We start from the raw sequence: 123,265 nt of genomic DNA on the forward strand, positions 1-123,265 counted from the left end.
TATAATCCTTTTTATATATTGTTGGATTCAGTATCCTAGTATTTCGTTCAGGGTTCTCGTGTCTAAATTCAAGGATAGTACTCTGTAGTTTTCTTTTCTTGTGATGCCCCTGTTTGGTTTTGGTATCTGAGTAATACTGGCCTCATACAATGATTGGGAAGTGTTCCTTCCTCTTCTGTTTCTTGGAAGGGTTTGTGGAAGACTGGTGTATTAGTTTCCTATTGCTACTGTAAAAAATTACCACAAACTCAGTGGCTTAAAATAACACAAATTTATTCTCTTACATTTCTGGAGACTGAAAACCCAAAATGAGTCTAAATAGCTAAAATCAAGGTGCAGCTGGGCTGGCTCCTTCTGGATGTTCCAGGAGAGAATCTATTCCTTTCCTCTTCCAGTTTCTAGAAGCTGCTTATGGTTCTTTCCTCCATCCTCAGTGCCAGCTGAGTAGTAGGTTCTCTTTTGGGCTCTGCTTCCCTCTGCTTCCTTCCTCACATGGTGTTCTAACTCTATTCCATTATCCCTCCTCTAAGGACCTTTGTGATTACACTGGGCACCTCCCAATAATCCAAATTGAATCTCAAGATTCTTAACTTAATCACATCTGCAAAATCCCCTTTGCCATGTAAATTAGCATTCATAGGTTCTTCAAATTAAGACATGAATATCTCTGGAGAGCCATTATTCAACCTACCACAATTGGTATAATTCTCGGAATGTTTGGTACAATTCACCAATGAAGCTATCTGGGACTGGGCTTTTCTTTGTAGGATGTTTTTAATTATTAATTTGATGTCTTTACTGCTTATATTCCTATTTATAGTTTCAGTTTCTTCTTGAGTCAGTTTGAGTATTTGTGCTTTCCTAGAATTTACCCATTTCATTTAAATTATCTAATTTGTTGGAGTAAGGTTGTTCAAATTGCCCTTTTTTTCCCCTTTTTTATTCAGCTTTATTGAGGTATAATTAACAAATAAAATTGTATACATTTAAGTTGTATAGCATGATGATTTGACATATGGATACTTTGTGAAATGTTTACCACAGTCAGGTTAATTAGCACATCCATCACCTTAGAGAGTTGCCCATTTTGCATGTGTGGTGAGGACATTTAAGGTCTACACCGTTAGCAAATGTCAGGTACACAATATGGTATTATTCACTGTAGTCACCATGCTGTACATTAGATCCCCAGAGTTTATTCATCTTGTAACTGAAAGCTTGTGCCCTTTGAGCAGCCTTTCCCTATATACTCTCCTCTTATAATCTTTTTTATTTTTTTAAGTTTTATGGCTATGTCCCTTCATTTATTTCTGATTTTTGTAATTTTAATCTCCTCTCCTTTTTCTGGGTCAGTCTAACTAAAAGTTTATCATTTCTGTTGATCTTTTCAAAGAGCCAACTTTGAGTTTTGTTGATTTTCTCTTTCTTTTTATTTCTGCTCTAGTCTTTATTATTTCCTTCCTGCTTCTTGCTTTGGGTTTGGTGTGCTCTTTTCCCCCCACCCTAGTTTCTTAAGGTGGAAGTTTAGGTTATTGATTGAGATTTCTTTTTTAAAAAATAGGCATTTATAGTTATAAATTTCACTCTGAGCACTGCTTTACCTACATTCTATGTTTTGGTCCTTGACATTTAAGAGGCAATGTAATGTAGGGGTTAAGGTCACAGCCTCTGAACTCACACTCCCTGATAGCTCTGCTGTTTAGTAGCTGCTTGGCCTAGGCAAAGCCTCAAATAGTAATAGTAAATGCCTTGTAGAATTATCATATACATATAAATACACATAAAGGATATAGAACAATGTAAGAAAATAGAAACCTCTCGATGAGTGTAGCTGGTGCTATTTACTCAGTGAATATTTGTAAAATCCCCTCTATGGGGCAGGCTCCGTTTTCATCAGGGGGGACAGAATGATAAACAAGACTAGAGCACTACTGTCCTGGCATTTGTGTTTCACAGACAGAAAATAAATAAGGGACTAAATAAGTAAATGAATTAATTAATTAGGGGAATGCATTATATTGAGATATAAAACAGGGTGATGTGCTAAAGATTGGCTGAGGGTCTCCTTCATGTTGGGAGAGGGGGTGAGGGGAGGCCGTATCTAAATGAAATCTGTCAGAGACAGAGCATGCCAGGCTGAGGGAAGGGCTCATGCCAGGGCCCTACAACAGGAACAAAGAGTGGAATATTGAGACCCCTCGGGAAGGCTGGAGATGGGGACAAGGAGAGAGTGGTATAAGAAGTTAGTCTACGTCTTTTAAATGGCTTCATGAGATTCCAGAATCTGGCTGTTCCTTAATTTTTAAATATTCTCTTATTGATGGTTGTTTTCCAATTTGTTACTATTTCAAACAATGCCCGCACACCAGGTAGGTCTTTGTGTGCTCATGGGAATCTCTGAAATAGATTCCTAGGGGTGAAATTGTTGGGTTGTATTACTTTTTAATTGGAAACAATGTTATTACAAAATAAATAAGGGGGGGCGCCTGGGTGGCTCAGTCGTTAAGCGTCTGCCTTCGGCTCAGGGCGTGACCCCAGAGTTCTGGGATCGAGCCTCACATCGGGCTTCTCCACTAGGAGCCTGCTTCTTCCTCTCCCATTCCCCCTGCTTGTGTTCCGTCTCTCGCTGGCTGTCTCTCTCTGTCAAATAAATAAGTAAAATCTTAAAAATAAATAAATAAGGGACCGTGGGATGGAAAATGGGGCTGACACCACAGACACATTCTAGAAGACTCTCATGTGTGGGGACGTTTAGCCTTGGGGTAGCAAGAAGATACTGAATAATAAACTAGAATTATCATTTATTAAGAGCTAACCATGTGCCTGGCACTCTACTTACTTACATGCAAATTCATATCTTGTCCTCATAAAAACGCTCTGCTATAGAACTATTGGTCTCCACCATTTTACAGCCAAGGAAACAGAGACTGAGTTAAAATAACTTGCCAACAAAAGTCACATGCCTCATAAGAGGTGTAGTCTGGATTTGAACCTGGGAATCTTGATCCCACTTTTAAGTTTAAGCACTATATCTAGTGGTCGAAGAGCTGGGAGTCTGGAGACACTACTGGTGGGAATGGGTCAAAGGCAGACTAAGAGCACAGTGTCTACTTCTTCATAGGTGAGAGTACCTCTGAGAGTTTTGAAAGAAAACGTTGATTAGCACCCAGGATGCCTTGAAATTAATAAATTGTAAAAAAATCTACACATATTCATGCATCTTGTCAGTTGCCTTATAATTAACTTCCTCTTTCATTTTTCCCATTTAATATAACTTTTAGATGGGCACATGTTACCCAGAATAAAAATCACATCTCTCCCCCTCCTTGCCTTAGCTGTGGCCGTGTTTAAGCTCTTGTGGGTGGGATAGAAGTCGAGGTGCTGTCTGGCAGCTTCTAGGAATAGGAAGTAAGAGACTGTGGGTGTCCCTGTGGCCTCCTCCTTCATCTCTCCCCAAACTTCTGCCTGGACTGCAGATGCTGTCTTGGTGCTTGAGGACAGAGACCACCCATTATCAAGGGGGCATGGGCCAGAGATACAGAAGCAGTCTGAGCAGGGAATTTAGTATAGCTGGCTGAGCTTCTATTCCTGCCCCGGGCTGCGTGCATCTAATATTTTCTATTCTGTCCTAGCTCCTTAAAGCAAAAAGTTGGCTGCGACCCACCTGACTTCACAACACACTCATGGGTCACAAGTTCCAGCAGCCCTTGGAGGGCAAGCTCCAAACAAGGCAGGAATACTGGAGAACTAGTTGGGAAAATTCAGTCTTCCTGTGTGTTGGGTGCTGTTTGCTGCTTTTCAGAGTCTTGCTGGAGCAGGGCGCGGGCTGAATGAAGCTCTCCAGTCTTTGGCAGAGGTAGAAAGGAAGATACTCCACTGGTGGTTCACAATCCAAGTTGTCCAAGAGTTCCACAGTGTGGAGACAACTTCCACAGCTGGAAGAAGCCGTCTGTTTTGGTATTTCAAACCTGAGCAACTATACGGTGTGGCGGTGTGGCGTGGGAGCAGTAGCAAGAGATTAGACTAACTTTCCCCCAGAGGCCATGAGCCCAAGGCAAAAACAGGATTAAAGGATGTTGCTCTCCCACCCTATTTCAGAGGGAATGAAGATGGCTGCCATTAGGCTCTACACAGAGGCTCATTTGTAAAAGACCAAAGTACCCAGGCTTAAAAGTTTTATCTAGATGAGATCCTTGGCTGTGGTCATTTGCACTTGAAGCAAATAGTCTGTAAACCATTTAAGTGTTTGAAAGAATTATATCACCGAAGAAACCACTGGCTTGGCCTGCAAACATCTGTGACTGTTCAACCCGTGAAGCCATTCCCAGGCTCCAAAACCTGCACCAGCACAAGGTCAACCCAGGGAACTGTGTAGCCCCACTAGGCCATCTCCCCATTGCCCACCTCTCTAGTGTCCATGGGGAATAATGGAAAAAGAAAACTCTCCCAGAAGAAAGAGCTAGCAGGTGTCAGATAAGTGCACGCAGTACTAATTCTACTGCCCGAGAAGGGAATCTTCCCCGTTCCTACCCAGAAGTGGTTATTGATTGCAGTGGACCATCATCTGCTGTGTGTTTCATAGTGTTTGATTTTCAGAATGGTCATTTTTTGTGTGTGTGATTATCTTGTTCCTACACCACTAGTATATATTTAAAAGAGAGTTCGTCTTTTAGTTTGTAGGTTGCCCCTACATCTGGATCTGATGGATGGTTATAAGCTTCAAGCGGGATGTGGTGAGATTTGGGGGTTCTTTATTGGGTGGCAGGTGAGTGTGCTTCATGTATGGGAAGAAGGATATATATATATATAGGGTGACCATGTGACATACCACCCAAACTAGAACACTTTTTAAAATTTTTCTATTTTTAATATTATCTATTCATATGTTAATGTCAGTATGCACCCGTGTTTATTTTAATAGCATTATTTAGGTATAATTGGCAAACAAAAAATTGCACATATTTAAAGCATACAAATTGAAAACTTTTTTTAAAGATTTTATTTATTTATTTGAGATAAGAGTGAGCAAAAGAGCAGGAGCAGGGGTGCAGAGGGAGAGGGAGAAACAGGCTCTCCGCTGAGCAGGGAGCCTGACATGGGGCTCCATCCCAGGACCCTGGGATCATGACCTGAGCCAAAGGCAGATGCTTAACCAGCTGAGCCACCCAGGTGCCCCACAAACTGAAAAGTTTTGACATATGTCTATATCCATGAAACTGTCACCACAATAAAGATAAGGAACATACCTGTCATGTCTTCCCAAAACTCCTGTGTTCCTTGGTAAACTTTCTCTCCTGTCTCTCCCTATACCCCCCTTGCCTGGCAACCACCAATCTACTTCTGTCACTATATATTAGCCTGCATTTTCTAGAATGTTACATAAATTTTATATAAATCTATGTATAAACACAGTATATACTCTTTTGTCTGTCTTCTTTTGTCCAGCATGTTTTAATTTAAATTCCATTAATGAACATATACTGTATTACTGGTTTCAGAGGTAGAGGACAGTGATTCATCAGTCTTATATAATACCCAGTGCTCATTACATCACGTGCCCTCCTTAATGTCCATCACCTAGCTACACCATCCCCCCGAGCCCCCTCCCCTGCAGCACCTTTAGTTTGTTACTTATGATTAAGAGTCTCTTATAGTTTGTCTCCCTCTCTGGTTTCATCTTGTTTTATTGTTTCCTCTCTTCCCCTATGATCCTCTGTTTTGTTTCTTAAATTCCATATATCAGTGAGATCATATGATAATTGTCTTTCTCTGATTGACTTATTTCATTTAGCATAATACCCTCTAGTTCCATCCATGTCGTTGCAAATGGCGAGAGTAGTTTGATTTTGATGGCTGAGTACTATTCCAGCTGAGTAGTGTTTTATTGTGTGGATATACCACAGTTTGCTTATCCATTGTCCTGCTAGTGTACATTTGGCTTGTTTCCAGTTTCCACAGGGAAAGCTGCTCTGAACAGTCAGTATTTGTATGGACATTTATGCCTCTTTTCTCTTTGTAAATATCTCAAGCTTTTGTTTTTCCCTTTTCTTTTATTATGGTAAAATATGCATATTATAAAATTCACCAATTTAACAATTTTTAACTGTTTAGTAGCATTAAGTACATTCACATTATTGTGCTATTGTAGCCATTTCCAGAATTTTTCATCATCCCAAATAGAAACTCTTTACCCATTAAATAATAGCCCCCCCTTTTCCCCCCTCTCCCCCAGCCCCTCATAACCACTTCCTGTCTCTATGAATCTGCCTATTCCTAGAATATAAGCAGAACCGTACAGTATCTGTCCTTTGTGTTTGGCTTCTTTCCCTGAGCATAATGTTTTCAAGGTTCATTCATGTTGTAACATGAATTAGTGCTTCATTCTTCTTTATGGCTGAATAATATTCCATTGTACATATATTCCACATTTTGTTTATCCATCAATCTGGTAATGGACAGGTGGTCGTTTCCCTCTTTTGGCTATTATGAATAATGCTGCTATGAATATGGGTGTAGAAGTAATTTGTTTGTGTCCCTTCTTTCAGTTCTTCTGGGAATATGCCTAGAAGTAGAACTGCTGGATCATATGTTTCTGTGTTTAACTTTTTGAAGAACCACCAATTTTTCTCCTGTTTTTCACTTTTGAGAGAAAAGGAATGCTGTCAATAATTATGTGGGAAAACAGTGTAAACCATGACTATCCCATGCAAATTGAAATGTACAATCATCTTTCATATGCATAGATATAGGTGTGGGACATGGCAGAGAAAAGTATTGGTTTTCCAATTTATGTTTTCCACTTTCTGTAAAATTTATGTGTGCACATGGCCACTCAGAATGAAGGCCATATTTCCAAGGTTGCCTTGCAGCAAAGTGTAGCCATGTAAACTATATTCTGGCCAAGGGGATATGTGATGGCAGGTGTACCTTCTGGGGAGAGCCCGCACAGGGAGGGACATGCTTCCTTCTCCCATTTCTCCTTTTTCAGGCTGTGGTGGAAATGTGATGGCTGCTAGTTCTTAGAGCAGAGATAACTTGGGAAAGGAAAATGCACAAGGCAGAGCAAGAAGGTGGAAGGAGGCTGGGCCCCTGATACCAGCTGCAGTCCCTAACACCAGTCCTGGGCCACCTACCTCTGGACTTTTACTGGAGAAACAAAGAAATTCTTGTTTTGTTTGTTTTGAGGTTTTCTACTCCTAATTTTTACAAATACTTTTAGTAGCTAGTCCATGATTATTTTAATGCTCTAAATGTTACTGATCTTAGAGTAAGTGTGGAAATCCAACCCAGTCTCTGGCTTTCTTTGCTTTGTTCAACCCTAGACTATTTTGAGTTCCCTCACCTTTTACATCTCCTCCCTGCCTTTTCTCCTTGGCCTTTTGCTCCCACTTTCATGGCAAAAAAAAAAAAAAAAAGCCTCTCAGCATCAACACTCAGAGCCCACTCTCTGCAGCGGCTTGTTTTCACTGGCACCGGGTGAACCTGGCCTTGTCCTTACAGCTGCAGAAGCAGAGGCTCATGGTTCTTCACTTCCTATGCCCCGGGCTCCAGCTCTGCAGCCTCTCCTTGCTAGTTCTTCACCGCAATTCCTCAGTCTCTTCAAACCATCTCCTGGCACTCTGTCACACTCACAGAGAACTGGGCATCTGGGCCCCAGGCAGAGCCAGCTAGGTGAAGGCAACTGGACAGAGAGCTGATGGTGCTAACGATTGCCCTGGGGTCATGAAACTCTCCTCACCATCATGATGGTCTCAGCACCTCCAAAATCTCAGTCCCTGACATCCCCATCTAGTTGACTCCATGCCCCCACCCCTCCCAGACAACTTTTCAGAAGCANACCCCCACCCCCACCCCCGCCACCTTTCAGAAGCATGGAGCCTCCCCATGCCTCTTGTCTCTTCCTCCTTCCTCTCAGGCTTACCTTAATCATGCCACTTTTCCTACAGGTGGTAGGCCCCACTATTTGCTACCTCTCCAGCATCTTAGACTCCCGCATACCCAAGCCTACCTTGTCTACGGCAGGAGTCAGCAAACTTTTCTATAAAGGGCAAGATAGCAAATATTTCAGGCTCTGCCGGCCTGTCTTTCTTTGTGGCTAGAAAGCTACTATAGACAATCAGTAAATGAGTGGGTGGGGCTATGTTCCAATAAATTTTGATTTACGAAAACCAGCAGCTGTCCTCTGTAGTTTCTGCCCCCTGCTCTGGGGCATTGTTCCACCAATTATTCCTGACTCCTCCTGGATTTTTAATTTCTTCCTCTATGCCAGTTTCTTTTTCACATTCTGAAAATATGTTCAAGTCTCTGCGTCTTAAAGGAGAAATAGCTGAAAGGGGAGAGAGGATGAGTCAAGGGCAAGGGAACCCAGAACAGTTTGTGGCTGAATTTAAAGAAGGCAAGAGACTGAAAGTGATTTCAGTGAACATATATCAGGAGCAAGTCCTTGTTTTGTGGAATCTAAAAACAAATGAACTAACACACAAAAAGCACAAATAGACCCATAAGTACAGAGAACGATCTGGTGGTTGGCAGAAGCAAGGTGAAGAGGTAAGCAAAATGGGGGCAGGGGAGTGGGAGGTACAGGCTTCTAGTGATAGAATGAGTAAGCCACGGGGATGAAAGATACAGCATAAGGAATATAGTCAATGGTATTGTAATAGTGTTGCATGGTGACAGATGGTGGTTACATTTGTGGTGAGTATAGTATAACATATAGACTATATTGTACACCTGAAACTAATGTAACATTGTATATCAACTATACTTTTTAAAAAGAGAGGGGGGCGCCTGGGTGGCGCAGTCATTAAGCGTCTGCCTTCGGCTCAGGGCATGATCCCGGCATTGTGGGATCGAGCCCCACATCCGCTATGAGCCTGCTTCATCCTCTCCTACTCCCCCTGCTTGTGTTCCCGCTCTCGCTGGCTGTCTCTATCTCTGTTAAATAAGTAAATAAAATCTTTAAAGGGGGGGGGGTGCGTGGGTGACTCAGTCAATTAAGGGTCTGATTTTGGCTTAGGTCTTGATCTCAGGGTTCTGGGTCGAGCCCCTACACTCAGCAGAGCAGCGAGTCTGCTTCTCCCTCTTTTCTGCCCCTCCCTCTATTTGTGCAAGTGTGCTCTCTCTCTCTCTCTCAAATAAAGAAACTCTTTTAAAAAATAAAAATAGGGGGGCGCCTGGGTGGCACAGCGGTTAAGCGTCTGCCTTCGGCTCAGGGCGTGATCCCAGCGTTATGGGATCGAGCCCCACATCAGGCTCTTCTGCTATGAGCATGCTTCTTCCTCTCCCACTCCCCCTGCTTGTGTTCCCTCTCTCACTGGCTGTCTCTATCTCTGTCGAATAAATTTAAAAAAAAACAACAACAAAAAAAATAAAAATAAAAAATAAAAATAGGGGCGCCTGGGTGGCACAGTGGTTAAGCGTCTGCCTTCGGCTCAGGGCGTGATCCTGGTGTTATGGGATCGAGCCCCACATCAGGCTCCTCCGCTATGAGCCTGCTTCTTCCTCTCCCACTCCCCCTGCTCGTGTTCCCTCTCTCGCTGGCTGTCTCTATCTCTGTCAAATAAATAAATAAAATCTTTAAAAAAAAATAAAAAATAAAAATAAAAAAGAAAGAGAACCAATCCTTGTAATTATCATATCTAAAGCATAAAAATGATAAGAAACCAGCTCTTTTACCAACCAGAGTAGTTTCCAGAGCCACGCTAAAGACCTGGATCACGTAGGATTAGGTTTGGCTGCCAGACATGAAAAGTACAAAATAACAATGGCTTAAACAAGATAAGTAAAAGCCGAGAGACACACAGCCTACAGAGGGAATGACTCTCCACAATGTCAGGGACCCTGGCTCCTTCTATCCTTTTGCTGTGCTATGCACACCCTCCATTCCCAAGATCACTTCATGGTACAACATGGCTGCTTGAATTCCAGCCACTAGTTCTCTTTTTCTAGTCAGCAGGTAGAAGAAAAAGGTAAAGAGGTGAGCGCATTCCCACTGTGTGGGGCAGCCTCTATAATGGTGCCCAGTTATCCCTGCCTCCCAGTATTCACATCTTTGTGTAATCCTCTCTCCCCAAGCATGGGCTGGGCTTATTTATTTGCTTGTAAGGGATAGACTACAGGAGAAGTAGTAGGATGTTACTTCCAAGATTAGTTCATAAAAAGATGATGGTTCTATCTTGGGTGTTTTCTTTCACTTTCTCTTGATGGCCCACTTTGGGGAAATCCAGCTGCTATGTCATGAGGCAGTCCTGCATAGAGCCCCATGTTAGTAAATTTGGAAATGGATCCTTCCTTTGAGGGCTGCTGAAGAGCCATATGAGTGAGCTCAGAAGGAAACCCTCCTCTTGTGGAGCCTTTAGGTGACTGCAGCCCCTGCTGACACCTTGATTACAGCCTCACCAGAAAGAACCACCCAGCCAAGTCACTGCTGGATTCCTAACCTACAGAAACTTCAAGACACTAATGTTTGTTGTTTTCCAGCCACTTAGCTTTGGGGCAATTTTTTATGCAGCAATGGACAATAACAACATCCCTGTTTAAGGATACTTCTCAGAATTTGCCTTCACCCATCATATCTATATCTGATTGGCCAAAACTTATTCTATGACCACACCTAGTTGCAAGCAGTGCTGGAAATATAGTTTTTATGGGGAGGGTGGCCAATGCCTGGCTCAAAATTGAGAGTTCTACAGAAAGAAGGAATATTGGAGGCGACCTACAGTCTCTGCCAACCCCTAGAACATGACAGTGACCAGAGGAATGGTTTGAGATGATTAGCATAAGCCTAAATTCTTAGAACTAATATCACTCACTAGAAAAATGAATTTCCCTTGCTGCCTCGAATGAAACAGGATCAAATGCTGGAGCTGGGAATGGGGTCAAATTCCCAAGCTTCTCTTGGGCTGCCTGGGGAGGTGCAAACACCCGAACAAAACCAAGGTTCTGGTTGGAAGGAGGAAGGGGGACATGAACACTGGGAAGCCAACCAACAGCATCCTCCCAGACTGAAAATAAAAGGTGATGACTTTCTTCTCACTTTCCGTGGTCTCCGTAGGAGACAGACACAACAGACTGATGTCACACTTTGCCCAACAATCTTTTTAACCAGCCCAGACCCCACTCTAAGGTTGAGACCCCACATATCCAACTTGCTTGCTGCCATCAGTTCATGGTCTTTCCACAGGTCCCCCTGTCCCAGAGCTTCCTCATCTGTGTTCATTTGTTAGGCCTACCATAACAAAATATCATAGGCTAAGTGGCTTAAAAAACAGAAATTTATTTTCTCACAGTTCTGGAGGCTAGAAGTCCAAGATCAAGGTGTTGGCAGGTTTGGTGTCTGTTGAGACTGCTCTCCATTTTGCAGGGGGCCACTCTGAACAATTTTCATAATATCACATGTATGTTGTTGTTGTTTTTCTACACCAAAAACCAATTCTCCAACTCTCTGGACATCAACTGGGCATCCAACAATTCCATTTAATTCTGACACTAACTACCCAGAGTTAGCATCGGAGGCCATAGATTAAGGGCTGGGTCCCATGAGAGAGTGCCCCCTACTTCAGAAGCCAATCACGATTCCCAGGCCTCCTCTACTTTTGACAGAGGCTATACATTGGGGGTTCCCACAACCCCCTTCTTAGGTTCAATAAATTGCAAGAATGGCTCACTTAGGAAGGCCACTTCCTGTTATCTGTTTATTATAAAGGATGTGACTTAGGACAGGAAAATGGAAGAGGTACATAGGGCAGGATATGGGAGGATGGACTTGAAGCTTTCATGCCCTCTTTCTGGGTGTACTACCCTCCCAGCACCTTGATGTGTTTGCCAATCCAGAAGCTCTACAAGCCCCATAGCACTTTTATGGAAGTTCCGTTATAGAGGTATGATTGATTAAATTATTGGCCCATTGAGATTGACTCAATCTCCAACCCCCCTCCTCCCCAGGGGTGGGGGTCAGAGTGGACCTGAAAGTTCCAATCACATGGTTGGATCCTTTGTCAGGGGAGGATCCTGAAGCTATCTTCGGGCTAGGGATGCGCCAAGAGTCACCTCATTCGAATAAATTCAGATGTGGTTGAAAGGGGCTAATTATGAATAACAAAATATGGTCCTCTCACCCCTATCACTCAGGAAATTCCAAGGGTTTTAGGAGCTCTGTGCCAGGAACTGGGGACAAAGACCAAATATATATTTCTTACTTCACAGTATCACTTTTGCCTTCTCTGTGTCCTCACAGGGCTTTTTTTCTTGTGTACCCAAATCCGTGGTATCTATTTCTCTTATTAGGACACCAGTCATATTAGATTAGAGCCCCACCCTACAGCCTCATTTTAAACTTAATCACCTCTTCAAAGATCTTGTCTCCAAATATAGCTACATTCTGAGATGCTGGGAGTAAGGGCTTTATGAATTTAGGGAGGGACACCATTGAGCCCCTAATATCATCTTGCTCCAGAAATCTTCACCTGCATTTATTCACAGACTCATCCAACGAACATTTGCTGAACCTATATAGGGATGGCACTTACAGCCTGCCCAAGTATAGAGAATGGTATGAGAGGGCCAGGGACTGAGATTGGGGATCTCAGCATCTTAAACGCAGAGGAAGAAGACCCAGAGAATGAGACAGAAGGAGTAAAGTCCTCCCCTTCCTGGCCTGTGGATCCTCCCTTGTTCCCCTCTCTCACTTCTCTGGTTCTGTGAGCCTCGTCTGTAAGCCCTTTCTCACTTTGAGTCCCCCTCTGCCCCTTGAGACTCCCCATCCCTCCTGGCAGGGGAGCAGTGCCACACCATCTCCTTTCTGGCGCATTCGCACTGGATGTCAGTGGAGCCTTCCTCTGCTTGGGCATCTACTGCTTTCCAAGGTGATTGGGGGCAAGATGGAGCACCAGACTCTTACAGGGGGTAAAGTGTTAGGCATTTCCTCTTCAGTTTGATTGCTCTGTACCGTAGTAGCTGTAGCTGTTTCGCTCCTCAGTTACCAAAGGGCAAACTCACCTTATCACCACAGAATTTCTTTTCTTGCAACTCAATACTGTCTAGTCGTATGAAAAATACAATTTCCTCCTATTGATAGGATTTTGCCCTGTTCCTTGAGAAATGATAAAGATTTCCTGGTCTTTGATCCCAACAGTGCATTTGCTCTCCTCCTGGGGATTTTTTTCATAAAAATGATTGTATGAAAATGCCCCCATCTAAGTTACCAGGGAAGGATGGTCCCATTCTGAACTACATCTCTGATTCTCAAATTTCTCCTCTAATCTCAAGAGGGTTTGTTTCATTCTGCCATACTACTGAAACTGGAAGAAGGGATAGGCACCAGAGGCGTACAGGTATGGGGATTTGGTAGCAGGGATGTGAACCAGTTGTCTTTGGAAGCTTTATCTTTGCTTTATAAGGTAGGAAGTGAGGCCATCTACTGAGAGTGAAAGAGGAAGGCAAGGGGAGTGCACAGTTCAGCAAAAGAAGGTTAGCAATCATCCTGTGCAGAGTGGGCAAGAAAGCTGACCAGAGATGCTCAGTAATGTTCTCAGCATTGTTGAAGGCTCAGGGAGGGGTGACCTTGAATTTTAAGTCATACCAGTTTGTATCCGCCCTGTACAGCTGCCTGTTGCATCACTGCCTCATCTCCCTGCTTCCTTTTAACTGGTTATGGCACTAGTGTCCCCTATCTGGAAACCTCAACCACACATGTAACCAGCCAGTCAACCACCAACCTTATAGATTCAATTGCCTAAATACTCCTCAAACACATCCCCTCTCATATTCTGTCACCGTGCAACAGCTTCCTCACTGCACTGTGCTCCTCTTCTCTCTACCTTCCACCCAGCTATTAGAGTGACTTACCAAAATGCTCCAAATTCTCAAATTTGATTGTGTCACTCCTCTACTTAAAGCCCTCTAGTGGTTCCTTGTCACCTGTGGGCTTCATTCTAAGAGCAGTAGGAGCCCTTCAGAGGGCTTTGAGCTGTAGAATGACATAATTCAAATTAGATTTCTAGAAGTTCACTCTGGCTTTTGTGGGGAGAATGGATTTGAAATGGAGCAAGAGTAGAAGCAGGGAAACCAGTGAAGTCTTGTAATGTAGGAGAAATAGTGGCTTAGATCTCATGCTGGTAATGAGGATGGAGATAAGTGGAGGGATCTGAGACACGTTTTTAAAATAGGATTGATCACCTTTGCCAATGACTTGGATGTACAGTGCATGGGAGAGGGAAGTGTTATGAAAACCCCCTACTGCTGGGGACTCCCTAATTCCTTGGCTTCTGCAGCCCTTCACCCTTCCCTTCTCTATGACCATGCCTCTCCATCTTTTCATCACTCTGCATTCATGGCCTGCTCCTTAAATGGGTGTGCTTCTCCAAGGTCCATGACCCTCTTCCATTCTGTCTTTATCAGCGCTCTCTGGGAGTGCTCCTTTACCCCGTAGCTGCAACTCTTAACTATATGTTGACATTTTCCATGCCTACATCCCCGTTCTCAACCTATTTATCATGCTCCATGTCAGTATTTCTATCTGCAATAGGCACTTCAAGTTTCACATGTCCAAAATGGAAGTTGTTCTTTGACCCTCAAGTATGCCCCCACTTTCTGTACTCTTGACCTTAGTGCTTTCACCATCTTCCCAAATATTCCTCACTATATACTAGCACGTCATCATCTTCACCTTTCTCTCCATTACTCCCCAAATGCTGTGAGCCAGCAAATTCCATGGTCTTCAGATATGCTTCTCATTCAGTGTTTCTACCCATCTCCAAAGCCACTGATTTATTCATTATTTCTTGCTTGGACTATTCTGACCTCCATGAACTACTCTTTCTCTAGCTTTTTCCTCCAGGTCTCTGATGCTTAGAATTAATATTTCCCTGAGGTTGTTGCACATATGGCTTGGTCAAAGTTCAGGTGATATCACCTGAAGCCATTCTTCTATCTCCTCCCTGCTCTGCTTCATCTGCACTGACTCAATTCCTAGATTCCTACATTCCATTCTCTTCCTGCTGGCCTTTCTCATTCAAATCCACAAATTAAAGACGGAAAATTGACCCTCACTGGCTGTGATTGGCCATGTGTGTGTCATGAACCTCCACCCCAACGAATCCGTGTGTTTGAGAGTACAGTATGTTCTCATTGGCTTATGATGAGGTCACACGCACCCTTGGTAAGGGGTAGAAGTTTCACCCAAAGCATAATGGTTGAGAGTGGAGAAAGAATGGTTCCCTAAAAGCAAAACCAGGGTACCGTGATCACAAGAAGGCAGATGTGATGCTGGGCATCGTCTACTACAAGGTTCCTCTTCCTTATCCTTTTTCTTGTTGAGTGGTACTACCTTCAATTTAACCACCTGAGGTGATCCTTGGTGCATCCATCAAATCCCACCGAATTCCAAATCAAATCCATTTTTCCTTTCTGTCCTCAAATACCGGTTGCTAGGAACTATTCCTATATGCTCACAAGCATTCATTTCCTCCGACCCTTAACATGTTTCCCTGGCCTATTGACTTTGGATTTTGCCATATGATATGCTCTGGCCAATGGGAGCATATGGGAACTTTGTTGCACTCAACCAGTTTTAAATGCAATTGTGGGGTTGACTGGGGTACTTTTGCTCTGGTCCTTCACCTAAAAAGTTCCCAGATAATGGCTATTCCTTCAATTTCTTCAATTCCAAAATGAAAAAGTATGGGTAGCTGAGTCTAGCAGAGAGATAGCCAACCTGCAACCTTATTATATGAGCAAAAATTTAAGTATAGATTGCCATATGCCATGAGATTTTAAAGCTGTTGGCTATGCAGCAGAACTTAGAGAGAGCTGAGTGGTAATACCTGAGTTCAGGTCCTTAATATTTCCACCTGGATCACTGCAACCAATCTTTCCTGACTCTCACTGCAACATCCTCCCAGCTATTCTCTTTGCTTGTCTTCTGGCCTCCTCCTGCCCATTCTCCACTTTGTGGTCACAGGGATCTTTCTAAAGGGCAAATCTGATCACACAATTTCCCTGCTTACCCCCAATATCTCACCACTATTTTCAAGATAAAATTCAAACTCCTTGGTTAAGAACCCAGCTTTTCAGGAGCTTATCAGGATCACCAGCCTTATCCAGCCTCCTTTCCCTTGCATCTACCCACTGAACCCCTTTGCAGTTATTGAAGTCGTGATTTTAAGGTAGCAGTACCTTTACCCACCCTGCTGGCTGTGCCTGCAATGCTCTGCCTGTTACTCATCGAGGGGACACTCAGTTGTTCATCAAGGCTTACCTCCAGTCACATCTTCTACTGCAGAACCTCCTGCCCAAAGTGGATTTAAGTCTCCTTTCCCTCCCATGTGTTTCCACAGCGCCCTGTGCCCCTCTACCCTTCTCATAAGGCTCACTAATCTCACTCTTTCCTGGCTCCCGAAGTTCCAAGAGGTCAGGGACAGGGTCTGGTTTGTCTCTGTGTTCCCTGGGCTTGGTGGTACCTCACGCAAAGTGTCTGGCGATGCTTAGAAGATAACTAAAGGAAAGAATGAATGCAAGTGTTGGGTTTTCTGCTGCCTATTTCTCCAAGAGTCTTCTGCTGCTACCAAGATTCCCTACTCAATCTTCTACACAACTGCCAGTCTTATCTTCCTATCAACAAGATTTGATCATGTGACTTCCCTGCTGGAAAAAACCTCTACTGGCTCCTCTTTATTCTTACTTTGTCATGGTCTAGTTTCATCCACTCCTTTGTTCTCTTGTGTACTGATGAGGCCCAAATTCCAGCCCAGAACTTTCTCTACTTTTAGATATAAAATGGCCTATTTTGCTTACCTACTCCGGTGTCTTGCAGGGACCTTAAACTAGAGAAGTCAGATGCCCGTTTTCCTCCTTGAACCTTCTTTCTCTCTTGTGTTTTCTCTCAATAAATAGCATCGTCCACCACTGAGTTGCCCAAACCTGGCAGCTGTGTTGCCCAGACCTTTAAGAGACGGGTGAAGAGGGGCACCTGGGTGCCTCAGTCAGTTCAGCATCCAACTCTTCACCTCAGGATCGTGAGATCAATCCCCGCGTGGGGCTCCGCCCTCAGCCAGGAGTCTGCTTGGGATTCTTTCCCTCTCCCTCAGTCCCTCCTCCCACTTTCTTTCTCATTCTCTCAAAAATAAATAAAATAACACTTAAAAAGAAAGAGAGAGAGATGGTTTAAGAGCATGAATGTGGCAGCCAGATAAATGGCTTCGAATAGTGGCTGTGCCACATAATACCTGTGTCCTCAAGCAAGTTCCTGCACCCTCTCAGACTTTAAATCTCAGACTCTCATCATAGCAGTACCTACCTCCCCAGGTTACTGAACGGTAGAATCACACCAAGTGCTGGGCGGGCGCTACCACATAGTAAATACCTACCAAATATTAGTCTTTACTATGGTAACGATCCTCTCCCTCCTTCACCCATCATCCAACCAGTAAGTCTGTAGATTCTACATTCTCAATGTCTCTTGACTCTGTCCCACCCTTTCTGTCCCCACTGCCACCCTCCTAATCCAGCCTCTAGTCCTCTATCGTCTAATGATGGCCGAAGCTTCCTAACCAGTCTTCTTGACTCCACTCTTGCCCTCTTTCAATCCTTTCTCCATAGTTCTAGTGTGGCTTTTTCTGAAAACCAACTCAGCTCATGTCAACTTCCGGCTGAGCTGAAGTTCTTTCAGTTCCTCAAATGGACAGAACTCTATTCTCCCTCCACAAATGCTGTTTCCCTGCCGGGGCCTCTGCTCTCTGCCAGCCACCTCTACGGGCTGGCTCCCTCTTCTTTCTGCTCCCCACGCTGCCTGCTCTCCTCCAAAACTCTGATGGCTGTCCCTGCTACGTGTCCCTTTCCTCCAAAGTGGCTCAATGTCCCCTTTCTAGCTCTCATCACATGTCACCACAACGATGGCTTCAGTGACTGTCTCCTGTCACTGGACTGGGAGCTCCACCAGGAAAAATCTCTATTTTGTTCACCACCGTATCTCTAGGAATTAGCACAGGTCTGCCCCATAATAGAAACACAATACATTTTTAAATTATTTAATTTACTTTTAATACATAATACATGTGGGGTGTCTGGGTGGCTCAGTTGCTTAAGCGTCTGCTTTTGGCTCAGGTCATGATCCCAGGGTTCTAGAATCGAGCCCCACGTCAGGCTCCCTGCTCAGTGGGGAGCCTACTTCTCCCTCTCCCCACTGCTCATGCTCTCTCTCTCACTATCTCTCTCTCTCTCAAATAAATAATAAAATCTTTTAAAAAAATAGGTAATACATGCAACTAGTAGAAAATCCAAAAGGTGCAAAGGAACGTATGATAAAAAATGTCTCCCTCCATCCTGATTTCCCAAACATCCACTATACCTATTTTCTTGAGGATCCTTCCAAGATATTCTAAGCAAATACAAGTATATTTGCATATTCACTATGAGTGTGGTAGCATATTATACACAGTATGGGACACTTGCCTATTACATCTCTTAACAATATATCTTGGGGGACTCCTGGGTGGCTCAGTCAGTTAAGTGTCTGCCTTTGGCTCAGGTCATGATCCCAGGGTCCTGGGATTGAGTCACACATCGGGCTCCTTGCTTGGCAAGGAGCCTGCTTCTCCCTTTGCCTGCCTCTTCCCCTGCTTGTACTCTCTCTCTCTCTCTGACAAATAAATAAAATATTTAAAAACAAAACAATGTATCTTGGAAGATATTCCTTTTCAGCCTATATAAAACAAAAAAAAAATCTGCATTAGTGTTCCCTTGTAAATTTGTATCATAAATTACTTAAGCAGTCCTCAGCCACTGGGGATTGAAGCTGTTTTCAATCTTTTGCTCTTATAAACAATGTTACCCTGACTACCCTTGAACGTGTCATTTCACACATGAACCCTGATTCCCCCTCTCCCTCTGTCCTTCCCCCCAGCTCTTGCTCTCTCTCTCAAATAAAATCTTAAAAATAAATAAATAAGTAAATAAAATTAAGAAATCTGACAATACCAAATGTTGTCAATGAAGTGGGATGATAGGAACTTTCAGGCACTGCTGGCCGGAGTGTAAAACGGTAAACTGCTCAGAAAAAAACTGAAGCTGTGAAAGCCCTATATCCCAGAAGTTCCAGTCCTAGGACCTATACTCCTTGAGAGAGCCTTGCCCATGTGCACCATTTTGGATCAGAACTGCTCCTGATAGAATAAAAATGAAAAGCCTTAAAATGTCCACCCATAGTAAAATGGAAAAATAAACGGTGATTTATTAAGACAGTGGAAAACCCTACAGCAATAGAATGAACATATCACAACTTCATGCATCAACATGGCTGGGTTGCCTCACAATGTTGAGCTAAACAAATACATCACAAAAGAAGAGTATGATTGCCTTTATATAAAGGTCAAAAATGGGCGAAACTGTTCTACAGCGTCTGATGATGTATACACGGGAGGGAAAACTATATTAAAAAGGCAAGGGATGGTAGTGACTGAAATCAGCGTAATGGTTATGCTTCTGAGAAGTAATGGATATGTGATAGGAGAGGCCACGCAGCCACGGGCGGAGCTGCCGAAGACTGGCTGTGTTTCGTTTCATGGCCCACCCGATGATTATACAAGTGTTGGCTTTGTCTTTAAAATGTGTGTGTGCGTGGGTGTCACACACTCCTCTGTATGAATGAGGTATATCACAGTTTAGAGAATAGTTTCTTTTTTAATTTTTATTTTTTCAGGAGGCTCCATGCCCAGTGTGGAGCTGGGCTTGAACTCACGACCCTGAGATCAAGACCTGAGCTGAGATCAAGAGGCAGATATTTAACTGACTGAGCCATCCAGGTGCCCTTGTCTGTCACAATTTTTAAAAAATAAAAGTTCAGAAGAGCATTTGTATACCATTTAAATGAAAAGAAAAAAGTTAAACATATAAAGAAATATAAATTTCTTTGCTCAAATATGCACTGCTTTGCTCTGGAAGCATATGCAAGAAATCGGTGACAAAGATTGTCACTGGGGTGGGGCACTAAATGACTAGCGGACAAGAGCAGAAGGAGAGGGGCGCCAGGGTGGCACAGCGGTTAAGCGTCTGCCTTCGGCTCAGGGCGTGATCCCGGCGTTCTGGGATCGAGCCCCACATCAGGCTCCTCCGCTGTGAGCCTGCTTCTTCCTCTCCCACTCCCCTGCTTGTGTTCCCTCTCTCCCTGGCTGTCTCTATCTCTGACGAATAAATAAATAAAAATCTTTAAAAAAAAATGAGCAGAAGGAGAAATATACCTTTTCTCTTTTAAACATTTTATTAATTTACTGTAAGTAATCTCTACACCCAACACTGGGCTTAAACTCATGACGCCAAGATCAAGAGTCTCATGCTCCACTGACTGAGCCAGCCAGGTGCCCCCAAATACACCTTTTAACACCTTTAAGGTGTTAAACCATGTTGATATATTACCTACTTAAAAATACATTTGCGTTTTTGAAAAAGTCCCATTTGTATTATTTTTCTGTTGCTACATAACAAGTTACCACAAATGTGGTGGCTTAAACAATACAGACATTTATTATTTCACAGTTGATACAGGTCAGGAGTCCAGGCATTGCTTAGCTGGGTCTCCAGCTCAGGTTCTCCCAGGGCTGCAGTCAAGGTGTTGACTGGGCTGCGTTTCATCTGGAGGCTTGAGTGGGGAAGAATCTGCTTCCAAGCTCATTCAGATGGTTGGCAGAATCCATTTCCTCGTAGCAGTATGACTGGAGGTCCCGCTTTGTTGCTGCTGGCCATTGGCCTGTAGTTCCTAGAGACCATGCACAGTTTCCTGCCAGTTGGCTTCCTCCACATGGCTGCTTAATCCATCAAGCCAGCAAGGAGAATCTCTTGATCTGATTGGGCTAAGTCTTGATACAGCCTTATATCACACAACATGATCTGGGAGTGATATCTTATCACCGTTGCCACTTCTATTGATTAGAAGCAAGTCACAGATTCTGCCCACACATCAGAGAAGGGGATTAACACAGAGGCATGAACATCAGGTAGAATGGGAGGAGGTGGGAATTTGGGGGGTCACCTTAGAGTTTGTCAGCCACTACTGTTTATTGTTTTGTGAGGTTTCTGTTTTGTCCAGTTTCTTTTCTTTTTCTTTTTTCCTATGCAAGAGCTCTGTGGGTTAAATGAATTAACCCTTTGTTTGCCAAAGTGCTGATTTTTTTTACATTTTTATTTATTGATTTAAATAATCTCTACACCCAGTGTGGGGCTCGAACTCACAATCCCGAAATTGTTCTACTCTGACATATGCCAAGATGAGTCAAAGTGCAAAGTGCAAAGAATAAACCTGCAATGAGGCTACAGGTGGGAGGACAAGGCAGATATTCCACCTGTGTCTCAAGGAGATGCACCTGAAGTCCTGTGGAAGGAGATGTTTTTCAGGTTGGCAGTGTGTGGAGCACTGGGTTTGCTTTGTATGCCTGTAATGACCTCAACACCGCAGGACATCTCTTGTCACCAAGTGATGCCACACATTTAGCTTCCCAGTAAGCCACATCACTAGCTCACCAGTGCCACTAGCCCAGCGTCTGGGCTTTATGGTGTTTGCTGTGCCTCCCCTTACCTATGCCTGGACTACAGAGCCAAAGAGTTGTTCAATTATTCCATGTCAGACTTTTTGTTTTTGTTCACTTGTTTGTTTGCTTTGGTTTGGTGTACCAGGATAGGCACTCTGAGTCATTCAAGACTCAGCTCCTAGGCTGTCTCCTAAAGGGACATCAAAACTTCCAGGCCAAGGTAGTTGTACCATCATCTTTGTGTGAATTGTAATTGTGAGTTTTGCAATTGATCTGTGTGTTTACATTTCCGTCTCTTTCACTCAACAGCAAGACCCTCCAGGGCAAGGATTGAGTCTGATTTCCCTATAGACCTGTATGTTCATCTGTCCATGGGAGATGTCCGTATGGGTGTCCCACAAGCACATTACCATGTCCAAAGCTGAACACATCTAAAGCATCCCCTCTGAGTGTTCATATAGCACCCAAGACGCTATCGTTGCACCTTGTATATTAGATTATAGTTTCCTGCTTATGAGACTATCTCTACCACTAGACAGTGAGAAATTGAGGGCAGAAATCATGTGAATTTTGCTTATTTTTGCATTGCTGGAACCCAGCACAGTGCCTCCATATAGGAGCTATTCAATAAATGTTCAATGATCTGAACTGGGTATCTGTATCTTTAGGACCAGGTACCACAGGAATACTTAGGAAATTCTCAGGACACATTTGTTACATTCGATTCTAGGAAAGATGCTTCTCCCAAAGCCCTCTGCCCGCCCTCCTTTCTCTGGCAGGCTTAGATTAACAGTGAGAGCCAATAGTTTGTCACATAGCAACAATAGTAAAGAATGAGCTACTGCCGAATAGAGCAGACGCTTGCCTGCCGCAGAGAGCAGAGCAGAGCTATTTTGAGATCCTTTAGGTAGAGTCACAGTCTGATAGGCCCACACATTGTGGCGATAGTTACCATCAGCTTAGGGGTACAAGGCACTGAAAACATCTGATTTGCATGTCTGTCTTTTTTGCCATCCTTTGAAGAAGCCTTTTAGACTATAAAGGGCGAAATTTTAGGTCATGGTTTTCTTATTTTGAAGTCAATCAGATTTTTATTTATAATACCGCTAACATATTTTACTATTCCACTGAATTGCTACACATTCTAATTTGTAGATCAAATGACCACAGGTTCCAAATAAAAAGCAGGTCTCAGTCCAGACTTCCCAGTATGGCACACATGGTCCTTTGTGGCCTGGCCAGACCTCTCTTTCAGCATCCTCTGGGGCCTGGGCCCTCTCATTAGCATACGCTCCAGCCTTGGTGAGCAGCACCCAGGCACCAATGTGACAAGTGTTTTGCTCAGGAATTATCCATCCTTGTTTGCCTTGAGAGAGGCTCCATCACTCTGTCTGGTAACTATTTATCACTATAGGTTTCTCTCCAACTAGATGGTGTGACCAGAGGATGGAAATAGTGTCTTCTCCATTTTGGAATCCACAGTCCCCAACAAAGTGCTGGGCACAGAGAAGATGCTCAGGAAAGGCTGGTTCAGGGTGTCAAGATTGCAAGTTCTTGCTTGCTAGTAGTTAGGCTCTACTAGTCCACTTCAGTCCTTATGGTGGGGCACCATGTCTATCAACATGGAAAGTTACAAATTCTGTGGCTGCTTTTGTGGCTTTGGCACTCTGTGTTCTAATTTTATAGAAAAGATTTTGTGGTGGGGCAGACATCTGGGTGGCTCAGTTGGTTACGTGTCCAACATCTTGATCTCAGCTCAGGTCCACATCCCAGGGTCAAGAGTTCAAGCCCCACATTGGGCTCCACATTGGGCATGGAGCCTACTTTAAAAAAAAAAAAAAGACTTTGTGAATGTGTGTGTTTGAGTATTTGTTTACATATAGAACTTCCTTCTTCCTTTATTCATTCATTCATTCAACAGACACTCATTGGCTATGAATCCTGCAGCAGATCCTGTACCAATTACCAGAGGCATGAGAAAGCATGAGACCTGCTTCCTGCCCAGGGTTCAGTGGTGAGAGGCCTGTATGTGCTGTTGGAAAACCTGAGTTCAAGCCCTCCCTTTGCCTCAGTTTGGGGTCTCATGAAGGACATTTTATTTGATTTAGAGCCTTGCTTTCCCGAATCATTAATGAATACAAACACTTATTCTCCTTCTGTTATAAAGAATCTGGGTCAAGATATTCATGATTCCAGGAGAGAGGAAGATTGGCTGGTACCCGGTGGACAGGTAATATAGACTGTCCTTTTCAGGGCCAGATAGACTGTGTCCTTGTTGCTGCAGGAGAATAAAGGATGGGCAAGGAGACCCACTCACTCAGACCAGATTGACAAATCAGTGGTATCGATTCGTTTGCTCAAGAAGTTTGAGTTGAGGGGCACCTGGGTGACACAGCGGTTAAGCGTCTGCCTTCGGCTCAGGGCGTGATCCCGGCGTTATGGGATCGAGCCCCACATCAGGCTTTTCCTCTATGAGACTGCTTCTTCCTCTCTCACTCCCCCTGCTTGTGTTCCCTCTCTCGCTGGCTGTCTCTATCTCTGTCGAATAAATAAATAAAAAATCTTTAGGGGCGCCTGGGTGGCACAGCGGTTAAGCGTCTGCCTTTGGCTCAGGGCGTGATCCTGGCGTTATGGGATCGAGCCCCACATCAGGCTCCTCCGCTATGAGCCTGCTTCTTCCTCTCCCACTCCTCCTGCTTGTGTTCCCTCTCTCGCTGGCTGTCTCTATCTCTGTCGAATAAATAAATAAAAAATCTTTAAAAAAAAAAATCTTTAAAAAAAAAAAGAAAGAAAGAAATTTGAGTTGAGTTCCTACCATGCTTCAGGTTCTGAGTTAGGAGCCAGGAGAGAGAGAGAGATGGACAACATGGTCACCCGAAAAGGCCAACAAGGACTGTAACACAGTGCGAAATGCAGGCGATTCAGAAGTATAGGATGCTTGCCATGGGACAGCAGGGGAGAAGTCAGCAACCAGAATTTGGGACGGATCAGGAAGGCTTTTACAGGAAAAGCGATATGTAAGTTGAGACCTGAAAGGTGATTGGGAATTAGGTGGATAAAAGGGGTGGGGGTGGTGAGTGTTTCAGACAAAGGAATACGGGTGAATGTCCCAGGGACAGAGAAAACACATTACAAGCAGCACAGAAATGATTCCACTTCGCTGCAAGGAGGGAATTTGAGAGAAATGAGACAGGTAGACAAGGGCCATTTCTTGCGCATGAAGCTTTATCCTAACAGCAAAGAGGAATCATTTAGGCTTTTTTAAAAAATGCTTTTTAGTTCTGATTTCACACACCACAAACTTTATAATGTAGAATGAAAGCTCCTCCTAACACTTCTCTTACTCCAACGCCATTGACAGTTTGGTACATATTCTCGCAGCTTCTAACCCATTAGTGTTATTAATTACATTTATAAAAATAGAGCCATTCTATACCTGCTGTTCTATAATTTTCTTTTTGTCTTTAGCAATACATGGATATCTTTTTATGGTAATACATATCTACCCACTCCTTTTTAAATGACTGCATTATATCTCACCATGGTAAGGTCGTTTCATTGCTTTTTTTTTTTTTTAACTTGTTTTGGTTTGGTTTGGTTTTTTTGTGGTAAAAAATACGTAACATAAAATTTACCATTTTAACCATTAAAATTTTTTTTATAAATTGTGGTCAAATATACGTAACACAAACTTTACCATCCTAACCTTAAAAAAAAAAAAGGATTTTATTTATTTGAGAGAGAGAGAGTGCATGTGCGCATGGGGGGGGCAGAGCAGAGGGAGAGGGAGAGAGAATCCCAGGCCGACTCCAAGCTGAGCCTGGAGCCTGACTCCAGACTCCATCTCATGATGCCAAGATCATGACCTGAGTCAAAACGAAGAGCAAGATACTTAACCGACTGAGCCACGCAGGTACCCTGCATCTTAACCATTTTTAAGTGCACATTTTAATGGCATTCGGTACATTCACACAGCTATGCAACCATCACCACCACCCAGCTCCAGAATTTTTTAATCTCACCAAACTGAAACTCTGTACCCATTAAACAGTAACTTCCTATTCTTCTCAGAGTACTTTCATAAATTTATATAAGTGGAATCATATCCATAGTTGTTTGTTGTTGTTGTTGTTACTGTTTTTAACATTCACCTAGAGATGGGCTGTTGGTTTGTTTACCTTTGGGAGCGGAGAGGGGAACTATTATAATGCTGCAAGAAACATTCTCATATCCATCTCTGTGCACTTGCAGAACACATCCTAGAGATACTGGGATTTTCAAAATCTATAAGTGTAATAGTATGAACCTAAACATTTGTTCCATGCTCTTTTCCCATTAACATTGTATGTAGATACCAATTCTCCACATCCTTGCCAATATTGGCTACTAAAATTTTTTTCAAGAACAGATTTTATTAAATGTATGATATAAATAAAAATGTGTTCTGGCAAACGCCGACAACATTTTAGAAGAGTATATAAATCAATAATTCCTCGGAATGGATATGCAGCCACCTTCACAGCCCCGTCCCCATTTGTATTTGCGGGAGGAACCCAAGTTCATGAGCCATTCTTCCATTGATGACAAGTGCTTGAGACAAACTTTGTTGGGCCACACCTAGAATAGCCCTTTTTAACTTAATTTTAGAATAAATGACTAGAAACAGCTAAGGTGTATTGAGTGCTTACTATGTGTCAAACACTGTGATAAGCATTATTCATAAATTATCGTGTTTAATCTTTACAGTAAAGTAGGTCTAATCAAGAAATCCATTTTACAGATTAGGAGCCTGCCCAAGTCACACAGCTGGTAAGTGACAGAGCCAGAATTTAAGCCCAGGCCTGGTAGCCTTCAGTGCCCATGTTCTTACTTGCCAGTCTCTGCTCTCTCCTGTGTCTCCCTCTCCTATCCCCCTCCCACCTCCCAGCTAGTGACTGACAGACAATTCTTCATGAACACTCTCAATCTATGCATACCACTGTACAGTTGGTACAAATTTTCATTTGATTAGGCTAGATATAATCCAGGCGGATGATTCCATTCTGCTTTTCTGAAACTGTCTTAAGTCTCACCTTGACTGCATTTGTGTGACCCTTATTTCTCCAGCCATGTTCAACGTGGCTGACTTCAAGGTCCTGGGTAAAGACCCCAAGGCACAAATCCCGGGAAGGAGCAGGAGGCAAGAGAACTCCCAGTTGACTGTGGAGCCTTCCCTTCTGGGCAGGTCCATGGCTCCTGATTCTCCTTTTTGCAGAATTTTCTCATGAGATGGTCCTCAGATCTTCTTGGGCAGGCTTCCTTTACCCAGTCCTAAGGTATTTTTGGCCTGGCAGGCCAGTTATGTTTGAATGGTGCTTAGGCTCAGGTTGGATCCTCTGCAAAAGGAGGCAAATTTTTTCCCAAAGGTCGGAAATTCTTCAAAAAGTTGGGTGAGCAACCTTCCAGAAGGAAACTACCAGTCAGGTTTCCAGGTGTTGTCCACATTTCTTTCCTATGTCCTCTTTACTGCGAAGTGGGTATAAACTATTAGAAACAACTGAATCATTCCTGAAGGCCCATTTTGACCTTAGTCCTACATGCTGAATCCATCCGAAACAACTTTCTTAAAGTACCTTTTCAATTTACCTGCTTTCTACTGTAGTTGGGGTGAATTGGGCCTGAACATCGCAGGACAGAACTCATCCTTGTTGGTAACCTGAGTTGCTCCATTAACATCTTCACAGCTAGCTTCTTATTCTCCTCACCATTCACTTTAAAGAGCAAACCACCACCACCACCAAAGTAAATTCAACAATAAGCAAACACCAACTAAGGAGCATGAGCTCTGAAATACGTGAAAAAGCTTTCAACTATCTCCATAGATACTGGTTTGGGGGTTTCCTCGGGGAACACTAACAACCTTGCCACCTCCTCAAGTACCAATTTACCCAAGGCCAAACACGGCGGAATCCCGTAATGTGTAGGAATGTGAAAGCATGCTGGAGAGGCCCTCCTCTGCAAAACTGTGTTTTGCACACACTTTATTTATATTCAAGAATTTTTCTCCGTAGTTAACATTTTTGCTTTTGTCCATGCTTAGATTATCTTTAGCTTATTACGTTTTTGCCCTTTTCCTATCTACATTATCTTTAAGGCACTACCTAAACGTGATCATTTATTGAGCTAGCCTACTGGGAGTGGGTGAAAAGAAGTACCACAGAATGTCCTCAGGTCTCAGATGTATTCAGAAAATTCAAGTTTCCTTTGGTGAGAGAGGTACCTGGTAGGGGCTAGTGGACACGTGGTAGGCCATAAGCGAATTTAGGTCTGGTCCTACAGCGTCTTCCCAACGCTGTGATTTTTGTTTCCTGATTATCAAAATAATATATGCTTATTGTAAAACAGATGGTAAGATTCAGAGAAAAGGGAAACAACTCATAATCAGTGTGATTTTTGGATGTGAACCGTTCCCTCTGGGAAAGAGATGGAGGGCAGAGGACGCCCTGGGTCTCTGGCCAGAACACTGGCCAACGACGGGGTACCCCCTGTCTCGTTGATTCAACTGGGGTTCGGAAGACTGGCCGCCCAAGGGCCCGGGACGCAGGGTCATTCCCCCGCGCTCCTATTCGGCCACCTGCGCGGTGACCTGGCGCCTTCCCCAGCGCAGCTCCCGGGCTCCTTCAGCCCCGGTTCCCACCGGTCCCCTACGCAGAGACCCAACCCAGGCACCTTCCCCCGCAAGTGTACACCGACTGAAAATAGATCCCGAGTCGGCCCCCGAACCCTCCCCCCGCCGCCAAGTCCTCCCCTTTAAAAGGAGCCACCGGGCGACGCCGGGGGAGTTTGCGGAAGCGCCAACCGCGTTGGGCCCTTGGGCGGATCCCGTGATTGGAACTGGCCCCGCCCCCGGGTCCTCTTCTCCCATTGTGTGAGCTGCTCGGGCCCAGGCCCCGCCCCCTTGCCACCTCCCTCCGGAGGCCCAACCCCTCCCCTTTTTTTCACCCCCCCTTGGCTCATTTCCGGCCGCCGCTGCTACCGCTAGCCTGTAAGGAGGATTCGGCAGAGGGAAGAAACAACAGCCGCCATCTTGTTTGTGTGCTAGGCTTGGGGGGGAGAGAGGGCTAGAGGGAGCGGGCGAGAGTGGGCAAGCGGGACGCCGGGCTGAGTGCGAACTGCGGGAGCCAGAGTGCGGAGGCGAGCCGGGCCGAAGAGAGGCGGCAGGGGCCGAGACAGTGGCAGGGGGCCCGGGGCGCACGGGCTGAGGCGACCCCAGCCCCCTCCCGTCCGCACACACCCCCACCGCGGCCCGGCAGCCGGGCCGGCGTCGACGCCTAGGGGGGACCATTACATAACCCCGCGCCCCGCGGCGCCTTCGCCCGCCGCCGAGGGCGAGCTCCGCGCCCGGCGTCCTCGCCGCGCCTCCGCCGCCCGCCGCGCGATGTGAGGCGGCGGCGCCAGCCTGGCTCTGGGCTCGGGCGAGCTCTCTGCGGCCATTAGGGGCCGGTGCGGCGGCGGCGCGGAGCGCGGCGGCAGGAGGAGGGCTTGGAGGGTGGGGGCGCAGGTCCGGGAGGGGGCACCGGGAGGAGGTGAGTGTCTCTCGTCGCCTCCTCCTCTCCCCCCTTTTCGCCCCCGCCTCCTTGTGGCGATGAGAAGGAGGAGGACAGCGCCGAGGAGGAAGAGGCTGATGGCGGCGGCGGAGCTCCGAGAGACCTCGGCTGGGCAAGGGCCGGCCGTGGCGGGCCGGGGACTGCGCCTCTAGAGCCGCGAGTTCTCGGGAATTCGCCGCAGCGGACGCGCTCGGCGGATTTGTGCTCCTGTGCCCTCCTCCGGGCCTGGGCCCAGGCCCGGCCCCTCGCACTTGCCCCTACCTTTTCTATCGAGTCCGCATCCCTCTTCAGCCACCGCGACCCAGCGAAAAGAAAAAGGAACTTCCCCCACCCCCCTCGGGGGCCGGCGGAGCCCCCCAAGCCCACCCCAGGGAGCGGGGCGGGGAGCCCTGGCCGAAGAAGAGATTTCCCGAGGATTCTCGTTTTCCTCGCCTGTATCTTCGAAAGAATTAAAAATGGCCGAGAATGTGGTGGAACCGGGGCCGCCTTCAGCCAAGCGGCCTAAACTCTCATCTCCGGCCCTCTCGGCTTCGGCCAGCGATGGCACAGGTTAGTCCGGGGAGCCCTGGCCTTCCACATCCCCCTTAATCTTCTCTGCTCGGTGCACCTTTTTTCTTCCATATTTTCTTCCTTTTTCTCTCTTCTTAGTTTTCTGCTTCTTGATTAATTTTAAAGGTATTTGAATGAGCTGGTCGAAGACGTCCAGTAGCCCAACCATTTTCTTTGCTTCCTAATACATTTGTTGCAACACTATGTCATATCGATGTGTGTTCTGGAATTAGAGCTCTTGAGTGGTGCTATGGAAATCGCCTTTATTGTTGCTTCCATGCAGTTTAATTTTTGAAATGCCAGTGCATTTGTGTGTAAGGGCTTTTTATGCAATTTTGCTTTGAATTTTTTGTTGTTGAGAAATGAGGAATTGCGAATCCTTTCTCCTCGATTGCACTTATTCTGTTTTCTCTACTTTCCACTCTTCCTTTTCAAGATTTTCTCTTTTTGCACAGTATTTTCCGTTGAGGATGAGAGTGTAAAAAAATCTTGATTTTGTGTGTGTGTGTGTGTGTGTGTGTGTGTGATCAGGATTTCAGGTTTGACGTTAGGTTTAACGTCAAAGCTGAAATTTTGTTCGAATTATTTTACCTACCATTCCCAGCCACCCCTTTTTTTATTTGCCTTAAGAATCAATATAGAGCGCAGTTCATTTTACATCTCCCATTTCTTTGGTGTGAGACCAAAATGTCTGAAACTCTGGGGTTTTAGGTTTGGAGAGAGCAGAGGCATTTTCTTTGCAGTTTGTAGTCACTTCTCTTGGGGGGGCGGTGGAGATAACCAATTGTGTGGAGTTATGTACTTGTAAATCAAAATTAGGAGTTGTAAGGGTCCCATTCATGAACTGCAAACATAAACTGATCATACAAAAATTTAAAATAGTGTGTTAGGTTCTGTATTTGTGTGTTCTTGCTTTTTTGTGCTTTAAACATACTTGGAGGTCCATATTTCAGTGTAAAAAAGCTCTATCGTTCTTAACTTCACTCAGTTGTGGACCAGCCCTTTTGTTAAAGGAAATTCAGGGAGACTTCCCTCCATCATCCCCTTCTTATAATTAGTTTGGTGCTGTCCTGATGGCCACCGACCTGCTCTTTTGCTGTCGTAGTTGTTTGAGGTGCCAGGATAAAGAAGAGGAAGAATGGCTGGCCATCTGACAGTCCACAAGATGTTCCCCCTTACTACGGAGCATCTCTTTAACTCAACGTCATCCCTCCATCTGCCAGTGAGAGTGCCTAATGAAGTTAAATGTACCCGATGAGTTTGTAGAGAACTTCTAAAGCATGTTTCTAAGTAGGTTTTGTTTCGGAGGGTGAAAATGTAAGGATATGGCAAATGCTTTGAATTCCTCGCTTTTATAGGAAAAATGTGTCATGAGTTTAAGGTAACCTGTAAAGATTGAGGATTTTTGCGGTTTTCTACTTCAGACTTGTAAAATTGGCAATGCAAGAACTTTGATCTATTCTTATTCCTTGAACTTTCTGTCGTCTTCACAGATTTTTTCTTTTGCCTTTTTTTCCTCCGAACTATTACACATGAGTATCATATTCGTTTGCACTTACTAAAACGTTCCGAAGGATTTTCAGATCATCTTTAGACATATTCCTGCCTGTATGTTTCTGTGTTATTTCTTTAATTTTTGTGTAATGTGGTAATGGATTTTACAGTTGAGTTCACTAGAGACTTGGGATGCTGTAGAGAAAACTTCTTTAATGTGTGTCATTTTGATGACTCCTGATTTGAACAGCTTAGTCTTGGAGTAATGCAAGGCCTGAAAGGAAAGCTGTGCTCTGTTGTTCAAACACCTCTGTTCAGGTGCACTACTGCCTTCTCCATATTTGATCTGTGTACTTGGCAACTTTAGCTAACTCATTTTAGTAGTGTCTCACCTGTCTAGTACACAAAAACTATTCTGCTACTTGAAATATCTTTGGATAATTAAAAGAGTCCTAAATGTATCAAGTGGGTTTTTAGAGTAAAAAACCCTCAACATTGAGATGAACTCAGTTTTAGTACTAAGAGTTTATCTTGGTATTAGTTACCTTTCTCTAAATTGTGATGAGAGTTCATCCCCCAGTCCCCTGTTAGGATTGTACTCTAGGAATTCTTTGGTGACAATTTTAATCCTAATCAGTCTGGGTTTTGGGTGGGGAATGGAGAGAAGTAGTTATAAAGAAAATACTGTCCCATTGTGAACTTAATTCAAGTTGGTGATCTTACCCTTTTTTTTTTTTTTCCTCCTCCCCAGCCAGCAGTGTGTAGTGTAAGTTGGCAGGGAACTTTTAACAGAGACACTTCACTTCTTAAAACTTTAAGTTTTCAAACATGTAACTTTATACGTTTTTACTTTTGAGTTATTACCCGAATATTTTATAAATGTGAAAGTAAGTTGTTTTTTTGGTAATTGATTAGGAATTTTATCTAGAACTGGGTCAAAATGATCCCAACATTCTAGACATCAGAAACTTTTTTTTTTTTTTTTTAGTGATTAGGTCTTGTGATTTTAGTAGTGTAAGTGTCCCTTCCAAGAGTGTAGGCATGTGCCAGTTTTATAGGAAAAAAAACTGGAACCCAGGTGGGTTGACATACTAATGTGTTAACAAAACAAATTAGTGTTTAAATTCCAACTTCTGAATTTTTAATTAGCCACTGATGCAGAATAAAGATGACTTCTTAATGAGAAGTCAAAGATTCTTCTAAAACATTCTGGATTGATTCAGATAACTTGAATTAAGTTCAAATTTTATGTGGAATGGGGAGGAAGAGACTTATTTTTCAGCTGTTAAATCTTTATGTTCCTGTTTCAATATTTGTATTTGAGCCATTGAAAATTTTATTTAACTTAGTATGGTTAGGTCAGAACTATTCGATAAATCAAATGACTTTATGTTCTGCACCCAAAAAAAGATTATAAAAGCCATTTGTAAAAATATTTTGGTAAAATTACTGATCAGGAAAGTTAACCGGTAAGTCCTGAAAGTATTTCTTGAACCTGTTTCTAATAATCTGAGCGATGGGCTTGATGAAGTTGCTATAGTTGCCTTCATTGTTCATTGGATGTGTTCTGTCACTGCTTTGTAAACACTTAATGCTATATGCACTGAAAGAACAGACTCTGGAAAGATGGATGACAGCGCTAGGATCTGGCATATTAAGTAGGGATCTTTCTGGTCTTGGTACCAGTTTTGTAGTCCTACTGTGTACTTGGGTCAGAATTGGCTTGGATTTTATGCCTGTTTTTCATTTCAAAGGAGCAGGGCAGATAGTATATTGAATATATCATTTTAGCCACTAGATTGATATACATAACAGAGAAGTGGCAAGGATTTTTTTTTAATGTCAGTTATATTTTCTCAAAACACTGTGGATTAGTGGTTTATTATCTAACCAGAATATTTTTGGTGGGGGCCATTTCTTTTTCGGCTCTTAAACCTATGATACTGTGTTTTAATTTTATTTTTAAGGCATGCATGTTTATATTAGAGTTCGGGAGTTTTTCAGTTATGGCTCCTTGGTCCAATGAGGTATTGCTGACCTCAGTGTTAAGTTGCAGAACATTTTATTAAGTGCCTTGAACTCTGACAATTGCTTATTCTCAAGGCTTTGTAAGTTCATTTATTAGGGGCTTCAAGAAGGCTATATGTGGTTGATAGTGAGATAAAGTGACTTTTGTTAAATTGTAAATCTTGTACATGTTACATACAGTATGGGTACCCTTTTCCAGCAGAAATTTGTGTCTGTCACAGATGTAAGAAATGTATTGGCATGTCCAGTGAATGTATAATGGAGAGAGAGGAAACAGTGTCTGCCTCTGGTTGCCTTTTTGCACTATTTTCTGTTTTACTTTGCTTTTTTTCATCTTCTCCTTAGTCTATTCTATAAAAAGTGAGATAAATTGAAACAAGAAGTTGAAAATAAGTGCCTAGTGGTGTTTGTAGGGACATTAAGTGGTAAATAGGAAAGGGAAAAAAAAAAAGAGTAGGACGAATGTTGCAGATTCAAGTGGGAGTGTAAAATACATCTTCCTGGTATATTTACAAAAACAGTTCAGGAGCTGTTCTGCCAATTCATAACAGCCAACAATTAAAAGAAAAATAAGATATGCTTGTTTTGTGTGTATTTTGTGATTTTAAGGTTTCTTTGAGAATTTCTGAAGTTGAATTTTTCAGTGTGGCAAACACTAAATTAATGGGCTAGTTGAAACTTAAATTACACCAAGTGTAAAAACTTTAAAGCATTGAATTCTGCAGATGGTTTTTTCATGTGATGGGTGTTAGTTTTCTTCTGAAATTTTGGTTAGAAATTTTTTATTGCTCAGTTCTCACAGGTTTAAGAGAATAAATATTAAGGTGTTAAACTTCTTCTGAACAGTTTAGATATCCTTTGTTTTTAGATGTAGATCTTATTTTATAAATGCTTCAAAAGGAGTAATTGAGAGAGAGAAACAAAAACTAAAACTCCTGAAAAAATGTAAGCGGTTAAGAAAAGGGGTTTTTGGAGAGACTGCTTTAGAGTTCTGATCCCTGATGTGCCTTTATTAACTGTGAACCTTGGGCCAATTACTTAACCTCTTTTTCTCAGCTTCCTCGCCTGTAGTACCCACCTTACAGAATTGTGATGAGGACTAAATGAAAATTCTCTTTATCAAATGTTGAGGAGAGTGCTTGCTACAGTGTAGTATGCGCTCATTGTGTTGACGGTTTTTAACCTTACTGGCTAAATACGTACAACAGCAAAGCAGTGGTAGATTTTTTAATGGATTTATAGATTGGATAAAGAGAAACCCAATTTCATGAAGTTCAAAGAGTAGTAGTCTTAGATGTAAAGCTTATGGTGCAGTTAGCCAATAAATTTACTCAAAGATTAAGCTTCTGGAGAGCGTAAGAATATGGTAGCAGAGACTGAAATAAAAGTAGAAGTACTGTATGTACTGTCATATAGGGTGTCTTGTATATGTAAGTAAGTGAAATGGAAATCAATAAGTAAAGCATAATGAGAAATCAGAAAGATTGTTCTTACTGGAAATGCTCAAGTTAGAATGCCTTTTTGCTAAAGAACTGTGTGATTGAGCACTACTTTATTTTCTGTTTGCTTATCTGGGTCTTAAAAGACGGTCTTCAAAAGGAAGAGGGAGAAGAAAAGAAGGAGCAGTGCAGTGCTTTTCAAATTTTTTTGACCACACCCAGTAAGAGTTACATTTACATGGAGAACTAGAGACCCTACCTCAGCAAGTGGACAAACTATTTATCCTTACTACCTGTAATATACTCTGGTGTTTTCTATTATGGTTTTTTTTTTTTCAAGTGCTGGTTGTGACCCACTGTATTGATTTCTTTTTTTTTTTTTTTTAAAGATTTATTTATTTATTTGACAGAGATAGAGACAGCCAGCGAGAGAGGGAACACAAGCAGGGAGAGTGGGAGAGGAAGAAGCAGGCTCACAGCAGAGGAGCCTGACGTGGGGCTCGATCCCATAACGCCGGGATCACGCCCTGAGCCGAAGGCAGACGCTTAACCGCTGTGCCACCCAGGCGCCCCTGATTTCATGATCTACTATTGGCTTGTGACCCACAATTTGAAAAATAGTGGCTTAGAAGAGTTGACAAGCTGGCATTCATCTGTATTGGACCAACATTTTCTGTATACTAGGCGTTTATATCCTCAGTGCAGGGAATACTCTGGTAATCAAGACAGATATGGACCCTGCCTTCCCTTACCTCATAGAAAAGGGGATGAGAGTGGTGTTCAAGACTGATGTGACCAGCATTTTATTTGGGAAGTACTGTGTACAGTGGGAGAAACGGGAGGGCCTGTAACCTGTAACTTCTGTTCCTCTGGTGGCTGTCTTTGAGGAATTGGTGTCCGATCCTGAGATCTGAAGGAAGAGTATAGGGTTAGTAAAAGTGAGCCTGGGCTGGGAACAGCCTGTTCAAGGAACCTGTTAAGTTCCATCTGACGGGGGAATAGCAAGAAATAAAACCAAAGAGGTGAGTATGGAGCCAGTTATGCTTGGCTTATAATACTTACTGGAGTTTAGATTTTCCATTTTAGCTCTTTTTAAAAAGATTTTTATTTATTTATTTGACAGAAGGCACTAGTATGTGCACAGTTGGGGAGCAGCAGGGGGAGGGAGAAGCAGGCTCCTGCTGAGCAAGGAGCCCTATGCAGGGCTCCATCCCAGGACCCTGGGATCATGACCTGAGCTGAAGGCAGATGCTTAACCCACTGAACCACCCTGGGGCCCCCCATTTTAGCTCTTTCAAATGGATGGGGCATAATTGTACCTCTATGATTGACTAAAGTGAGAAATGCTTTGAAATGAAACAAGGAGACCAGAGAAATGGCTGTTTCAGGATTTCAGCTGTCATGAGGGTGGTCTGAGTTAGTAGATAGAAAGCAGTGAAAAGATTTGAGGAAAGTGGGTGACCAGCAGAACTCGGTGATTAATTACATGTTCGGATTTTGTGATAGAGGGATCAAGGGTAATTTCAAAGTTTCAAGTTTGGGCAGCTGGATTGGTGAGGTTGCCATTTTCTAAAGATAGCAAACATAGGAAGTTGAAGTATTTGTGTATGGATGTGGTGGGGAGGGGTTACCATGAGTTAAATTTTGAACATTTTGAAGTTGTGTGATTCTCTTGAGTTGAGTAGTCACTGTTTTCATTTGGTGTGTCCTCCTCTCATTTCAGCCAACAAACATCAATTATTAGACACCTGGAAATGTAAAAATGAATCAAGGTTGCACTTTTTGCTCTCAAAGCATTTAGTGGGGTTGGTGTACATGTCCACACAATTTTCCTGTGAGTTATACTCTGATAAGTGTTTAAAGAAGTTGGGGATAAAGGTAGAGGATAGGGATTGTTTCTGAGTGGGTGGGTTTGGAGATCTGAGGGAAAACTTCAAAGAGAACGTGTATTTGAACAGAGGTAGGAGAACTTGAACATAACTTACTTAGAAGTAGAGAAAGTTGGAAGAGTATTTCTGTTTCAGGTGGAACAAATACAGGTGGTTCTAATGCGACTGGAACGTAGACTATGGTGGTATGTTTTCATGTGAGACAGATGAAAAAGGATTTTGGTGTCCTATTATGAAAAGACAGAAATGTGGTAAGGAGTTTGACATTTTTTACCATCAGCATAAAAATTTTATGAACAAGAGAATGATGTGGTCAGGGAAAGGGGGAGGACTAATTCTGGTGACACGGTACAGGATCAGTAGCAAGAAGAGTACCTAATGGCAGGAAGACTAGGGGTATGTCATTTATCTTTTGAAGTGCACTTGCATTTGCCTTGGAAGTTTTTGGTAGACTGTAATTATTGATGTGAATTGTTTGTTTTTTTAAGGTCCAAGTTTTGTTTACCAGTTGTCCTGAATGTAGAGAATACAGCAGATAACTCAGAAATATTTCACTCTCTCCTTTTTCTTTACAGATATGCAATCTTTAGGAATTTTTTTGGTTTTGTTTTTTTGGAGAGGTGGTATGGTAGCTCTATCACGTGGATCCCCTATAGGCATTTCATTCCCTCAGAACAAACCCTAGTCAAGCAAACGAATCTTACACTCACCGTAAAGCTTCTCCCAAGACGTTACCACTACTCAAAATCAAGAAATGATCAGTGGCAGTTAAATTAACATGCAGTTTAGGTTTAATATGAACATGTCATTGAGTTGATTTTTAAGGTGGGTTTTTGATAAATAATAGTGTCCTCACCTTTTAGTTAACTTCATGTCAAGAAGTGTCACCATATTAAATAAATTGATAAAGAGCAAGGCAGATAGTCAATATAAAACTTCCAAATGTGGGCCCAAGGTCACACATTTGATCAGTTATAGCACTTCATCTCTGTAAATTTTGAGACCTAATTTAAATGTGTTGGGATTAAGAGTCAACTCCAAGTCAGTCACTTGCCAAAGTGTAGGTATGCCTTTTGATGTCATGGTTGCAGAACAATGTTAAGAATGCATATTTTGAAGTTTGCTTGCACTTCTGCCCTTTGACTCCATTGGATTTCCAAATTCACTCGTTAGCATGCACATCTGTGTGATACTGTATAACTTAGTATTGATCATCATCTTCAATCCAAATTTATATATAATTCACAAATTGTTTCCAGTTGTCTTGAAAAATACTAGAAGTCATATCTGTTTTTCTAGCATGGATATTTCATTTAATTTTCTTAGTCTTTCAAAAGTAGTTTTAAATGTTTGTGCATCTTTCTTTCCTTGATAGATGGGTTGTTTGCGGTTAGATTAGTTCTACATCTACAGAATATCAAAATACTGTTTTTAAATAAAGCATGAATGTTAGGGAATGAAAGTTAGGAAAGTTGTTTCAACCTAATTCATGAAGTTCGCAAATTTGCCTCATTTTAAAGACTGTGATGTTTTAAAATGTCATGGTTTTTAAGAACCCCAAACACCTGAGTTAATAATGCAGGAAGTGCCCTAAACCAATAAGAATGAGAGATCTTTGTTATATTGTCAATGTCTAGCCAAACTGTTAGCAGATTTATTGAAGTTATATAGATTTAACTTTCATTTCTATCCTTATTTTTTAAAATCCCAGATCCCTCACTTGGAATAGGGGCTCTGAAGCGTTTTGATCTCTGCCAACCTCATCACTCACTTTGCTCTCCCTACTTTGAATTCTTTCAGTTGCTGAACTGGCTGAGCTTTAGGTTGTCCACATCCCGTTTTCTTTCTCTCCACTCTTCACCTGTCCCGTTCCTGCTCTTCACCTGTCCCGTTCCTACTTATCCTCTGGCCTCACCACTGGATTAGAGGAAAGAAAGGTTTTGAGATCTGGAATCATCTTCCCCTCCCCCGCCTCCCCTCCTCCTCCTCCTTCTTCTCCTTCTTCTTCTCCTTCTCCTCTTTCTCCTCCTTCTCCTCCTCCTTCTCCTCCTCCTCCTCCTCCTGCTTCTTCTTCTTCAGCATTTTAATGCCACAGAGAAAACTAAATGAAAGGAGAATGGGGCACCTGGGTGGCTCAGTCAGTTAACTGTCTGCCTTCGGCTCAGGTCATAATCCCAGAGTCTTTGGATCAAGCCCTGAGCCCTGCATCGCCCTGCATCGGGCTCCTCGCTCAGCAGGGAGCCAGCTTCTCCCTCTCCCTCTGCTGCTCCCCCTGCTTGTGCGCGTGCACGCTCTCTCTCTCTCTCTCTGTCAAATAAATAAAATCTTGAAAAAGAAAAAATCAGTGGGTGAATTCTGTCTTTTAAATGGGTACTTGAGAATTGACTAGTTTTGGAACAGTATGAATATTAGTATGGATATTTTGCTTATGTGCACAGTGTAAGAGCAGAACTGAGTTTTTATTTGACTTTCAGTTTACCTGAAGCACAAAAATAAGCTTGTTACAAACAAATAATGTTTGGGCCTTCTAAATGGGAAAAAAGTGCATAACTGAGAAGAGGTGCTATTCAGTAGAATTAGATTTTCAGCCAAAATTTTTTCAAGTTTCACATCCTAATTAGTAACTTAAAAAAAAAAAGCCCTTTATTCTCACAGCACAGTGCAGTGTGTGGAATTGTTAAGAATTCTAATTTTGAAGGTTATGCTTTCTATATTTCATAGTGAGTAGTATTTATTTAGTTTCTCTTATATTGTGGAATCATCCTGATCTTGATTTTTGGAAAGTCTAAGTGATGTGGGTATTCATTTTACAGGAGATTATATGGCTAAATCCGTATAGCAATATAGAAAGCACCAAGGGTGACCTACAAAATCAGTACGTAATAACGAAAGGATGTTTTGACTCAACACCAGTTTCCCACATATTCAGTCCAAATTTGTTTTTGTTTAGATTGTCACATTTCTAATACCTGGTCCATTGGATACACCTCATGTATTCTAAACTTCGCAAATAACATTTAAATGTGTCTTGTCGGTCACATTTGTATCGCTGTGTTTGGTTTGAATATACACTCAGGTGAAGAAACATTTTATTCAAAGTTACTCTGTACTTGAGCATCATTAAAGGTATTTTGGGAACTGGTCAACGAACTGTTTGGTGGAAATCGTCCACTAATGGTGTTGATTGGTTGATAATTTTTTGATAGTAAGCAGAAATTGTGTTATTGGAGATAGTGTGAGTTCATTCAACAGTTTGTGATATTGCTTTGTGGTATTTGTCATAGGATAGTTTAAAAGGCAATGGAACAAATTTCATGTTTATAAATTTCTAATCGTAGAGAAAGGGGGCAATTAAGCAAATATTTAGGAGCTTACTTTACTATCTAGAAAAGATACTTGTGTTTTCCTTTTTTACCTCCTCCTCGATCCACTGCAGTCTGGCACTTGCTCTTTACAGCTCCACTGAACTACTCTTACTTAGATTAGTAAATATTTCCTAGTATCTACATTTAGTAAATTCTCTCTGGAGCATGGATCACCACTAACATTTTCTTCTTGGAACCTGGTTTCTTTCTTTCTTTTTTTTTTTTTTTAAAGATTTTTTATTTATTTATTTGACAGAGATAGAGACAGCCAGTGAGAGAGGGAACACAAGCAGGGGAAGTGGGAGAGGAAGAAGCAGCCTCATAGCAGAGGAGCCTGATGTGGGGCTCGATCCCATAATGCAGGGATCACGCCCTGAGCCGAAGGCAGACGCTTAACCGCTGTGCCACCCAGGTGCCCCGGAACCTGGTTTCTAGGACAGTATTCCTGGTGGATGGGCTGGGGAATGTTGGGTTTTAACATCCTTTGACGGTTAAGATTATTGTCCCTTAAATGCTTTTGTATATCTGATGGCCCCCCTAATGTCCAACGGTGACTTTCTTACATCACCATGTATTCCTCTGGATTTCCCATCTGGATAACAGAACCCCTATATAGTCTTAGGTCGTCCAACCCAGAAACTTAGGAGTCATCTTTGTCTTTTTTCTTAACCCCCACCTATAGTCAAAAAGAGTTCTTTCAATTGGCATCTTTGATGCCTCTTCCCATTTAGTACTTCCGTTCTAGGATCAACTGCTAGTTTTTGTTACTTCTCCAGCAGCGGCCTCCAGACATGTCGGTCCAATTCATTCTTCATCTTGTTTGCCTGAGTGGGCTTTAAGAAATACAAATTTGTTCATGCCATATTTTTGCTTAAAATTCTTCAGTAGATCAATTTTCTCGTTAGAATAAAAATTCCAAACTCTTAGGTTAAGGGATCTTCTAGGTTTCTTATGTTTGTCGAGCATCTAAATTTTATTCAGCTGATCTGAACTAATCCCTGTGAAGGGCAAGTTGAGATAGGGGCCAGAAAAGATGATTTATTTGAACCTTCATTTTTTCCCTTTCCTTGAAGGGAAAGGAAGAACTTGAAGAGCTCAGTAACAAGCATGGAATTGAGGCTGGTCAGTACTAAAACCCACCATCCTAGGATTTCCTAAATTGTGACATTAAATTTTTAAATTATTTTTTTCCCTTGTATCTTCATACATACTGCTTTTAGTTTGGGACTTGCCTTTCTATTAGTTTTAGACCATGGGTTTCATTTTCTGTTTAGGACAAAGTTGTAGTTAAGGACTCACCCTGGAAGTTATCTGGCCCTTCCCTCTGGACAGAAGGTTCTGAAATTTCTCATCAGGCATTCAGATTCTCTGTCACTCAGCCAGGGACACCAGAATCTTCTGTGTGAGTTTACCTTTCTCAGTAAAAACTCTTCCCCATCCCTAAAAACAGAACAACAATAATAAAACTCCATGAAGGAAGTAGAGCAAGTTTTACTATCTCTTGATGAAAGGGCTGACTTGAGCTCACAGTTGCTAAATGAGGACAGCTTAATAGAATTGGGTTTAGACTCCCTGAGCAGTGCCAAGGTATAGATAACAGTGATAGCTGATGGCATTTAGGAATCATAAATGTCCAGAGCTTTGAGGCACAAAGTAGCTTAGGAGTAATAATGACTGTTAATGATATTAGATGAAATAACAGGGTCTGTTTGATCAAAGTATATATGACTTTTACATAGTCTTCCAAATTTAATCATTATAGCTGTTGAAAATGTTTTAAGTAGAGGAGTGTCCAACTCTTGATTTTGGCTCAGGTCATTATCTTGGGGTTGTGGAGTTGAGCCCCCACATCCTGCTTTCCCGCTCAGGGAGTCTGCTTGAGAATCTTTGCTTGCGCCCCTCCCCGTGCACACACATGAGCTCTCTCTCTCAAATCTATTTAAAAAATAAATGCAACCCTTATCCTTCAGATACTCATCATTTGGTAATGAAGTATATTGCACACAAATATTTAGCCATAACAAAAGATAGAAGGTAGTAAGTGCGTAGTTGAGATTGAGGGGCATCTTGGGAAACAGGAGTATTGGGATCAATCTTTGTGTTGAAACCTGAGTGGATCTCTTGTAGTAGTAGCTACAATTTAGGTCTGTTCAAAGTACAGGATTGGCATTTATAAACAGTCCTAAACTTTTATTTTCAGGGTCTGCCAATGTAAACCCTCCTGTCTGGCTTCACAGTGGAGCTTAACTTTGTAATGTGATGTGGAATGTTTTGCATAAACATGAAACAGCAATCAAATGGAGCAAATTTGGCTGTAGTACAGGTTAAATTAAAATCCTCAAGATTCTAGGACCTCCAGTAAGACTTTCATATTACTGATTGATTTCTCCTCAGTGAATTCTGTGTATGTGGCTTTTACCTACTTCTGATATTGTTGAGAGGATTAGTGGGAATAATAAAATTATTGAAGTGCCAAGGACAATCCCTGACAAGTTGAAAGTGCCTGATAAAAGTTTGTTCTCATTATTAAATTGTTTTGTCTCCTAAAAGGGTAATGATTCCATTGAGTAATAATAGATAAAACATCTTCATGGTGCTTAATATGTGTTAGGCACTATTCTAAATACATATATTAACTCATTTAATACAAATAACTTATGAAGTATGTACTTTCCTGTTATACAGAGGTGGAAACTAGGTTCTTCTGTGTGTACTTCAGAATCCTCTTGTCTGGTTCCCTGAAAAACTTAGGATTTTGATTGGCATTGCACTGAATGTGTAACTTTTCTTGTGTTATTGCTTTGGCTAGATTCTCCAGTACAACATTGAATTAGAAGTGTTTGTCATGTGTATCTTTGTCTTGTTCTGATGCTAAAGAGGCTTTTGACGTTGGTCCACTAATGCATATTTGCTGTCAGTTTTTAGGTTTTGGAAGGAACATTTTTTATCACTTTAAGGAAGTTCCTTCCCATCACTTTCTTGATTGCTGTAGTTTTTTTTGTTGGTTTGGGTTGGGATTTTTTTGTGAGTGATTGGGTATTGAATTTTATACAGTGCTTTTCTTACAGCCATTGAGATGAACCTTGTACTTTCTTTCTCCTTTGTTAATATAATGAATGACATTTGTAGATATTCTAGGCTTCTAATGCAAACCCCTCCCCCCCTGGATTCCTGACATTAACCCAATTTGATCATTACAGTACATTTTAAAGACACTGATGAATTTGATTTGCTGGGGGGTTTGTTTTTGTTTTGGGGGCTTTTTTTGGATTTTTGCTGCTCACGTTCATGATTTTCTTGTACTGGCCGTGTGATTTTTAGAGTATTCTGTTTTCTAGAAGTGTTTGTAGGAGGTAGAAGTTTTTTATTTGAAAGTTCAGTAGGACATGCCCGTAAAAACATTTAGACCTGGTGTTTTCCTTATGGGAAGATTAACCAATGAGTAAGAGACTTTTTTTAAGATTTATTTATTTGAGAGAGAGGGAGTGCCCACGAACCAGAGGAGGGGCACAGGGAGAGGGAGGGAGAATCCCAAGCTGACTCCTCCCTGAGCAGAAGCCTGATGCACAGCTCAATCTCATGACCCTGGGATCATGACCTGAGCTGAAACCAAGACTCAGACACTTAACCTACTGCACCACTGAAGCATCCCCAGACTATTTCTTTAATGGTAAAAGGGTTATTCGGGCTTTCTATGTCTCCTTCTTTTAAACTTATTTAAATGGGAAATTTCAATTTAATAGAAGAGTATAAAGGAACTCCCATGTGCCTGTTACTTCAAGTTATTTTTGCACACACATACATGCTCCCTCCTTTTTTTTTTTTTTGCAGGAGTGTTTTATAGCAAATCCCAGACAAGTCATTTCACCAGAAATACTTCAATATGTATCTCTTAGTTAAAAGGATTTGTTTTAACATAGTAACTGTGGTATTACCACACCTGCCAAAATTGATAATTTAATATTACTCACCACTCAGTCATATTTAATTTTCCTGATTTTCTTTTTAAGATTTTATTTATTTATTTATTTATTTGAGAGATAAGAGTGGCGCCTGGGGAGGGGCAGAAGGAGAGGGAGGAACAGAGAATTTCAAGAAGACTAGAGGCCAACTCAGGGCTCAATCCCGTGACCCTGAGTTCATGACCTGAGCCAAAACCAAGAGTTGGGTGCTCAACTGACTGAGCCAACCAGATACCCCTTTGTGATTCTTGTCTTAAAAATGTGTTTCCTTGGGGCGCCTGGGCGGCTCAGTCCTTAAGCATCTGCCTTCCGCTTAGGGCATGATCCCAGGGTCCTGGGATGGAGCCCCGCATTGGGCTCCCTGCTCCACTGGGAGCCTGCTTCTTCCTTTCCCACTCCCCCGCTTGTGTTCCTCTCTCGCTGGCTCTCTCTCTCTCTCTCTCTGTCAAATAAATAAATAAAATCTTAAAAAAAAAAAAATGTGGTTTGCAGGTTCCAAACAAGGTATATCTAATTGTTGGATCTCTAATAACAATTCCTCCCATTCCCTTATATTTTTCTTTATGTCATTGATTTTTTTTCAGAAACTGGCACGTTTATCCTATAGAGTTTCTTTTTGATTATGGTTTTGTGAATATTTTCTCAGGAACATATCCATTTTTGTCTCTTCAATTTTTTGTGTGAAGTTGATTAGCTGTATTGCTTTCTATTTTTTCTTTTTTCCTTAACCTTCCCAGAAATTTATTTTTTATTTTTCTTCTTCAAAGAACCAATTTCTTGTGGTTTTGTTGGTACCCTCTCAGTCGTATCCCTATTTTTCTCTTCTGTTGATAATTGCTTTTCTCTTTGATTGTCTTGCTACTGTTTTTTTTCTAACATAAGTTGGCTACTTAACTCAATTTTTATCTTTATTTTTTAAGTTTTGAAATGTATTAACTTTTCTTTTGTGATTTCATCTTGTCACTTGTGTATATGTATGCTTTTAAAATTTCTAAATCAGCAGAGGCTTTTTGTGTTTTTTTTTTACTTAAATGTTCAAGACTAAAACTATGCAGATGATAGGATATTTCCTTGTATACTACAGGGGGAGGTAGAATGCAGAATTGTTCATAAAGTATGTATGATTTTAGTTTTGTGAATTATGTAAGTGGAAACAGTGAAGGAAATATATCCACATATTAAGCAGTTGTCTTTCAGTAGTGATATCAGGGAAATTTTTTTAAAGGTTTTATTTATTTATTTGTCAGAGAGCACAAAGCAGCGGGAGTGGCGGGCAGAGGGAGAAGCTGGCTCCCCACTGAGCCGGGAGCCCAATATGGGACTCGATCCCAGGATCCTGGGATCATGACCTGAGCCAAAGGCAGACACCTGACTGACTGAGCCACCTAGGCGTCCCAAGGACATCTGGGAAATTTTATTTGAAACCTTATTTGTATTCCAAAACACCTAAGACACATTTTGTTTTTATAATGGAGGAACACAAAATGATTTGGAAAGGGAAGAATAATACTGTAAAAGTCTGGACTCTGAATCATGTGCTGAGATCCTGGGGTGTAATTCAGAGCAAATATATATATAAGAACTTCCCATTCTTTTTTTTTTTTTTAATAGATTTTATTTATTTATTTGACAGAGAGAGAGAGTGAGAGCACAAGCAGGGGGAGTGGCAGAGGAAGAGGGAGCCTCCTCAGCAGAGAGCCTGATGCAGGGCTCTATTCCAGGATCTTGAGATCATGACCTGAGCTGAAGGTGGACGCTTAACCAACTGAGCCACCGAGGTGTCCTGATACAGAGCAGTTATAATATGACCAGATGCCTACACACGTTGGACCATTAGGCAGGGCGTTGGTGTGTAAGTGGTGAAACTTGTCCTTTCCAAAAAGCTACAGTCTGGATGCAGCGGTGGGGTGAAGGGTGGTGGTAGGAAGAAGAGATAGCAGAGAGGAGGGGTCAGTGAGACAGACACACAGATATTTTCAGTGCCGTGATAGAATGCTCTTAAGAACAGGAAGGGCACAGAGGAAGAGTTGGGCTTCGGAACCAAGATTAATCGGACCACGTAGATCATTACTAAGTGGTATTTTGTCTTCAGGGGATGGACTGTCTTTTACTAGTATAATCAGTTGATTCAAGTGTATCTAATTATTAAATACCCAATTATGCCTTCCTTGTTAATGTGAAAACTACTTGGAGAATTAAAAGGGAAAAAAAAATCAACCCCTCAGTCTATATAATGAGTTAATACTGTTAGTCCACAGATCAATCAGCGATAGTTTTTTCCCTCCAGTGGACATTTGGTAATTTCTGGAGGCATTTTTTATTTTTACAGATGGGGTGGGGGTAGTACTGGCATTGAGAGAGACCAAGGATCTGCTGCTTATCTTACAGTGCACAGGACAATCTCCCCTTCCCCTACAACAAAGACTGTTCAGCCCAAAATATTCAGTAGTGCCAAGATTGAAAAACCCTGAGTTAATCCATAATTTGTATCCTCTTTTTGGTGTGATCGGGGTGATTTGTATGTTGTTGAAGGAACTAGGCATGGTTTTATATCCTATTCCAGCAAGATTTTGGTTAAGAAAAACTAATCTGTAAGCTGAGGTCAGGTGAAAGTGAATTCACTCAGATCAAGGACTTGCTTTGTGGCAGGCACTGTGATAGGCACTTGGTAAAGAATGGCAGATAGTCCCTGTCTTCATCCAGCTCACAATGAATGTTCTGGGAATGGTAGATCTTTTGTATCAATTGTCTTCACTTGATCTTAGCCAAAAGGCTGAGAAACCATCAGTTGTCTTTATTATTATAATATTTTAAATCTTTTATTTCATTCTGAACTTAGTTTGTGTATAGATAAGTTATTTTAACCTCTTCTAAGGAATTCTGGAATTGTATAAACAATTGTATATCTTTTTCATGAACGTCAGTACAAACTGGACAACTCATGTAATGGGTGTTGTGCTAACATTTAATCCTTTTTCCTTTGGTCTGTCTTTAGGTACAGTTCATAAGTGTTTAAACTTGTTGGCATAGGGGCGCCTGGGTGGCACAGCGGTTAAGCATCTGCCTTCGGCTCAGGGCGTGATCCTGGCGTTATGGGATCGAGCCCCACATCAGGCTCTTCTGCTATGAGCCAGCTTCTTCCTCTCCCACTCCCCCTGCTTGTGTTCCCTCTCTCGCTGGCTGTCTCTATCTCTGTCAAATAAATAAATAAATAAAATCTTTAAAAAAATAAATAAACTTGTTGGCATAACCAAATACTCTCTAATTTTTAAATACACATGTAACAAAATTTTTTTTAGCATAATACGAAAGACTGCAATACAAATAGTATCCCATGGAGTTAGGTTTGGAAATATTTAATGCTTATCAAGAACAAAACAGAGACATTTGTAATTTTGATTCTGTCAAAACTCTAACTTTTATCTTTTCTCTTTGCTTTTAGATTTTGGCTCTCTATTTGATTTGGAGCATGACTTACCAGATGAATTAATCAACTCTACAGAATTGGGACTAACCAATGGTGGTGATATTAGTCAGCTTCAGACAAGTCTTGGCATAGTACAAGATGCAGCCTCTAAACATAAACAACTGTCAGAATTGCTACGGTCTGGTAGTTCCCCTAACCTCAATATGGGGGTTGGTGGCCCAGGCCAAGGCATGGCCAGCCAGCCCCAACAGAACAGTCCTGGATTAGGTTTGATAAATAGCATGGTTAAAAGCCCAATGGCACAGGCAGGCTTGACTTCTCCCAACATGGGGATGGGCACCAGTGGACCAAATCAAGGTCCTACGCCATCTGCAGCAGGTATGATGAACAGTCCAGTAAATCAGCCTGCCATGGGAATGAACACAGGGATGAATGCTGGCATGAATCCTGGAATGTTGAATGCAGGCAGTGGACAGGGGATGATGCCTAATCAAGTCATGAACGGTTCAATTGGAGCAGGCCGGGGGCGACCTAATATGCAGTACCCAAACCCAGGCATGGGAAATGCTGGCAACTTAATGACAGAGCCACTGCAGCAAGGCTCTCCTCAGATGGGAGGACAAACGGGATTGAGAGGCCCTCAGCCTCTTAAGGTAAGTGCAGTTTTGGTTTGTATGCACTATCAGTATGTTTTTGATTGGGGCGCCTGGGTGGCACAGCGGTTAAGCTAGTCTGCCTTCGGCTCAGGGCATGGTCCCGGCATTGTGGGATCGAGCCCCACATCAGGCTCCTCTACTATGAGCCTGCTTCTTCCTCTCCCACTCCCCCTGCTTGTGTTCTCTCTCGCTGGCTGTCTCTATCTCTGTCAAATGAATGAAAAAATAAAATCTTTAAAAAAAAAAAAAAAGTATGTTTTTGATTGTTCCAGTGATGGAAGGGGGACTTGAAATCAGTTACTCATTTATTCTTTACTGTTCATGCTTTATCTTCTTACATGCTGTACCATTTCTCACATATATGCCAAGGATCTGTGTTGTCACAGGTTTTATGAAGCTCTTACATTAATTTTAAGGAAAACAATTACTTTACAGTTCAGTGATACTGTATACCTTCAGTTTATTCCAACTGAACAGCTAGCTAATTCCTGTTCTCTCAGTTTGAGAGTGTTAGAGTAAGTATAAGAATATTTTCACAAATGTTAAGAGTATTTTTAACTCCTTTCTAAGCCCACTTTAGCCCTCATAGCCTCCTTGTAAAAACACGGTTTTGAGCTAGCTGGGTTTATACCATCTTCAGAGAGACGTCACTTATTTCCACTACTTGGAATGTCCCTGGTTTTCAAGAGGTATTTATTATAAAAGATATATTAAATGTTATTTTTTCTCATTATTTGTTGGCTATTAAGGTGCATTCACTTACTCTGAAACCTCAACTAACATTCCAAGTGTCCAGTTAACCTAATTTTGGTCATTGTTTGAAAGGCTTTTCTTTTTCAAAAAGCCTACTTTTTTAGCTTTCTTCTGTAAAGCATGCTAAATATATTCTTCAAAACTTTTTAAATGTGCTCTTTATAAAATTAAGATGTTATAAGCATATATTTGATGTTTATCTCTTCATATTTTTCCTACATATGTATTTATTTATTCTTGAAGTGGTATCACACTACAATTGCCAGCACCTGGCATATAGTTAGTAAATATTTGTGGAATGAAAAAGATGACTTTGCTTGGAAGGTGATATTGGAGATGGGAAAGATTTTCACAAGGATTTAAGAGCAAGCTTTCTCTGTAAGAGGAATAACTGAGTAGGTATTGGGAGTTTGTGTTCCTGAGAATCATGATGATGAGAGAGTTCAGGGATGAAATTAAGACATTGGGAGGCACCTGGGTTGCTCGTTCGGTTAAGGAACCGACTCTTCATCTCAGCTCAGGTTTTGATCTCAGGGTCATGAGTTCAAGTGCCTCGTTGGGCTCTACACTAGGCATGGAGCCTACTTAAAAAAAAAAAAGACGGGGCTCCTGGGTGGCACAGCGGTTAAGCATCTGCCTTCGGCTCAGGGCGTGATCCCGGCGTTATGGGATCGAGCCCCACATCAGGCTCTTCCTCTATGAGCCTGCTTCTTCCTCTCCCACTCCCCCTGCTTGTGTTCCCTTTCTCGCTGGCTGTCTCTATCTCTGTCGAATAAAGAAATTAAAAAATCTTTAAAAAAAAAAAAAAAGACATAGGGATGAATTGGGAGTGGGGAGATGGAGGTCATATTCAGATATGAAAGCCCCTTATTTTTATTTTATTTTATTATTTATTTTTGCTACACAGTAAAGAGTATTGACCTCTTAACTTGGGGAAAGATTCTGTCATTCCTACCTTCTCTGTACATTCTCCCTTTTTGGCACTTTCATGTTGCTGTGTTGATATGGTTAAGTTCGAATATTTGGAGTGGAAACCGGAAACAAGAAGGTAAAATATTTATTAGGTACCTCTTCTAGGTTCTAGAACATAACCTGTGAAGAGTCCCTGTCCCCCTGATGTTTATACTCCAGTGGGGAGTGGTGGTGGGGTGACAGACTAAACCTTCACTGATTGAGCAAATATTTATTGAGCCCTAGTTTTGGTGTTGAAGATAGAGCAGCGAATAGACTTACTTCATAGAACTTACTTTCTAGTGTGCACGTAAGTTATAAGTTTATAGTATTCCAGGTACGTGCTATGAAGAAAAATTTAAAAAGGAGAGGCTCAGGAGCATATGGCTGGCTTAGTTAGTTGAGCGTGCAACTCTTGATCTCAGGGGTTGTAAGTTTGAGCCTCACGTTGTGTGTAGAGATTACTTAAAAATAAAATCTTCAAAAAAAAAAAAAAGTCTCCATGGGAGTGGGGCACTGTTCTATTTATGATCTAAATCACAAATTTCTTGTATCAGCATTGTTTGAGGGACTGGATATATAGCAGTGTACAAAACAGACAAAATGTCTTTGTGGAGCTTCTGTTTTCAAGGGATGGAGGAATTCAAATATAAAAATATATTATTACTAAAATATTTTGTGGTTTTTAAATGAGTCCCACCTATATTTTAAAGTTGATACTTGTAAAGTACTTGGAGCTGTGCCTAACACGTAAGAACTCTAAATGCTTACTTAGTAAATGAGTTTTGGGGAATTACGGAAGTTTAGGATGAGATACCCAATAATATACCACTAAGTACTTTTATAAAACAATGAGTTTTCTCTTTATAGCAGGAAGAAAAGCTTTCTATATTTTCCTGTTGAAGATTAAAATAAATTCAGGGTGTTAAAATTGTTGGATAGCAGTTCCCCTTCCATGGGACCAGGTCGTAGAATTACCTCAAAGAGCTGATTATATTCATTACATTTCTCCAGAATTCTTAAGAGTTCTAATGATATTTAAGAATCAGGAATAAGATGGGGCACCTGGGTGGCACAGCGGTTAAGTGTCCGCCTTCGGCTCAGGGCGTGATCCCGGCGTTATGGGATCAAGTCCCACATCAGGCTCCTCCACTATGAACCTGCTTCTTCCTCTCCCACTCCCCCTTGCTTATGTTCCCTCTCTCACTGGCTGTCTCTATCTCTGTCAAATAAATAAATCTTTAAAAAAAAAAAAAAAGAATCAGGAATAAGGAAGTTTTCAGTGAGACTTGAAGATTTGAACCCTCTTGGCAAATGGCAATGGCTTTTGTACACAGTACTTTTTACGGGTGAATCTGTGGTTCAGAGTGTGCATGAAGGTTGTGACATTACTAATAACATTCTTCCAAAGCCTAACAGTGGTTTATGCGGAAAAAGTTGGATCATACCCCCTTTTAATCTAGTCTTGGATTTTAGAGTTAGCATAAGATAATGACAAAATGTTTTATGTCTCAAAGTTATTTCTGACTGGTCAGTTCAGGAGGGTACACTGAAGAGTGGAATAGTGCTGATTTTGAATCATGCTACCTGGGCTAGCATCTGGGCTGTTACCACAGTCATCCTCCTCTTCAGCTGCATATTGCCCAACTTCTTGGTTAAATCATTTCACTCTCCAGTAACGTCACAAAACATATCTGCCTCCTTAAAAATGCTGGTGACAAAAGAAATAAACATTTTTGAAAATCCTATCCCTAATAGCTGCCCTTTATGTATGAAGAAAGAGATGAAGTTAATCATCGTAGTTAATGGCATATACTGTGGAGCTTTACTGACTGGGTTAAAAATGAACTCAGTCGGGGCGCCTGGGTGGCACAGCGGTTAAGCGTCTGCCTTCAGCTCAGGGCGTGATCCCGGCATTGTGGGATCGAGCCCACATCAGGCTCCTCCACTATGAGCCTGCTTCTTCCTTTCCCACTCCCCCTGCTTGTGTTCCCTTTCTCACTGTCTCTGTCTCTGTCTCTGTCAAATAAATAAATAAAAATCTTTAAAAAAAAAAAATGAACTCAGTCACTCACATAGTAGCTATATTACCCTGGGCAGCTTGCTTGCTGTACCTCAGTTTTCCCACCTGTAGAATGGAAATAGTAAAAGTGGGTGTAACCTACCTCATGGGATTATTGGGGAACTAAATGATTAATAGAAGTAAGCTCTTTGTGAGTGGTATATAGTAAGGACTTACTTGTAGAGTAGTAATACTAGTGGTAGCAAGTGCTTAGTATTATTGTAGTTCCTATTTTGTGTGTTCTTAAAACTTTTTTTTTTCTTTTAAAGATTTTATTTATTTGACAGAGACACAGAGAGAGAGGGAACACAAGCAGGGGGAGTGCAAGAAGGAGAAGCAGGCTTCCCACTGCGCAGGGAGCCCGACGTGGGGCTCGATCCCAGGACCCTGGAATCATGACCTGAGCCGAAGGCAGATGCTTAATGACTGAGCCACCCAGGCGCTCCTGTTCTTAAAACATTTTTATGGGGAGGGGGAGAAATCAAATCTAGATCATGTAAGTTAAGGTGTAGTCTTCTAGAGGCGTAGCTCTTGGCTGTACAGGAGATCAAACGGCTTACCACATGAACAGCTGTTGGCTGAAGGATATGGGAATGCCCACTAGTAGAGACTTCAGTGGGTTAATATTCTGTAAATTGGTAGATTAACTTTGTTTGGAACTAAGGGCTTTTTATTCAGGAAGTGTTCATTAATACTCTGAAGGGTTCCCCCCTTAGAAAATTAAAAAAAAAATTCTAGGGGTGCGTAGGTGGCTCAGTGAAAGCATCTGCCTTCAGCTCAGGTCATGATCTCTAGGCTCCCTGCTCCGTGGAGAGTCTGCTTCTCCCTCCCTCTGCCCCTTCCCCCACTCAGTGCACGCTCTCCCTCTCTCTTAAATAAATAAATAAAATCTTTTTTTAAAAAAAGAATAAAATCTGTGAAAGAGCTTGTTATGATTAAAGAGACAAGATCCAGAATATTAATAAATAGCATCAGACAGTATAATTATATCTAAATTAGTGTTAGGCTCCAAAAGCTAAGGAGCTACTAAATGTTAATAGGTATTTAATATGTTAGGGCCATTAATTCTAACATCAACCCTATGGTTTTATTCCCATTTTACAGATGAGGGAACAGAGTCAGGGAATGGGTATTACAGAAAACTCCTGTCTTTCTGACTTAAAAGTACATGTTGTTTATCACTGTCGTATAATTTCTTTCTATTATTATGATCCGTATATTGATAAAACTTAATGCAGCTAAAAACAGATAAAATGCTTTTATGTTTCTTAACAGCAACAGTCACCTCCTCACTTGTAACCTTATATGGGGTGATCATTGCTAGACTGAGACCTGTAAGAGCAGGAATCCTGCCTGTTTTCTATATTTCAGTCTTTTTTTTTTTTTTTTAAAGATTTATTTATTTATTTATTCGATAGAGAGACAGCCAGCGAGAGAGGGAACACAAGCAGGGGGAGTGGGAGAGGAAGAAGCAGGCTCATAGCTGAGGAGCCCGATGTGGGGCTCGATCCCACAACGCCGGGATCATGCCCTGAACCGAAGGCAGACGCTTAACCGCTGTGCCACCCAGGCGCCCCTATATTTCAGTCTTAGTGATCGCTGTCCCTTTCACAGACACAGCCTTGGAGCATCCTTTTGTTTTGTTTTTAAGATTTTATTTATTTATTTGTGTTATTTATTTATTTATTTATTTATTTGTGTTATTTATTTATTTATTTGAGAGAGCGAGAGGAGGGGCCGACAGGGAGGGAGAGAATCCCAAGCAGACTCCACACTGAGCACAGAGCTGGGTGTGGGGCTCGATCCACGAGTTGCAAGATCATGACCTGAGCCAAAACCAAGAGTCAGACACTTAACCAACCGACTGGGCCACCTCAGCACCCCATCTTTTACGATTTTTAAGATTTATTTTAGAGAGCACAAGCCAGGGGAAAGGGCAGAGGAAGAAGGAGAAGTGGACTCCCCACTTAGCAGGGCCCTGGGGATTGTAACCTGAGCGGAAAACAGACACTTGACTGAGCCACCCAGGTGCCACCAGTTGCCCCATCTTGGAACATCTTTATATATTACTTTTTAGCCCGTATTCTATGACAGGTCCTAACCTTCCTTTCCTCTGACTCTGGTTACCTCACATGCTGTGAAGAATTATGTGTTACTTGGCTGGATAGATTGATATCCAAATTTTGTATGAATTGTGACTTATGAAGTTGATATTTAAAAAAAAAAAACCTCTTGAACTTCATTCAAATGAATATTGGCCTTAGGAATAATTCTCTTTTTCCTTCTTTCCTTTTCTCTTTTTAAAATTTTTTTGAGGTAGGAACAGTAATGTCATTTTTGGAGTTCTCAAAATTAACATCAATTAATGATAGTCTTTGGCATATGATGTTAAGGAGTTTTTAACCTAAAATTTTGAAGTACAGGAGCAGTGATTGATCTGTTTTAGGACTTGGATCGGCAAGGAGTGAAACAAGTAGGAAGGACCAGTTGGGGCGGCAGGTATTAAGTGTAATAAGGAAAGGAGGAAGAATCCATGTTGAGAGAAAGACTAATCGTAAATGCTGTAACCTGACAGGTTTGAAAGAGGAGAGTCTTATGCCCAAATTTGCCATCTAGATGGATGTGGTTTTAGGTGTGTAGTAACAGTTTGAGGGATAGTCCCAGTGGGGTGGTGAGGCCTCCTGAACTAAGGCATTGGTATAGGAGTAATGGGAATGAGTCTGAAAAGTAATGCTTAGGATTTGCTGTAGGTTCTAAAGAGATCCCTAGTCCTCCTTGTGTATCATTGTACCCTCAGTTATTAATGTAGTGTCTGGCATCTAACTTGGATACAGATATATAACATGGGCATTTATTAAATCCAGTAGTAGTAGGAAATGTCTGATTGTAGTTTAATTTTGTTTTTGTTATTTGATGAATCTTGGAGTTATATGCATGGTATTGGTTTGAGTTACTGTGGTGCCTGCAAATCTTATTAAGGGTTTTTTTCCCTATGTGTTAAATATTCCCAAACAATTTTTTTCTTTATATTTGAGGTATTACTTTTATTTTTCCTATATATTTGCCAATGATTGCCACTATCGAGTGTTTTTTGAATTCTTGTGCTCCATAAGTTTCTGCTTTTAATATACTGAAAACTTAGAGAAAAACCTATAGAGTCAGTTTTTTTTAAAGGATTTATTTATTTGAGAGAATTGGGGGGGCCGAGGGAGGAGAAGGGACACACCATGCCATCCCCCCACCCCTCCAACGCAGAGCTTGCTCCCAGGACTCTGGGATCATGACCTGGGCCAAAGGCAGATGCTTAACCAACTGAGCCACCCAGGTGCCCCTGTAGAGTCAGATTTTAAAAAGGAAAAAAAAAAAGTACTCCTCTAAGGTACTTTTTGTTTTAGTTGCCTAGAACTGTTGTGGCTTTCTGGTCAGACTCCTGGTCCTCTGCCTTTTCCGTTTAGATGGTTGTCTGTATCCTTGTGATCCAGGTAGGTGGTGGGTAGTTGGACATCAGGATCACTTGAGATATAGAGAAGGGGAACAAGATCAAATAACAAACTACAGTGTAGCCGAAATTAAGTACAGTATATTCCCTTCCTGTTATATTTGGTGGAGGAGTACTGGAGGTACTCCAGGATAGGGATGGAGAGACTGGTTGTAGTCTGTCTAACACTGGCAGCAGAACTCTGAGGAAGACAGAAAAGCCAAAAAAAGCCTGAGAGTCTTTTTTGGTCAGAGTGACCAGAAGTATCAGGAATGAATTACTGCCAGCTGATCAGTGCAGTCTATATTTGAGACCATAGTCCACTTTGGAGTTTCTAGGTAATGCATTGTAATTGAGAAAACAAGCAATGTCAGGAACTGGTTGAAACCCAGTTATTGTAAGCAGGTAATGCAGTGTCTTATGTGAACAAATGTGAAGGACCAGATAATACTGTGATATATTTGAGTAGAGATATTGTGCTTATTAAGAGACATCAAGGCAGCTTACAAATCCCTGTGTTTTATTTTCATAAATAATGGACTCCTAAGAGCCTAATTTATTGTCTGTTGGTCTTTTATGGTCTGTCCTGCAGATTCCGTGTTAGAATGGCTTTCATTTTATGTTTGTCACAAATTTCCATGCTAGTAGAGGAAACACAGTCAAGTGAACTGTAACTCCCTCAGATGTAGGCCTATGTATATGAACTATATTCATATACATATGAATATATGTACTTTCGTACTTTAAAAGCATGTGAAGGAATGGCACTTGTAGCCACACTTGAAACTACCAAAAGAAACTTGAACTTGTGTTTAAGCCTGTTTCTGTATTTGATCGTCCCTACAATCTTATTGGCCAGATCCACTTAGGAAATTCCAGTTATTGGAGACTGAAGCAGTAAGTTTTTTACTGTGGATGCTTCCCATTCAGGCTGCCCCATTCTTGTATGCTTTCCCCTAAACCTTGCCACTTCCCTCGAGCTTATTCCCTGAGTTACTGAACTCCTAGTCTCTGATCTCATCTGAAAACTGTAAGTGTTTTTTAATTTTTCATTACAAGCAAACCTTTAAACTGATAAAGATGTCATATTTCTATAAATTCTCAGAGTATAGATACTGCATATGATTTAAAGAACAGTTTTATTTACAGAGGTTTATGTGTTTATGACTTTCATATTTCTGTTTTCCTGAGTCAGCGGGCTCTTTTGTCTATCAGGATTAGGGCAGTGGGGCTACAAAGACAAATGAACTAAGGTTCTTTCCCTTAATGTGCGTGGTCTAAGGGGATAGAAGAGGCATGCATTTTATTTTATAATCTACATTGTATTATAAATTCACAAACATTTATTAGGGTAGGAAAAGAACTCTTTAGCGGTCTAGAACAATAGATGCTTCACAGAGATGGTCACTTTTGAAATGTATCTTAGAGGATGAGTAGAGACTCTGTAGCTGCTTGTTAATTGTGGTGTACCAACTAAGTAAGCAATAGAAAATGAAAATTGGACTGCCTCTTTGTGAACTTAGTAGTTTATTTCCTTTACAGGTTATCTTTCAGGAATCAAATAGGAAGGGAGGGTATGCCACTGTCTAATTATAGGGAAAAAGAAAATCTTTAAGGCAAATGCTAGAGATTGAAGAAGCAAGTTGCTCCTCAGATTTGCAAGTTAATGGGCACAGGCTGTAGTAGGATACCGTGGATAGTCAGGCCTTATGACCATCATGAAGGCTCTGGGGAGAAAATAGAATAGCAGAAGGCAAGAAAACCTGTTGGACACAGTCTACACAAGCTGTGATGAGGGACTTGAATTAAGACAGTGACAGTGGACTGGGAACAGTTTTAGGGGGTGTATGTGTCTTTAGAGATAGAATTTGAAGGCCCCTCTGATAGAACTGGATCTGGCTAAGAAGAATAGAAATCTAGTATGACTCTTTTTAATTGGGTGGTAGTACTAGTCTTAGTTTCAGTTCTGAGAGATTTGTTGTATGTTTTTAATAGGTGGTGTTTCACTTGTGGTGGGTTCTTCTATGGAAGAATAGGATCGTAAGTTGCATCATTGCTATCAGTAAAACATTGGCTTCTGAATAATTAATTCTTTCTCTAAATTAATATCTATCCAATATGATCGCTCCAGATTGTCATAAATATAGACACAAATCTACTTTTTAAATCTATAGGGGTTACAAAGAAATTCATAACTTTAGGAGCCAAGCAGGTAATTTAATGAATAAAGCAGCTAGGTTTAAGACTGCAAGGAATGAAGTTTGCTTGTTCTATCTAAGGGATTCAGATTTCAAGTTTTAAAATCACTGTGCCACCGTATCCCTAAATGAAAAAGGACATATCCCCTAAATTATCCGTTTTCTACTTTTCATATGAACAAAATGCTGAAATAAGCGTTCAGATGCTCTTGACATATCACACTCTCTGACATATTTAGGGATTAGGTCGTTTATTGAGTTTAATTTATTAAGCCATATTTTGTAAATTAAATAAAAATGCATCTACTTCATTCAAGCAAAGATGAATGGCAAACCTTGATTTGCAGATACAGTTTAATGAAGATGCTTATAAGTTTTTAAAACATATTTATCTCAGATATTTACAGAAAAAAGCTCTGTAGGTTTACCTGAGCTGAAGCCCCTGAATCTTAATCTTTTTTTATAATTTCTTTTTAAAGAATTTATTTATTTGAAAGAGAGAGAGCGCACATGTTGGGGGGGGGCAGAGACAGAGGGAGAAGCAGACTCCCGCTAAGCAGGGATCCCACCTCGGAGCGCTGTCCCAGGACCCCAGGATCATGACCTGAGCTGAAGGCGTTGCTTAACTTGACTGAGCCACCTAGGCACCCCCCCATAAATCTTACTCTTGAAAACATGAGTATTTTCATGAACATACTTCAATAGTCTGTTTATAACAGCAAAGGACTACCTTTAAAATTGTCTTTATAAATTAGGAAGTGGAAAAGGAAAAGGAATGGTAATGTTCTGTTTAATTAAATAAGATTTAATTTCTTGTCTGTTTTTATTCTTAGATGGGAATGATGAACAACCCTAATCCTTACGGTTCACCATACACTCAGAATTCTGGACAGCAGATTGGAGCCGGTGGCCTTGGTCTCCAGATTCAGACAAAGTCTGTACTACCAAATAACTTATCTCCATTTGCAATGGACAAAAAGGCAGTTCCTGGTGGAGGAATGCCCAACATGGTGGGTAGTAATCTATCTACAGATTTGTCTTTAAACTGGCGTTTTGACAAAGGAACTGTTAAACTTTCATGCTGTCTGCTATACACACTAGGAGATAATGGATGGACCCTGTGATTGAGGAGGCTTGTGCCTTCCTTCCATTTCCCATGGGTTTTTGTTTCTTACAGTACTGTTCAGTAAGGGTGCTTGGCCAAATGGGAGCAAGTGGGGCTGCTACAACGAAAATTTTGTGGCCTGCTATATTACATATCTTCTGCTTGTGAGCATTTCTATGGAATAGGAAAGTAGAACATTTCTCATCTTGGGAAGGACTCTCTGGCAAAGGATTCCGACTCTCAGTGACCGTATCTACTGATTTGTATCTGATATTACCATACAAAAATAACCTCCCTCAAAGTTACACATTGTTTTAAACAGTGATTTTTGTTTTGGGAAATCTTTCAAAGCTTCTAACATTGCTATTTTTCTTCCTTTTTTTGGTGCAAAAAGGAATTTTAATAAAGCATGGGGACAGGACCCGTGGGCAGAAGGAGCTGCTGCTTGCTATTTTTCTAAAGTAAAACGATTTCTAGTTGTAAATTTGTTAAGTAGTTTGTGTTCACCTTTGGCAAAAAATGTCCTGTAGAAATGCTACTTCTCTTTCAGATTTTTTTTTCTTTTTTTTTTTTTTTTTTTTGCTGTGTGTCATATATTCACTGAATTGCCTGTATTTCAGGTAGTTTAAGTAGTAGAGATATAAGAATGAATAAAACAAGGCATCTCTGCAATGTTTACTTTTTTCACTAGGGGAAAAAGGGGGCTTTCTTCCATAATTACAAAAACTAATTTTTCACCCACCTAAAAGGCCCCTGCTGGGTCTCCCAAGGAGTTCTTCATTGATAATTGTGTTTCAAAACCTGACTTGGACATTCTCTTCACTACAGACTCCTTGCCTTTTCCTCTCCCACCCCAGCTTATCATGCTCTTTATTTTTGCTTTGTATACTGTATATACTTTGACTATATTGGTAATGTAACTTTTTTTCTTACTGAATTTCTTGGTAGGAACCATTGTTTGTTTACCTTGGAATCCCCTGTGGCACGGTAGACGGTCCTTAAAGGTTTTAATTGAACATGTCTAGGTCTGTATTTATTAAAGAGCACACTGTGACACTTAATGTTAAATGTATCTTTGTTGTTTTATCCTTTAGGGTCAACAGCAGGCCCCACAAGTCCAGCAGCCAGGCCTAGTGACTCCAGTGGCCCAAGGGATGGGTTCTGGAGCACATACAGCTGATCCAGAGAAGCGCAAGCTCATCCAGCAGCAGCTTGTTCTTCTTTTACATGCTCATAAGTGCCAGCGCCGGGAGCAGGCTAACGGGGAAGTGAGGCAGTGCAACCTTCCCCACTGTCGCACAATGAAGAACGTCCTAAACCACATGACACACTGCCAGTCAGGCAAGTCCTGCCAAGGTGAGTGGGCTCAAAGGGTTTCTGTGCTCAGCAATTAACAGAGTCCAAGGGAAGAGAGAAAATGTGATCTGCTCTATTTTGAAACTCCTTTACTGATAATGTCTTACTCCATATTAGGATGTGAATAAAATTCAGTATCATTTTGTCAGTATCTAGGGATGTGGTAGAAATTTTAAAGGATATCCCTTTTGTGGTGATCCTTATCGACTTTGATTTGGTCCAGCATAGCACACTTTAAATATTATTGAGGATTTGTTAGTTGTCAGATAGGCAGATACTAAAAACAGTGTGACCCAACTTAGTACATTTTGTATATTTATGGAGTCATTAGAAATCTGTTTATATAGAGTAAAGCAGATTGCACATCTTAGTGAAAAATATGGGCTTTGGAGCCAGGTTGCTTAAGTTTGAATCCCACTTTGAGTACTCTGACTATGCAAATTGGTTAGCCAGACTTTGCCTGCCTTCTCAACTATAAAATGTGAGTGCTAATAGCTACCCTACAGGGATGTTAGGAAGAAGAAATGAGTTAACATTTGTAGCACTTGTTAAGTGATCAGTAAGTTAGGTGATAGTAATGTAAAAAAGCATAAGCTGCATTTGAAAAAATTATTTTTCTTCTTTTTAGTGGCACACTGTGCATCTTCTCGACAAATCATTTCACACTGGAAGAATTGTACAAGGCATGATTGTCCTGTGTGTCTCCCCCTTAAAAATGCTGGAGATAAGAGAAATCAGCAATGTAAGTGATGAAATCGTTTGAAGCTTTTACACCGAAAATATTCTTAGACTCTTACCAGTGCAGTTTGGTGGAATTTAGAGTACTTCTTGATTATGTGAAGTTCCTGTGAACTGCTTTGTGCTATCCTACTAGGTTGTTTTCACTCCTGTTAACCTCATATTAATGAGATGAGAATTGATCTGCTTAATACCTAAACTAAGTTCCAGAAACTGTTAATAGTCATTCTGTATAAAAACGGTGAATTTATGCTTCATTTTTACATTCATGAAAACTTAAAAGACAATGACATTGGGCAAGTTACTCTTATTCTTGTGGTCTAAATATTTAGATAACTTGAAATTATTTGAAGAGAAAGGAAAAAAGTTTGAGATTACTTTTAGAAACTTGGGATGATGAGGTTTTCTTAGAGAAAGACAAAAGTAAAAGTAGAAAGATTTAAGTGCAGCTACCACACCTCCTCTCTAGAAACAAAACATTAAGCACTTAGGGTTGAAAAGACAAATTTGGAAATATACGTGCAGCATGTGAAGAAGAAATTAAGTACCATAAATTAATGAACAAGTCATAAATAATCCAGGAGAAAATTGGGATAAGGAAATAGTTTAACAGAGGGAGGACATATCAAAAAGTTCACTATTAAGAAACGAAATAAGGTGCTGTTTCTCTCCTATCACGTTGGCAGAAATGATGCTCCCTGGTGTTGGTATTTGTGTGGCTCTGAGTCATTCATACACTGTTGGTGGGAACACTGATATAGCCTGTGGGGAGGCTTTTGGGTATTCTGGATCAAAAGCCTTTCATGCCAGTGACCTTCTTTTGACCATTCAGTTTTGCATCTAGACATTTTTTCAGGGAAATAATGAGAAACAAGATGCATGCACTGAGCTGTTTCATAATCACATAACAATAATTTTGTGTCTTTTAAATTCATGATGGGTTAGTCTGTTTTTCTTACACCTTTAACGTTGTAATCCCCCCCTTTTTTTTGTCTTCTCTAGCAATTCTGACTGGAGCACCAGTTGGACTTGGAAATACTAGCTCCCTAGGTGTGGGTCAACAGTCTACCCCTAGCCTAAGCACTGTTAGTCAGATTGATCCCAGCTCTATAGAAAGGGCCTATGCAGCTCTTGGTCTGCCCTATCAAGTAAATCAGATGCCAACGCAGCCCCAGGTGCAAGCAAAGAACCAGCAGAATCAGCAATCTGGGCAGTCTCCCCAAGGCATGCGGCCCATGAGCAACATGAGTAAGTTTATGTTCTCCCTGGTGACAGATGTGATGTTGGTTATATATGTAAATGCCATGTAATATGCAGAATTACCTCCTTAGTTTATTTTAGTCTATGTGTGTGTGTCTGTCTCTTCCCACTCTTAATTTTTTTTGTTATGTGATTAATTTTTTTAAGGTTTTTTTTTTTTTTTAAGTTTTTATTTATTTATTTGACAGTGCACACAAACCAGGGGGAGCAGCAGGGAGAGGGTGAAGCAGGCTCCCCACTGAGCAGGGAGCATGATGCAGGGCTTGATCCCAGGACCCTGGGATCATGACCTCTGCCGAAGGCAGACACTTAACCGACTGAGCCACCCAGGCATCCCACATGATTAATTCTTGAAATAATTTTTTAAAGATTGTAGTATAAAAGCCTCATCACAATCAGTATACCAGATGCAGCTGCTGGTGATTTATATCCTTCTTAATCCTTTCATGCATTTGTGAATTTGTATTTCTGGAAATGGGATCTTGTGTGTTATTCTATAACAAACTATTTTTTTAACACAATTAGGACATCTTTCACTTGACATACCCATTGTATCCTTTTTAATGGTTGAAGAGTAATACATCATATAGAACAATCTTTTACACATGGACATTTAGGTTTCCTTCTCCACCCCCCCCCCATCTTAAACCACACAAAGAAATTGTTGTGGGGGCACTTGGGTGGCTCAGTTGGTAAAGTGTCTGTCTTTGGCTCAGGTCATGATCCCGGGGTCTGGGATCAAGTCATGTGTCGGTCTCCCTGCTCGGGGGAGCCTGCTTTTCCCTCTCTTCCCTGCTTGTGCTCTCTCTCACAGTCTCTGTCGCTTTCTGTCTGTCTCTCTCAAATAAATCTTAAAAAAGGAAAGGAAATTGTTGTGTTTTGGTTTGAAATGTGTAGAAATGAGTGTGGCTGTTGTTAATACAGATTCCCATATTCTTGCTGAAGTAGTGTGCCTTTTGAAATAGCTTAGTGAATGTATGTGTTTACTTAACTTCTTCCTATGATATGACTGAGGGGAAGAGTGAGCAGTGTTCTAGTATCCTTATTTGGGGCATATTTTTCTTTTCCTCTGTGTAGTGAAGTAAAGGAGATTTGCATTTAGATTGTATCCCTTTGCTCTTAAGCAGTTGAACATCTATGCCATTTTGTTTAAATAGTTAAGTCCACTGGTGAGTCAGTGACTTTTGACACTTTGCCTCTTTATTCTAAAATTGTCTTTGGTGATGAGTTCTTCTGTAACTAAAAAACAGTCTGGGGGCGTCTGGGTGGCACAGTGAGTTAAGCATCCAACACTTGGTTTCTGCTCATGTCATGTTCTCTGGGTCCTGGGATCGAACCCCACAGTCAGTCTCTGCGCTCAGTGCAGAGTTTGCTTGAGATTCTTTCTCCCTTATCCCTCTGCCCCTCTCACTTGTGCTGTTTGTCTGTCTCTTCCCTTAAAATAAATAAATCTTAAAAAAAAAAAACTAGAAGTCTGGTTCTGTATAGTCCACCATGTTTTTTCCCTATGAAGTCCATTGTCATCCTCCGGTTTAATATTTGTAGTAATCTTTAGTTTCTGCCCATTATTGTTCAATGCTAAATGAGGAAAGAAAATTGGGCACGCTACTCTTAAAAAATGTAATCTTGTTGATTTTTGTGCTTTTTAACTTGAAAGTACATCATTCCTTGACAAGCAGTGCTAACTTGTTAAATAATTATTGAGTGAGGAGTTGAAAAAACTAGACCAGAAACTGGGATGAAGAGCTAATCCTGCCTTTTCAGGCTAGTTTTCAAACTGTGTGTATTCAAATACATGGAAAGGGGTCAGAAATAAAAATCTGGGGACCTCATCTCCCCCTCTTCTTTTTTTTTTTTTTTTACTTTAGATTGCTTTTTTCTCCTTTTCCCATGTTATCCAAGTGTTACCCTAACTCTTCCTTGAATTTTAGGATCTCAAGCCAGAGCATTGTCTGCCTGTGCTTGGCCTGGATTTTCATTTTTGTAATTGGTTATTTCCCATTAATTTTTCAAATCTCTGTGTTTAATTCCTAGTTTTGTTGTTTTTGTCTCCTCTTGTATCATGTGTACAGAATCATTTGAAAGTTAGCTTCTTGAGATTTCTTTTTCCCTTTTCTCAGTGTCTTTATTTTAGGATTGAAGATTAATCAAGTTTCCATCTACTTATTGTTAGTTGAGTTAATGGTGCCTTATTAGTAATTATCACCATGAGCCAAAACTTCTGGAATACCTCATTTATTTTTCTTCTGTTGTGTTCAATCCCATCTTAAGAACTAGTGTGAAAACATAAACTCTTCTTTTGGGCATGTTACATCCTCATGGTTTCTGTTCATCAGGCCCAAGCCAGGTGAGCAAGGCTTATATATGAAGTGTTATTTCTTTTACACCAAAGCCCTTTTAAATGTAATTAGTCCATGGGGCGCCTGGGTGGCTCAGTCGTTAAGCATCTGCCTTTGGCTCGGCGTGATCCTGGCGATCTGGGATCGAGCCTCACATCAGGCTCCTAGGCTGGGAGCCTGCTTCTTCCTCTCCCACTCCCCCTGCTTGTGTTCCCTCTCTTGCTGGCTATCTCTGTCAAATAAATAAAAATCTTTAAAAAAAAAAAAAAAGTAATTAGTCCTGTGTGTTTATGTTGAAGGGTGCCCCCTTTGTTTTTATGTGTTCCCTAAAACTTAGATAATAAAAGAAATGCATCTGAAAATGGAATCCCCCTGATTAGGGCATGTAATTTTCTCCACAGTCTTTTCTTATTCTTTTCTTTCCTTTTTGAGAGAGAGAGGGGGAGAGAGAATCTAAGTGAGGCTTTACACCCAGCGCAGAGCCTGATGTGGAGCTCAGTCTCACGACCCTGAGATCATGACCTGAGCTGAAATCAAGAGTCCGATACTTAACTGACAAAGCCACACAGGCAGCCCTCTCTGCAGTCTTTAAGAGGGTTTTAAGAAAGTATTTTATTGCATATTATGAACATGTGACCTCTTTTTCACTTCACATCAAAATCTTAACTAATTTATTAGTAGTTGTTTTAAAGATTTATTTATTCAATTTGAGAGGGGAGAGAGAGCGAGCATGGGGAGAGGAAGAGGAAATCTTAAGACTCCGCGCTCAGTGTGGAGCCCATTGTGGGGCTCAGTCTCACAACCCTGAGATCATGACCTGAGCCAAAACCAAGAGTTGGATGCTTAACCAACTGTGCCACCCAGGAACCCCAGCAATTTATTAGTTTTAACCAAAACTTTATGCTTCTGAATAATGTTTGGACTGAGGATTACTATGATCAGAAATAATGACTTTGGAGTTGCATCTTGGCCTTAGCCTAAGAGCCGTATTATCAGAAAGAGTAAAGAGCAGTTCAATACTCAAATTAGTGTTAACTGTATTTTTTTTGATGTCTCATGATTTTAAAATACTAAACCAGACTTTTTTCACTCCTGTTTTCTTTCACTAATGGTCTTTATTTTCGGACACTTTAGGTTTGAACCTGATATGGTAGACTATATCCACAAATGGGACTATGTTGTGCCCTCCAAAAGTTTAAGATCTTTATTGCATTTGTAAACAAAAGCAATTTACTTGAGTATATTTCCATTTACTCTGCAACCTAAACTGTTTATCTTTTATGTTTTTCCAAGATCGGGACTCCCAAGTGGTTAGTGCTGTCAGGTCTCACCCATATTATTTTAACCCTAAAGTGTTGTTGGGGACCCTGCCAAGAGGGCAGATTGGATATATAATCAGAAATCCATGGGAAAACATCAGAAAATTTGGGACATAGGGGTGCCTGGGTGGCTCAGTCGTTAAGCATCTGCCTTTAGCTCAGGTCATAATCCCAGGGCTGTGGGGTCGAGCCCCGCATTGGGCTCCCTGCTCGGCGGGAAGCCTGCTTCTCCTCCTCCCGCTCCCCCAGCTTGTGTTCCCTCTCTTGCTGTCTCTCTCTCTGTCAAATAAATAGATAAAATCTTTTTAAAAAAAATTGGGGACATAAAAACATTTTTTCATATCCTCCTTTACAGCAGTTTAAAATACTCTAAGTTCTTCATAATCGTTGCCGATTAAAGGTAAAGGTAGTATTTAAATGTTTTCTTTCCTCCTTGTGAATACATTTTTTTCTTCTAAATTTTAGTTTGGAATTTTCAAAACTTACCTAAAAGTTGTAATACTCCAGTAAAGACCATACACATACCTTTTACCTAGATTTCTTTATTCTCAGCATTTTTGCCACATTTGCTTTGTTTCTGTATGTTTTTGAGCTGTCCTGACATTTGACTGCTGTTTCAGCATATTTCCTAATAAAAAGGATATTCTTCTCCGTGACCACAACACCATTATCATGCCTACAAAATTTTAACATCTGTCAATGTCATCTAATGTAGTCTTTATTTTAATTTCTCCAGTTGTCCTCAAAGTCATTTGGGTTTTCTCCATTCAGTTTGTTATGTGCCATTTGTTTCTCTTAATCTAGAAGTCATCTCCCCTCTATTCATCACACATTGACTTTTGATGAACACTGTAGATTGTCCTATAATTTGGATTAGTCTGATTGTTTCCTTGTAATTAGATCCAGATTAAACATTCTTGGTACGACACTTTGTCAGACACAAGTGCTAGTTTATGTTCCAAGGCTGTCGGATTTTTAGAAAAGTAGTATTTGTGTTTATGGGTCTGTGTCACACCATCTTTCCCTGAGGTGTGTAGTACTGGGTACGATGAAGCACCTAAGCAAACCTTTGTACTAGTGCTTGTAAGCAGACTGAGACATCGTCACTCTTAACAACCTGGGACTACAGGTTTGTCTCCCACTGTGGCAGAACTGGCTGTAATGTTGGAATTTTCAGTTAAAAATTGCAGGTACCTTTGATTGCTGGGGACATTTGAATAAATGAGAAACAGCATTCATTCAGATGCGCTGTGTGCTAAAAACAAAAACCACATATGAAGGGGGCATGGCCCCTACTTTGAAGCAGCTCTAGTTTGTATAGCCGAGGAAGCAGTTAAGCAGACAAAACTACAAGATCTCTGTTAACATACATCAGTTTATAGAGATTTTGTAGCCGAAAGGTGGAATCCCTTCTGGAGCCCTAAATTAGAGCTTCTTTGTATAAGACTTCCTTGACCGTATTTGACCACATTCTTAAAGTCCCTGCTGAGTTCCTGTACTCTATAAAGGTTAGTATGGGATTCCTCCTAGGGGTTAGAAAACAAAAATATATTATGTTTTTATTTTTAGAGGGGAAGGAGGGCAAAGAAAGGGAGAGGGGAAGAGAGAATCTTAAGCAGGCTCCACGCCCAGTACAGAGCTAGTTCATGACCTGAGCCAATATCATGAGTCAGATTTAGGGCACCTGGGTGGCTCAGTTGGCTAAGCATCTGCCTTGGGCTCAGGTCATGATCTCAGGGTCCTGGGATTGGCCTGCTTCAGGCTTCCTGCTCAGCGGGGAGCCTACTTCTCCCTCTCCCTCCGCTGCTCCCCCTGCTTGTGTGTGCACACAAGTGGTCCCCCCCTAATAAATTAAAAAAAAAAAAAAAGACCCTTAACCGGCTGAGCCACCCAGGTGCCCCAATAAAAATATATTCTTGAAGATTTTTAGGTATTATGATTCCTTCCCCCTCCCCACTTTCTGACTTAATCTCTGGCAGTGCCAGTATCGTTACGCTTCCTTCATTTTTGTATTCTCAAGTGAATGTTCACTCTTGGGACTTTTTTTTTTAGCCCCCTCTTAGGATCTTAAATATTAACCTATATAAGGGTATTCCTTCTCAAGTTATGATTGAGCCATAACTTGGAGTCAGTGCCGAATATTAAATGGACCTGGGGACTTCATAGAGAATGTTTTGCTATGTTTTCATGTGCCATCAGAAAACAATAAGCAAATTGGTGGAGTGTCATCACTTTTTCTTTTACTCCTTCATGCTGTTGCCATCAGTAAAGCAAATAAATGTTATGGGCACCTAATTTCTCTTTAAAAATGAGTATTTACACATGAATTGCTTACACTGACAAATACAGAATTACGAACAATACAATTCTGTTTTAAAAGACCACTTCCAGCCACTACATTTCAGAGCTGGGTTGATGTTGACAGAAGCAAATTTCTGCTTAAGTATTTAGGAAACATGGTGAAGGAAAGCACCAGCAATTTTCTTCATTAAATGTTGTTTATAGATTTAGCCAGTTATTTGCATTATAGTGGGAAGTTTTGCTTCCTTGTTTTTAACTAAAATACCTTTAGGTATATTAACAGAATTGTGTATTCAAAAAGTTTCCTTTTTTTTTTTAACCACATGAAAATCTGGTTTAGTGGAATATTGCTGTTTTTGTTTTTAAAGAAATAGACTATTCATTAAAATTGCTAATTGAAGAGGTAATGTATGCACACAGAACTGTTCAGGCCAGTTTGAAGGAGTATTCAAATGTTTAACCACAACATCATCTTTCATTCCCACCTCTCCAAGGATCATCACACTTAGGTTCCTTATGTCCTTACGTAAGTTGTGCTTATGAAAACATGCATATGTAGTTGTTACCTAAACAGTTTTGGTCCTCGTTTTTTGCTCCTTTTAACATCGTTGAACTCAGTGTCTATCCATACGTACGTATATGAGTACACCTATAAGACAAAATATCAGAAGTAGAAATACTAAGTCAAAGCGTGTGCGTGGATTTTTTTGTCAGCATTTGCCAAATAGCCCTAGTATTTTTTTTTCCTGTTTTGTCATTTGTCTTTTTTCTCATCGTCATTATTTTATTTATTACTCAAGTTTCTAAATGTTGTCCTTATGGTTTCTGGGTTTTGAGTCTTTGAAAGGACAAAAAATTCTTGATATGTTCTTCTAGTACTTTTATAGCTTTTCTTTCTGTAGTTTGTTCTTTTTGCTATTGGTATTTAAAATATTCCTTTTGTTTGTTTTGACCTAGGTGCTAGTCCTATGGGAGTAAATGGAGGTGTAGGGGTTCAAACGTCGAATCTTCTTTCTGACTCAATGTTGCATTCAGCCATAAATTCTCAAAAGTAAGTTTTTTTCTCAGTGTTTGCCCAATATCATATTTTAAACACTTGTTAGAATTCCTTATTTGAGTTGTTTCCTTGATTTGAAGCTGTCCTTGATGAATGTAGGCAAATGTTATATTTGAGTCCATGCTTTTGGCTTTCTACAGTCTTATTTGAAATTGTGTCAGTTATTGGGGGTAACCTGTACTTTCCCTGGATATAGTAATGAGTTGCAAGTATGCAACTGCTTGAAGAATGAGTTGACTCTATCCCAGAGGTAAGAATTAATCCATTGCCCAGTGGCTTCCCTGGGATAAGTTGTGTCAAAGTAACAGTTTAGTCTTACAACGTGTAACACTTAAATCTGCTAAACCCAAGACTTCATCCTCCCCTCCAGAGGATGAAGTGTTGTGGGTTAACTCTGCCTCACACAAGTACAAACACATATACACTATTTCTTTATATAAATAGACTTGTCATAGTGTGTTGGATCCATTGTGGTCATCACTGTCAGCTCTAAATGAAATCTTCCTTCTCCTACCTTTTTCACTAAAACTGTTTCACGATTCCTTTTTAAAGCCCAATGATGAGTGAAAATGCCAGTGTGGCCTCCCTGGGTCCTATGCCAACAGCAGCTCAACCATCCAATACTGGAATTCGGAAACAATGGCATGAAGATATTACTCAGGATCTTCGAAATCATCTTGTTCACAAACTGTATGTCTTATTCATAAAGACTGGGCATGTCTTATTCATAAAGAGTTACCATGTCAACATGCTTCCAATCTGCCAGGCACTTAACCACAAGAGGAGTATTATTGATTTTTCTGTAGCCTGGCTGTTGCTGCTAATGCTTCTGCTCCTGTGGCTTTCTTGCTTCCTGTTCTCTGCTTCTCAACTTTTCTACCATCATTTGTAGGAGCCCTGCTTTAACAGTGTATAGACTATTCTACCTATTGACTGTTTTCAGTATATTAACTAAAAATTATTTTAGTGTCACTGCCTTTTGTAAAACTCAGATTTTAAAAGAAGAACCAGGTCTCAGTGCATTAGAATATGGTAGTGGTAACACTTTTATTTAATAAAACTCTTAAGATGTTGAGTGGTGGCCATTCTGTGGTCTTCTGGCCCTCCAAAAATACATGTCAGTGGTTTGTCCACTGTTGTGGAGTTGATATATGCCAGGCATTCTGCTTCTTTAAAGAAGTGACTTCTTTAAACACCTCTTGTCAGATGAAAGAGGGGAGGGATAGAAAGCAGTAAAATATAATGTGCTTGATATCATAAAAGTAGAGTTTGGACCTCACTCATTACAGAGCTTGCACTGTGAATGACGTCCAGCTTTTTTTTCTCAGAGATAGCAGTCTTTTTTTTTTTTTTCCATTTCTCCCCCACTTAATAGAAGGTTCTCCTTCATTCCATCCATATTTTTTATTGGTTTAGAACCATGTGGCCTATCTTTTTTTTTTTTTTTTAAGATTTTATTTATTTATTTGACAGAGACAGTGAGAGAGGGAACACAAGCAAGGGGAGTGTGAGAGGGAGAAGCAGGCATCCCATGGAGCAAGGAGCCCGATGCAGGGCTCGATCCCAGGACCCTGGGGATCATGACCTGAGTGGAAGGCAGACACTTAACTGCTGAGCCACCCAGGCACCCCAAGAACCATGTGGCCTATCTTTTATCTAAACTTACTTTTATCTTACATTAGCCTACCAAGTATATTTAAGTTTCATTTAGGAATTCAAAAATGATGGCACTAGAAGTGGAATTTGACAAGGAGAAAACTCTTTTAATAAAATGAATTAAAAAAGAACAACCAAAACAAACTTATTTTGTGCCATTCAGATTATTTAACAACCGTTATCTCATAACAGATAATAGATTATTTGGGATTGATCATCTGACTTGACATTTAAAGTATATTATGTGCTTGAGAATTTTTTACCAACTCAGATATTCTTCTAAACTTCCATTTATTTCTTTTCCATCTGGTTTTTCCAAATCCTGCACAACTGAACATGAAATATTCAAATAATAAAATTAATGACTGGAAATATATTTGTTAAATCTTCAGGAACACTAGTGCCAAGCATTTTGTAGGGAACTGTTAGACCGTAAAAGACATTGAATGGGACAGAATCATTATGCATCTCTGCCCCTTCCACTTCATGTTTTTTATCTTGTAAGATTTTGTAGTGATTATTAGGTTTTATTTATTTATTTATTTATTGAGAGAGAGAGAGGGAAAGAGAAAATCCTTAAGCAGCTTCCATACTCAGAGCATGGAACCCAACACTGGACTCAATCCCGTGTCCCTGAGATCATGACCTGAACTGAAATCAAGAGTCGGATGCCTAACTTGACTAGGCCACCCAGGTGCCCCATTAGGTTTTATTTTTATGAAGCTGAATAAATTGAGGAGAATCGAAGGATCTGAAAAGGCAGTTGGTCCTTGACACTATGACAAAGGTCAGGTTTCCTCACTTCCTTTATGCAAATAGCATGGTATAATTTTTTTGCTCTGTGTTAGAGTGATAGGGACCAGAGGCGATTTTTGTGGTGTCATTTCTTACATTCTGATCAGGGAAACCTTTTGTTTACCACAGAGACAATTTCATTTGGACCAGTATTATTTAATATTTGAGTACATCCCACCCCTTTTTATTTTACTTAATGTGCACATTGTATAAAAATGAGAAAACACTAATCAGGAAAAAGTTTAAAGTGCTGTATATTACTGTGATAAAAATGAAAAGTTGACGTGATATTACAGTGGTAGAATTTTCTTTTCCTAGTGTTCAAGCCATATTTCCTACTCCGGATCCTGCTGCTTTAAAAGACAGACGAATGGAAAACTTAGTTGCATATGCCCGGAAAGTGGAAGGGGACATGTATGAATCTGCAAATAATCGAGTGAGCATCTGTTTTTCTATATAAAGTCAGAAATGGACCTGTTCTATTTGTTTATTCTTTGTAACATATACAAGTAATAGTGTACTTTAGAGAAGGGTACCCTTTAGCTATCCTATCTTATTCTCACTGTGCACAGTCAAGATAACAAAGCAATTTTCTTAAAGCGTATGTCATGAAGAATCTTACGTTTTTCCTCTTAATAATACAGTGCACTAGCATGACACTTTATCTGGGTTGTCCTTCTGTCAGCTTAAAAAGTGGTTGAGCTGTTACCAGCTCTGTGCTATTTTCACTAGAGTATGGTGAATCAGCTGCTTAGTATATTCATCTCAAGTAGTATTCCAATTTCTCTACATCATTTGAACTTTGTTCTATAAATTGGCAGTTTTTCAAAGTACAGCATATTCATTCCATGTGCTGCAAATTGCCAGTTTATATTTTGTAAACCTACTTTGAGAGGTCATGCTTTACTATGTAGGTTCATAATAAAGCTGCTTTTCACATAATGATTTCAAACATGAACTCACATCTGGAGTGATCTAAGAAAGTAGATTCGATGGTGGTTATCAGAGGGGAGGGGTGTGGAATGGGGAAACAGGTGATGGGGATTCAGCAGTGTACTTGTCGTGATGAGCACCGGATGGTGTATGAAGTGTTGAATCACTGTATTACACATTTAAAACTAATACTGTACTGTATGTTAACTAACTGAAATTAAAATAAAAACTTAAAAAAATAGATTAGATTTTTTTCCCCCTTGGGGTTTCTGCTTACCTCTTTAAATGAAGCTAATGTCGGTTCTTCGGTCATTTTTTCTGTTACCTAATGTAGTTCCTCTTTTTTCCTTACCTCTGTTTTATCTCCAACATTCAAAAAGGCGGAATACTACCACTTGCTAGCTGAGAAGATCTATAAGATCCAGAAAGAACTAGAAGAAAAACGAAGGACTAGACTACAGAAACAAAACATGCTGCCCAGTGCTGCAGGCATGGTGCCAGTTTCTATGAATCCAGGGCCCAATATGGGGCAGCCACAACCAGGAATGACTTCCAGTAAGTGCTTTTTGTTACAGTTACTTTGGGGAGAAATTGGTAATAAAGTAAATGATTTCTAACCGAGGTCATTAATTTGCGTTAGCTTATTTTCCTAGAGTTTCTGAATGATCCTTTTTTGCCTTTGCAAAGAAACTAATGCATCCCTTAGTAAAAGAAGTAACAACAGTATATTTAAGATTTCTGGGCATAGTAAGTACTTAAATCTTGATAATCTGGCATCATTTTTAGAAGCCCAAGATACTTTTCTGTCAAAGTGACACCTAGAAAATGATAGTGCACAAGTTTACACTGACTTGAATTTGGTAGGCATCCAATAGATGTAGGCCAAGCGGTTCAAAGTCCCCACCAGCTTTCATACATCCTAAACAGATAATAGAGATCATGTTACTTAACATTGTCACACTTCTCCTTTTTTTTTTTCTTTAAGATTTTATTTGACAGAGACACAGCAAGAGAGGGAACACAAGCAGAGGGAGTGGGAGAGGGAGAAGCAGGCATCCTGCTGATCAGGGAGCCTGATATGGGGCTCGATCCTGGGATCATGACCTGAGCCAAAGGTAGTTGCTTTAAGACTGAGCCACCCAAGCGCCCCTGTCACACTTTCTTCTTGACACAATATGTGTGAAGGCTAAGAACTATTTAGTTTTTAGAAGCATTTAAAATTCATCTTGACAGTTTTGGTATTCTGGTTATAGGAGCCTTCTCAGCCAAATGAATTAATCAGATAGCCAAGATTATTACATATTCCCTTATTCATTCACTGACTCATTACTAGATTTCAATCAGTGAAATGAATTTTGTACACATGGTGAAGAACAACACAGGCTTTTTTGAATGATGTGAGAAAGGCTATGAGAGGGGAAATCCTGTATTTCTTGAGTCAGGGAAATCTGACTACCTGTAGATAGTGCCATCTAAGCCAGTAGGCACCAACTCATATGTCAGGGTTTTAGGTGGGCTGAGAAATTCATCTCCCTCAGGCCTTGAAATAGTAAAGTGGTGAATTCCTGGTTGCCACAGAACTTAAGCAGCCCCATTTGTTAAATGCAGTGTGCTGGATACATGTTCTCATAGGGCCGTGATGTGGGAAGAATTGAGAAGAGCCAGTTTTTCTGGCAGAGGATGAGTATACATGGAGGTCCACTGGCAAAGGCAAAGCAGCTGTTTTTTTTTTTTTTTTTGGTTGGGCTTTGTTTTTGTTGTTTTTTTTTTTAAGATTTTATTTATTTGAGGGAGAGCGTAAGCAGGGAGGAGGGAGATGGAGAAGCAGCCTCCCTGCTGAGCAGGGAGCCCGATGTGGGGCTTCATCCCAGGACCCTGGGACCATAACCAGAGCCAAAGGCAGATGCTTAACCTACTGAGCCACCCAGATGCCCAAGCAGTTGTTTTTTGAGTAGGTAGGAAAACAGATGTTTAGAAACAAAGTCAAGACTACAACCAAGTAGACTGATTCAATGCTGATGGTCTAAACCAGGACAGTTAGGTATAGAGACAAGTGGACAAACCTGAGATACTTGGGTGTGATAGTTTTCTGAAGTTCTTTAGAAGTTTGAGCCAAGTCTAAAGTCTGCAGATACTAAATTGTGGTCTTACATTAGAGGGAAAGCAGTATGGTGTATCGATACAGACAGGAACAAATATTAATGGAACTGAATAGCCTCTAAATATATGTTGACCTTTGGCCTGTACTAACTCTGGTATTTTGTGAATGAGATCCCTACCTTATCCCATATGCAAATTAATTTATAAAACAAAAGTTTTAAATTTTAAACAAAAAATTAAAAGTAGTACACAGAATGTATTGAAGAAAATATAAAGTGAAATGAAAAACGTCTTTAAACTAGATACTACCTAGAAATTTTGAAGAAAAGACAATAGAAGATACCATAAACATAATTAATGGACAAATCAAGGTAAATATTTTCAGTATTAAAGGTGCTAATTTCTTAGTATATGACTTGGGGAAAAAAGATGAAACATGGGAAGAAAAATGGGGAAAGAAAAGGAAAGAATTAGTAAAATCAATGTGACCTTTTGGGGTCTCTGAAGGTTAAAGTGGGTATTAAAGACTGTATAGTAACATGGTTCTGGAATATGCTGTTGGTGAGAATTTAAATGTTTTTTTCATTCCCTTAAGTCCAATTGTCATGTTTCTAAAAAATTTAATTCTGAGTAACGTACAATTGCACAGAAATATTCACAATAGCATTATGTATACTATAGAAACATCTTAACAGTGCCCCCAGGATTGCAGTGCTAAAGTAGCCACAAAGCTGTACACTAGAATATTTTAATTGAGGCTTCTCCAGAGCATTCCCTTTTTACCCAAGCAGTTGGAAGGCTGAACAGATTTAACCAGCCATCTGGAGCCCTCTACTTAAAGGTGAAGGGCAAGGTGTGGCTGCTAGAGAAACCCCTCTAAGGTAATTCCACCTACCCTCCTGAGCAGATGGCTTACCGTGAGGGGACTGCCCCCTATGTAGAGATAAATAATGATCAGATAGGATTCATCCTGTGGTCCTTGTATAGATAATTAAAACGGCAAGGGAAATTCATTATAGAAAAAGGAAATGTTCAAAAGAAAAAATTACTACACAGAAGAAATGAAAACAAAAAGGGGATGAAACATGAACTGGGAGGGGCACCTGGGTGGCTCAGCCAGGTAAGCGTCAACCTTTGGCTCAGGTCGTGATCTAAGGTCCTGGGATTGAGCCCCGCATCGGGCTCCTTGCTCAAGTGGGGAGCCTGCTTTCCCTCTCCCTCTCTCTGCTTATGTTCTCTATTTCTCTCTCTCTCTCTGTCAAATGAATGAATGAATGAATGTTTAAGGGGGGAGGGGAATGAGCTAGGAGAGTTGACTGAGTTTAAAGCCAGATTAGCAATTTTAAAAAAACCACAGAAGAATTAAAACAGCTTTATTTAAAAAGGTACAAAATATGGGGCACCTGGCTGACTCAGTCATTGGAGCATGTGACTCTTGATCTCAGGGTCATGAATTTAATCCCCACTTTGGGCTGTAGAGCTTATAGTAAGAAGAAAATTAGTAGGTGACAGATACATAGAAAAAAAGATTTGAGGGTTAATGTTAAGTACTATTGCCCCATTTTACCAGTGAGGAACTGAGGCATAGAAAGGTGGCCTAACTTGCTGTGGTCACGGTGTTAGTGAGTGGCAGAACCAAAAATCAAACCCAGGCATTTTGTCTTCACAGTCTGCTCTATAAACCATTAAATATGTTAAATACAGTTGTAATTAAAAAGTAAGAAAAGAAAGTTTTCTTGAAAGAAAAGGCTGAATTGCCCAACCAAACCTAGCTTATAACTGTCCTAACATAAAAGTAGATGAGGAAACATCCAGAAAATAAAATCAAACCATGAAGAAAGGGAGTGATTAATTTGACCAGATGAAACGCCCGAAGTGCACCATTAGGAAGAAACTAGTTAAGATAAATATATATGCACCCCNAAGGCTGAATTGCCCAACCAAACCTAGCTTATAACTGTCCTAACATAAAAGTAGATGAGGAAACATCCAGAAAATAAAATCAAACCATGAAGAAAGGGAGTGATTAATTTGACCAGATGAAACGCCCGAAGTGCACCATTAGGAAGAAACTAGTTAAGATAAATATATATGCATGTTCATTGCAGCATTATTTACAATTGCCAAGATAGGTCCATCAGTGGGTCAAGAAAACGTGTGTGTGTGCCTGTGCATGCACACACACCCACCCACAAATACTACTCAGTCATTAAAAAAAGGAAGTCTTGTCATTTGTGACATGGATGGGCCTTGAGGGCACTGTGCTGAGTGAAATAAGTCAGAAAGACATGATCTCCCTTATATTTGGCATCTTTAATTTTTAAAAATGAGTTCACAGATACAGAGAACAGTTTGGTTGCAAGAGGCGGGGTGGGGGCAGCAGTGTGGATGGGGTGGGTGAAAGGGGGGGAAGATCAAAAGGTACAAACTTCCAGTTATGATTAAGTCCTGAGGATGTGTAATGTACAGCACGGTGACTATGGTTAATACTGTATTAGACATTTGAACCTTGCTAAAAGAGTAGATCTTAAAAGTTCTGATCACCAAAAACAAAAAACAAAAAACAAAAAAAAACCCACAAAACCCAAAACCTTGTTGCTCTGTATGGTAATGGGTGTGGGGCTGACTTACTGTGGTGATCCTTTTGTAATACACACATATTGAATCATGTACACCTGACACTAATACATTGTCATGTCGGTTATATCTCAGTTTTAAAAAGATAGACAAACGCAGTGGGAAATGTGGAAAACACAATTTTTATATTCAATGTAATCTGTCAAGTTCAGTATGAATTTATTTCTACCTCATTTTTATATTTGTATGAGAAAATGATTATGGGCACAAGGAAGGATTATGGAAGACTTGTACTTTCTCATTTTTGTATTTCTGTAAAGCCTCCCCCCCAAGGGCATGCGTTATATAATCAAAGAGTGGCTAGGGTAGGTATTTGTATTAGCCTAGAAAGGTGTTTATAAGTGAATATGAACAACATATATGTGCAGTCTTTAAATGATGAACCTAATTGTTAATGAGTTGGATTAAGGAGCTAAGGAGCTGTCTCCTCAATTTTTTCAAACATAAAAATACTAAGAGAGGGGCGCCTGGGTGGCACAGCGGTTGAGCGTCTGCCTTCGGCTCAGGGCGTGATCCCAGCATTATGGGATCGAGCCCCACATCAGGCTCCTCTGCTATGAGCCTGCTTCTTCCTCTCCCACTCCCCCTGCTTGTGTTCCCTCTCTCGCTGGCTGTCTCTCTCTGTCAAATAAATAAATAAAATCTTTAAAAAAAAAAAAAATACTGAGAGAAACTTGACAAGTATGTATATTATCTGTATAGTATTTAATATGACAATTCCCAGAAAAAAAAATTCTGGAAGAAATAAATGCTAACCTGTTAATATTGGTTTCTTGTGGGGGTGATAGGCTTATTTGGGATAAATTTAGTGTTGTGTTGTAAAAGGTTTTTGATTGTCCAGTCTATGTGTGTATTTTGCATTGAGAGTGTTTTCTTTCAATGTGAATGATAAGCATTTTAATTAATGGTTTTATGTGTGTGTGTGTGTGTATACTTTTTAAAATTTTCTAAATCAAAAATTATCAAAATGTTCCTTCAATGTCCATCAGATATTCCTTATGATAAGAGAATTGAAGAGCTGCTTCATGGGCCAACAGTAGGTTTTATGACACATTATATCATGTAGCCAGTAAAAAGTAGCATGTGCATCGTAATTGTAAGTGAAGATGTCATGGCCAGATATGGGCAGTGGAATTAGGTTTTAGTTTTTTCATTTGATTAGTCTCATATATTTGAAAAGGTTTTGCATTAGAATATGGATTTCTGGTTTCCTTTAAGAAGGGGAGGATCTAGCGGATTTGGCCCTCCTTCCTGCAAGGGTACCAAGTTGTGGATGCTTGTTATAAGAGTTATGCTTTCCCTGCTTCATCCCAGTCGCTCTCTGTTCCCTGTACTTCAGATGCCTAGTCTTTCCCACTTGTTGATACTAACTGCCTGGTCCCTGCTGGCATTTAACTTGTAACACCTGTCCATATTATTGACAGGAAAAATTCTTTATATATTATGTGAAAATCTTGCTTTTACATAAAGTGTAGTGAATACACATGTGGAAGATTAAAACTATAGAGGTTTTATCTGTCATACGTTCTCTAATTTTTATATAGTGAACGTAGGTTATATGCATAATTTTATAAATCTTGCACAATTGTGGATAAGAGTATATGAATAAATGTTCAGAATTCTCTCCAGTATTCAATTTGGCTGTGTTTTAGTTTTATTAAGAACAATATTAGTGGTAAATCCTGGTGGATTTAGTTACTTGAATTACACTAAACCACTTAGTTGTGTGATCATTTTTGTTGTTAGTATAGCACACTTGTAGAAGTGACGGGGAATTTGGAATTGTCTGAAGTGTGGTAGGCTTTCTTTAGAGCATAGTCTGCCACAAGCATATCTGAGGCTTGAGTGCATAGCACTTTGGGTCGACGGGGTGTCCAGGGCAGAATTGGGTCACTGCAAGCATCTTGTCTTTTCCCAGAGTGCTGTAGAAGTGTTATTTTCTCTGTACCGTGATATGGAAACGGTTGGAAAGCACTGTGCTAGGGGGTGTCCAGATAATCCAAGAAACCCTTAGAACTTACATACTTTTGACCCTTGAACAACCCAGGAGTTAGGGGCGCTGACCTCAACACAGTTAAAAATCCACTTAAAACTTTCAACTCCCCCAAAGTTTAATCATTAATAGCATGTTGACCAGAAGCTTTAGAGATAGCATAAACAGTTAACACATATTTTGCATGTTTTTTGTGTTAAATACTGTATTTTTAAAATAAGCTAGAGAAAAAAGAAACGTTTCTAAGAAATACATATTTACCCCAAAAAACCTGCATGTAAGTGGACTTGCGGAGTTCAGATGTTGTTCAAGGGTATTTATATTCTGATGTCATTTTTAATTATTTCTGCTTTTGTATTTAAGAGGTCCTTGATGTATAGAACAATATAATATGCAAATTATTTAAGGTCAGGGTTCACAGTGGGTTTGGGCGAATAAGAACACATGGGGGGGGCGCCTGGGTGGCACAGCGGTTAAGCGTCTGCCTTCGGCTCAGGGCGTGATCCCAGCGTTATGGGATCGAGCCCCACATCAGGCTCCTCTGCTATGAGCCTGCTTCTTCCTCTCCCATTCCCCCTGCTTGTGTTCCCTCTCTCGCTGGCTGTCTCCATCTCTGTCGAATAAATAAATAAAATCTTTAAAAAAAAAAAAAAAAGAACACATGGGGGTACACATCAAATTTGGTCACTGAACAAAATCCAAAGAATCCAGCTTAGTCAAACAGAGCATATTAAATGCTATAGTAGCCTGTCTTGCTTGCTTGCTTGCTTTTTTAAGATTTTATATTATTTTCCTGTCAACACTGAAAGAAAGCAAAGATTATAACTGTTTGGAGGCTTTTCTTATATTCCAGAACTTCAGGTTCCTAAGTTCATAGCTTTATTCTTTGGAGATTGAGGCTGAATTTTTCATGATATTACTAAAGATATTTTGTGAGGTTTTTTTTCTTCTTTTTTTCCTTCTCTCTGCCCCTCTCTCTCTCTCTCTCTCTGTCCCTCTTTAATGTAAGGGCACTGGATAAAAGATGGTTTTCTAGGGACATCTGGATGGCTCAAGTCAGTTGAGCGTCTGCCTTTGGCTCAGGTTATGATCCCAGGGTCCTACAATGGAACCCGGCGTCCGGCTGTCTGCTCAGTGGGGAGTCTGCTTCTCCCTCTCCCTCTGCCCCTCCCCCTGCTCATGCGTGCTGTCTCTCTCAAAAATAAATGGATAAATCTTAAAAAAAAAAAAAAAAATTCTAACCATTCCTCTATTCCACCCTAGATGGCCCTCTACCTGACCCATCTATGATCCGCGGCAGTGTGCCAAACCAGATGATGCCTCGGATAACTCCACAGCCTGGTGAGTTACAAAAGAAATCCATGTATCTAACCATAGCTTTTTTTTTTTTTTTTTTTTTTTAAAGTAAGCTCGATGCCTAACATGGGGCCTAAATTCAGAATCCTGAGATCAAGAGTCCCATGCTCTACTGACTATGCCGGCTAGGTGCCCCAACCATGGCTTTTTAAAAGAGTCTCTGGTGTACTACAAGATTGTTCTTGCCACCTTGATTCCTGCCTCAGACCAGCAGTGTGTATCATAATTACCTACTTGAGAAATCAGAGCACATTTTGGAGTTGGAGCCCAGGGAGAAAGGAGAATGGTATTGAGCACAGGTTGGCTGGCAGGTCAGGTGGCAAAGACATGAAATGATCAAGCATCCATTTAAAAACAGCTGGTCAAGGGGCGCATGGGTGGCTCAGTCAGCTAAGTGTCTGCCTTAGCTCGGGTCATGATCCTGGTTCCTGGGATTGAGCCCTGTGTCGGGCTTCCTGCTTGGCGGGGAGTCCACCTCTCCCTCTCCATCTGGTCTCCCTCCCCCAACTCATGCTTGCTCTCAAATAAATAAATAAAATCTCTTATAAAATAAATAAAAACAACTGGTCAGGGTGGATTTTATTCCAAATTACAAAATTTTATTCAGAGAACATATGTTAATTAATTAACAGTGTTCTTCTGTGGCTGTTGTGAATTAAATTATTTGCAGTCGAAAGCAGGTTCCTTTATTTGTCCTGATAAAATATTACAGAATCAGGGGTGCCTGGGTGGCTCAGTTGGTTAAGCGTCTGCCTTCGGCTCAGGTCATGATCCCAGGGTCCTGGGAGCAAGCCCTGCATTGGGCTCCCTGCTGTGCAGGGAACCTGCTTCTCCCTCTGCCTGCTGTTCTCCTTGCTTGTGCACTCTCTTTCTTTCTCAAGTAAATACATAAAATCTTTTTTAAAAATTATTTTAAAAAACACTTAAAAGATGTACAGAATCAGAATTCATCCTTTAGTTTTCCAATTCCATGAAGGTATTTAGATCTAATATTTTGTACTTACAGGTTTGAATCAGTTTGGCCAGATGAGTATGCCCCAGCCCCCAATTGGACCCCGGCAAACCTCTCCTCTTCAGCACCATGGACAGTTAGCTCAGCCTGGAACTCTCAACCCGGTAAGTGTGTCGTCTTTGGGTAATCATTTTGGCCTTTACCTAATATTTAAAAATCCTTTTTATTTGTTTCTACTCTGTAACCAGCTCTTAACAGTTGCTTAAACAGCTAACTATAAGCGGTTAACCTTTAACACATGATAAATGATTATATATGTGTTTTAGAGGTGAGAATAAATAGTTACTTTTTTAAAGTGGAATAGGAGAAAACCATAAACCATATACCACAGTTACACAGTAAATGCTATATAATCCCTAATTTTCATCTGTCTCTTTTACCAATAAATTGTATTTAGAAATTTATCCTACAAATTCATCACTAAGGTACCAAAAGGATAGAATTTGGAGAAAATTCATGTTAAGGATCTTGTATTATGTAACCTGTTTTGAAAAAAGGCCATATCCTGAATGCACATTAGGGGATTTATTATGGCTAAATTATGGTACATTTGTAAATTGGAGTGCTCTGTAAGCAATAATTTCAGAACTTTCATGGTGGCATAAAAGCTGTTTACAGCTTTAAATGAAGAACCAAGTTTCTGAAGTGTATGTAATACATAGAGGATCCAGTGTAGTTAAGAACTCTCTTGATTATAATCTATATAAAATAAAAACTAAAAGAAAGTTTTGTTTCCAAGTACAACCCATGGTCCTCATACTAGAAAGCTGGTAAGAGCAACCAGTCACCTTTCTCTGGAGTCTCAATATTTAGTGGCCTGCACACTTTGACAGTCTTTTATAACGTGCATCAAACACAGAACCTATCCTCCAGGAAACTGTCTGTTGGACGAGTGGTGTAGGGGCAGTTGTTTGGTTCTAGAGACTGGAGAAGCGGACTCGGAGCATTCATCGCTCCTTATGGAAATTCTGAGGCGATCCACCTTTCCACGTTAACCCCCACACTTAGGCTTTCAGAGTTAGGTAGTGCTTTCAGTCCTTGAGCACCAGACTGCCACGTTTATAAGATAAATACCTTTCTTTGATTATGAAGTTTATGACCTTTGTTTTTCCGTAATTCCTTCCTCTGTTAAAGGCCTATATTTAGGAGAATTTTAGAAATGAAATTTAATAATCCTCAAGATAAAGCACATTTCCACTAGAGAGTGCCCTCATGTCCCCTTCCACTCAATCCCTGTCCCCTTTAGACAATTGATACCTCGATTTCTATCACCATGACCTTTTTTCAACCATTTTTTAACTACTTTTTTTCAACAATAAATGAAATTATTCAGATGTATTCTTGTATCTGACCATTCTGGCTCAACATAATGGTACTAATGTTCATCTTCATTGTTGTTTATGTCTGTCCTTGCTGAGAGTATTCCGTTTTGTGAGTGTGCCAGAATGTGTTTATTCTTCGTGTTATTGGTGGACATTTTGGTTGTTTCCAGCTGTTGACTTTTTATGAATAAAGCTACTATAAACACTCCCCCCCCCAAAAAGGGAAATGAAATGTAACAATCCTCAAATATTTGTGGACCATGAATGCTACCAAGTTCAGCCATACTTTTGTAAGATTTTAATTGTACCTATTACAGAGTCTTACAGTTTATGCCTTTACAACATCATGACATGAATACAGACCGCGTGAAGATGTAATTCACTGTCACTTAACAAATAGTATGCGAAGAACAGTTACCTCTGTACCTTGTCAGGTGCATTTGTGTATCAGGAGAATTGGTTTGTCTGTAACCTCCTCTGATTGCTTTAGAGTAGGCTTGGGTCAGCTGTAAGGCTGTTCTCCATCGTTTTTGCAGGAGAGTCCAGTGTTGCACACTTTCTTCCTTTCCTACCCCACTTTCCCCTCAGCAGAGCCATAGCAGTTGTGATTCTGGCTGTAGTAGAATAACATAATGAAGCCATTGGTGCTCTGTGTTACTTTTTTTCCCCCCCTTATGCAGCCTATGGGCTATGGGCCTCGCATGCAGCAGCCTTCCAGCCAGAGCCAGTTCCTTCCCCAGACTCAGTTCTCAACACAGGGAATGAATGTAACGAATATGCCTTTGGCTCCGTCTGGCGGTCAAGCACCAGTGTCTCAAGTAGGTCTCACAGATGGGGGTTTTTTTTCACTTGTTTTTGTGATTCTTTAAACTTCTCTTGATCTGGGTTTTTACAGCAAAGGGTGGCAGCAAATAATGGGTGAAAATAGATGGTTTTTAAGTTTTTAATAAGAGGAATTATGGACATATGGTATTCTGCACATAGATTATTCTGTGACACAGCAGTGCTGCTAATTGTGACAACCTAGGGAAGAGATTAAATTGATAGTTGTAACCATTTTTTATAGTAGCAAACACTTGTTAAAATGAAATCGTAGAACTATAATGCAGAAGAATGAAGTGTGGCTGAAGAGAGCATAGCCAGGCAGAAAATACCGTGTACTCAGCTGGTCCGTGCCCCTGAAATGGCTGAGGCCACTCTGCTGTGGGCTGTTTTTGTTGGTGGTTTTTGGTGAATTTTTCTGAAGTCTGCTTACTTAAGTACTACATTGGTTGGATTATCTGAAGATAGCCCCCAGGAACAGGATTTTTGACACAGTTTGAAATGGAAGCATATTGCGTATGGTCTGCTTGTGTAAGTACTACTTTTATTGTGTTCTCAATTGCCATCTTGTTATGTTTCTCATTTAACAGGCACAAATGTCCAGTTCTTCCTGCCCAGTGAACTCTCCTATAATGCCTCCAGGGTCGCAAGGGAGCCACATTCACTGTCCCCCTCTCCCTCAATCAGCTCTGCATCAGAATTCACCCTCTCCGGTACCTAGTCGCACCCCTACGCCTCACCACACTCCCCCAAGCATAGGGGCCCAGCAGCCACCAGCAACAGCAATTCCAGCCCCTGTTCCTACACCTCCAGCCATGCCCCCCGGGCCGCAGACCCAGGCTCTACATCCACCTCCAAGGCAGACACCCACACCACCACCAACGCAGCTTCCTCCTCAAGTTCAGCCTTCACTTCCTGCTGCTCCTTCGGCTGACCAGCCATCGCAGCAGCCTCTCTCACAGCAGAGCACCGCAGCATCTGTTCCCACCCCGACGGCGCCGCTGCTGCCCCCACAGCCTGCGACTCCAGTAAGCAGAGACGGGTTTTGGCAGAATCCTTTCAGATTGAACTGTAGTGTGAAGATTATTTGTATGCTGGTTCTATTCTATTTGTGTTGTCTCCCCAGTTAAACTAGAATCTCTTTGTAGTTAGGGACTTTATTTTCCTTCCGTTCTTTCTTCCCATTATAGTACCTAGCATAGAGGGAGCTCAAAGACTTTGTTTAGGTCTGACGTTGACCATGGTATGTTTTGTGTTCTGAGACTTGAAGTCATATAAGCAGGGTGACAAGGGGAAAGAATCTGTAGTATGATTAGTACACTACATAAGTTTTCTGTTTATTTAAAGAATCTTTTTCAGACAGTCTGAGCTGTAATATTTGACAGTGAATAAACAAAACCATAAATCTGTGAATGTCTCTGGTCCTAGCCAAGGTTAGAAAATCATGACATAAGATGAGAAAAGTATGGACCTGGAATAGTCTATAGCTTCCTTGGGAGGGGCTCATTACATACATAGCGGAAATCCAAGTTCACCTCTAATAGTTGCATCCTTACTAATAGAATTCTCTGTGTCAAGGCTCAGAGCTTTCTTCTTGTTCACTGATACTTTATATTTTAGTTCTGTCATGTTGGTAAACAGAGAAGTGCCATGAGTCATAGCTACTTCATAAAACACCATAAGTCAGCAACTGGTTCATCCTACCTCTGATAGGCAAGGAAGAGCAGAATGCAGAAAGGAAACTTTTGATTAGGGTAGTTGCTGAAAATACTAACTACTCATGAGGTTTCTTATTGGAAGACGAAGGAAGAAGAAAGATTGCTAGTTACCCATTAGAATGTGGTGATTCAGAACAGTCATTCAGTGTGGGAGTCGATTAGATGCTCTCTGCTTTCTCTGTACACTTGCAGCTTTTCCCACTGGAAAGTTCAAAACAAAACAAAATAGATAGTACTTATTTTCTTTCAATTTCTCTGTAAATGTGAGCTCCTCTGAGGCAGTCCTCTCTGAAACCCCAGCCCTCACACACTGCCGTGGAATGAAGCTAGTGCAGAAACTGTTGCTGTCTCTCTCATGTATAGCCAGCCAGCCGGTATTTGCAAGTCCTCAGTCTCCTGTTCTGAAGCACAGTTTATTTCAAGGGAGTGAAATAGGCCAAGGATGTGAAAGCACCAGAAATGAATATAATGATAGGAGTCTAAAGTTGGGTGGTCAATCATGCCATCCTCTTGTGGAGCTTAAACTCTGGTTGTATAATTGGCAGACTTTTTGTGTGTTTTCCTCTCTTTCTGCCCAGCTTTCCCAACCAGCTGTAAGCATTGAAGGTCAGGTATCAAATCCTCCATCCACTAGTAGCACAGAAGTGAATTCTCAGACCATTCCTGAGAAGCAGCCGTCACAGGAAGTGAAAATGGAGGCAAAGATGGAAGTGGATCCACCAGAACCAGCAGATGCTCAGCCAGAGGATATTCCAGAGGTGAGAGCAGGGCGAGGACTGCTGTTGGTTCGGGCCTCAGGCTAGGAACCCAGTTGAGCATTCTGGTAATTTAGTCTATTTCATTGATTTCCACATGAGAAGGGATCTTCGGATATGTCTACAGGACAGAGTAAATAAGATAATGATCTTGTTGCTTCCTGGTGGCAAGTCTTTGGAATACTAAAATGTTTACCTTGTCTTCCAGACTAAAGCAGAAGACTGTAAAATGGAACCTACAGAAACAGAAGAGAGAGGGGCTGAATTAAAAACTGAAACAAAAGAGGAGGAAGACCAGCCAAGTACTTCTGCTACACAGTCTTCTCCAGCCCCGGGACAGTCAAAGAAGAAGAGTAGGTCTCTTAGGCCCTCTGTTCCTGGAGGCAGGGGAAAAAACCAAAGACTTTGAGTAGAATGGGATCAGGCTTCTTGGGTTTCTGAAATTGATTTTAATGTGATTTCATTAAGCTTAGAGCCCTTTTGGCCTGGTCTCTGGGTTATTACTAAAGTGGGAGAAGACTTTTTCCTTTACCTGCAGTCATTGGATCAGTCACACCCGTCATTTCTTCAAGGTTGGGGGTTAACAACTTCTCAGAGGAGAAAAATTGTTACATATCCATGCTAAAATGCAGGAAATAATAGCAGTGATAATAGTACTGTTTGTTGTTAACCTCCTGGGCACCAGGCACTGTGCCACCTGCATTGTCTCATCTAAAAACTTTACAACAACTCTGAGTTATTGATCCCTGTTTTACAGGCAGGGAAAACCTGAGGCTCAGCAAGGTTAAGTAGCTTCCCCCAGCTTACTCAGCTGGTAAGTGAACCCAGGCAGGCTGATTCAGAGTCTCTGCTCCCAGCTAACTCTTAAATATTAATGAGTCAAGCCGAGAATGCTGCTCTGCTTAATACAGAGTGTTACTCTTTTTAGTTAATTCCCACAAAAATTGATTTACCAACTACTTCAGGACTAGACCTTCTCATGGCTCTAGTGATGCCTTCTAGGGCACAGGTAGGACTTCTCTCAAGGGAGGAATCTGCTGGCTCCTAAACATAGTATATATAAAGGTGTTCCATTAATGCAGTTTAAAATGTTGGGGTTAAAAAATATTTAAGGTTTATATAACTGAGGTGTTATTTTAATGTAAGTTTCAAGAAACCCAATCTTATTATTAGGAATCTCTCTTTAAAACAGCTAATTTCACAAGTTTGTTCGAATTTTGTTTCTTTTGAGTACAACGAGATATGAAAAACAAAATATCCTCTCCAGTTTGTTCGTTTTTTTTAATGGTCACCCCCCACCATGAAGTGAAAAATACCTAAGTACTAACAAATGTCCCCTCCTGAAGATAATTTGTAAATAGAAGTAGTAACAAGGCCTCTGCTGAGAGTGTTTTTGTTGTTGTTGTTTTAAGATTTTATTTATTTATTTGACAGAGAGAGACAGCCAGCAAGAGAGGGAACACAGGCAGGGGGAGTGGGAGAGGAAGAAGCAGGCTCCCAGCGGAGGAGCCTGATATGGGACTTGATCCCAGGACTCTGGGCACACCCTGAGCCGAAGGCAGACGCTTAACAACTGAGCCACCCAGGCGCCCCTGAGAGTGTTTTAAAGCTCAAAACTGGACCAAATTAATTCCATTTGGGACACACCAGCAAATCTTTCCTGACCTTTAGGAAACATTAAGAACACTCTGGGATGAAATTTGATCAACTCAGTCCATTTTTACGGCAATAACAATTTAGTTCTCTCTTTTTTTAGACATAAACCTAACATTTGTCATTAAGGTAATAAATATGTCGTCCTCAGCTCTGAAACACCAAGCTAAGTTTAATGAGGGACTCTTCCTTCAGGGGTTCGGATTCCTTTAGTGTGAAGACAGTACCAGGTCTAATACTGTTACCATGAATGAGGATTTCTTTCTATTCTTATTTGACAGCCCCTCCCCATCACCAGTATCTTTTGGAATGTTGTTTGACAAGTCTGTTCATAAATTTTAGGAATACTTGGTATTCCTGTTTCTACTTGGTCAAAGACGATCTTAACTAAATTTCTGACTGAAAAATTAGCTGATCCATGAAGGGTGTTTAAAGCTGACTAGACATGGTGTTTTGAAGGCACTACCTGATAAGGACCAGGAATTAGAAATAGGAAGTATATCCTAAGTGATAACTTCATGGAGATAATGTAGGCAGATTTGTGGTTTGTGAGGTATTTTTATAGCTTCAGCTTGAGTGTTTTTTCTTCTTTTGCTTAATTGATAACTAATTTCAAATGTGCTCTTTAGTTTTCAAACCAGAAGAGTTACGACAGGCACTGATGCCAACTTTGGAGGCACTTTACCGACAGGATCCGGAATCCCTACCCTTTCGTCAACCTGTGGACCCTCAACTCCTAGGAATCCCTGTAAGTATGTGGTGGTACTTTTGATTTTTTTTTTTTATTAACAGCTTTATTCAGATATAATTCACATATTATGCAAGACACCCATTTAAACTGTACAATTCAATGATTTTTGTGTATTAACAGGATTGTGCAACTATCACTAGGCAATTTTGGATCATTTTCATCACCCCCAAAAAGAAATCCCGTGTCCATAGCAGTCACTCCCATTTTCTCCCCCCATCCAACCACTAGTCTGCTTCTATCTCTGTGGATTTGTTTATTGTGGACATTTCATTAAATGGAATTAAGTAGTAAATTTTCTTTATGACTGACTTCCTTTAAGGTTCATCCATATTATAGCCTGAACCTGTACTTCATTCCTCTTTGTAGCCCAGCAGTATCCTTGTGTGTGGCTTTAGCACATTTTCTTTACCCATTCATGCGTTGATAGACATGCGTTGTTTACACTTTTTGGCTGTTGGGCCTAGTGCTGCTATGAATATTCATTCACATACAAAATTTTGTGTGGGTGTATGTTTCTTTGGGGTATATACCAAGGAGTGTGATTACTGGGTCATAGGTTTATTTATTTGGTAGAAAAGATGGACCAAATTAGCTTCATCTGTTTCTAAAGTTGCCTTTCTACACCAGGCTGCTGGCAGGCTTCACTTGAGGCTTCTAAGTGGTATTGGATAAGGCACTGGAGTGCTTACGCAGGCAAACTCCATTAGGAACTTTTTTTTTCCTGTATTTTTCTGTGGCCTTAGATCACTGTTGTTCACTGGGCTTAGTTTTCTCATCAGTAGGCTCTTTTTAGTACCAAAATGTTAAAGCTCTTTGACTTCTTGGTCTTTAAATGGATCGCACATACACTGTGGTAAAGTATCTGGAGTTGTTTCAGTAGATCATCGGCCTACTGTCTGGAAAGTCTAGATAGTAGCTCTGTTATTTCTGCTCTCAGAGCTGCTTCGTTATCTGTGTAGACTAATAACTTCAGTCAGTTGAGTGGCTGACTCTAGATTTCAGCTCAGGTCATGATCCCAGGGTCCTGGGATCCAGCCCCGGGTTCGGGCTCCATGCTCGGGAATCTGCTTGAGGATTCTCTCTCCCTCTGCCCCTCCCCAGTTGACAAACTGGCTCATGTGTTCTCTCTTTCTCTAATCTTTTAAAACAAGTGATGGGCGTCAGTCAATTTCTTGGACATCCAGTCAGGTCAAAGACTCAACTTTTCTGGAAAACTCATGATGATAATAGGAAGACACACCATCCACCTTAAAACATACTGAGACTTTGAGGTAATGTTCCTCGGTGTCCCTTATCCTTCTAGGATTATTTTGATATTGTGAAGAGCCCCATGGACCTTTCTACCATCAAGAGGAAGTTAGACACTGGACAGTATCAGGAGCCCTGGCAGTATGTGGATGACATTTGGCTTATGTTCAACAATGCCTGGTTGTATAATCGGAAAACATCTCGGGTATACAAATACTGCTCCAAGCTGTCTGAAGTCTTTGAACAAGAAATTGACCCAGTAATGCAAAGCCTCGGATATTGTTGTGGCAGAAAGGTAAGAAATTTTAGCATGGATAAGAATTACTGAAAATTTGACTAAATAGAATCCTGAATCATCAGATTATAAACTCATCTGGAGTAGGACTTTGGATCTTTTTCACCTGTGGGTGCACAGTGCCTGGCATGTGCTGGTTTTCCTGTGCATACCAGTTCACATGGAGCTCATCTTGTCCTATTGAGTTTTTTGCTAAGTGGTTAAAGGACATGACTGCTAAGCTTACCTCGGAGTGGTGAGCTAATAGAGTACAGTAGTCCCTCCTTATCTGTGGGTTTCCTTCCCCCACGGTCCAGAAACATGATCTAATTCTGACATACTAGCAAGAGGGCAGTAGCAGCCTTTATGCTACATCGGAATACCTACATCACTGAATTGACTTCATCTCATCACCTAGGTGTCATAGCATCACAAGAAGGGTGGGTACAGTACAGTAAGATACTTTGAGAGAGGCCACGGTTATGTAACTTTGTTTATAGTATATTATTGTTCTATTTTATTATTCATTAATCTCTTAACTGTGCCTGATTTATAAGTTAATTTTATTATAGGTATATATGTATAGGAAAGGATGTAATATTATACATAGGGTCTGGTACTATCCACGATCTTAGGCGTCCACTAATGTGGTCTTTGCCTGGGATAAGTGGGACTGCTACAGTGTACTAGAATGGTTTTAGTTCTGTGTATGCTCTTGGAAGCTGAATTAGCCCATTATGTAAATGAGAACCTAAGAGTTCACTGACTTGTTTCTGATCTGCCATTATGAATATTCTAGCTTGTCTTTCAGGCCTGTGTACTATTTTAACAAATGGTTTCTGTTGCAGTTGGAGTTCTCTCCACAGACACTCTGTTGCTATGGCAAACAGTTATGCACAATCCCTCGTGATGCCACTTACTACAGTTACCAGAACAGGTAAGCCCGACCGTGTGTGGACCATGGTCCGCGTATCCGTGTGTCCAGGGACTGCATGCGGATGGACCAGCACACATACATTCATGGTTCATGTGTACCTTGCTTGAAAACAACTGTACAGCACAAGTTCTAGTCTTACCATTCTGCCTTCGTTTGCAGAATCAGTACAGTTTTTTAGCAGAAAGTAGCCTTGTGTCAGTTGTCTGGCCCCGTATTTTTATAAGGCAGGAGCCTGCATCCTTGAGAAGTTGAGCAACTTTGTGAGTTCAGTGCCATAGATGGGATTACATCCCAGCCCCCTCTTCTCTTTGCCCTGTCTTTTCACAGCCCACCACAGCCTGAGGCAAACTGAGAAAATTTTTAAAGGAATTAGCCTTGTCCATGAAATTGCTGCTATCTATCTCCTTCCCGAAAACTGTCCAAAAAACTTACAGCCAAAAGTTTGTTAGCCAGCTATATCTTTTGGGAAATGTTTCCTTTTTGTGTGTAGCCTGTCACTAAGTTGTTCTTCTCAGGGCATATGAAAACAGAGGATTTCAGAGTTTGTTGCTTTGCCTCTGTTAAGCACATAAAAAGGAGCATCTCCCAAAAATAGGTCTGCACTAGACTGTTACTTAAAAATTTTGGATATGACAGTGGATGGTAGAGTTCTAATAAATTAAGGACCTCTGCCTTATTTTCTCCTGGCCAAACAATGGCTGTAATCACACAGATGGGATTCATTAATCTGTCTTAAGCATGATCTGTCTCCTATTTTCAGTCATCAGCCTACAGTGTAACTTGTGTAGGGTGTGCCCAGTCATCACAATGGCTGGGCAGCTAATATTCTTTAATAAAACCAAGCCCATAGTGGTGGTTCTCGCTGAACTTGTGTTGCTACAGTTGCATTTCTAGCTTTGCAAAAGTCACTTAAACTTTTTGTTTTGTTTACAAAAAGTTAGGTGCACTCTCCTAATGCTTTGTTGTGATCATTAGAATCCACAGTTTTTCACTGTTAATACCTAGGAAAGGTGAATCAAGTTCTTAAAAGCACTTAACATTTAAAAAAAAAAGTGACAACTCGCTTGAAACTTTTCTCATGCTGCAGTCTTGACATTTATACCATTTTTGGATTTTTAACATCATGTGCAGTGTTTGTAATCTTTGTACCTAAGGAACACATAGTAATGTGCCGGCATGCATCACTGCCTTTCTTTTGCCTTTTAAGCTATGTCAGTTGATGGCTGCAATCCATATTTAAGGACTTGTGCAGATTTTTTCATTGAAAAAAAAATTTTTTTTAACTTAATATGGCTTCCTTGGGATCAAAAAGAAATCTTACACGTTTTTTTTCAATCCAGGGTTGTTTTTAGGTGATTGCTTCCTGGTTCTCCATATCCTTAGTGGATTTTTATTTGTTATTTACTTTGTCGTTGGAAATGGGGAGAAGTGTGTGATTGCTATGTTTCAGTAATAGAGTAGCAATTCTTCTCTCTCCAGTATATTTATCCTTCCTCCTTTTGATTATTTGCATCAAGTAGCATTAATTACTAGATTGAAAGAATGTAGGTCTGTGTAAGTGAAACTTTTTTGTTTTATTTGCTGTAATCATTTGCTACTTGTGATCCCATTTGAGATATTTAATGCTAATCTGTGCTTTGCCTTGGCTTTCTGCTTTGTGTTGTCTTGTCTTGCTTTTATGTTTTTTGTTGTCCTGCAATCCCTCATTTCTTCGTTTGTTTTGTGTTTTTTTTTTCTCCCTCATGCTTGTCGTTGTCTGCACTTGGCTTTGATTGCAAAAAAACAAAAAAACAAAAACAAAAAAACAAAAACAAAAACCCAAACTGTGGGGCCCATAAATCTGCATCATTGAATGTCCTTGTCGCCGTTGATGACCTGCTCTCTGCTCCCGTCCCCCTCCTTGGCCTGCTGTGATTGGTGGCTTCGTTGCTTGGCTTGGGCTGTGTTGTGTGAACGGAACAGTTCACCCCAGTATGGCCTTCTTGCCGACAGGTATCATTTCTGTGAGAAGTGTTTCAATGAAATCCAAGGGGAGAGCGTTTCTTTGGGGGATGACCCTTCCCAGCCTCAAACGTAAGTAACTGCATTATTTTGGAAAGTTCTATCTTGGTTTGTTGTCAGGTGGTTAGCCTTAAGCTTCTAAGTGGTCTTGGGTTACACTGCCAGGTTAGTAGCCATTAGCCACAGTTGGCTGTTTAAATACAAATCAGTTAAAGGAAATAAAATTTCAAATTCACACTTCAAATGCTTAGTAGACATCTGTGGGTAGTGGCTGCCATGTTGGTCAGCACAGATAGAGAATATTTCTGTCATAGCAGAAAGTTTTATCAATACTGGATCGGATAGTCATTTTAGGTATTTATTCTATAAGGAAACAGCTGCTCTCCCAAAAATTGAAAGGCTGTAGTACAAGGGAACTTCGTTATTAAGTGTTCTAAGTTGGAGGGAAATTGAACAAATAACTTCCTTACAGCCTTCCCATGTAGGTTATCAGTACTGAAATCACTATAATTGTTGAGAATCATTCATTTCACATTAGGGGTTTAGACACCTATTAGAGTGGCCTAGAAGAAAGAGACTTGGTTGGGCTTTTGCAGTCTCACAAGCTCTTACCGTGTATGATGAATGCCAGGACATATTTTGAGACATAGCCCTAAATTGGCTACTAGCTCTTCTGATTGCCAAGATGTAGTTAGACACTGTGGTTCAAGTGTGAACTGTTTAAGGAAGAAAGAACGATTTGGTGTGCTTTTAATATTCTTCAGTTAATAAACAGAAGTAGTTCAGAACATTCCAGAAAGTGTGGGATTGTTACACTACTAGTAAAAAACAGGGCTTCCGAGGAAAAACTGGTTAATTTTTCTGAATTAAGTCTTGAAGTTGCACTTTTCCTTCAGTCACCATTGAACTACAATATAGTAGAGTTGGGTGCTAGTCTGGGGAGTAGATGCTGGGGTCCCTTGACCCTTAAGGAGATTTTCTGACCCTTGGCTAAATAAATCAGGCTGACTAGCCCTGAAAGGAAGGCAGCCTTACCATTGGTAAGGTTGAGTGGCTTTCCCACAAGATCTAAACCTTAGGACAGCAAATCTCTTAGACTGAAGAGAATAGAAACCCCAATCCAATTCTATAGGTCTGTAGTGGGCCTCAGAGTCTGCATTACTGACAAGCTCCCAGGTCCTTCTGTTGTGCTGGTCTTCAGAACACACTTTGAGAAGCAAGGACTTCGGCCATTTAGAGAGTAATCTCTAGGCTATACCTAGTAGGAAAGAGTTTAAATATGGAGATGTCCTCATTTTTGTGAGGAGGACTCACAGTAGTCAAAGTTGGGCTTCCTGAAGTTTATTCTAGGTAGAGAAGGTTAAGATGTTAACTTCTGTATTTGTGAGGCTATGAGCAATGTGGTGTGCTAGATTCGGGGATAGGAGGCCCTGTGAAAGTTTTAAAATGAATATTATAAAATAAAGAATTTTTACTCTTTAAAATTACTGTTCTGGGTAATGATAAGTAACCTGAAATACGTATTTTTAATATTCACCTTTTTTTATTAATATAAGATGTTGTTTGACTAGACTGTCCTAAGAAATGAATATTAAATAGGGGTTTAGTTCTTTCCATATATACTTTCATAGCTCAGTCTAGGAACATTAAACTATTTAAAGGTATAAATACTGGGGGCACCTGGCTGTCTCAGTCAGGAGAGCACTGGGACTCCTGACCCTTGGGGTGGTGAGTTCAAGCCCCACATTCGGTGTAGAGATTACTTAAAAATAAAATCTTTAAAAAAGAAAAAAGGTATAAATACCTAAGAGTTGTAGACAAGATTTAAAAAAGAGAACAAGAACAAACTCATGTTTCCAGTTGTTAAGTTCCTGGGTTCTCCATTTCCCCTAAGGGGAAATAGATTTATTATAAAGTCCTTTCCAAAAACGTAGGCATTCCTTTGTGTAAATGTACATTTTGTGGGAGCCTAGAATATAGCTGTTTAGTGTATCCTCAGTATCTTGGAAGATTTAAATAATCCACTTTCACAAGATTCGTTCCTGTGGTTAGAATAGTAGTCAGATTGTTCATCTTTCCATATTGCTTTTTCTCATTGTGTCCCTCTTTTCTCCTTAGTACGATAAATAAAGAACAGTTTTCCAAGAGAAAAAATGACACACTGGATCCTGAATTGTAAGTAGTTCCCTTGAATAGTCCGTATACTTTGATATTCTCTCTTCCTTTCATTCTGTTTGTTTGCATAGCAAGTGCAGCCTGAGGATAAATCTACACAACACGCGTGCAACCTGCGTGGTAGACATCTGGAGGTCTGCACTACAGTTAATACTCATTTACATTCCAGTGAAGCCCCAGCCTACCTCTGCTCGTTGTCATGTGTTCCATCCCTCTTGTCCTGTGCATTTTCAAACATCTTCATACTCCCCTACTTTGTAGTGAGGCCACTCAGAGAGTACTGAACCATGCTAGTACTCTGGCACTCCTAGAATGAGTAGGATTGCGTCAGAATTATTATTATTATTATTTCTTCTTCTTTCTTCTTCTTCTTCTTCTTCTTCCTTTTTTCTTCTTCTTTCTTTTTTCTTTTTCTTTTTTCTTTTTCATTTTCTTTGTCAGAGAGAGAGCACAAGCAGGGGAGAATGGAAGGCTGAGGGAGAAGCAGGCTCCCTGCTGAGCAAGGATCCTGGTGTGGGGCTCGATCCCAGGACCGTGGGATCATGACCTGAGCCACCCAGGCCTCCCGTCCCGAAAGGCATCAGACTTCTTTGGAAGTTTAAGCAGTAGTAATCTTTCAGTTTTTACTGCCTGCCCACAATCACATTTAAAATTGTCACACTCAGGGGCACCTGGCTGGCTCAGTAGGTACAGCACATAACTCTTGATCTCAGGATTGTAAATTTGAGCTCCATATTGTGTATAGAGATTACTTAGAAGTAAAATCTTTTAAATAAAATTTCTGGTGTGCTTGGGTGGCACAGTTGGTTAAGTGTCCGACTCTTGGTTTCAGCTCAGGGCCTTATCTTGGGGTCATGCTCCACATTCAGCAAAGAGTCTGCTTGAGTTCTGTATCATGTGCTCTCTCTCACTCTCCCTCTCTCTCAAATAAATAAAAATAAAACTGTCACACTCGATGACTTAATTGCTTTTGAATTTTGCTCTGCCTGTAACACTGAAGAGCTTTTTAAAAATTTTTTGGAGTGATCTTGACTATCTTAAATTGTCAGGAATCAGGGGAAATGTTGGAAAGTTTCAATTTGGTTAAAGTTTTGGTTTTAATCTTGACTTTTCAATCTTTCATTCCAGATTTGTTGAATGTACAGAGTGCGGAAGAAAGATGCATCAGATCTGTGTTCTTCATCATGAAATTATCTGGCCATCTGGGTGAGACATGAGTATTTTCTAGATTTTTTCTTTGTGAATTTTAGCCAGTTTTTGTCTTTGCAATGACTGTCTCTAAAAATAGTTTTGGATTGGGAAGAGATAATTAAAATTCACTTTTAGGGGCACCTGGGTGGCTCAGTCTATTAAGCATCTGTTTTCGGCTCAGGTCATGATCCCGGGGTCTGTCTCAGGCTCCCTGTTGATCGGTGTCTGCTCCTTCTCCCTTTGCCACTCCCCCTGCTTGTTTGCACTTGGGTTTCTCTCTTTCTCTCTCTCTCTCTGTCAAATAAATAGAATCTTTAAAAAAAAATTCTAAAATTCACTTTTAAAATATTAAGCTAGAATCCAAAAATATAGGGCTTTCTCTTAATTCGCATGCCTTGTTTTAATCCAACAAATATTTTATTCTGCTGGTTTTTAAAATTCTTTTGTAATCATTATACATCAAAAGTAAGTATTTTTGAAAGGTTTATCAGTAGAGATAAGAAATCTCTAACACCTGGAAACTAGCAAAGAGTTGTTAGAAGAAATTAAACTTGCCAGATTTTGAGTGCTATTACACTGACTACAGTAGGAAAATTAGAAGATATGGAGGGTGTCCATGGGGCAGTTATGTTCTTACCTCTGAGAACATGTCATGCTGTGAATGGTTTACTAGATGGTGGAAGGGTTAGGATTTGATGTTTTGGGGGATGGGACAGTAAGTTAATTACATGGCTATCGTCCAATGAAAGAGTTTCATAGAATGACTACAAACAGACTTCAGTAAACAAGCTGTTCTTCGGCCTCATGTTCTGTTTCTGAATATTCTCCACGTATTTACTTAAGCTGCACATTATCAAAGACAACAGTAAGTGGATTTTTGTCCATTGCGACACTTGTCTACTACTTTAGGTCTCCTTTCACTCTCCAGGAATGGAGTTGATCCCAGCTCTGTTGCAAGGTTGGGGGTGTCTGTGCGTGAAGTGATTGATTAAGATGGCATCTCAGGGTGCCTGGCTGACCAGTTGGAAGAGCATGTGATGCTTGATCTCAGGGTCATGAGTTGGAGCCCCACATTGCGGGTAGAGATTACTTAATAAATAAATACAAACTTGAGAAAAAGATGGGATCGCTACACTGTCCTCTCTTCACTTTGGTTGAGCGTTGATGCTGGTTTGGGGGTCACAGGAAAGAGGTAGCTAATTGACATATTTCTAGAAAATAACATGCAGGGAAAAATCACAGTCACTTAATGTATATATGACTTGTCTTCAGATATGCCTTTTTAGTGCTCTCCTTAATTAAAGAGTTGGGTAAGAAAATGAGACTTGCAGGGATTCTTGCAACTTAAGATCAGTCACTTGGTTAAGGAACACTTAATGTGGTCTCAAGTTTTTGTAAGAAATTCTACTTACACATGCACATCTATTGGTACTACTCAAAGCATACTGATTTACATTCCTACCAGTAGGAATATAGACTTTGGCCAAAAACTGAAATTCCTGTTTTAATCTATAATCCATCATCTTTTCACATGTCCACCAGTTTAGATGCCCTTCATGCTTCCTCATGGTTTTTGGCCTGTTTTTCAATTAGGCTTTTTTATTTTTATTTTATTTTTTTCTTAATGATTACTAAACGCTCTTTGTATATTGCTTATTTTAAGTCGTTGTTGTATCTTTAGATTTATTTCTCCCAGGTTGTCTTTTGAATTTTAACTTGGTACATACAGATGGTAGATTTTGTTACTAGTATATGTTAACTTTAAATGTCTCTAAGCTGTGTAAGCAAAGTCTTGGTTTACATTTCAGATTTGTTTGTGATGGCTGCTTAAAGAAATCTGCACGAACCAGGAAAGAAAATAAGTTTTCTGCTAAAAGTAAGTTTTATTCTTACAAGTAAATCCTGGCAATACTTCACTGAAGCATAGTTAAAATAAACCATCCCAGGGTCGCCTGGCTGGCTCAGCCTGAAGAGTATGTGACTCTTGATATCTGGGTTGTGAATTCGAGCCCCACATTGGGTGTAGAGATTATTTAAAGGATCAGGATTTGATACATGTTTTTCTTTTTCCTATATTTCTTCATTTTGGGGCATCCCTAATGGGGGCCACCTGTAGAAATACTGTCCAGAATTCCCGTTCCATAAGTGATGACCTCGATTTGGTCCATACCATTAGTCAGGGCTTCCTTCAGTCCTATCTCGTTTGGGGGAGTGGTAGTTAAAAATTATACAGTTGATATTATCACATTATTTGGTATTTGGTTTAATTTTGTAGATGCCTTTGCAGTTTTTTACTGACCTACAGATTGCTTTTTTTCCTGTAAGGTTTCTCGTAATGCCCAACCATTGTCATTTTTAAATATTACTGCAGTTGAGGCAAAGTGCATGTGATGTTCCATTTTTTAACTTCTGAAATTGGAAAATTTTCCAAATAAAAAGTTGGGGGGAGGGGTGCCTAGGTGGCTCAGTTGGTCAAGCGGCTGCCTTCCGCTCAGGTCGTGATCCCAGGTCCTGGGATCAAGTCTGGCATAGGGCTCCCTGCTCAGCGGGGAGTCTGCTTTGCCCTCTCCCCACCCCCCGTCATGCTTTCTAATAAATAAAATAAATATTTTTTAAAAAGAAGTTGGGTGGAAGACACTTCAAATTGGCTACCATGTCTGCTTCAACTGAACATATACTAAAATTGGAATGATACAGAGATTCGCGTAGCGCTGCTGCAAGGACAGCACACAAGTTCATGAAGTATTCCATATTTTTTTTAAAAAGATTGTTTTCAAGTATTGACCACATTGCTTTCTCTTAACAAAATCAGGTTATCCTATTTGTATGAAAAAAGCAAAAATGATATTTGATATTGAAGCTTAAGACTTTTAATAATAATAAACTTGCACCTTGGTTACTGCTTAACTTGTCACTTCTTCATTTCTAGGGTTGCCATCTACCAGGCTTGGCACCTTTCTAGAGAATCGTGTAAATGACTTTCTTAGGCGACAAAATCACCCTGAGTCCGGAGAAGTCACTGTTCGGGTAGTTCATGCTTCTGACAAAACTGTGGAAGTGAAACCAGGCATGAAAGCAAGGTATCCAGTAATTTTCCCTTTTCTTCTCTTGTGCTTAATACAGCTACTTCTGATGATTCTGATCTGAATGAGATGTTGTGATTTCTCTCCAATCTGAATCGTGTAGGTTTGTAGATAGTGGAGAGATGGCAGAATCCTTTCCGTACCGAACCAAAGCCCTCTTTGCCTTTGAAGAGATAGACGGTGTTGACTTGTGTTTCTTTGGCATGCACGTTCAAGAGTATGGCTCTGACTGCCCTCCACCCAACCAGAGGTAGGACTTAACACAGCTGCCTTCCTGTTTGAGGGGGAATTTGAAGTTTAATAGGCAAAAAGCATCATGGACAAGGAACTATTTGACGTGCTTGGTTTGGAAATGGAAATGCAAATTCTCACTACTCAACACTGCTGTTCTGCGGTCATAGTAATAAGGAAGGGAATATGAACAGCAGCCTGAAATTGCAGTGGGAAGCAGACTGTTTTTCAGAAAATGGGCTTAAATCTAGATTGTGTTAAGTACCTTGCCTGGGAAGTATGTGAAAGAATGTCACACAAATAAAGTTAGGATATGATTTAGAATTTGCTTCAAAAATAGTATAAAGGCCAGACTAAAAATGTTGCCAGAATACATTTGGGTCCATAAATTTATACTCAATACTATGCTTCAAGCACTACAGGGTACTGAGACTATAATAGAGCCATAGGCTCATGAAACTCCCCTAAAGGGTGCACAGTCTTGTCATTTATCTAACTGTGATTGTGTGGTGTGCATTATAAATGAGGTGAAAAAAGCACAGGAGAGAGAGATTGTGTTTTTAGCTCATCAGTAAGAACTCTATGTGACTTGACTTGGTTTCTTTCTCCCCACTTGATACAGGAGAGTTTACATATCATACCTTGACAGTGTTCATTTCTTCCGTCCTAAATGCTTGAGGACTGCAGTCTATCATGAAATTCTAATTGGATATTTAGAATACGTCAAGAAATTAGGGTAAGCATATTGATAAATGCTATCTTTAAAAACAATTAGCATGAACTAATTAGGTTTTAAACTAATCACCACCGTGGTATTGTGGTGAGATGTAGCTTAAAACAGAGATGCGTGACTTTTTGCTCCCTTTTCTCAGTGTTGCCAGTCAGACAGAAATGGATATTTTGACCCTAGTCATACTCATTCCAAATTAGTTTTATTTTGTTCTGTTAAGCTGTTAGGTACAGCTTGATTGGAAGGTTGTTACTCATTTAGGGCCAAAACCTGAAACGGCAGCTGATCCTTTCATACCTGGGTTTCAGAACCAAAAACAAAGGTCTGGAGGTACACAGATGAGTCTGATCCTTACCTTCAGGGCAAACATGTGCTTGAGAATATTCACCACCTCACTTTGCACGTTCTTCCTCTTTAACATTTTGCATTCTGTTTAGCTCTCTTGTTGGAATGGACCCCCACATTCCATTGCATTGTAGCTTTTGTTTGTTTTGTTTCTTCAAATGCAAATTCGGGATTTGGGAATCCAGGGTGAGACCCATTATACGGGCTGTGGGTTAGGCCTGGTTCTTCTGGCCGGATGCTGGATTCTACACTTAGTTTTGTCTTAGAAAAAAAATCATTGGTTTCTATACTGACTTCACCTTGTAGCATCTTTCTGGAATGGACGGTAAACTTTTCTCTTGTCTCTCTCTGTTGTTAGGTACACAACAGGGCATATTTGGGCTTGTCCCCCAAGTGAGGGAGATGACTATATCTTCCATTGCCATCCTCCTGACCAGAAGATACCCAAGCCCAAGCGACTGCAGGAGTGGTACAAAAAGATGCTTGACAAGGCCGTGTCTGAGCGAATCGTCCATGACTACAAGGTCAGGAGGAGTGGGGGGCGATGACTGGTCCTGTTGCTCTGTATTCTGCCTTTTGACTATCTTAACAAAAATCTTCTGTTTGTTCTTTCTTTTTCAAAGCAAGAAAAACTCAGTTTTAAAAGAGTCTTAGATCAACAAATCTCTGTTTTAAAGATGTGATGAAAAACGTATTCTTAATAGCCATTCATGATTAGAGGGCATCTCATGATAAGAACTTGAACAGATAAGTTTCTTATCTGTTTTTACTCCTGGGGAGAAAAGCAAGAACTGGATGTTTTCCCAGGCAGCAGAGCAGAGCAGCCTGTAGCCATGCAGTTTCCAGGATTTGTGGTTTGGGTTGTTTTGAACATATTTCTCAGTCGGGATGGGTGATGGGTACAAGGCAGGCATTCCTCACATTGCACTGCACTGTGTTATCGGCAGTAGTATAGGCCATGGCGTGATTGATGGTGCCTCCGCCTGCGCCATCAGTCCTAGCAGGACAAAGTCCCACTTGGCTTTATAAAGGCAGGTACCCTCCCTGTCCTCACAAGCAGAGGAAAGACAGAACCCAAACTCCTGACTTTAGACCTTGAGTTCTCACTGTTTAGGACTAAATGTCTCCCTGGGCCACCAGTAAAGTCTCTGCTGCCTTTCTTTCAGAAGACGTTTAATCCCTTGTGTTTCTTGTGTCTGCTACCTGTGACAGCTTCTGAATGATAAATACTTCTTTAAAAAAAAGAAAAGAGAAAAAAAAAACAAATACCTGTTTGTTCCGGGGTGTTCTCACAGGATATTTTTAAACAAGCGACTGAAGATCGACTAACAAGCGCAAAGGAGCTGCCTTACTTTGAGGGCGATTTCTGGCCCAATGTTCTGGAAGAGAGCATTAAGGAACTGGAACAGGAGGAGGAAGAGCGAAAGCGAGAGGAGAACACCAGCAACGAGAGCACAGATGTAAGGGCTTTGCATTTTCCTTTCCAGTTTCTGCCTTGATCTCGCGTGTAATCCACAAGCGGGCTTTGACTTTTGACTTGGTCTTGAAGCTCTCAGGTGTGAAAGAGCTCTTTAAATTGGTCAAGAAATAATTGGCTTGGAGAAGTTACTAATGTTCTGTTTCAATGGTTTTCAACCTTTTTAGCATCAGCCCCCCTTTTTAACTGGAACCTTGGATTTCTGGAAATGGAAAAGGAAGGAAACCCTGAAAAACTGAGAGAAAATTAGCTATATGGAGCAGGGGGCTGGCAAGAGTGCATTCCATAAAGATCCAGATTGAATATTTGGGTGTTTTGTTTTTTTTTTTTTTAAACACTACTTTATAAATGTACAAAGCATTCTAAGCCATACAAAAACAGACCTGGGCCAGAGTTTGCCAGTCCTCCATACAGAATCTGGCTTTGGAGGGGGATTATCTGAGGAGCTTTTCCTGGTCAGTTATCTCCCCATAGCATCGCTACCACCATGGACTCCTTTGAGTCCTTCCTAACTAAAGTCACTTTTTAGTAGCCTGTTAAACTCCTCACAACCTTATAGTTTGAATTCATTGTCTTTTCAAGTTGTTGTGGGTTTGGTTTTGTTTTTTTTTACGGTAGACCCATAAAATCCTAGAGTGTTTGGTATCCCACCCTTCCACTCCTTATTCCCTGTCCTCAAATCTGGAATAAGATGGATTGATCTGAATGGTGTCCAAACTATGGGGCTCTTTTAGTCAAAAATTTAAGGCTGCCCTTGTCTTATCGAAGGGTCTTAGTGTAGGGATTCGTCACTGGAAGAAAATTAGCGCAAAAACCTTAGTAGATATTAGCCTACTGTAAATAACAGCTTAAAAAAGAGGGTCTGTGAAAAGAGGCGTTGGTAGAAGCAAAAGATGAGAATCTCTAGTTTCAAAGAAAGGGAGGACCCTTTTACCATTAGTAGTATTCAGATCACTTTCTTGTTGCCTCTGCTAACCTGCAGGTGACGAAGGGAGACAGCAAAAATGCTAAAAAGAAAAATAATAAGAAAACCAGCAAAAACAAGAGCAGCCTGAGTAGGGGCAACAAGAAGAAGCCCGGCATGCCCAATGTCTCCAACGACCTCTCCCAGAAGCTGTACGCCACGATGGAGAAGCACAAGGAGGTGAGATATAGCCGCTTGTGGGGAGAGCAGGGAGGGTCTGAAACACCGCCCGCCATGGTCGGCATTGAAGATGTGAGTACTGGGCCATGTGAAATTCAGAAAGAAGAAGTCATTCGAGGGGTAAGAAGAAGAAAGAAAAGAGGATAGCTGGAGTGGGAGGTAAGAACAGGAAGTGATAAGATTTCTTTGATTTGTAGCTATTTATAAATCTCAGTAGTGTTGTATTGTGTGTCATGCGTTAAAAGTATAAGTGTAGTTTGTCCAACCCTGTTTGTAATCCTCAAGGTTTCGGAGTTCTGGTGGGTGCCTCATTTTGATATTATCAACAGTTAATATTTATTAATAATTATTAGCTATTCGAGCAATATTTACTGTCACAAGATTCTGGCATAACAAAGTAGTTGGGAAAGGTCCCTAGAGTATATTATAATAGGCTTGGCTTAAGTTGTGGATCTAGTCTTTTGACTCTGTTTAGTCTGAAGATGTAAGTTGTGGATACCTGTTGGGAATTAGAATCTAATGTCACTTTAGCTTAAATTTGAGTATTGTCTTAGCTGGAGGGTAACATACAGTGGAAACAGTCATGAGGATTGTGACTGGAGGGTTGGCCCTAGTAAAGATTTCCAAGGGAGTCACCAGATGGTTTTATTTGCCTCTATTCGAAGGAGTTGTTAGAGGCAGTCCCCACTTGTTAGATTCAGTGCTTCCCTGTGCATCACGTTTTCAAAATGCTCTTTTGACAAAGCCGTAATCTTAAACCTAATGATTATAAGGTCAAACACATGTCACAGTCCTCCCTTGATGCTTTTAACTTTTGACATCTGTTCAAGAGGTATCTCTAGTCAGTGTGCTCTCTTGCCTTACGTTCTTTTTCTAGAAATGTCTTAATCTTGTTTCATGCAAATATTGCTGCCCAAGTATATTACAAGTGTTGCTGCCAGTTTGCACAGATTTTCAGTCTCAGAGAAACTGGTAGAATATAGTGGGCAGTACAGCAGTTGCTCACAGGTTCCTCATCTCTTGAAGGTACCTTTGTATTTTTTAGTTTAGTAAGAGTTTATAGTTACATACTAATTAATGTAGTGTAAAATAGATACGCAATACCAGCTTCCTGTTGCAGCCTTTACATTAATGGTTGTGGGAGTTAAGGGTGGTTGTGTCTTTTCAGACTTTAATGAACAAAAATTTTCTTGTTTCTGGGGCGCCTGGGTGGCACAGCGGTTAAGCGTCTGCCTTCGGCTCAGGGCGTGATCCCAGCGTTATGGGATCGAGCCCCACGTCAGGCTCTTTGCTATGAGCCTGCTTCTTCCTCTCCCACTCCCCCTGCTTGTGTTCCCTCTCTCACTGGCTGTCTCTGTCAAATAAATAAATAAAAAATCTTTTTTAAAAAAAATAGATTTAAAAAAAAAATTACATGTCAGGTTGAGTTGCCATTTCTCGGTTCCTGGCTTTCTTTCTTTTCATTCATAACATGAGCAGTTTATTGAAGGTCAAGGCCCAAAATCGTTTTGTAGAATGTCCCTCAATTTGGATTTGTCTGACTTGTTTCCTTGTGATTAGATTCGGGGTCAGCCGTGGATTGGATCTTAGAGTGGGCCACTTTGGGGTGAAGTGTCCACTGTATGTGTACCGTATTGTCCCCAGACCCTTTTTATTTTAAAGGCATTATTAAATAAGAGAGTAAGATGCCGATTCTAGGCCCATCGCAGTTCTGCTCAGAGAAGAGACCGGAGGTTTGTGTCGCAGCCTCGCAAGCATCCAGCTTGACTCACCTGGTTGCTGCTGTCGGCCCAGCGCCGTGCGACGCTCATGCTGCAGAGTCCGATTGAGATGGTCTCTTTCGTAGGTCTTCTTTGTGATCCGTCTCATCGCTGGCCCTGCCGCCAACTCCCTGCCTCCCATCGTCGATCCCGACCCCCTCATCCCCTGCGATCTGATGGATGGGCGGGATGCCTTCCTTACCCTTGCAAGGGACAAGCACCTGGAGTTCTCCTCACTCCGAAGAGCCCAGTGGTCCACCATGTGCATGCTGGTGGAGCTGCACACCCAGAGCCAGGACCGCTTTGTCTACACCTGCAATGAGTGCAAGCACCACGTGGAGACGCGCTGGCACTGCACTGTCTGCGAGGTAGGCCCCGGGGGTGGGGAGCAGAGGACGTGGCGGGGGAGGGGGGGTCCAGGTTCCCGAGAGGCCGTCGGAACAGATGTTACATAGGCCTGTGCTGAGGCAGAGTGGGAGCAGCAGCGGCCGGTCCGTTGTCATGGTAGAGCGGCAAAGTCTGTCTCTAAAGGGGGGGCTTCGGGGCCCTAGCAAAATACATCAGATGTTTTTGGCCGAAATCTTGGAGAGTTGACCACACCTGTTTTCCCCCCAGGATTATGATCTGTGTATCACCTGCTATAACACTAAAAACCATGACCACAAAATGGAGAAACTAGGTCTGGGCTTAGATGATGAGAGCAACAGCCAGCAGGCCGCAGCCACCCAGAGCCCGGGGGACTCGCGGCGCCTGAGCATCCAGCGCTGCATCCAGTCCCTGGTGCACGCCTGCCAGTGCCGCAACGCCAACTGCTCGCTGCCATCCTGCCAGAAGATGAAGCGGGTGGTGCAGCACACCAAGGGCTGCAAGCGGAAAACCAACGGCGGCTGCCCCATCTGCAAGCAGCTCATCGCCCTCTGCTGCTACCACGCCAAGCACTGCCAGGAGAACAAGTGCCCGGTGCCCTTCTGCCTCAACATCAAGCAGAAACTCCGGCAGCAGCAGCTGCAGCACCGGCTCCAGCAGGCCCAGATGCTCCGCAGGAGGATGGCCAGCATGCAGCGGACCGGTGTGGTGGGGCAGCAGCAAGGCCTGCCCTCCCCCACTCCCCACTCCCACCACGCCGACGGGCCAGCAGCCGGCCACCCCACAGACGCCCCAGCCCCAGCCTCCCTCTCAGCCTCAGCCCACGCCTCCCAACAGCATGCCCCCCTACTTGCCCAGGACTCAGGCTGCTGGCCCTGTCTCCCAGGGTAAGGCGGCAGGCCAGGTGACCCCTCCCACACCCCCCCAGACTGCTCAGCCACCCCTCCCGGGGCCCCCGCCTGCCGCAGTGGAAATGGCAATGCAGATTCAGAGGGCGGCTGAGACGCAGCGCCAGATGGCCCACGTGCAAATTTTTCAAAGGCCAATCCAGCACCAGATGCCCCAGATGACTCCAATGGCTCCCATGGGTATGAACCCACCCCCTATGACCAGAGGTCCCAGTGGGCATTTGGAGCCAGGGATGGGGCCCACAGGGATGCAGCAGCAGCCACAGTGGGTCCAAGGAGGGTTGCCTCAGCCCCAGCAGCTACAGCCCGGGATGCCGAGGCCAGCAATGATGTCAGTGGCCCAGCACGGCCAGCCCTTGAATATAGCACCCCAGCCAGGACTGGGCCAGGTAGGTGTGAGCCCTCTCAAACCAGGCACTGTGTCTCAACAAGCCTTACAAAACCTTTTGCGGACTCTCAGGTCTCCCAGCTCTCCCCTACAGCAGCAACAGGTGCTCAGTATCCTTCACGCCAACCCCCAGCTGTTGGCTGCATTCATCAAGCAGCGGGCTGCCAAGTACGCCAGCTCGAATCCGCAGCCCCTCGCTGGGCAGCCCGGCATGCCCCAGGGCCAGCCGGGGCTGCAACCACCTGCCATGCCGGGCCAGCAGGGCGTCCACTCCAGTCCAGCCATGCCGAACATGAGCCCCATGCAAGCGGGCGTCCAGAGGGCCGGCCTGCCCCAGCAGCAGCCGCAGCAGCCGCTCCAGCCCCCCATGGGAGGGATGAGCCCCCAGGCTCAGCAAATGAACATGAATCACAACGCCATGCCTTCGCAGTTCCGAGACATCTTGCGGCGGCAGCAAATGATGCAGCAGCAGCAGCAGCAGGGAGCGGGGCCCGGGATCGGCCCCGGGATGGCCAACCATAACCAGTTCCAGCAACCGCAAGGGGTGGGCTACCCCCCACCGCCACCCCCGCCGCCACAGCCGCAGCAGCAGCGCATGCAACACCACCTGCAGCAGATGCAACCGGGGAGCATGGGGCAGATGGGCCAGCTCCCCCAGGCCTTGGGAGCGGAGGCAGGGGCCGGCCTGCAGGCGTATCAGCAACGACTCCTCCAGCAGCAGATGGGGTCCCCTGCTCAGCCCAACCCCATGAGCCCCCAGCAGCATATGCTCCCAAGCCAGGCGCAGTCCCCACACCTCCAAGGCCAGCAGATCCCTTCTTCTCTCTCCAATCAAGTGCGCTCTCCCCAGCCCGTCCCTTCTCCGCGGCCGCAGTCCCAGCCCCCCCACTCCAGCCCTTCCCCAAGGATGCAGCCTCAGCCTTCGCCACACCACGTCTCCCCGCAGACCAGTTCTCCACATCCGGGACTGGTCGCCGCCCAGGCCAACCCCATGGAACAAGGGCATTTTGCCAGCCCAGACCAGAGCTCGATGCTCTCTCAGCTCGCTAGCAATCCGGGCATGGCAAACCTCCACGGTGCGGGCGCCACGGACCTGGGGCTCGGCCCCGATAACGCGGACTTGAATTCGAACCTCTCGCAGAGTACGCTAGACATACACTAGAGACACCTTGTAGTATTTTGGGAGCAAAAAAATTATTTTCTCTTAACAAGACTTTTTGTACTGAAAACAATTTTTTTGAATCTTTCTTAGCCTAAAAGACAATTTTCCGTGGAACACATAAGAACTGTGCAGTAGCTGTTTGTGGTTTAAAGCAAACATGCCAGATGAACCTGAGGGATGATAGCAAACAGAGTATATTTTTGTTATGGCTGGTTACCACCGGCCTTTTTTTTTCCCTTGTGTGTGTGGTTCAGGTGTGCACTGGGAGGAGGCTGAGGTCTGTGAAGCCAACCACATGCTCCTGCCTTGCACCTCCAATAGGTTTTATTATTTTTTTTAAATTAATGAAAATATGTAATATTAATAGTTATTATTTACTGGTGCAGATGGTTGACATTTTTCCCTATTTTCCTCACTTTATGGAAGAGTTAGAACATTTCTAAAACCAGAGGACAAAAGGGGTTAATGTTACTTTAAAATTACATTCTATATATATATAAATATATATAAATATATATTAAAATACCAATTTTTTTTCTCTGGGTGCAAAGATGTTCATTCTTTTAAAAATGTAAAAAAAAAAAAAAAATTCCCCTTTCCTCCCCTCAAGTCAACTTTTGTGCTCCAGAAAATTTTCTATTCCGTAAGTCTGAGCGTAAAAACTTCAAGTATTAAAATAATTTGTACATGTAGAGAGAAAAATGACTTTTTCAAAATATACAGGGGCAGCTGCCAAATTGATGTATTATATATTGTGGTTCTGTTTCTTGAAAGAATTTTTTTCGTTATTTTTACATCTAACAAAGGAAAAAATTAAAAAGAGGGTAAGAAACCATTCCAGTGGGATGATTTTAACATACAAAATGTCCCTGGGGTTTCTTCTTTGCTTGCTTTCTTCCTCCTTACCCTGCCCCTACCCCATACACATACATACACATACATACACATACACACACACACACACTTTCTGTAAAACTTGAAAATAGAAAGCAAAAACCCTCAACTGTTGTAAATCATGCAATTAAAGTTGATTACTTATAAATATGAACTTTGGATCACTGTATAGACTGTTAAATTTGATTTCTTATTACCTATTGTTAAATAAACTGTGTGAGACAGACACCTGACCTTGTTTTACTTCTTGCCATCACATCTCTGTCTTAGAATGCATCAGTTTAAGTGCCTGATACATGGGATTCAGAGGAGAAAGCAAAAGCACTAGCTTGCAGTCTTCCTAAATTATCACATAAAGTGAATTCACAAGTAGATTTGATAAATTAATCCAAAGCTCAGGGAAAAACCCAAGGACCAGCTAAATGTCAGTTTCACCAATTTGACTTGATATTAACTAGCCGTTAACAGCTTTATATAGGACCTTCTTCCATGGTTCCATATGGATGACCTCACGGTCTTCTAGTCACCCCTCATCTTACAGGGATAAGAATGAGCACGTCAGAGGGATCAGGTATCTGCCTAAGTCAGAAGTAACTCAAAAAAGCAGCACTTGATGCTCCGACAACAATGTGTTCCTATCCTGTTACACTTTGGTGTTGCTACCTGCCAACTGAGAAGTCAATGGGGAGATGAGGTCGTAAGAAAGGAAACTGTGTGGGAATAAAATCTGGAAGCCTAAGAGATTACGAGTCCAGTATTGTGCTAGGTGTCTAAAGAGTGAAGAGGTTACCGGTCTCCCTCCAACTGAATATCCGTTGGCTATAAACTGAAAAATTAGACTACTAGTAACAGCTTTGGCATTATTGGGCAGGCCTTGTCATTGTCCTAGATCTCCACAGTATGGTAAGTCTGCTATGGGCTAAAGAAAGATCTTTAAGTAGCTTAATTCAAACACTTGTTTGTTCTTTCTACATTTTACATTGTCTCAACAAAATCGCCAGTATCCTAATGTGAAGTGCACTTGCACAATGAACATTCATCAGAGACCATCCCAGAAAACGTGTCAAGTGCCTACCAGCCTCTGGTCAGTGGTCCAGCAGATCCACCTGGAGCACCTACGTCATGTGCCAGGCCAGATGGCACAAGGACGGATGCAGCCCTGCAAGAAGATGGAAGGATGCTTAAGTGAGATAAAATAGAAAGTGATGGTATAAGCAGGGAACAGATGGAGTCCGGGAAACCTACTGATGGGAATTGGGCACGTTTCTGGAAACTTAGAGGGGCACCTGGCTCAGTCATGTGACTCCTTATTGCAGGGTCGTAAATTCGAGTCCTGCGTGTGTGGCATAGAATTTATTTAGATGAAATAAAATGGATCTTGGAAGGAAGATGAATGGGAAAAGGTAGGAGTAAGGAGGGACTCCACCAGGAGAGGAGAATCAGATCCTGTTGGGAAAACAGCTTCAGGTCCCACTTGGCTGACACGAGATTACAGAAGAGGGTGAATGCCTGTTACAGAAAGACACCCATTTTCTCCCTAGTACTAGGGGCCCAGATTTGATTGATTGATCTGAGCCCCCAACAGGGAAATACTCAAGAATTCTAACCCATTTCCAAGCAGTAAGTACCCAGCTTTCACAGCTCTAGCCTCTCTAGCTTAAAGAAGTTGAAGTATTCAGTCACATTTTCACTACAGTGTTGCCAAGAGAAAAGTGGAAGCAGAAATAAATAAACGGGGGGGGGGGGGGGGCGCTGTCCTCCGGGCTGGGGGGGGGGGACTGTCCTTGTCCAGGCTGGAGGCAGAAGATAAGGATTAATCCAATCAGGAATACAAGAAGCTGATTTCACTGTTTCTGTGTATCTGAAAATTATCACCGTGAAAAGTTGGAAAGGCGCCACAAGTNGGGGGGGGGGGGGGGGGGACTGTCCTTGTCCAGGCTGGAGGCAGAAGATAAGGATTAATCCAATCAGGAATACAAGAAGCTGATTTCACTGTTTCTGTGTATCTGAAAATTATCACCGTGAAAAGTTGGAAAGGCGCCACAAGTCTCCAGTTGAGCTGTTTATAACACATCAGTCTAGGAAATGGACCCAATGGGGGTGAGCAGTGTTCAGGTGCTTTCATTTACTCAGCTTACCGAAATCCTCAAAAACAGCCCCAACTGATCAATGAGAAGACTATCGCTTAAGTGACAACTTGCTCGAGGTCACACAGCCGGCAATGGCTTACCAGAATGTCAAAGGTCTATGGGACTCCAAAGCCTTTCTTCTCCATACCCTTCATCTCCCGTACTGTAGAGAATCCCTAGTGATGGCAGCAAATTCACACACACGACACAGGGGCCCTGCTCCAAGCAAGTGGAACACACAGCCTAAAAACAAAGGGGTGAAAGAAACCAAGGAATCCTAAAGTTCCCCAGGCTTCTCCTTTTACAAACAAGGAAGCTGGTCTCCAGACGGATGGTTTCCTGGAATGTACCGTTCATGAGGTTGCTGCGTTTAAAGAGCACATAGACCAGCATCAAAAAGAACAAAATGCTTAGGAATAGATTAAACAAAAGAAGTATAAGATGTCTACACTGAAAACTAAAAACACTGAAAGAAATTAAAGATCTAAATTAATGAAAAGACATTGTTCATGGATCAGAAGACTGGGAAGACCTCGCTAATTTGTTAGGGAAGAGGTACTCTCCAAATCCATCTGGAGAGTCAATGCAAGCCCTACGAAAATATCTGCTGGCTTTTTCCTTTTCTTTTCTTTTCTTTTTTTTTTTTTTGCAGAAACTGGGATGCCGATTCTAAAATGTATACAGAAATGCAAAGGAGCCAAATAGCAAAAACAATCTCGGAAAAGAAGTATAAATTTGGAGGACTCATACATCCAAATTTCAAAACTTAAACTACAAATCTAAAACAATCAAGACAATAGTAGCATTAGGACAGACATTTAGATCAATGGAACAGAGTCCAGAAAAAAAATCACATATTTATGGTCAATTGATTTTTGATAAGGGTGCCAAGAGAACTCAATGCAGAAGGAGTAGTCTTTTCAGCAAATGGTGCTGGGACAACTGGATATCCACATAACGAAAGAAGTTGGACCTCCACCTCACACCAAACACAAAACTTAACTCAAAATAGACCATTAGACTACAATGTAAAAGCTAAACCTACAAAAGTCATAGAAGAAAACACAGGTAGAGGTCTTCAAGACTTCGGTAATCCATGATTAGATAGCATCTAAAGCACAAGCAACGGGAAAAAATTGGACTTGAACAGACTTTGAAACTCTTCGCATCCAATCCAAGGATACTATCAGGAAAGTGACAAGACGCCCCGCAGAACAGGATCATATATTTGCAAATCGTATCTGATAAGGGTCTGTGTATCCAGACTCTACAGAAACTCTGACACTCGACAACAAAAAGACAAATAACCCAATGAAAAATTGGGCAGAAGATTTGAATCGATGTTTTTCCCCAAAGAGGAGATAGAAATGGCCCATAAGCACGTGGAAATGAAACCGCTCTAGGAAAGTACGGATGCAGGGCGCCTGGGTCACTCAGATGGTTAAGCGTCTGCCTTCGGCTTGGGTGGTGATCTACGGCTGCTGGGATCGAGCCCCACGTCGGGCTCCTGGCTCAGCGGGAGCCTTCTCCCTCTCCCACTACCCCTGCTTGTGCTCTCTCTGTCTCTCTTTCTCTCTCAAAGGAATAAAATTAAAAAGAAATCTTAGGGGGGAAAAAAAGAAAAGGAAGAAAAGTACAGATGCATGGAGATAAGATGGACACACAACGGCTTCAGCAAGGCTTGACTTTAAACTCGAGTTTTTCTCTCCTTCATTCTTGAAGCCTCCTCCTCCCCTGAACTTGTTTTTCTATAGATCTTTGTGCAGGAACTCCCTTCTTATCAATGTGGACATCTCACTGACCTCCCCGTATATTTAGTGACGAGACTCAGACGGCTGTTGCCAGGGCCGGTCAGGAGACCACCTTGAAGGCAGGACGGACGTGGCCAGCAGCACAGAGCAGATTCTTATCGAAACCGCCCCGATCCTGTATTTTCCTCTAAAACCCTTTAGCCTTTACCCCCAGGCAGCTCTGCAGTTTTGCTTTTTTTTTTTTTTCCAAGTAGGTTCCACACCCAATGTGGGGCCTGAACTCACAACCTTAAGACTAAGAGTTGCGTGCTCTGCCGACCAAGCCAGCCAGGTGCCCCTGGTCTGCGTTTTGAAGACACTGGCCTGGGTAGCTCCTTGGGCTGGCAAAGTAATACAATCATCGTTCCTCTTTATCACCAAACTGTCTTTGTGTTCTGCTTGGGCTCCAGAGCCCGCAGTTGGTTATCAACAACAAAGAGATGCTCAGCATCATTAGTAATTAGGGAAACACAAATCAAAACTACCACGAGGTAGCATTTCACCCCCACTAGGATGGCTGGTATCAAAGATTCAGGCTGGTGCGGATGTGCAGAAAGTGGAACCTTGCACGCTGCTGGGGGACANGATTAGTTGCCCAAAGAGCCGAGGGTCCATTTCTGAAAAGGGAGGCAGCCACTTTGGAAAATTGTAGCAGTTCCTTTACAAAGTTCAATATTTAGGGGCACCTGAGTGGCTCGGTGGGTTAGGTATCCGACTCTTGGTTTCGGGTCAGGTCATGATTGAGACCCGCTTTGGCTCCGTGCTGGGTACGGAGTCTGCTTAAGATTCTCTTTCTCCCTGTCCTGCTGCCCCTCCCCCCATCCTTTCCCTTCCCCCCAAAAAATTTGTTTTAAGTTAGATATTTATAAGAATGATTTGTACACAGTAGAAAATTTATCTCAGTAAATACCTGTCCATAACATGAAACATAGTTATACATAGAGTTACCACATGACCTAGCAATTGCTCTCCTTGTTATAGACCCAAGAAAACTGAAAACATACGTTCACACAAAGATCTGTACACAGACGCCCATGGCAGCATTATTCATAATCGCTAAAAAATAAGCAACCCACACGTCTACCAACTGATAAGTGGATATCCATCCAATGGAAGATTATTCAGCCATCGAAAGGAGTGAGGTAGTGATTTATGCAACAACCTGGATGAACTTTGAACACGTGATGCTCAGTGAAAGAAGCCAAACACAAAAGACCACATTCTATATGGTTCTATTTATATGAAATGTCTCAAACAGGCAAAGGCACAGCGACGGAAAGTAGATCAGCGGTTGCCAGCGGCTGGGTAAAGGGGAGAATGAGGAGCAACCGCTGATAGGCACAGGCGTGCTTTCTGGGGTGGCGAGAATGTCCCGGAATTGACAGTGGTGATGGTTGCACAGCCCTGAATATACTAAAAACCCCTGAATTATGAGATTGATTCTTTTTAAAAGATTTTATTTATTTACTTATCAGAGAGAGAGAGAGCGAGTGAGCACAAGCAGGGGGAGCAGCAGACAGAGGGAGACGCAGGCCCCTCGCTGAGCAAGGAGCCTGATGCAGGTGTCAATCCCAGGACCCTGGGATCATGACCTGAGCCGAAGGCAGACACTTAACCCACTGAGCCACCCAGGTGCCCCGAAACTAACATTTTTGAGAGGGAAGTGGATCACCCTTCCTACTGGCCATACAGAAATTACCCCAAAGTACGACTATGCAGCAGTTAGCCCCTCCCAACCATAACCCTAAATCTAAGTTCAGTCATTTCCCATTTATGAAGCACTGAAGGAAGACCTATTGTGTATTATAAGCTCCGGAGACAGAAGAAGAAAGGACTACAACAAAAACAAAACCAAAATGAAGCGGAGTCACAGTAAAGAATAAATCAAAAGGTTTGGGAAACAACCTAAATGCCAAAAGATAGGAATGTGTAAAGAAGTAACGGTATGGACGAGGGAGTGGTATTTGGCTCTGAGAAAGAAGGAAATCCTGCCAATTGTGACATCGGCGGACCTCCAGGGCACTATGCTAAGTGAGATAAGTCAGACAGAGAAAGACAAAGACTGTTTGGTATCAGTTATATGTAGAATGTAAAAAAGGCACACTTGCAAACACAGAGGGTAGAATGCTGGTCACCAGAAGCTCAGGGGTCGGGCGACTTGGGGAGACGTCGCTCAAGGGTACCAGCTTGGAACTAGGAGACAGACACAGGAGTCCTAGAGGTCCAATGCACGGCACCGTGCTCAGTCAACCGTACTGTCGTATCAACTTCAAAGGTGCTGACAGGCTAGCTCTTAATTGTTCCCACCACAAAAAAAGAACTAATTATGTGACATACGAGATGTCAGCTAAGTTAAGTGGTGGTTATCACATTGCTTTGTATAAACGTAGCAAATCAACACACTGCAACCCTCACACGTACACAGCGCAACATGTCAATGATACTTCAATAAAAAATATCAAAAGGTTTGGACTAATGAGTGTGAAGCGAACTCACCAGTCTATAACCCATAATTTCAATGATCTCAGCTGTGAAACGGAGATAATCTTGTCCATGCTGCCTTACCGAGCAGTTGTAAAGATACGAGAATTGGCGAACATGTCAGAGATTAGAACTCTTCTGTGTTGGTGGTGAGAATGTAAAATGGTACAGCAACTGTGGACACGGGATAGTGGTTCCTCAAAAATTGTACATAAAATTACCATATGATCCAGCAATTCTAATTCTGAGCATATACACTAAAGAATTAAAGGCAGGGACTTGAACAAATATTTGGACACCCGTGTTCATAGACACATTATTCATTATTCACAATGGCCAAGAGGTAGGCAGCAGCCCAAGTGTCCATCGACAGATGAACGGATAAAGAAAATGTGGTATATCCATGCAGTGGAACGTTATTCCTTAAAAAGGAAGGAGAATCGACAAAGGCTACGACATAGATGAACGATGAACCATGAAGACATTATGCTAAGGGAGATAAACGAGACACAAAAGGACCAATACAGTAGGATTCCACTGTGTGAGGTTCCTTAACTAGTCAAGTGCATAGAGACAGAAAGTAGAATGGTGGCGGCCAGGGGCTGGTGACAGAGGGGCCTGGGGGATTATTGTTTAATGGGTATAGAGTTCAGTTTGGGCTGCACAACAATGTGAATGTGCTTAATGCCGCCGAATTGCACACTTAAAAATGGTTTAAAATGGTCAATTTTGTGTTATGTATATTTCACAATAAGAAGATTACATAAAATCATGTTAATAAAAGTATGTGGTCAACGATAAAGCTCGGACCCATATATTATTTTCTTCCTTTCCTTCCTGGATGTTGTCAGTCAATTATACAAAAAGGAGCCACCTATATATTATTACGTGTAAGGATGATGGAGAGATTTCTGGCCATGAATTCTAGTCCTTCCTCCTAGTTCACACATACTACAGAGCCGGACAGACGGCACTGCCAAAGGAGGGGGAGAGATGGTGGCTTGTGTCCTTGAAGCAAACAAGATGAGCACCATTTTCCATATATGGCCTGGTGAGAAGAACCACATGAAATGAAGCACGACGCGGTGACATTCTGCAATGAGATGCACAGAACCGACCCCTCGATTCTCAGGGCTACCAGGTGGTCACAGGCAGAAAAACAAAGAAAGAAAAGAAGAAAACACAGCACGTAAAGAGTGTATGGCTGGATGTTTCTATTCGTGGAGCGAGGGCATACTGCATGGTAAGGCGCAGGCCTGCGCTGAGCGCTGTCCTGACGGTGGGGCTAGTGGGGGACGCTCATGACTCCCACAAATGGAACTTCTAGACATGAAAAACAAAACGCCTGGAATGGAAAGTCAACAAATGGGATTAACAGAGGATTAAATACGGCAGAAGATTATGATTGGTGGATTGGTAGATATGATGATAGGAACTCTTTACAATGTGAAGTAGAGAAAAAAGACTGAAAAATAATGAACAGAGACTCTGAGGGACAATATCAAGCATGTGGTAATTAAAGTTCCAGAAAAAGAGGCAAGAAAATACTTTTGGAAATAAATGACAGAATATTTTCCAAATTTGATGAAAACTGTAAGTTCATTCACAGATCCAAGAAGCTCAGTGAACCCTAAGCAGGATAAACTCATAGAAAATAATACCAAGACACATAATAATAAAATTGCTGAAAAACATAATAATATATATTTTTTAAGGATGTTATTTATTGATTTGACAGAGAGAGAGCGAGAGACCACAAGCAGGGGAAGGGGCAGAGGGAGAGAGAGAAGCAGGGTCCCCACTGAGCAGGGAGCCTGACACAGAACTCAATCCCAGGACCCTGGGATCATGACCTGAGCCAAAGGCAGACACTTAACCGACTGAGCCACCCAGGTACCCCCAAAGAGAAAATCTTAAAAACAGACAGAAGCTAAAAAGACACAGAAGTCAATGAAAAAAAAAAAACTGTCAACCTACAATTCTATACAAGAGAAAATAACCTTGGATTTAGTAACGTTTAAAAGTCCATTTGAAACAGTCTATTCACCATCATATTAGGAAAAGGTTATTTTCTCTGGTTCTAAAATTCTAGGTTTAAACCTTTAAATATGAAGGCAAATATTTCAAATGGACTTTTTTCCCCTCATTTTCTTTTAAGTAAACTCTATGCCCAACATGGGGCTCATTCACAACCCCACGATTGAGAGCCGTGTGCTCCAAAGACTGAGCCAGCCAAGTGCCCCTCAAATGCAGTTTTTATAAGTTACTAAACTAGGGGTGCCTGGTTGGCTCAGTCGGTAGAGTGTACAGCTCTCAACCTCAGGGTCGTGAGTTCAAGCCCCATATTGGGCATGGAGCCTACATTAAAAAGAAAAAATAGAAAGTTGCCAAAATTAATGCAAAAGATACTAAGCAAAGGGGGGAAAGGTTACCAAGAGCAGATGAAGAAAGAGCAAGACCTAAGATTTAGACTCACCACAATGATAATTTTTTTTAAAGATTTATTTATTTATTTTATTTTATTTGAGAGAGAGAGAGAGAACACGAGAGCAGGGGGAGGACCAGAGAGAGAGAGAGAGAGAAGCTCAAGCAGACTCCATGCTGAGCGCAGAGCCCTCTGCGGGGGTGGGTCTCACAACTCCGATCACCACCTGAGCCGAAACCAAGAGCCTGTCGCTTAACGGATTGAGCCACCCAGGCGCCCCTCAACCATAATGAAAACGACAGTAAATGTTCCAAACACTCCAATTAACAGGTAGACTTCAGGGGCGCCTGGGTGGCTCAGCCTCTGCCTTCATTCAGGTCATGATCTCAGGGTCCTGGGATCGGGCCCCAAGCTGGGCTTTCAGCTCAGCAGGGAGTCGGCTTCTCCCTCTCAGTCTCCGTGTTCTCTGTCCCCTCTAGTAATTAAATAAAATCTTAAAAAAAAAAAGTAGCCATTATCAGATTAGATTTTAAGAAAGGTCAAGACCCAATTATATACTCTCTGTAAGAAACCCCACTTTATCTATTTTTTTTTTAATAAAAACAATCCTGCGGCATTTATTGTCCCCTGGGAATCACGTAAAGGTAACCAAAACAATACGAACAAATGTTTTTGAACTCCCAACAAAGGACATCTAAAAAAACAAACTCCATGGCCTTCCCAAGAATTTCTCACTTCATCGATCCTTTCTGGTTGGAGACATTTTGGAGCAGGGTAATATTATTTCCTTTTAGTCCGATCCGACCCAGTAGTTTTCTTGACTTTGTTTTAGAATGAATCTCTTCGGCGTCGTCTAACACGGGGTTCACGTACTCATTAAACCAGTGATACAGCCCTCCACCCTCAGGTTCACCTGCTCACAGAGCCACACCTGAAACTGAGGTCTGTTCTGCAAGTATCTGAAGATGAGGTTGATGGGCTGAACCATGACCCTCTGCACTTTTGGGCCCTGGCTGTGGCACGCCATGGCGGAAGCCAGCAAAGACCGCACGCCACCTCCGAAGGCAACTCGGAAACCCACTTTAAATGTAGAGACACAGATAGGTGAAAAGGAAAAGGATGTTAAAAGATACACATGCAGATGTTAAAAGAACACTGGAATGCCAATGTTAATATCAGAAGAAGTAGACTTCGGCCTTCGGCTCAGGTCATGATCTCAGGGAGCCTGGGTTCAAGTCCCGCATGGGGCTCCCTGCTCAGAAGGGAGTCTGCTTCTCCCTCTCCCTCTGCTCCTCCCCCGTGCTTGTGCTCTCTCCTTTCTCTCTCAAATAAATAAAATCTTTTTTAAAAAATTAAAAAAAAAAGAAGTAAACTTCAGAACAAGGAACATCATCAGGGATGAAGAGGGATATTTCCTCATGGTAAAGGTGTCAATTCATCAAAAAGATGTCACAGTCCTAATGCATATGCCAATATATCTGAAATTTATATGAAATGGACACATCCCTTGAAACACAAAAATTAACAAACCTAACAAGGAAAATTTAAAAAAATCTAAATAGCTCTAAATTTATTTAAGAAATTTAATTCATAATTAAAAACTTCCCACAAACAAAACTCCAGGCCAAGCTTATTTCACTGATGAACTCTATCAAACATTTAAGGAAGAAACAATATAAATCATATATAATTCTTTCAGAAAATAGAACACTTTTCAACTCATTTTTATGAAATCAACATTACCTTGGTACCAAAATTTTTAAAAATTATAAGAAAACTAAAGACCAATAGCCCTCATGAACATAGATAAAAAATCCTAAGTATCTACCAAAAAAAAAAAATAGCTATTACGTGTATATGTAATATAATGAGGGCAAAGGCTTTCTCCCAAAGCTTAGGAATGAGGTAAGAATCTCCGTTTTCACCAATTCTTTTCAACATTATACTGGATGTATTAGGTAGCAAAATAAAGCAAAAAAAAAAATCAAAAACAAAATGGTTTGCAAGAAAGAAGTGAACTGTTTTATTCTCAGTGTCATGACTGTGTAAATAAAAACCCCATAACAAATCTACAAAAGCCACTCAAACTGATAAGTTAGTTTAGCAAGGGAGGAGGACACAAGAAAAGTTCACAAAGATCACTTGCATTTCTATATACCAGCAATTAACAGAAAATGAAATTTTTAGGGGCACCTGGGTGGCTCAGTCAGTTAAGTGTCTGCCTTCGGCTCAGGTCGTGATCCTAGGGTCCTGGGATCGAGTCCCACATCAGGCTCCCCCTGCTTCTCCCTCTGCCTGCTGCTCCCCCTGCTTGTGCTCTCTCTTGCTCTCTGACAAATACATAAAATCTTTTAAAAAATGAAATTTATATATTCTAAATAGGAGCCTTCTGTCAGATGCGTGGTTTGCAAATATTTCTAACAGTTTAAAGCTTGCTTTGCCATCTTCTGAATAGGGTTTTTTGGGGCCAAAGTTATAAACTTGATGGAAGTCCAATAATATAATTTTTTTCTTTTATGGATCACGCTTTTGGCATCATGTCTAAGAACTAACTCTGAGGTCTTGGAGATTGTCTCCTTCGTTATCATCTCAAAATGTATAGTTTTATGCTTCACATGTAAATATACGATCCATTTTGAGTTTATTTTTATACAAAGGGGTTTAGCTTGAAGCTTGTTTTCTTGGATTTTGTTTCATTTTGTTTAGTTTTGCTTACAGATACCAGTTCCTCTAGCATCCTTGGTTGAAAAGGCTCTCCTTTCTCCCCTAGATGGCTTGTGCATCTTTGTCAAAAACAAAACAAACAAAAGTTGGTTATACTTGTATGAGGCTATTTCTGGGTTCTCTACGCTGTTCCATGGATCTCTATGTCTGTCCCTCTGCCAATACCACCAGTGCTGATCGATGCAGCTAGAAGTCTAAAATCAGGCAGAGTGATTCTTCCCACATTATTCTTTTTCAGGATTGTCTTAGCTATTTTAATTCTTTTGCTTTTCAATATAAATTTTAGAAAAATCTTGTCTATTTACAAAAAAAATCTCGCTGTGGTTTTTTTTTTTTTTAAAGATTTTATTTATTTATTTGACAGAGACAGCCAGCGAGAGAGGGAACACAAGTAGGGGGAGTGGGAGAGGGAAGAAGCAGGCTCCCAGCGGAGAAGCCTGATGTGGGGCTCGATCCCAGAACGCTGGGATCACGCCCTGAGCTGAAGGCAGACGCTTAACGACTGCACCACCGAGGCGCCCCTCGCTGTGGTTTTGATAGGAAATGTGCTACACCTTTTATCAACGGGGGGAGAACTGACATCTTCACTACATTGCATCTTCTTGTCCAGGAACACAGACTGTTTAGTTAAATCCCTTTAATTTCATCAATGTTTTGTAGTTTTCAGCATGAACATCCTATACATGTTTTGCTATATTTATACCTAAGTATTTCTTTTCTCTCTTATTTCTTTTCTTTCTTTCTTTCTTTTTAGTGATTATAAGTGCTATTTTACTTTTTTTTTTTTTTTTTAAGATTTATTTGAGGAGCTCTTGGGCGGCTCAATCGGTTGAGCCTCTGCTTTTGGCTGGGGTTGTGGTCCTGGGGTTCTGGGATTGAGTCCCACATCCAGCCTCCTGCTCTGCAGGGAGCCTGCTTCTTCCTCTGCCTCTGCCTGTTTCTCATGAATAAATAAATAAAAATTAAAAAAAAAAAGATTTGAGAGACAGAGTGTGTGCACCTGTGCTCGCCAGAGTGGGGGAGGGGCAGAGTGAGAGGGACAAGCAGATTCCCTGATGAGCAGGGAGGCTGATGTGGGGCTCAATCCTAAGACCTGGAGATCATGACTTGAGCTGAAGGACAGACACTTAACAGAATGAACCACCCAGGGATCCCAATGCTATTTTACTTTAAATTTGATTTTTTTTTTGAAGATTTTATTTTTAAGTACTCTCTATACCCAACCTGGGCCTGGAACTCACAACCCTGAGATCAAGAGTTGCATGCCCACCAACTGAGTCAGCCAGGCACCCCTTGATTTTCAATTTTTAAGGTTTTTTTTTCATTAGAGTCTCATTGATATACAGAAATACAATTGATTTTTGGATGTTTCTCTTGTACTGAATTCATTTATTAGTTCCACTGAGTTTCGTGGCTGTTGATTGCATGCAGTTTTCTATATAGACCATTACATCATCTGCAAAAAAGAACTGTTTTATTTTTCTTCCTTCCTGATCCATATCCCTTTTATTTCCTTCTAATGGCCTCATTGCACTGGCAAGAATTGCCAGGACTATGTTGACTAGCAGTGGTGAGAGTGGACATCCTTGCCTTGTTTCTGATCTTAGAGGGAAAGTATTCAGTATTCCACCATTAAGTATGATGTCGGTTGTAGGTTTTCTGCAGGCAGTCTTTATCAAATGAAAAAGTCCCCCCATTTCTAGTCTCCTGAGTTTTTATCATGAATTGGTGTTGAATTCCTGCCAAGTGCTCTTTCTGTATCAATTGATATGATCACATGATCTTTCTTCTTTCACCTATTACTATGGTAGGTTACATCGATTTATTTTCGGATACTAAACTAGCCTTGAACCTCTGGAATAAACTTCACTTGGTCATGACGTGTAATTCTTCTTATCCAATGCTGAATTCTATTTGTTAATATTTTGTCAAGAATTTTTGAATCTGGGGCGCCTGGGTGGCACAGCGGTTAAGCATCTGCCTTCAGCTCAGGGCGTGATCCCGGCGTTATGGGATCGAGCCCCACATCAGGCTCCTCTGCTGTGAGCCTGCTTCTTCCTCTCCCACTGCCCCTGCTTGTGTTCCCTCTCTCACTGGCTGTCTCTGTCTCTGTCAAATAAATAAATAAAATCTTTAAAAAAAAAAAAAAAAAGAATTTTTGAATCTGGGGCACCTGGGTGGCACAGTCAGTTGGGTGACTGACTCATGATTTTGGCTCAGGTCATGATCTGAGGGTCGTGAAATCGAGCCCTGTGTGGGGTGCCACACTCAAGGGGAGTCTGCTTGAGATTCTCTCTCTCCCTCCACCAAAAAAAAAGGATTTTTGAATCTATGTTCATGAGAGATATTGCTCTACAATTTTCTTTTTCAACTTTTTATTTTTTTTATTGTCTTTGGTCTCAGTATTAGGGTAATACTGGCTTCACAGAGGGGCACCTGGCTGCCTCAGTCGGTTAAGCATCTGCCTTCGGCTCAGGTCATGATCTCAGGGTCCTGGGAATGAGCCCTGTGTTGGGCTCCCTGCTCAGGAGGAGTCTGCTTCTCCCTCTCTCTTTGCCTTTCCCCCCAGCTTATGTGCTCTCTCCCTCACTCTCTCGCTCTCTCTCTCAAATAAAAAAATAAAATCTTTAAAAAAAAATACTGGGGCGCCTGGGTGGCGCAGTCGTTAAGCGTCTGCCTTAGGCTCAGGGCGTGATCCCGGCGTTCGGGGATCGAGTCCCACATCGGGCTCCTGCGCTGGGAGCCTGCTTCTTCCTCTCCCACTCTCCTGCTGTGTGCCCTCTCTCGCTGGCTGTCTCTCTGTCACATAAATAAAATCTTAAAAAAAAAAATAAATAAAATAAAATAAAATAAAAAAATAAAAAAAAAATACTGACTTCGGGGTGCCTGGGTGGCGCAGTCGTTAGGCGTCTGCCTTCGGCTCAGGGCGTGATTCCAGTGTTCTGGGATCGAGCCCCACATCAGGCTTCTGCGCTGGGAGCCTGCTTCTTCCTCTCCCACTCTCCTGCTGTGTGCCCTCTCTCGCTGGCTGTCTCTCTGTCACATAAATAAAATCTTAAAAAAAAAAATAAA

General features: G+C 41.4%; 1 protein-coding gene, 1 non-coding gene and 1 pseudogene across 2 annotated transcripts; 2 read left to right on the forward strand and 1 right to left on the reverse strand.

Annotated features, from left to right (window-relative positions):
- Nucleotides 1-29,556: 29,556 nt before the first annotated feature.
- EP300 (E1A binding protein p300) lies at nucleotides 29,557-108,872 on the forward strand. The gene is given in 32 exon segments (XM_002927026.4): nucleotides 29,557-29,650; nucleotides 47,270-47,907; nucleotides 58,186-58,362; nucleotides 59,552-59,813; nucleotides 60,442-60,555; nucleotides 61,554-61,799; nucleotides 68,728-68,821; nucleotides 69,380-69,517; nucleotides 71,597-71,714; nucleotides 72,592-72,766; nucleotides 80,205-80,282; nucleotides 81,304-81,413; nucleotides 83,312-83,449; nucleotides 84,044-84,481; nucleotides 85,750-85,929; nucleotides 86,135-86,279; nucleotides 88,209-88,327; nucleotides 89,634-89,873; nucleotides 90,701-90,789; nucleotides 92,782-92,862; nucleotides 94,909-94,965; nucleotides 96,094-96,171; nucleotides 97,965-98,032; nucleotides 99,086-99,236; nucleotides 99,343-99,489; nucleotides 100,093-100,206; nucleotides 100,904-101,069; nucleotides 101,841-102,005; nucleotides 103,005-103,166; nucleotides 105,013-105,294; nucleotides 105,542-106,035; nucleotides 106,037-108,872. Coding segments are annotated over 32 exon segments (7,272 nt in total). The 3' UTR covers nucleotides 107,751-108,872.
- LOC117796565 lies at nucleotides 98,812-98,913 on the forward strand. The gene has a single exon (XR_004621116.1). It is a non-coding gene; the product is annotated as a U6 spliceosomal RNA (small nuclear RNA).
- Nucleotides 108,873-118,200: 9,328 nt separating the features above from the next.
- LOC100469958 lies at nucleotides 118,201-118,496 on the reverse strand (annotated as a pseudogene).
- Nucleotides 118,497-123,265: the final 4,769 nt, after the last annotated feature.

The sequence above is a fragment of the Ailuropoda melanoleuca genome, chromosome 15, assembly GCF_002007445.2.
Source record: "Ailuropoda melanoleuca isolate Jingjing chromosome 15, ASM200744v2, whole genome shotgun sequence".
NCBI lineage: Eukaryota > Metazoa > Chordata > Mammalia > Carnivora > Ursidae > Ailuropoda > Ailuropoda melanoleuca.